The sequence below is a fragment of the Meriones unguiculatus genome, chromosome 11 (genome assembly GCF_030254825.1).
Source record: "Meriones unguiculatus strain TT.TT164.6M chromosome 11, Bangor_MerUng_6.1, whole genome shotgun sequence".
NCBI lineage: Eukaryota > Metazoa > Chordata > Mammalia > Rodentia > Muridae > Meriones > Meriones unguiculatus.
This window is the reverse complement of record NC_083359.1, coordinates 84,338,930-84,483,108: the sequence shown is the minus strand read 5'-3', so window position 1 is coordinate 84,483,108 and position 144,179 is coordinate 84,338,930. Positions and strand designations below refer to the sequence as shown.

General features: G+C 41.3%; 1 protein-coding gene across 3 annotated transcripts; it reads left to right on the top strand.

Annotated features, from left to right (window-relative positions):
- The first annotated feature begins 36,924 nt into the window (after window positions 1–36,924).
- Prrx1 (paired related homeobox 1) lies at window positions 36,925–132,619 on the top strand. 3 transcript variants are annotated; one of them, XM_060364596.1, is made up of 5 exons: window positions 36,926–38,317; window positions 87,366–87,541; window positions 91,422–91,603; window positions 95,356–95,427; window positions 132,175–132,619. In XM_060364596.1, the coding sequence occupies exons 1-4, from the start codon at window positions 38,077–38,079 to the stop codon at window positions 95,408–95,410; spliced, it is 654 nt and encodes a 217-aa protein (XP_060220579.1). In that variant the 5' UTR covers window positions 36,926–38,076; the 3' UTR covers window positions 95,411–95,427; window positions 132,175–132,619. The 3 variants fall into 3 exon arrangements, with proteins under 3 accessions (XP_021494401.1, XP_060220579.1, XP_021494402.1); XM_021638727.2 differs by lacking the exon at window positions 132,175–132,619 and adding an exon at window positions 101,472–101,605 and having other exon boundaries at window positions 36,928–38,317; XM_021638726.2 differs by lacking the exons at window positions 95,356–95,427; window positions 132,175–132,619 and adding an exon at window positions 101,472–104,880 and having other exon boundaries at window positions 36,925–38,317.
- Window positions 132,620–144,179: the final 11,560 nt, after the last annotated feature.

Below are 144,179 nucleotides of genomic sequence, written 5' to 3'. Positions count from 1 at the left end.
AGAGAGTCCAGTTTTAATGTCCAAATTATACCTGACATTTTAGCAGAAATCAAAATTTTATTCAAAAATGGTATTAATAATCTTAAATGAATGAATATAAAATAAAAAAATAAGAAGAGTAAATATTTCGTGTTTTGGTAGTATAATTTATCTGGCAAGGGGCTTACTTTCATTTATATTAATTAGGAAATGGAGGAATGAGAAAATGTATTCACTGTGAGGAACAACACATGGTTGATGTTTTAAGTGGATTTTTAATGACTTCTGAAGTGTTTTCTAAACTGTGGGAAAGAAATGTTTAAACTGTTTGATGAAAGTTGATTTTTAAAGGTACATAGTATACTTCATATAGACCCTTCTCTTGAGCCTGACACCTTCAGAAATGCTCCTGCTAGAGATATCTTCATAAACCCCAGACCCATGGAGACAGGTTTGTCACACCCAATCTTGTTTCGGAAGTTTGTTTTGCTGGCACAATTCCTCTTGGTGTGTGTATGTGTGTTTATACATCAAATAACCTTGCAGATCATACACACATAAGATGACATTAATTTCTAAGATATTAAATGTTATAACTGTGACCATTTTTAGGTTGGAAACTATCAGCATTTCAAAACAGTGCTCTTACATCGTCTGTGTAAAACCTATGCATGTGTAAATAAAATTGGGACGATATTGGATGGTCTATCAAGTTATAAACCACAGCATTTGAAAAAACACTTGAAACAAGCACCAAGAAACCATCCAACCAAATAAAAATGGAAAACCTTTGAGCATGCCCAATCTAGTATAAAACTTCTCAGACATAGGTTTCATGTTTTCATTTTAATAGCAATAAGCTAGTTTGGTTTTTTGTACATTCACTTTAAAACTTGATTTAAAAAGCATGGCACACATCGTATTGATGCACATGTTTACCACATATTTAAACACGGATTCTAATGAGGCATGGCTATAAACACATAAAGGTTTGCATGTCAACACTGCTCCATTACAGAAAATATTTTCCTTCCTCCACTTCATTTCTAAAAATATGAAATGTTTGGAGAGGGTGGAGGCTGAGAAAGAAGTGCTTTGAATACTGCACACAGATATTGGAGGTAATTGGCTTTCTTTCTTCTCTTTCTATATCCCCATTAAGAACAAAAATAAGTACACTGATGCAGGGGTTAAACTACACAAAAAGATGTAGGATGCAGTGTTTCTACAGCACCGCGATGCTGCTTGCTCAGCCCTGCTCCATCGTGGCATTCTCACTGTATTTGCTGGACCAAACAAACTTTTGAAAATCTAGTTGTTGAAACCTCAGCTCTTAGAGCTTTGTAATTTTGAAAGAGGCAAATTAAAGTGACTGATGACAAAATATTTTTGTAGAAAAAAAGTCCAACTATATACATCTAAAAGTAAAAAAGAGGAGAGAGAGAGAGAGAGCGAGAGTGAGGGAGAGAGAGAGAGAGAGAGAGAGAGAGAGAGAGAGAGAGAGCTGGGGGTAAGAAGAGAAGAGAAGAGGAGAAAGAGAAAAGAGAGAAGGAAAACAGAAGGGAATAACTTGGAAGATGGGCAAGTATATATAAAAGTTAAAAGGCAAATTTAAAGAATCTGATAAAATAATCAAATACAAACTTAAAATATGGCCGCAGAGTAAACATTACAAATGATGGCCTCAGCGAACCCCTATTCTGCAGGCTTTTCTGCTGCCACACGAAGTATATTTTTCAAGAAAATTGGTTGCAGGAGTTGTGCCTTCCAGTGAAGCAGGCAGAGAAGGCGCAGGTCTGAGCGACTCTCCCAAGAGCTGTGCTCTCTACCTTTTCAGTCCCTGGTTCCTCCTCCCAACCATATGGAATCCATCTCACTCAAGGACCCAGCCCTGCTGGAGGGGTTTGGGGGAAACTAGGGGCTGCTGTTGGCTGTTTTCACGGCATGCCACAGGAAAGTTTTATTTCCAATTGATTGGTTACAAATCAGATAAATATCGCTTCTAATGAAAGCAGCTTTGAACCTCTGGAAATGTTATCTATGAGAGTCTGGGGTTTATCAAAAGTCAAATGTAGCTTTAATCACATCAACATGCTAATTACAGGCAAACAATAAAAGCTTTAAGAAATGATTGTGTGGGTTTTATTGCTATTGACAGTCGCTGGGGTATATTTATTTCGGGAGGTAATTGTCTGAAGACTTTCTCCAGAAAGACTTGTTTGTATAATTAAGCGCATGTTGGGCGAGCTTATCTGCCGATCGGCTTCTGCAAGTTAGAACTCCCTCAGAACACAGCAGCAATTAAACAAGGAGACTCAGGGAGAGGCAGTACATTCGTGAGGGCTAAAAAATTAAATTAAATTAAAAGTGCTAATGCACCCTGAAGGCATAGAATGTACTAGAATGAGAAATGAGGTTAGTTGCCGAAAGTTAACTAATAAAGCAATAAAGGTAAATAGAACATTCCATGGTCAGTAATGTAAGAAAAATCTAAACCAGCTCAATTAGTTTCATTTTAGTGTACAAAAGCAGGGAATGGGAGAGTAGGGATTTTTCTTCTTGGTGTACACAAGATCATTCAACAGGGTGACACAATCCAATCTGAAAATGTATATGAAGAGGAGACAAAAATGGAAAAAAAAAAAAAAAACAAAACTAACAATGCATGGCTACGAATGTTCTGGCCCCTCTGGCTTTCTTATTTTACTGTAGATTTACCTTGTAACTCTCAAAAATGGCCATTGAAGGGTTTCTCAAGTGTGGTGGTGTGTGCTTATGATCCCAGAACTCGGGAAGATGAAACAGAACTGCCTAAGGCTTCTACCAGCCTGAGCTACATCGTGAATTCCAGGCTATCCCCAGAAAATAATAATTTGAGCCCCCAAAATATGATAGGCACATCTTGGGGCTGTGCTCTGATTCCTTTTCCACCCAAATAAACAACAGAGAAGAAATGACTGTCGTTGCTCTGGGCATTGTTTTAAAATGCCCACTGAAATGCTGAAAAACATATATTTATATGTAATCTTTTCCCATCTGACTGGATTGTGACTAAACCAGAGAGGGAAAAGTAAACCTTTCAAACTATAAACTATTTTTGTGCCATAAAGGATCATTCAACTGCAAAAAAAGGGGGAAAAACCCAATTTAAACTATATATATATATTGAAAGGTGTTGGGCTGCATTTAATTCTTTCCATTCCCAAATATTGGCCTCTGTTCAGTTTCCATTTAATTCAAAGCAATTAAAAATGTGGCAAATCCTTGATCATTTTTTTTTAACCTTTAAACAGGGTCAGTATTGAAGTTGTTGTCACATTTTAATGGGTTCAGGCTCAGTTTATGCAAGAGACAACCACGTTTGCTTTTAAGAGCCCTATAAAACCTAAGAGCTTTTAACCTTTTGGATGCATTAATAAAATGCTAATGACATCATGGCCAAGACTACATTTGGAGGTCCCCAAAACTCTAAATGACTGTTGTGAAAAGAAAACAGAATTTTAATCAAATGATCTGTTATTTTAATGGCCACTTACAAAACAGGAGATTTATTGAGAAGCATAAAGTTTGTTTGCACGACTGAAGGCAAAGCTTTTAAGAATTACCTTCCTCTGTATTTTCCCCTCCCAGTTTTTTTTTTTTTTTTGCAACATAATACTACTAAATATTTGTGAATTGTGACTCACGTCTGCAGTCTTCTTCCTTCACAGAATATAAAAGGAAGCTAGGGAGAGAGAGAGAGAAGGGGGAAAAAACTGGTGCCAATTTGTCTGCCCAGACTCTGATTTTTGGATGGAGAATTTTTTTTTTCCAGAGAAGGATTTGGTGGGAATGTTTCTCCCTTCAGGGTGAGATATCTGATATCCATCCTGAGACCAGTTATAAGGCCATACTTTCAAGCAAATCGGTGCAAGGAGGGGGAAAAAGTTAAGTCTTTGAGTAAAACTCTCATCTAATTTACAGCAGATCTTTACCCAGTTTCCGCTGGGTAATTAAGGTTCTTTTTACCATTTCTGATTGCAAAACACTTTGGGTTTTTTTTAAAAGTTATTTCTGATAACTTGAGAACCTTCAAAAAAAGAAGTCCCCCTCCCCCCCAGTTCTTCCTCCTTCCCTTTGAACCTCTGTCCCCGTTTTCCTCTTCTGGCTAGAAGTGCTATCCAGTGACCCCTGGTGCTGATTAAAGTTTCTCGTGTGACCCCTGAATGCATTTTATTACATGGCTCCTCATAAAACCTGCTTAAACTACTAGCTTATCCAAACTCCAGCTTCTCCTGTGGAAAGCCCACAGTCAATCTAGCCTCAGACAGGAAAAATACAAACAAGCAAACCAAAGAAGGCCTGAGAAGTCTGAAAAAAGTCTGTCAATGCCAGGAGCTTCCAAGCCCATGGGAGGAATGACAACGTAGAATGAAGGCAGACTCTCGCAAGCGTTGAAGAAACAGCCAGTTTTAAGACATTGCAGCTGGGGGCAGGGTGGAAGCAAGAAAAATAAGAAAAAAATGTTCCTTTTTGCTGTGCCCCCAAGTTTCCCAAAAAGGAAGGTTCAGTATTGAAACAGGTTACAAGATTCGGATCTAAAATAATCTCCCAGAGGCTTGATGTTAAATGAAAGCTTTATCCTCAAGGTGGCGCTATTGGGAGGTGAGTTCTGGTGGGAAGTCTTTAGGGCACTGACTGGTTACCTTTGAAGGTAATTGTTAAGCCCCCAGTCCCATACTCAGTGGCACTTATTTAAAAATTTAAAAATTAGCTAATACTGTGCATGCACAATGTGTATCTGTATGCGGATGCAGGCCATAGGGTACAGAGGTCAGAAGACAACTTGGTGGAGTTGGTTTTGCCTTCTATCTTTTCAGAGGTTCCAGGGATTGAACTCAGGTCTCCAGACTGTAGAGCAAGCATCTTTACCTATGGAGTCTCTCACTGAATCCCACTACCGTTCTTTGCTTCCTGACCACAAGGCGAAGTGTTTGCTCTGTCTTTGTTTCCTGTCATGATGTGCTGTGTTACCAATGGCCCAAAGCACCTGGGCCAGCTGATGATGGCTGAAATTTACAAAGCTCTGAGACCAGAGAACCCTTTCTTTTGATCTTCTTGTGTGTTTTGCTATAGTGGTGAACGGCTGACTGAAACATAAGCTCAAGTTAACACGAGACAGCTCTTAAAACAACATGCTCCCAAGATGAACCCCAGGGAAACATTGACTTGGCTTCCAGGAACAACAAGAAGCTACCAGAAACACACACACACACACACACACACACACACACACACACACACACACGGGTAAATACTAGTTTATGTACATGAGAAGATGAAATCAATGTACAGTTTTCGTCAAAGTTGTTTGTGGACTGTCATTTGCCGAAGGAGACAAAATCCGTTCTGTTCCCAGTACTTTGTGGATGGACTTTCTGAGGCAGCGTAAGGATGGTCCTGCTCACAAGGGGAACTCAGGAAATCAGTGTTTGAAAGGAGAAAGATGCTATTGGTGAGCAAAAAGTATTTAGCCCTGGGCTTTTCTGGGCACTGAGACTGAGTGGACGTATGTGTGTTTAATCTAGTTCGAGGCTAGATTTAAGTTTCATTTAAAAAGTATGAAAATAACAAGGTAAGTTTTGACCCCTGATCTAGAGTATAGTAATATAGGTTGAATATTTGCTGTTCTGATAGCAAGGTAGGGCTTGTTGCTTCATGGACCACAGGAAAAGATCCCTGGACACAAGAGCAGCTCCGGAATGCACCTGGCCAGCCCCAACTAAGATCCACAGACTGGAGAAGGAGTCACCTTCAGCACCGTCCCCTGATTTGGCCCCTTTTTCCATGACTGTAAAGCTAAAGCAACCCCTACCCCTGCCAGGACCTTTGACATCTCTTAGCTCCACATTAACAGTTCTTTTTTTTTTTTTTTCTTACTACCCTAGTTCACAGGCTTGGTCATTCCTTATATGCAGGAAATCTTAGTAAAGTAATTCAAGTGCATCAGATGAGCCATGACATTAGATTACTCTTCAATAATTACCTTTAAGTTTGTTTTTGAAACTCTTTAAAGGTGAGATAAGAATTGAACAATTAGACTAGAAAACGGTCCTTCTATTTGTGTGTGTGTATGTGTGTGTGTTTTCTTTCATTCAAACTTTTTCTCAAAGACACTTTTAGGGGAAGCTGTTGTTTCTGTGCCTTCCTAAAATGAACTGTCAAGTTAGGTTTCATTTATTTCAGTCTTAGTAATTTAATTCGGTCAGAGACTCTTCAGTAGGGGATACAATCTGATAACCAATGACATCGATGGCTATTTAACGACTATATTCAATAGCTATCTTGTGTATAGCTATTCACCATAGACAGGGCATATTTTGCATTGGAGATGCAGGAAAGACCATGAAATACCTGAATGCTGAAGAAGACACATTTCATGATCAGGGCTCTGACAGCTTGTTAGTATTGGTGGAGTAGCTACTGAACGAGGCATATTAACCATATGAAGCATGCAGTCATTCCCTTCTTATAGCCAAAGAGAGCAGGGCTTAGAGAAGGTATAAACTCTCATTCACATGTTCACACGATTTTAAAGTGGTAAAGTTGAGAATTTCATCCTGGATAATCTGATCCAATTTAGTGCTTTGGGTCTAAGATGCCTCTTAGTCAACATTTCTTACTCGACCTTGCAAAATCCCAGTGAGAACAATCACAGGCAATAAACAAATGCACACTTGATTGCTGTCTTGTATTTTTGTAAATTGAGCCCAAGACAGTTGTTGGGCTGTGGTGCAAGGTAAATTTTTTTCTATGAAGAGTTCCTGGATATCTGAGCTAGTTAGCTTTCCAACAACAACAACGATTTAATAAAGGAACAAAAATGTATTTTAGGCTCTTGTTTCAGACCATGGTCACTTGGCTATGTTCCTTTGGACCTAAGACAACACAGTACATTATGTGAAGAGCACATGGCAGAGATGCCCTGCTCACCTCTGAGTGAGGGCAGAAATCAGAGAGAGGGGAGGCTGCTGGTTCCAGTGCCTTCTTCCGGTTTCTGTTCCCAAGTGCTCCTCCTTTTCTCAGGAAAGCCCCAGGCTAGGGAACAATCCTTCAACAAAATGACCCTCGAGGACCATTCAAAGGTCCAAGCTAAACCCAGATGTTGCCAGCTACATCTCCATGTAGTGCATCCACTTCCATTTTTTTATTTACTGTTCTTTAAGTTTGAAATTTTATAGATTATATACTCACATTTAGCTGATAATGCGTATCTTCCTAAAAGTGATACATTTTGTAAGTTTGAACTTATTATTTTTTAATCTATACAAATATTTGTACATTTTCATGAGTTATCACAAAGATACAGGCTTGATGCACCACACACACATATATATATCTACACTATGTGTGTATAAATTATGGTAAGATATCCATGCCCTTAAGGATTTAATGTTTCTCTGTGGTAAAAAAAAAAAAAGTAAAATCGTTTCCTTTAGCTTTTAGAAGCAGACAATACTCCAGCATCATATACAGTCATACAACTGTGCTGTGAAGGAATAGAAATTGTGTCTGCTGTTTCAGCTTCAGATTCCTTGATCTACCCTTTCTGATTTTGCATCTACCTATTCTTCCTAGCATCTAAAACCATAACCTGCTCTCGAATTCCATGAGACTATTTTTGAAATAAATTTTTCATACACGTGAGATTGTATGGTATTCATCTTTTAGTTGATGGCTTGTTTCGCTTAACATCATCATCTCGGTACCATTCATGATGTCACAAATGAAAATCTTCCCTTCCTTTTATTTCTTTTCTTCCTTTCCATAATCCAGCAACATTCCATTGCCTGTAAATAGACTGCTTTTCTATTCACTCATTATACAAGGGATATTTTGGTTGTTTTCAGTTCTTGGCTGTTGCGAGTGGTACTATAATAAACACCAAAGTGAACATATCTCTTTAACATACTGGTTTAATTTACTTTGGATAAATTCCCAGGAGCAAAATTGCTGGCTCATATGGCAGTTTGAGTTTTAATTTTTGAAGACTCTCTATTATGGTTTTCTGTGATGACTACACAGAATTTATGTCCTCACCAACAGTATGCAAGAATCCTCTTTTCTTCTCAGCCAGCACTTGCTGTCTTTTGTCCCTTTTCTAACAGCTATTCAAACATTCAAAGTAGCCTCTCAGTTGCAGCTTTGGTTTTAGCATTTCCCTGATGATTAGTGATGCTAAGTATGTTCTTGACTGTCTAGTGGCCTTTCGTGTGTCTTTTTTCAGGAGTATCAATTTAGGTCCATTACCCAGAGCGTGAAATTATAATATTACTTTTGTTATTGGATTTGTTGTGTTCTGATGTATTCTAAATATTAACCTTTTGTCCAATGTACATTTGAAACATTTTCTTCACTAGTACAGAGATTTTTAGTTTTCCGTGATGTCTTATCTACACATCTTCAGTTTTGTTTCTTCTGTTTTGCAAATCTTATCTAAAAACATAAATCCCCATAGAGTCCAGTGTTTTGAAGCATCCAGTGTTCTTTCTTTTTGTAGTTTCACAGTTTCAGGTCTTGAATTGTTTTAGGTCAGTTTTTGTGGCTGGGGAAAGATAAAGAAAGACCTAAGTTCATTCTTACGCACCATTCATCGAAGACTGCACTCTCTACCACGGTTGTGGCAATTTTGCTTAAGAAGAGTTGACAGCAGATGCATGTTACAGCTTTTTCAGTTCAACCATCCATATGTTTGTTTCTGTGCCGATTCTACCAGCATCACGTAGAGTCGTGTAGTATATAACTCGGGGAGCTTACTATTTCCTGCTTTGTTCAAAATTGGCTGTTTAGAGTTTTGGTGATTCTGTATGAATGCTAAAACATTTTTCTAGTTCTGTGAAGGACTGATATTTCACTAAATAAGTACCTTACTTTGGTAATATGGAAAACTGAACAGTATTGTTCCTTTTTACCTATTAGCAATTTTCTCATTGGTATCTGTATTTAGTTATTTTCATCAAAGTTTTATTTTTTACTCTATAAATATATTTTAATGTATCATTGGTTAATTTACTTCAAATGCTTTAAAAAATAAATGGAATTTTTTTATTTTCCAAGAAAATAATTGACATAGAAAAATGGTACTAACTTTCATTTTTAATTTCATATCCTACAGTTTTGCAAAATTCATTTATTAGCACTAACAATTATTTAATTTTTAAAAACTTATTTATTTTTTAATTAATTACAGTTTATTCATTTTTTATCCCAGCTGTAGGCCCCTTCCTCGTCCCCTCCCAACCCCACCCCCTGCCTCATCTCTTCCCATGCCCCTCCTCCAGTCCACTGATAGGGGAGGCCCTCCTCCCCTTTCATCTGACCCTAGCTTATCAGGTCTCATCAGGACTGGCTGCAGTGTCCTCCTCTGTGGCCTGGTAAAGCTGCTCCCCCATCAGGGGAAGGTGATCAAAGAGCAGGCCAATCAGTTCATGCCAGAGACAGTCCCTGTTCCCATTACAAGGGAACCCACTTGGACACTGAGCTGTCATAGGCAACATCTGTGCAGCGGTTCTAGGTTATCTCCATGCATGGTCCTTGGTTGGAATATCAGTCTCAGAAAAGACCCCTATGCCCCGATTTTTTGGTTTTGTTGCTATACTTGTGGAGCTCCTGTCCCCTCCAGGTCTTTCTATCTCCCCCTTCCTTCATAAGATTCCCTTCACTCTGCCCAAAGTTTGTCTATGAGTCTCAGCATCTGCTTTGATACACTGCTGGGTAGAGTCTTCAGAGGCCCTCTGCAATAGGCTCCTGTCCTGTTCCCTGTTTTCTCCCTCTTCTGATGTCCTACCCATCACTGAATGAAGCAAATTAATTATGTCTAAGGAAGGAATGTAGCTAGAAGGGTCCTAGGTTTAGAATTTATAGAATGGGTGGTACTTTGGATGAGGACTAACCATCTCTGACTTGGACACACTGTATCATGGTAGGTGACCGTCATCTCTCTCTTTGGAAAAGATCCATGGAGATGCAAGCATGTCCTCCACATAGTTTTGTGACATCCAAAGTTCCAAGTATTCCATAGAGTGTATACAGGACAGTTGGCATGTATTTTATGAAACAAAGAAACACAGCCTTTTGTTCCACAGCCAGAGACTAATGAGTCAGATGCTCTTGGTGAATATACACAGTACTTCAGTAAAGGAAGCTGACGATGTAGCTATTGCAAATGAGTGGATCAGCATGGGAAGGGTGACGGGGAGAAAACGGGAGAAGTAGAGGAAGAGAAAACATGATTAGAATATATTTTGTGAGGAAAAAAAATCTATTAAGGAACATATGAAGGACAAGTCACGGTATCTTCAAAAGTATAAACTTTTGGAATTGATTTCAGTAAATAAATAAATAAATAAATTTCTATGGCATATGATAAGCCAGACTGTGGGTCTTTTTTAATGCAAATGCACAGTTAATTTTTTAACAATCTTTTGTTTGTTTGTTTGTTTTGAGATAGGGTTTCTCTGTGTGGCCTTGACTGTTCTAGAACTCACTCTGTAGCCCAGGCTGGCCTTGAACTCACAGAGATCTGCCTACTTCTGACTCCCTAGTGCTGGGATTAAAGGCATGTGCCACCACTGCCTGGTGAAAGTGGAAAGTTTTGTCCCAAGCATGTAAATGTGAATGTTTTATAAATGTAAAACATTCTGTATTAATGTTCTAACATGAATTTAAAAAATGATTTCTCATTCCCCCCCCCCATGTTTTCAATGCTCCTTGAAGAGGGTCTTGCACAGAAGGGAAAACAATTAATTCATTGTCCTGTTCTTTACAAATGCAGTCTGAACATTACAATACTGAAGAAATAATTGCCTACAATGAGAACTAAAATATTATTTCAAAGTCAGAGCGACGAGACAAAATCAGATTCTGAATTGCAAACCTATGCAGTGGTTAATTGGACTCTGATGGATTCTTCACCCTACTGCTGTCTGAGCAGGGTTCTTAATTACAACCTGCTTCTAGTTTTCCTAGATGACATCAAGATGTGTGGAATTGAGCGGACAGTGCCAGGGCACACAGTGTAACGACTGTGGCAAACACTGTGTTTCCTCAAGAGTAGGAGAGAGAATGATTTCCTGGGTCAAAAGATTAATGTCTGGATTGTCAAGGCTGCTACTCTTATTCTATTAAGTTGTGGACCTGTAATTGTTCTCAAACTATTTTACTCCACAATTATTTTTTTTATTAATTTAAATGTTTAATTTGAAAGATGGGCTCCAAGGCAGAGTATTATGAACTATTGTGTTATTGGAGTATCTTCTGAAGGATATCCATACGAGCGTATAATAACACTATACATTTATTTATAATCTATGTGCTTTCAAAGAAAGGATTTGAAGTATGCCACTCAGAGTGAGTAAGCAAGATTCAACCTTTTTTTTTTTTTCTGTCTGAAAACTCAAGGCTCTAACAAGCGTGCCCATAGAATGCCAAACATGGCAATTTTCTCCAGGACTGTCACAGTGCTCTGCTTCCAATGGATCTGACACCCAAAGAGCTCATAGCTGTCTGTCATCACAAGTTTAAACTTGACACGAGTGATATCATAAGCGTGGGATATAACTTTTTAAAAATATCACAGCCGAGTTTTAAGATTGCGTAAGTTGCCTTACTAAAGGCACTCCACGGGGTTTGCCCTGGACTATTCACACGTTAAGTGGAGGGAATTTACGTTAATAGAATCTGCTGTCAAACACTGTGCTCAGCTTTTAATGTCCATTACTTCTGCCTCATTAAGACAAGAGTAATAGCTTTTATTTGAAATATTTTTATGCAGTATATTTTAATCATGCTCCCATCTACCTTAACTGAAATTGTCTTTAGTCTGTTCAATTAGCAACAGGGCTTGGAGAGGTTCAGGACCTTCCCCGAGATCATCCAGCTGGCAGTGACAGAAGAAGGAAGCTCACCCAAGGCTCTCTGATTCTGAAGCCCCAGCTCCTTCCCTTACATCTGGAACGCTTGGAATTCAGGTTAAGTTTCTTTTAGTCCCACATTAAAGATCTGCTCTGGGCAACTCTCAGAAGCCAAGTAAAATAGAAGACAATGAAAGCAGTTAATTGGGCTCTTAACAAAATATGCCTTACTAGCAAGGGACCAGGTCTCAGTATTGAAGAACCCATCTAGGCAGTATTGACAGTCCTGTTCTCCATCATCCCTTCTCTTAGGTGACAGGATCTCTGAGTCACTATATGTGCTTATGCCTATGACTTTCTTTAAAAACACTAACAAGAACTACTGTCTGGAAGGTAAGAAAATTGCACATGAGATAAACGCACACTCAAGTGTTCTGAGACTGCTCGAATACTTTCTTCCATGAAGAGAGGCAGCTGATTTGGTATGCAGCAGGTGATGACGCTAACAGAAAGGAGCCCCAGCGGGAAAGTGAAAGACTCCTCTATTTCACATTCTGCTCAGGGCAGGCCCTCGACATAGTATTTGGGGGAAAAGGAGAAAAGGCAGTTTGGGGGAATCTCCCTCCGCATGGAGCCTAGACACTCGTAATGGGTCTGCAGTTTACGGCCCTGTTCTTGATGTCTGCCTGAAGATAGCAATGGTATCTTTGCCCTGTGCTCGAGTACAGTGTTTATTATTTTAAAGCTCAAGCTTTGGTATCAAAGTCACTTCTGAATTGGAGACTTTCATTTTGATAATACAATGCATGAAAAATATGCTTTGGAGATTCTTATGTATTTATCCTTTTAGTTAGCATAAAGTTTGCAGTATAAATTAAGAATATGACTAAGTCTGATACTAGACAGATATTGTATAGAAGGAAGGAAGACAACTCCATAAATGATTCTCCATCATCGACTCCTCTGCTCCATGAACAATGGAGTGTACTGTGTAAATGACTAGAGAATGTACCACGGCCTGAAAGGGTTAAAGAACTAAATTCCTGCCCATAGTTGGTAAAACACGGAGTTCCATTTTTAAACAAGATTCCTAAAAAATTACCCCACTCTTCAGGAAGCAGTGTCGAAGGCTGTCACAACGAGACAGACCAAGGGACTTGGCAGCCATCTTGTGCACTGAAAGACGAAGTGTCTGGCTCTGAGCCAAGGAAAGCCAAAGTGATCAATATTACATTCTGAAAGCACCAATGGACCCTTTGTCCTGGGACTAGTACTTCTGGGAGATGTGCCAGGAGATTCACATGTGCACATGTGCACACACGGAGAGTAACATGATGATGCAGGAAATTCAGTCATATGGGAAGATCAAAAGCACAGCAGGCTATCCCCGTGACTCTGGCATTGGTCAGCAATACTTCAATGTCCACATCCAAATATGAAGGCGGTTTAAAGCGTCTACAGTTGGAAGAGAAACAGAGACTTGAAAAAAACCTACCAATTTATTTCTCCTTTGCTGTCCTTCCACCTACCATGGGCAGTCCTAGTGAACTGTCAATCACTCCCTCTTAGCACTTTGAAGTAGGACTCTCTCCGAGAGTCCTACGGAGTGGATGCCAGCCTGGCCTGAGCTCGCCTCCTCAAGCATTTTGCCCTCCTGCACTCAAGTGTTTGGAACATAGAATGGGGGCTGAAGGGAATATGATCCCAGATCCAAGTCCAGACGGCTACTGGGACATGGCATGTGTCTGGCACTGAGCTAGAGTTCATTGCCAATTTAAAATCAAATAAGTGACCTTGATTTTTCTTAAGACCTGTGCCTAGTGAAAAGAAAAAGTGAAAAGATAATGTCCCCTATGCAAAATTTATTTATCTGAAAATCAAGGTCATATTTGGGGCCAAATGCATGTTTAATTCATGAATAGCATTAACAGAGGGGGCTAATCAGGCATTCTTTCTACCCTGTCTTTACATATAAATTTTAAGAATTTGTGGAGCCAAAGAGGAAATGAATATTCAATTTAGAACTTTTAAAAATACATTTAATATCTGCCTCTCATGATGTTTGCAGTTTTGACAGTCTTTGTTATGAATAGCTTCTCATCGCATTTCTGAGAGGAAAATCATTGTAATTACAACCTTATGTTCTAGCGGAATGGAGCAACTTGGCAAAGGTCATATGGCAATGTAATGTCCAAGAAAGAAAGGGAATATATATATATATATATATATATATATATATATGGAAACCCGTTGTAGATTCCAGTGTGCATGGCAGAAACAGGGCTCAGGGTACCCAGCCAAAGCATGGAGCTTATACGTAAGCACGCTTCTTGGTCTATGCTGTTGCCAAAAAGAAAACAAACTTCAGTAGTAATACCTTGGACAAAACCTATTTGGAAGGTATGTCCCAATTATCACTCGTCTTGTAAGCATAAGGAATAGGGCAGGGAAAGGATGAGCTCTTTCACACTGTAGGAGTTGGTTCAGCTTTCATATGGCCACACAATCTATTCTTAGCAACAGCCTACTCTTTGCCAACACGTTACAGGGACCGAGGTAAAAATGGTAACTCCTTTCTCAGACTCTCCAGAGATCTTTGTTCCAGTGTCCTTGTGTCAACTGCATAGCTATGAGACGAACTAATGACTTATATTCTAAGATATGTTTAGCAGTATGAATTCGATATTAAACTCTTCTAGAGATGAAACATCAAAATGTTCCTAATTTCTGTATTCTGTACAACGGAGCCATGTTCCCTGATCCTATCCAAACTACTGTTTCTTCATCAAACAAAATCATAATATTAATATTATTATTAATATTAATAATAAGGCATATGTCAATATAACATGGAAGAAAGCAAGTTGAAAACTTAGGTGAAAGAAGGAAGGAGCTGCAAGCATTTTATTTTTAATTTTTTTTGTTTGTTTGTTTTTTCAAGACAGGATCTCACTATGTAGCTGTGGCTGTCTGGGAACTCAGTACATAGACCAGCTGGTCTTGATCTCACACAGATTCACCTGCCTCCCTTTTCCAAATGCTGGGGTTAAAGGCTTGCATCACTACACTCAGGTGCATTTTGTGTTCGAACTTTGATCTGTTTAAAGTGTAAAAGCATAAATTCACTGTAGTTAGCACTAATATTCTAAAGTATAAACATTAGTGTAGATATCATAACGTTTTGAGAGAGTAACTTCTCTATGCGCAGAAAAGATCAAGGGAGAGAGAATAGCACTGGATAAGGACAGACATTTGCCCCTTCGCTACATCTGGACAAGTAGTTTTCCCTAGCTGCTCTCCAGAGAGTAATTAAACACCGTTTTTCCCTATTGTTTGTGTTTCTAATATTTAAAACAGCATTGGTTACAAAATATTTTAGCATACAAGAGCTAGAATGCTGTCGCTAGCTGTGGTTCCCAAGCTTGGCATACGGCTTCTTTTGCTGTGCTTCTCTGTAAGGATGAAGTCAGAGCAGAGGACTGCACTGTGCCCTCATCCTCCTCAGTCCCCTGCTATCTTTGCACAGCAGTAACCAGAAGTTAGCACAGATTTCATGTTGCTCTCACATATCACTGCATAATGGCATACCAACAGCCATCATGTAGTACTACCTACATAATTTAAAACGTGGCCTAAATGGTATTTGGTTATTGTGCTAACCTCTCCACATCCTTGGCAACATTTATCCAACGTCACTCCAGGACCTTCCCGCCTGAAACTCCAGACAGAGTAAAGCAGAGACAAGTCTGCAAAATGTCAAAAGACACCTGGACAATAGTCATGGCAATCCAAAGACCAGATAAATCATTCCTCTAAGATTATTACCAATTGGTGATGAGGAGGATTTACCACACATTAAACTGCACCCCAATATTTGGAGTATCCAAAGAAGAAGAGAAACTTCTTGTACTCTTTCAGCTACTCTCACAGCTCAAGAGAGCTAGAAATTAAAATCTACAGAAGATTTCAGTAGGTGTGTTTCTAAGATGTTGGAGCTTAACAGTTCATCCCAGAAGAACACACTATCAAATGGACCAATGTAATGAAATATGTTAGCCCGAACGCACTGAATAACAAATGCCTTATTGTAAATACCAGACTCATGGGGCATTACTAGCCCAGCTTTATTTTTTTTTAATTATTATTAATTGTCTCTATATATGACTCTTTTCTTGGAAACCTGTGATATCTCTCTTTAGTACTTTGACAACTGTCAGATTTTCTTTCTGTCTCCGATAGGATGCCTCTTGCTGCTGGTGCTCTAAATGCCCTCCCCAGCCTTCTGTTCTTCCTGGATCTTTCATGTGAGTGGATTACTCTATCTCCTATATGATGGTGCCTTCCCTGTGTCTGCCTCTAATTCATATTTCTTTTGAAACTATATACACTGTCTTCATTTGGGGAACAGAATTTTCTTTCTGTTCGAGGGTGACTTGCCAATCAGGGTTTGGTAGGGGATTACCTAGGTCTTTTCTATGAAAGTTAGTCATTCTAGAAAGGGGGTGAAGATGAATCAAGTTTAAGGCATATTTCAGAACATATTGGAGAACTTGAAGATCTAGAAAAAAAAGGCCAGTATGTAATAAATATGAGAGAACCAATAAGGCTGGCGAAGACAGGTTTATATTTCTCTTAGACGGGTCTCCACAGATAGCTAAAGGCAGCAAGAAGGGAAGAGCCCACAAGGCTTCACTCCTCTCAGAGGATCCCCAGGTAGTTTGTGGTTGCTCAGGGAAGAGAGGACATGTTCCTCAGTGGATAGCCGCTGCTGAGGTGCCCATGCTCCTATAACTAAACTCTCCCCCACGACGTACACTAGCCAACCCTACTGCAACTCATTGAGTCAGACTCACAAAAGACATAAAAGAAGGTGGAATGACTGGGGAGAAAAGAAAATCTGGTAGAGAATAATCAGAATGAATATGATCAAAATACAGTATGCCCACCAACAAAAACGTCACAATGAAGCCCAATGCCATGCATAATTCACATCTGCCAGTTAAAACATAAAAAGAAATGACTACCTTGAGGAACAATAGATTCCTTCACATTTCAAAACTGAATTTGCTCTTATGTTTTGAATTGGTATTTTAGTCTAATTGGTTGAGCTCTAGATATCTAACACTTAACAGTTTTCCTGAGTCCCTGCAGGTGGTCAGGACTGACTGAATAAATGAGTGGATAAGTGAATGAATGGGTAAAGATATCTTAGAACCAGTGCTTTGCCTCCCAGTGCTCCCCGTTTTTGGAATGCAGTCATCATATTTTTTTTTATTTTCCCGCGTTGTAATCTCAGAATCATCCTAGATTTTGCTTTCTTAGCCCTCAGATAGCAAATCAACCATCAATTTTGTTAACTCTACTTTCCGAATGTATGCGTTGTTCCTCCAACACCATGACCATCGCCTTAGTTCGTCACCAGCCACTTCATTTTCTACCTGGCCAACAGAGCAACAGTTCTAGCCAGAGAGTTCTACTGTGTCATATCCTTCCCAGCTTCATCACCGAGCTTCATAACCCCAGCCAAGGAACCTAAGCATACTGTGTCTCACAGTGAGTTTAGTGGCTTACACAAACTGCTCTATGAGAACCATTTAGAAAAGAACCAGAGGTGTGGTGACAGTCAATAAATATTATCTACGTTTTCATTATATGTAAATATTACTCAGGAACCTCCTTTACCTAAAGAAAGACAAAAGCAAACCACCCGAGAGCATTTCCTTACTCGGCCAAAGCATTCAAGACTTCTCCTATCCATCAATGCTACGCCAGCCCCATTTCCACTTCACTTCGCACTGAGTTCCTGCATTACCCAGTCACACCGCACCCTCAGTACCTGCCTTCCAATACATTAAACACACTGTTGGCCTTTCTTTGTGAAGAGTTCCGATCCTTCCTGTGTCGACTGCTGTGTCCTTCAATGAACCGAACTGTCCCTGACATCTCTAGAGAAATCTGGGCACTTCTTTGAAAGCGTCGCCCATCTACGCTCAAGCCTCTTGTTGCCTTACTCTATTGTTAATTTCAGAGGAGTATTTCTTTGTATTAGTTAAACTATGAGTTTCTTTTGGGAAGACAGTAATTTTTACACGCCCTTTTGTTCAGTCCCAGGGTCTGATCTTTAATAGCCATGCTTAATAACTGCTCGTTGAGTAAGTAAATTGAACTTATAAAAACCCTGGGAACTATCTATATTATTGATAACGGAATGGTATTTTAAGTAAAGAAAATTGGGAGGCTGGAGAAATGGCTCAGCAGTTAACAGTTCATATGCTGCTCTTGGAGAGGACTCAAGCTCAAGCTCATACACATGTACATGCACACACATCATAGACATATTCACACGCACATACATCATATCCTTATATGTAAAAATGGAAGATGTAAATCTTTAAAAAATTTTGGCATTACTGTTCACGACTATGAATATTTAGTGATTTAAAACACACAAGCTCATCTTTATAATAGTCCCTACAGTCAGTGACATATTTTATGTTCATCTGTTTTTTTCTCTGATCCTTTCTTATTTTGCATAGGACCCAAATTTCTGGCATATCATTTTTCTTCTGTTTGAGGAATTTCTTTCAACATTTCATACAGAACAGCTCTGCTGGCTACTGATTGCCTCAATTAGAAGGGTAATTTCAGTTGGGGAGAGTGTTTGCTCAGTGGGCGTGAGGACCCGAGTTGGATTTCCCAGTGCTCACAGGTCAGACAATGCAGTTATTCTTCTGAATGAAATACACGTGATTTAAACGCGAACTACAGATACCAAAATAGAGGGTTTCATCTTGCATGCAAAACAGTGTGTACCAGCCTTGTGCACAAATATAAATAAGCGAAGAAAAAAACTGTGATTTTTTACTTTTTGCGGTTCTCTCAGCCCCAAAGAAAACAAGCATGTATACAACTGTTATAGCACTTGCTTTCTGCTCCTTGGACAGCTGACTGTAGAACAGAAATCTTAGGTGCCCTCAGACATCCCCTAACAGTGAAAAACTCCTGGGCAGGCATCTCCTGGGTCTCAGCAAGGAGGCAAGGATTAATCAGAGAAGCCTGAACACCTCTATCCCATGCACCTCCAGCCCGTGCACTTGCAGCAAGAGTTGCCCCTGCTCATCTGTGCACATGCTACGGGAGGGCTGTCCCTGCTTATCTGCACGCTGCAGACTCTCCAGCCTAGAGGTGAGGAAATAACACCATTTCTGTGGAGAAAGAAGGCACAGTGTTCCCTAAACTTCCATCATGATAGGCCAACTTCCCAAGATTAAGTCCTACAGGGGCGAATAATGCTTGCAGCTCACAGATAATTGGTGCTTTTCTTCGTTTTAATGAAATACAGTGGAAACGCCTCACACAATTTAAACCACTCCAACACAGTGGAGGTGTACTGAAGTCTTTGTCTTAGGGTAGAGCTGTGAGTGAAGCCTTTCTTTTGATTGGCCCTTCTTATACTTACAGTCACTAACAGTATTAAACAAGGAGGGTAGGGCGGCAGAGAAGGATGGTTCCATGGTCAAGAGCACTTGTTGCTCTTGAGAAGGACAGAGTTTCAATTCCCAGTACCCACATGGCTCCAGCTCCACGGGATCTTACACCCTCTTCGGACCTCCACGGATACCAGGCACACAGGCAGCACACAGCCATACCCAGGCGAAATAGCCATACACAGAAACTAAATACAACAAATAGATATTTTAAAATATAGAGCATATGACAGGCAATTTAGGATCTGTGAAGGATCGTCAGCCTGTAGTCATCTAAGCACAGAAGCAAACAGAGTATTTTGACAGTGTGTGAATTAGCTACCTTTTGTTAAGGGAATGCTGCCACTCAGTAATAAGGCTACCCACGCTTGCCTGAAATACGGAGGTAGCCAACTCAAAACAACACTACAGCGCATCTCCTCTGTATATATTCTAAAAGTTTTGTCAACATTGATTGTCTTCTCTGCACTCGGAAGTTACTGTTATCATCAAAGAGAAGTTAGGATTATTAATGCAACAATATTATACTGTTCAATTTTTTGAGTTACTTTCTTTCAGAAGTCTGTATGTGAACTGAGTTGGCTTGATGCTTTTATAAGAAGGGGAAGAATAGTATTATCTGAGCATAGTAAGATTTCCACATCAGTAATGAATCACCCGGAACATCAGTATATGCCCGTTTGTTCCTAGCCTGTTTCTTTTCCTTTTCCCAAGTATATTCTAAAATGTCCGGTGTTATAACATTATTTGATTTCTATTGATTTAAAGATGATAGAGAAATTGGTTTTTTTTTTGTAATGCCTAAAGGTTCTTTATCAATTGATGAATTTTATTATAGTTTACCACTTAATTTTCCTTCAGTGTGTGTGTGTGTGTGTGTGTGTGTGTGTGTGTACATGCGCATGTGTGTTTTGTGAGGGAATGAACCCATGGCTTCATGAACATTAGGTAAATATTCTATCACTAAGCTATATATCTAGCTATCTCTTAACTTTTTATTTTGAGACAAAATCTTGCTAAGTTGTCCAATCTGGCCTATAATTCACCCAGATAGTTCTTGAATTTGTGATTCTCCCCCCACCCCCAGCCACTAGGTAGCTGTGTCACTATGCATGCCTTAAATCTTGATGGCTTCTTGAAATAGAGTCCACATCTCAGACATATGCATGAAAAACCTGTGTTCTATCATTGAAAACTCCAGGAAATCCTAACAGGAAGGAATTCATTTGTGTCTCTTACACCAAATTATCAAAAGAAAAACAATTCTAGCAATTCAATTAACTCTATTCCTGATTACCTATGTGGGGCCATTTCCTGCTTCTTCTTCTTCTTCTTCTTCTTCTTCTTCTTCTTCTTCTTCTTCTTCTTCTTCTTCTTCTTCTTCTTCTTGTTTCCATTGTAGCTTATAAGTTTACAATGAGACGATGTGTTTAAAAATGTTTCATTTTTTAAAAGGCAATAGAAGGTAATAATTAAATAGAAGGTAATAATTGAAAAGGTAATAGAAGCAGGGAGAATGGTTCAGTCTGCAAACTGCTTGTCTTGCAAGCATGAGACCCTGAGATTCGGCACCAGAACTCATATAAAAATATTGAACAGAGTGGTGTCCTGGACTGGCAGAGACTGAAGACTCGGAAATTCCTTGACTAGGTCATCAACCTGTCTAGCCCTAATTGGTGAGCACTGAGCTAATAATAAAGCCTGTCTCAAAGGAAGTGAATGGCATTCCTAAGGGAGACAGCCGAGGCTGTCCTCTGGACTCTACATACACATACACACACCTGCATACATACATACACATCCATGTACATGAACATAAAAACATTAGCATATAACATATAAACCTATGCATGCTACTTTAAGTATAAGATGTACATAGGTCATAATATAGTAAATCTTAGAGTACACACTTTTTTTAAATGTATGCACATGTAACTCTACTTATTCAGAAACAGACATCGGCATAAAGATGGAAGTAGAAACAGAAAAGCAGCTGATAATTCAACAACTTATTAAGCCTGGGACAGACTTTTGAATAATTTTTATGATAATGTTCTTAGAGAGAAAGCACTGGGAGAGAGAAAACACATTTCTAATCCTGATAAATAATCATCAGATTTTCAATGGCACAGAAACTTGATAAAGCCTAAGTCCTATCTGTATAGATGAAGGTGAAACCACCCTGTCAGCCAACCGGATTGAAGAAAAGGAGAGAGGGAGGAGTGAAGGATTGGCCTCACAGCTTTAGACATTCTCTCTACAGGGCATCTTGCCAATTCTAAGGTCTTTTCAAAAACCCACTTTCCACCCAGCTCTTTGGGAAGCAGTGGCCTCATGGAGCTCCACCCTGAAACAGAGGGAAGTGGTGGAAACAATTGGCCTGTTTGAGTCCTGAGCTGTCCCTTGAATGGCTTCTTCAACAATTCCAGACTACGGGAAAGACCAGAATTTTGCATACTCCGTTGTGCAGAGTCACGAGAAGAGTGTGGAAGAAAGTTGGGCTGAAGTGTCAGCCCTGTGTGACATGTTTGTGGGAACACAAGGGAGACTTTTGCAAAGGTGCTGGGAAGCAGAGCCCGGTTAGTGGAGACTGAACAGTGCTGGGGAAGATTGACCAGCAAGTCTAAAAGTTAAGGTACTAGAAAACCGTCTTTACCAATGAGATTGCCAAAGAGGAGCCCAGTAATTGAGCCCCCAAAAGCATCGTGTCACAGAGGACCCAGAAGTCAGAGTGGAGCCTCCATACACAAACCTTAGATTTCTTCTCCCAGCCCCTATGAGTCTTGAAACACCCTCCATGATATTCTAAAATGCCATCTAAAATGCCATATTCTAAAATGGCTTCTAGAGGAAGCCAGAGGGAAAAGAGCAAGGAAGACATGCCAGGAGATAACAGACACGAAATTAAGTCACTTTCAAAGTACTTCAAAGTCTAGGAGCCTCAGGTACCATGAAAAACCAATTTAAACTTTTCCTTTGGTCCTGCAGATGGAAAAGCTAGGAGAATAGTCAATTCAAGAAACTGTAGAAAATATTTCTCTTTTTTAAAGACTTGAGAAGTAGAATATCCAATTATTGATCCTGCCACACTAATCATTTTATATACACCAGTTTGTTTTTCTCTGTTAGGAGTGGGTACTGTGGGCACATCGGATTTCTTTAATTTATAGGGATAGTGGGCACGCATACCAAATGCAGACAGACCTGAGGGGTTGCTTTCATAGTACACATTTTGGTGGTTATGGTTTTAGATAAAGTACACTGAGGACAGGCATGTTATGGAGAGGGTTGCTGTGAATACCCAGAATTGGCAAATACTGAGAAATAGGGCTTGCCATTTTTGTGTGAGCTGATTTTTTCTGAGCTTTAATCTCAAATATCATTAAAATCAAGATGGGCAATAAAGGATTTTGGAATCCGCACTTTCCGGTGCCACCTGACCCAGTAGTTAGACTTTTTATTTGATCTTCGGTAAAGCCCTCTTTGTTCTGATGCATGAGTAATGGGTTCAAGGTTTTTATTAGTTCCCGTGTTGTGCCAGGGAGCAGTAGCTCAAATTCTTCTTCAGCTCGTGGAAGAACAGATTTATTTCTCAATTATAGCTATTATCTCTGAAAAAGCGTGTTCCACCAGGCCAGTGCAGAGGCAGTCATGAAAACAGCTCTCACGTCTGTGAGAGAGCAGGCAGCTGCCTTCCTAGATGCTGAGGCTGATGGCTGAGATGTTGTGCATCCCTGTGTGACAACCTGAGAGGGAGGGTAAGGGAAAGATGGGGGTGGGGCACGGTCAGCTGTCCTCTGACTTATGGCGAAGTGTGCAATTTGCAAGCACTTTAACCTATGCTGTACCCAAAACTTTCCAGCAAATCCAAACACTGACTGACCTCGCCTCCTTCATTCTGGCCACAGGAGAAAAAAAACCAGACTGGACAACTTCTCAAGCTAAAGTTATCCTGGGTTATGGATCTTTCAGTGCCATAAACACAGGTAGTCAGTGTTGTTTTGCTCTTGATGTTTCTGTTTTGCTTTTGTTTTCCATTGTGTTGTTTTTGTTTTTGTTTTTCCTAGAGCAGTGAGACTCAAGAGGCATGGGCTAAGAAAGAGAAACAGCTACTCTCAAGGATAAGTTAATTCTAATCTTACACATATGGTTTCATGTCTCTGAATTAGTGCTTCTCTACATTGTAAATGCAGTCATTCCAGCACGACACTTCAGTTGGTGTTTCAGATCATGGGACTGGTCATCAGTGAGGAACAGGTTTTTAATCATGGCTTGATGATTCCTCTGGGGAATCTATTGTCTACGGCCATACCACCCTTAATGTGCCCCATCTCATGTTTTTTTTTTTTTTTTTTTTTTTTTTTTTTTTTTTTTTTTTTTATCTGAAAGGGGGATAAAACTTCTATGACGTGGCTATTGTGAAGACCATATAAAAGAGTGGATTAAAAGCATCTAATGTGATGTTTGACACATTGCTCACACTCACTTAAAGATGATAAAATGCAGTTATTCAGCTATAAAAGTGCACGCCTGCTGGACAATTATTATGAGCACATGTATTTTAGACAACTGTGTACAATGCTATATTCTTGATATTTGTCCTAGTTAGGGTTTCTATGGCTGTAATAAAATATATGGCCAAAAGCAGCTTGGGGAGGAAAGGGTTTATTTTATCCTACAACTCTCAGGTACTACTCCATCACTGATGGAAGTAAGGACAGGAAGTCAAGGCAGGGACCTAGAGGCAGGAACTGAAGCAAAAAGCCATGAAGGAATGCTGCTTACTTGTTTGCTTCCTGTAGCATTCTCGATCTGATCTGCTTTCTTATCCAATCCAGGATGCTGCTCCCACCATGAGCAGTGTCTTCCCACATCAATCGTTAATCAAGACAATACACCCACAGATTCCCCCACAGAACAGTCTTATGGAAATATTTTCTCAATTAGTATTCTCCCTCCCAGATATGTCTATGATTATGTCAAGTTGAAAAATACTAACCAACAGAGTATATCATTTTATTGGACACAGAAAAACATGGTTAAAATCCCATTCAGACCCGGTGAGATGGCTCATCAGGTAAAGGTGTTTACCATCAAGACTGACAGACTGACGACCTGAGTTCAATCCCCAGGACCTACACAGTAAAAAAAGGAAACCAGTTTCATATGTGTCCTCTGGCTTCACATACATGTTGTGACAGGTACACAAGCAAAAACAAACAAAGAAACAAAATCTGATTTTAAAAATAAAAAATTAAAAAAATGAATAAAGTGTAATTAATAGTAAAAAAATAAAAAATAAAAAAATCCCATTCAGAATTAGACTGCAACTTATAACAAGCATTTGCTATTTGTTAAACCAATTTATGTTATAAACATTTTATTCATGCTCCAACTCACTCATCTAGAAATCTATAGTAGATCCTCTCCATGATACAGTCCTCTGTTGATGCATCAGTCTCTGCAGGACCCCCTGGGCTCAGATCCTTTAGCTTTGTTGGTCTCTTGTGGGACTCCTGTCCCCTCCATGTCCCTCTATTCCCACCTTTTTCTTCCTGCATAAGACTCCCTGCACTGTGCCCAAAGTTTGGCCCTGAATCTCAGCATCTGCTTTGATGCCCTGTTGGGTGAATCCTTTCAGAGAACCCTCTTTAGTAGGCTCCCATCCTGTTTCCTCTCTTCCACCGCTTCTGGTATCTATCCTGTTTGCCATTCTGAATGAGATTTAAGCATCCTCCCTAGGGTCCTCCTTATTGTTTAGCTTTTTTAGGTCTGTAGATGGTTGTCCTATATTATACGCTAATATCCACTTATTAGTGACTGTATACCATGCCTGTCTTTCTGTTCCTGGGTTACCTTACTCAGCATGATCTCTTCTAGTTCCATCCATTTGCCTGCAAATTTCATGATTTCCTTTATTTATTTATTTATTTATTTATTTATATTATTAGTTACATTTTATTAACTCTGTATCCCAGCTGTATCCAGCTCCCTCATTCCCTCCCAATTCTACCCTTCCACCCTCATCTCCTCCCTGCCCTTTCCAAGTCTACTGATAGAGGAGGACTTCCTCCCCTTTCATCTGACCATATTTTATCAGGTATCTTCAAGACTGGCTGCAAAGTTCTCCTCTGTGGCCTAGCAGGGCTGCTCCTCCCTTGGGGTCAAAGAGCCCGCCATTGAGTTCATGTCAGAAATAGTCCCTGTTCCCTTTACTAGGGAAAAACCAATTGGTTACTGAGCTACCATGGGCTACATCCGAGCAGAGGTCTTAGGTTATATCCATACATACATGGTCCTTGTTTGGAGAAACAGTCTCTTATAAGACCCCTGTGCCCAGATATATTTGGTCCTTGTGGAGCTCTTATCCTCTCCATGTCATATTAACTCCCCCTTCTTTCATATGATTCCCTGCACTCTGCTGAAGGTTTGGTTATGAGTCTTAGTATCTGCTTTGATACACTGCTAGGTAGAGTCTTTCAGAGGCCTTCTGTGGTAGGCTCCTGTCCTGTTACTTGTTTTCTCCTACATCCAATGCCCATCCCATTTGTCTTTCTAAGTGAGAATTGATCATCTTACCCCAGGTCTTCTTTCTTGTTTATCTTCTTTAGCTGTATAGATTTCATTATGTTTATCATATCTTATAGGTCTAAATAAGTGAGTATATACCACTTCTCCTTCTGGGATACCTCACTCAGAATGATCTTTTCTAGATCCCACCATTTGCCTGCAAATTTCATGACTTCTTTGTTTTTAATTGCTTAGTAGTATTCCATTGTGTAAAAATACCACAATTTCTGTATCCATTCCTCCATTGATGGACATCTGGGTTGTTTCCAGAGCTACAATCAATAAATGGGACCTCATGAAACTGAAAAGCTTCTGTAAAGCAAAAGACACTGTTATCAGAACAAAACAACAGACTACAAACTGGGAAAGGATCTTCACCAACCCTATATCTGACAGAGGGCTGATATCCAGAATATATAAAGAAATAAAGAAGTTACAAAGCAATAAATCAAGCAATCCAATTAAAAAAATGGGGTATGGAGCTAAACAGAGAATTCTCTGTAGAGGAATATAGAATGGCAGAGAAACACTTAAAGAGATGCTCAACGTCCTTAGCCATCAGAGAGATGCAAATCAAAACAACCCTGAGATTTCATCTTACACCCATCAAAATGGCTAAAATCAAAAACTCAAATGACAACACATGCTGGAGAGGTTGTGGAGAAAGGGGAACCCTCCTTCATTGCTGGTAGAAATGTAAACTTGTACAACCACTTTGAAAATCAATCTGGTGCTTTCTCTCAGACAATTAGGAATAGCTCTTCCTCACCACCCAGCTACACCTAGGAGTGGTAACTCCTAGGCATATATCCAAAAGATGTCCTTGTTTTTAATAGCTGATTAGTACTCCATTGTGTAAATGTACCATAATTTTTGTATCCATTTCTCTGTTGAGGGACATCTGGCTTGTTTCCAGATTCTTGCTATTACAAATAAAGATGCTGTGGACATAGTTGAGCAAATGCTCAAATGTGCCCAACTGGCAGCTCAGTCTCCATGTGGATCTCTGAGGGAGGGGAGCAGGGGCTGCCTCTATCATGAACTCAGCTGACTGATCTCTGATCATTGGCCTCTGATGATTTGGCCTTGCCAGGCCATGGAGAAAGAGGATCCAAGCAGTCCTGATGAGACTTAACAAGCTACGGGTAGAGGCAATAGTGGAGAACTCCACCAATCAGTGGACTAGAGGAAGGGGATGAGGGGAAGAGTGAGGGAGGGTGGGCCTGGGGGAATTGAGGGAGGGGACTTCAATTGGGATATATAATAAATAAATTGTGAAGAAAAAAATTTAACCTGAGGAGGTAGCAGCCTACCAGTCCACAGAGGAAGACAATGAAGCCAGTCCTGATGAGACATGATAGACTAGGGTCATATGGAAGGGGAGGAGAGCCTCCCCTACCATTGGACTGGGGGAGGGGCATAGAAGAAGAAGAGGGAGGGAGGAGAGGAGTGGGAGGGGATGAGGGAGAGGGCTACAGCTGGGATACAAAGTGAATAAACTAATTAATAAAAATAAAATAAAAATTTAAAAAATGGATCTAAAAATTCTTATTGTGATACAATAAAATAAAATATAAAATAAAAAAAGAAATTTATAGTAGATAAATGGTATCTTGGTAGCAAAACCACCTTTGATTCCCTGCTTAATTATAATTTCTATGAGATATGATATGAGATTTTTTTTTGGCTTGGGAAAAGTAATATGTAAATAAATAGCTTTGCATCCTAAATAAATGATATGTAAACCCTATGCTGTTGGTGTCTGCTGTTTTTCAAACATTACCTTTGAAAAAAAATTATCCTTATTATTGTTAGTATGCAATTTAATTAGCATACACATTTTTATCTATAATACTTACTATGGTTGTTTGGAGTAGTTTGGCTTTGCTCTAAATTGTGCTGTTTTTCCGTGTTTGTTTTTGTTTTAAGATAGGGTCTCATTCTGTAGCCCAGGCTAGTCTTGAATTCATCATCTCCCTGTCTACGTTTTCCCACTGGTTATATTACAGGCATATAATATTGTTTTTAAAAACATGCTTTTCTGTTGCATAGAATAGAATATTCAGGACATAGCACATATTTGGTGCTTGTAGATAATAACAGTTTTCCAAGCTCACAGAGATGCACCTGCCTCTGCCTCCAAAGTGCTGGAAGTAAAGGTATGCATCCTCACTTTCAGACATACTTTGTTAAAATTCAAATTTTACCTTAATTGCTTTGTCCTTATACTCTTTAGTCATTAAGTAGAAGGCATTTTCTTCTCTGATAGTTATGTGACTCATAGGTCTTTATTGTTTTTAAAAATATGTGTCTTATGGGTATAAAAATCCCCATTAACCATGCCTCAAATACCTTCTGTAAATTGGACATATAATCCAAATTGTAATTTGTATTTCGTTTTCTTTCTTGATGAACAACCAGTCTGTGGAATTTAATCCTTGATTTCTAAGTATTCAAAGATCTTCTGGTTATCTGTTTTATTGACAAATAGGTTAATCTCATTTGAACTCTATCTAGCTTGAGGATTTAGCTGACTTGTTTCAAGGTTTTCAATAATTTTGAGATTTGATTAGAAGCTCAGCTCTCTAGAACTCTTGACAGAAATACTACAGTGTGTTTTATGGATTTTCTTCCTCAGAAAAATCATAAACATCAATTTTGATCTTCGTGGAGCTATCAAGTTGCCAAAATCTTTACTTTACTTTTTACATAATGATCTGCAGCTTCTTACCCGAGCTTTTTTATTGGGAAATACCTTCAGAAGAAATTGATGTAAAAGTTATTCTTCCTTGTTTCAGCTCCTGTTCTCTTTGAAATCATAATCTCAAACTCTAATTTGTCTTTCTCCAAGACCGTATAATTATATTCACTGGTACTGCATTTTTCTTGTCTTGATGAGTACTTACTCCTTTTGCAGTCTCTCGTTATATCCTGAAGTGCTGGAGATAAACAAAGGATAAAAAGAGAAGGAGAAGAGTGTATTTAACCTCAGTGTCTTTTTCTAGAATACTGTTGCTCAAGTCTTGACTCTCTCTTGGTATCCCAGGAGATGACAAGGACACAAATATTCTGGGTATTTTGTTTGCTCTTGGAGAGAGCACTGCTTGTGTCATCCAAACAACTACATCATAGCCAAATGTGGAGACTGAACTAACCTTTATTGACTACTTACTGTTTCCCGCGGCTCTATTTCAGACTGTCCACCTGTCAGCTCAGCATTTCAGAAGTAGCTTGAGATGCCAAAGCTCAGAGTGGGAGTTTGAGAGAGGACTAAGTTACTTGTCTAAGGGTTGCCTTAAAAGAGCAGAACTAAAGGTATCTGAAGCTCCCTTCTCTCCTCCATCCTAGGCTCTGAATGGGCCACAGCAAGATGTCCAATAGTGATTATAAAAATGAATGATTAATGTCCACTTTGTATCATCTAGTACAGAACAGGGATAAAATTTAACATGTAAGGCCTTAGATAATGATTTAATTGAGATGGAGACATGCAAATAATAATAACTATTAGAGATGTCATTAAATCTTACCATCAAATTTTGTGTTTGGGGGTTTTGTTTGTTTTTTGTTTTGTTTTGTTATTTGAGACAAAAAAAAATTTATGTAGCTCAAGATGGACTGAAATTCAGAATCTTCTGGCCTGAGTCTTTCAAGTTTTTAGATGGCATGCATGGATCACCATGCATCACCATGCATGTTGTCATAGTTACTGTCCAGAACGACACCAAACATTTTCATGTTGAAAGCTTGATTTCCAGTGCAACTATGTTGGGATGTTGGGCTTTGGGAAAGTAATGGTTTTCCCAGTAGCTCTAAGCGCTAAAATAATACGCTATTCAGATTTTCAAAAGGCTCTTTGATTCTACTCTTTAAAGCTTCATGCTTCTTGTGATGTAAGAAGCAAGGCAGGAATGTTAGGAAGAGGTAACTGATAGTGACGGCAATGCAGCTGGTCTCACACACACTTGTGACCCCCAAGTTGTTACATACACATTGTTACATGTATTGCTACATATACATTGTTACATATTCATCACTATATATACATTGTTACATATACTTTGTTACATGATCATTGCTACATATATTGTTACATACATGTTGTTACATATTCATTGCTGCATATACATTGTTACATATACTTTGTTACATATACATTTGTTACATAATCATAGCCACATATACATTGTTACATATACATTGTTACATATTCATTGCCCATAGCATCTGTTGGAGCCAGGCAAGGGGGGGGGGGGTGTGATAAAATCTCCAAATTTTTGTTACCACTGCTTAATCTGTAGCAGAGTTTGAAGACAAATCCAAGTGTGTTTAACAGGAGAAAAACATAAAGAAGTGAGGGTAAAAAATATATACTTATCCTACCAAATGAAAGGAGAGAAGAAATCTCAACCATCCAGCATTGCAGGAAAAAAATGGAGAACTAGAGAAAAGGAGGAGAAGGAGGCTAAAACAATTAGAAATTTGCGGGCATATTGTGGGAATGAAAGCAGGTAGAGAACTGGCTTGGGGTTAGCTCCGGATTTCTGGGGGCAAGAAGACAAGGGAGGTTATCCAAATCATACCATGGGCATGTTGTAAATCAACACTGAATTCAGCTGAAGAGACTAACTGGTTTCAGATGAGCCAGATACACCCAGAAGCAAAGCATTTCGTATTTCTCTAGTAAAAATCCATGTCATTTTGGCCTGGGACATAGCCAAAATCTGTAGCCCCAAAGTCAGGGATCTTGCAGAGGCCCCAAGCCAGTTTGAACCTCCATACACATGTCTTGTGCAAGGCCAAGAGTCCAGTGAACATACAGATTATTGAATTCTTAGAATGAGACATCCTTTCTCTCCTGACCAAACATTAGCTCTCTTCCTGCTAGGGAAGGGTCAGTAATGGGTCTCTCATTAGCTGTATGTGCTATCATTCGCCTGTTTATCTTAATGTTACCATTGTAGTTACATGTGTTTTGCCATCTTTAAAGGATTTTTTAATACATACAGAGCTAGCAAGAATTGGACCACTTATTATTTAGTGCATCCCTAAAGAACTTTTACCTGGGCCATTTGGAAATGAGGGAAGAAAAAGAGAAAGAGGACTAACAAATGTTGCATATAACCATGATAAGATACTTCCTCTTTGAATTTTTTAAAATGCTCTTCCCAAGAGTCATATGTGCTCCATCTGAAATGACTTGATGATTAAGGTTTTGGTTCCTCCAAGGAAGCATCTGTATTATTACTTACTCTTCCTTCATTTCAATTCCACCAGAATATGGTGATTATTTTGTGGCAAGGTTGTGGATTGCTACATAAAACTGATAGATCCTTTTAACCATTTTTAATTTTATTTTCTTTATGTATTTTTGTGTATTATGTGAATATACATTTTGCCTCCATGTATGTCTGTGGTGATTTTTAATTTTACTTTATTTATTTTGTGCCCACAGAGGCCAGAAGACAGCATCAGATCCCTGAAAATGGAGTTACAGACAGTTGTGAGCCACCATGTGGATGCTGGGCATAGACCCCAGGTTCTTCAGAAGAACAGCAAATGCTCTTAACCACTGAGCTATTGCTTCTCCAGGCCAAAAGTTGGTAGCTACTACTGATTACCTGGAGAAGTTAGGGGTGTTGTCTAGGCAGGAAGAAGCTGAAATAATTCATTTTCTGTTGGGGAAAGAAGATTCATACAGGGAGGAGGTGTTGAATTAAGTTTTGTACGTGCTAGCCTGCCAGTCACATACTTTTTATCTCAGCAGAGGTTGTAGGCAGAGGCAGGAGGATCTCTGATTTTGAGGCCAGCCTCATCTACAGAGTGAGTTCCAGAGCAGCCAGAGCTGTTACACAGAGAAACCCTGTCTCAAACAAAAGAAAATATGTTTGGACACATTAAATTTCACTCTCCTCAACGAATGTGCATGATCATAATGGAAATGCTGTCTTTTTTTTTTTTTTCTTATGTCTTACTGCATGCTCAGCACTGAACTAGGCAGGTTGTATGCATGGCCATTTAACTTTTAAAGGGGTGTGTGGGAGGAGCCATGCTTAACATTATTTTACCAACTTTTTAGCTTGGTCTTGGTGGCATACCTTAGTAACCAAAGCACTCAGGAGGCAGACTGAAAGTCTCCCAGCCATCCTGGGCTGCCTCACCTGGTCTAATTGTAACTTGTTTATGCCATGTTTGGTTGATGTCCGTGGGAGGCCTGCTTTTCTCTAAAGGGAACAGGAGGGGTGGATATGGGGGCCTACACGGAGTGAAAGGAGGGGAAATCACAGTAGGGTTTGCATGAGAGAAGAATAAAATCAAAAGAAAATGACTTGAGAGTCATTGGTAAGCAAGTGCCAGTTGTGGGTTGTGGGCTCAGAAGATACATGGAAGAGGCAGGACAATGAAGATATCAAGGGTAGTTTGGGCAAACAAGTTGCAGTTAACCTAGGAATGTGTATAAAATCTGAGAACAACCTGTCTGCTATAAGGAAAGCACCAGCATTTAAGAGGGAGAGGGATTCTCCATGAAGACCAAGAGAAACCGCCAAAGAAATAGAGGACCAGAAGGAAGTCCCAAGTCCAGGACTCTGTCCTGTCAGTCACAGCAAAGCCTTCCAGTAGAGAAAGGCCCGAGAAGGGTTCACTTGTATTGCCAACACACAGGTGCTTTTGACTAAAACTGTCTCCATGGTAAAAGTAGCTAGTTGGTGGCTTGAGAAGCAAATAGAGATAGTAAAACTATAGCAGGTCCCTGAACATGCTGGCCTCATATTCTATAGTAGAATGGACCATTAACAACTCACTGCTAGGCAAGTGTGCTTTTAGTCGCTTAGTTCCTTTCATTACTGCAAAGTTTCAAAATCTTTCAATAGGAATATTGGGGATAAGCAGGAAACATCCACTCATGGACAGGAGGAATTTTCCTAATATGCCACTGAGGATTACAGGAAACAGACTTGGAAGTGAACCATAGGGTCTGGCGTGAAAGCTCTGTGGAAATCAAGCTAGCACTCTCTTCCCTCCTTGTCTCTCTGTTAATGAATATGTACTAGATTGTCAGTCACCATCAGGAAAGCAATCCCACCCCTGGCATGTTGTTTGCATGAGGGCAATACTTTGTTCTTTATGTGTCATGGAACCTGTGATTTGTCATGTGTGATTATCATGTCAGCAAATTAAAATGTCAGAGAGCACAACTCCTGGCTTCTAGCTCAGAGGGAGAGATGCTTAGGGTGGGGGACATCCTGTTAGCCAGATGAGGCAATGTTCTGCCAGCTTCTAGTGCCAGGGAAAGCCTGAACAATAATCACTCCCAAGCCTATAAGCAGGACCACCCAGGCCTACACCGCTGCCAATCAAAAGTCCTTCTTACCTTGGTCTAGTCTCTTGGCAGCTGTTCTTCTTAGCTCCAGCTTCGCTCCTACCAAGGTGGGGGAGGGGAAATCAGAAGAGAGAGAGACAGAGACAGAGAGAGAGAGAGAGAGATTCTTTTAAAGGGTCTAGACCAGAAGGACTGGGTGGAAAGCCACTGTCCATGCTGGATGGCTTGTTAGGAAGAGAGCTCTATACGATACATCATTAGAAGATATAGATTTTAATAAATAATGGTTGATGCACTGGAGTCAAAGCCAAAGGCAAGGAAAAGCCTACACATGTGCCAACCTTCCTACAAGGGGGAGGGGGAGACAAAACAGTGATTCAAGAACGACAAAAGCCAAGGCAGGCACTTTCCCCTAGAAACTCGTGAGTGCTCAGGCCAGTCCAGCAGCCTGCCTGGAAGAGGGCTGTGTGCTGCTACCCGCAGCTTCCCTGAGTATCCTTTCCTGGAATATTTCTGCCAGATGGTCATTCTGTTCTGGAATTCTGAAAGTTCTTGGCTCTCCTGTGAGTTGCAACCTGAGCCCAGAGAACTTGGTTCAACATTTTCCTCCTTATTCCAGCCCTGCAGCCAACAAGCCATCCTAGAGCCTGGTTATGTAGGAGACAGGAGGCAAAACCTCTCCAGCCCTGGGCTGAGTGTGCTTGGTAGAGCAGCAACAATGCTGAAAGACACCTTCTCCTGCCCAAGCACAGCTTTTGTCAGCTCGGATAGAAATGCTTTTTTTTTTTTTTCCCCATGTCTTGAATTTTCTCCTAGGGCTATTCTACAGTTTTTAATTGCAATCCAGAATCTCAACAAATCACAAATGCCACATGTAAACACAACTGGGATATAGATTCAATCTGGTTGTAGTTGCTAATAGGAAGAAAGAAAGAAAGAAAGGAAGAAAGAAAGAAAGAAAGAAAGAAAATGAAAAGACTACATGGCAAATGCTTAGGCAGAGTGGGAGATAGTTCGAAGGGGTGGGGGTGGGGGAGGGGGAGGGTGCTGGTTTCCTAGAGGGCTTGCTGCAGAGGGGATTCTCCCAGTGCAGCCAACCCTTCTCCTAAGTTCCTTGGCCAGACAAAAGGGCTTAGTACATGTAGCTGAGGCCTAGGAGACGTTCTAGGAAGGGTAAAAGGTCCCAGCAGCCTTTTGAGCTAGTACAAGCTCTAAGAACTCTAAACATGGTTGGGAGGTGGCCCCACGGCCCTTGCCTTCCCCAGGCACAAAGGGTGCAGGTTTCTGCCGGACTTTGCCCCTGAGTCCCAGCTTAGAGGACCACCGTACACTCTGTGCCCACATATTTCAAAAGACACCTTTCGGGTGGGCCTCTCCTTGCCACTGGCTCAGAGGTGGGAGCTGTGGCTGGCAGAGGACATGGGGTCAGCCAGCAGCACAGTTGGTTTGCGTTTGAACTTTAGGAAAACATCACGCATTTGAATTTGCTGTATGCTAGGTGCTATATTTGTTGCTCTGTAACAAATTTTGCCCACAAGTGTTTAGAAATATACCCAAAGTTCCCGCAGAAACCATCAGCATCCTGGTTAGTACTCTTGCAAGCGGTTGATTACAAACAGGTAACACAGGCAGTTTTCAAAACGTGCCTTCTGCCTGAAGAAAAGGCCACACGCAAAAGAAGGCATCTAACGGGGTTCCCGGGGATGGTCTAGGATCTCTCTTCCTTGTGAATATTTCAGAGTCACCAACCACATTGGCTGCACACAGACACAAGGCTACTTCTCAGAGGCGATGTCCCTCTGCCCGGAAGAACTGTCTTGTGGTACTAGAAGTCTGGATCTTTTACTCAGCGTTTGGTTACAAACGGCAAATCTCCAGTCTGAAAGGAAAAGAAATCCAAATATATAACTAGAGTTGGAAAGCGTGAGTCTCCAGTTCTGGGAAGACACGGGAGAGACTGATGTTGTGGAAGAGAGAAAGGGTGGTTCCTTTCCCCTAAGGGAATAGAGAGAGCTAGGAAGACATTGGTGGAAATATGCCACTTTTAACCTCTTCATTATGTCGCTTCCACACCAGGAGCTCTTTGCTCCGGGAGCCTCACCGATGGCATCTCAGAAGGCACCTCGGGATACTCAAGCTCTCACCCTATCTGGCCCACCCACGCTCAAGTCCCCGGGGCAAGGACCTGCTCTCCCAGCACTGTCAGATAAACCTCAGACGCTTAGAGCCTGAGCGACCAGCATGGCCTGAGCGACCGGCATGCGTTCTGGTGGGGCTGGAGGCCGCCGATCGGGGGGCACGGGAGGGCTGGAGTGGCTGGAGGGAGGCGAGGGGGAGGAAAAAAGGAGGGGGCAGCCTGTGGACTAATGATGAAAAAGTCTCCTCCATCCTGGCTCCTTAATTAAATGCATGGAAAGAACCGAGGCGCGCACATCTGTTTTCAATCTACAACCCTTTGATGGCATCAAATGTTCTTTTCCCAGATCAGGGCTGGAAGTTCTGGGCTAACTATGGCCGTTTGGAGCCCAGAAACCATTTACACACACTGGGACCCTTCCTCCTTTTCAATTCAACCCCAGAGCTACAGGAGGAGAGAAAACGTAGCAATCAGGGGAGGGGAAACGTACGTATGTGTGCTTAAAGAACATAAAACGCCACAAATAAGCACTTAGTATTTTACTTACTGGCCATATAGTAACTCATTCCTAATGAGACTATTAAAGCTGTTACCAGATTCCAACAGGTCATGAAAACACCGCCCAACACCCCCTGTCCTCAGTCAAGGCTGGTCCATAGACTTCGACCCCTGCCTTCCTCGGTCTCTGGGTCTGCCGGGACCTAACCCGGCTGGGCACAGATTAGCACAGAGCCTACCCCCAGCTCCTTCAGCCAGGGTGCCGGCGTCTGCTCCGGATTTGGGAAGCCTCTGAGCTTACCATCCTCGCCTGGGAAAGCGACCTTGGCCACACGTAAGAAATTACAGCGTTGGCAAGGGTAGGGGACCCACAGGACAGACTTTCCTCCCGTTTAATAAATATGTAAATCTTCTACTCCCTGAAGCCTGGTGATTTCTGGTGGCAGCGAAAGTCTCGAATCCATTCGAAGCTGAAGACTTCTGGAGCCCTCCAAGCCTCCTCTAGATCTCAGAGAGCCTCCCCTTATTATCGCTCTGGTTATTTTATTGCATTATTTAATAGGCTGTCTCTACAGAGCCAAACGAGCTTTAATAGGCTTGCTCTTTTGCCTCTCTGTCTCAGACTCTCCCCGCGTTCTCCGCCAAAACAAAACTGCAGGAAAAAAGTTGCGGGGGGGGGGGGCGGGGCGGCTGCAGCAGATTTGATTGTTACAGATCTGCGTTCTTTTTTTTTTTTTTTCTTCCCCCTAACAACTTTGTCCTCGGCTGTTATCAAAACATGCAAATGAGGTTTTCCAACAGGATCTGAAACCAAATCGGAGGAGTTAATGCCGAAACAAAATAATCAGCCCAGCCCGTTTGAAAGTGACTGTGGGCTTCGGGTTCTTTTCTGTCTGGGACACGACAGCCAGGGAATGACAATTAGACCTCGATTTTAAAAATCCAAAGGGGCTCTCTCCTTTGCTTCCCTCCCTCTGCTCTCCCTCTTACCTCCTCCCTCCCTCCTTCTCTCCCTCCCTCCCTCCCTCCCTCCCTCTCTCCTGCCCCCTCCCTCTCCCTTTCTCTCTGGCTCTGATGTTGGCAGAGGGGTTTTCTTAATCAGACTGTTTTTTCGGTCCGAGGGAAGAGGAGGAAGGAGATTGTGATGGAGAGAGGGGGTCTGTAAAACGTCAGGCGCCGCACAAAGGCTTTGCCACGTAATTACAGGCTCCTATTAAGTGGAGCTCTGCCCTCCCAGGGGTCTCCAATTTTCTTGTATTCCCTACAAAGCCTCCTCTCCATGCCAGTCTGTGCCTTTTGAAGTGCCAGAGAGCTTCTTGATCCAACTGAGAAGGGGAAAGAAACTCCGCGCGGAGAGGGAGAGAGAGAGAGAGAGAGAGAGAGAGAGAGAGAGAGAGAGAGAGAGAGAGGAAGAAGGGGACCCGCCACCCCTCTGCCGACTCTTGAGGCTCCGCTTCTTTATTTCTTATTTTTTTTTCCCTCCTCACGAAAAGTAAAGTGAGAATCCTGCTCTCTCCTACATCTGCAAGACATCACTCTCCTGAAATTCTAGTCACTCCCGAGAATCCACAGGAGCGCGGAGAGGGGAACGCGCTCTCTTGAAGACATTTGAAAGCTGGAACAAGCCTTCTTCTGTTGGTGCTTGAACTCTTGCCGGGGAATAACTTTTTTAACCTCTCTCTCTCTCTCTCTCTTTTTAACCTGCTTCGATTCTTCTCTCCACCCCTTCTTCTCCTGTTTGCCTAACTCCCCCGCCCTGCTGGCCTCCCCTTTCCTCTCTTCCCCCTTATTATCATTATTTCCAGCGTCTGTGTGTGGACGCTTCTTGAGAGTTGGAAGGGATTTCTTTCTTTCTTTCTTTCTTTTTTTTCTCAAGGCCTTTTCCCCCCCCTCCCATAACTTTTTGGTGTGGATTATCTCTCTGGACCGCGCCGGCCGGACTTGGCTTCAGCGAAGCAACCGAGGCTGCGGGGGAGAAGTCACTGGTGCCGAAAAGTTGTGCTCTTCAGAAGGGGGTCCCCGCCCTCTCTCTCTCTCTCTCTCTCTCTCTCTCTCTCTCTCTCTCTCTCTCTCTCTCTCTCCCCACTCCCCCCTCTTTCTTCCCCACTCGGCTCCTCTCCCCCCTCACGCCCACAGCGTTTGGTGTTGATTCGAGCGGGAAGAGGGGGGTGGGTGGGATCGGAGGGGCAGACCATGACCTCCAGCTACGGGCACGTTCTGGAGCGGCAACCGGCGCTGGGCGGCCGCTTGGACAGCCCGGGCAACCTCGACACCCTGCAGGCCAAGAAGAACTTCTCCGTCAGTCACCTGCTAGACCTGGAGGAGGCCGGGGACATGGTGGCGGCGCAGGCGGACGAGAGCGTGGGCGAGGCGGGCCGGAGCCTGCTGGAGTCGCCGGGACTGACCAGCGGCAGCGACACCCCCCAGCAGGACAGTGAGTGAGGGGCGCGCGCGCTCCGGAGGAGTGTGTGTGTGCCGGGGGACAGCGCGGGGGAGGCCCGGGGAGGGCGGCGGGAGCAAAGTCTGGGGAGCGTGTCTGGTCCCAGGTCGGAGAAGGACGGCTGAGCCAAAGAGGGCTCCTCCGGGGAGGTGTGAGCCGAGCGGATGCTGGAGGGAGGAGGCCCGGAGGGCTCCGGGGACGCCGGGAGGCCGGGCGAGCCCAGGCAGGGACTCTGCGGTCACCGCTGTCTCCGGCCGCCCGTCGCCCAGGCTGCATCTCGGTTTCGGGCGAGAGATGCAGGGCGGGGGTGGTCTCGGCCAGAGCGCGGACGACGCAGCCACCTCGGGAGAGGACACAGCGGGCGAAGATGCCGGGTGGGCTTGGGAGCGCTTCTTCTCCGGGGAGGTGGGGGAAGCACTGTGCCTGGGGGAAAGCTGGAGGATGAGACTCAGGTTGCGCGTCCTGCGCGTGCGACCGAGGCCTGGGAGAGGCCGAGGGCAGCGCGGGAATGCCCAGCCCTGGTCCGGGCTTGCTCTCTGCCCCCTGCTGTCACCTCTGCCTGTGAACTGGTTTGAGACAGAGCTAAAAAGCCCGTCTGTCAAGGCAAACCTTCCTTGATGAAGCTAAGAGGATGTTCTTGGGAAGCAAAGCGGGAGGCTGGCGAGCTTGATCTAGCTAGCACCATCCTTGCACGGGGGGAATCGCGGGTTGCAGGCCCAAATCCTTTCACAGCGCGGCCTGTTGGACCTTAGACCTCCGGGGAAAGTCTGTGTACAAGCTGCCTTACCCACCCTCAGTGGCTCGACCTCTTCCCCACGAAAGGTTCATCTCGGAGTTACCTTCACCTTTACAAAAATACTGACGGCAAGTCTAAGTCGTGGCCCCGACAACTCGCTTGTCACTTGGTTCATCCCAAGTGGCCTCTAGTCATATGCTCAGAGATATTCCCTTCCCTCCTGGAGGTTTCAAGAGTCTGGACCCAGCAGAAAGTTCTAAAACGACCTCCTCCCTTATCGTTATAAGGAATTTGTACCTTGGAGGGCCCCCGAGCATTCCGTGATTCTTTCAAGACACTGTCCATCTTAGACTTAAAAAGAATAAATTTAAAAAGACCTTTAAAGCAAGCTGGCACCAGAATGGTTCCTGGACACAGTGGCAGGGGCCAGGCTCAAGGAGCCAGGCCACCATGAGAGCGCTATCTTGTCAGGGCGCTGCTGTCCCCTAGTTCTGCAGCCTTAAACACTGCAGCCTACCAGGACTGAACTCATTCAGAGGACAGTAACCTGGGGGCCAGTCAACCCTGGATTGGGCCCACTGAGCGCCACAAGAGCTGAACGAAGATTTTTGAGCCAGCCGTTTGAGTTACAGAACCCAGTCCAAAGCAAACCTAGAAAGAATCGGTGCCCCAAAGCCTGGATAAGTAGGTTCAGAACTAGTCATTCCGTGTAGGAGTTTCAGGGGGGCTTATCCTGGTGTACATACCAGCATCTCATGGATGAAGTTTCTGAAGCTCCAATCAAATGGACTACAAAATGGTACCATTATTTCAAACCTTTCACTCGGGGAAAACGTAAAACAAAAACTAGGAAGATGGTACCTGGAACCCCAGCTGTAGTTGCTTTGTAACTCTGTCAGGACAGTTTCCACACAGCTAATTACTGATCCCAATCTTGAAGAACTCAAATTGGAACCTCTCACTAATACGCGCGCGCACACACACACACACACACACACAACCCCAACAGAAAACAAGCCTCACAGAAACCACTGTGTTGAAGACCAGGAGAAAAGAGGGTCATATTGCAATTTTGTGCCAAAGAAGGCTGGAGCTTAGGAAAAGCAACACCAAGCCTGGCCTCAGCAAGCTCCAGTGGCAGTCAGCATCAGAAACTTCGGGGCTGGGAGGGCGCGGAAAGCACTGGTTTTGTTTGTCTTGTTTTGTCTCTCTTTAAGGAGGCCACAGGAGAAGGGGACTGTCATGGTCTAACAGTGGGTATACAGAAAAGCCAAGCTAAGGAAGCCCTTGAAGAGCTGATCTAGAGGGGCTGAGCTGAAACTGGTTGAAACTGGACATGGTTTTTGTTGAGACTCAGGCCTAGAACAACCAAGGTCATATCCTGCAGATGAATCCCCTGGACAAGCTTAAGGTTTCCACCCGCCCTGGGGGATCTTTCGCTCACAGGAAAAAGAGCAATGAATCCATGAATTTATGAATCTGCTTGCATGCAACTCAGCCCTGTCTCACATTTATAATACATAGAGAGGCAGATGGAGACAGGACCCAGACAGGAAAAATCAAGCCTCTTGAGCTAGCCTGGGGAAAGGATATGCCAAACCGGACAGTCACCAGTCAACAGAAATGCAGGGTGAGGTAAGGAGTTTAAGTGACCAGCGCTTAGGACCTAGAAAGAATTCAGGGAAGCAACACCCAGGCACAGGGCTGACTTGGCCTTTCAGGGAGATGGTGCGCAGGACTGTACTAAGAAAAGGTTGCTTCTGGAAGCAGAGTTTTGCTGTGGTTGAGTTTTTGTTTTTTTCTTTTTTCAGTGTTCTCCTTCTCCACAGGGAGTGATAACAGGGGAACCTTGTCTGATAAGTCAATGGCCGCCCATCTTAACTCTTGAACGCTAGGTAGAATGCAGAGGAAGTTGCAAGACCCATTGGGGGATGCTCTGTTCTGCGCCAGCTTGAAGTAGACAGTAGAGCTCAGATTATAGACAGGGAAGAGAGGTGTCTGAAATAGAGGAGGGCTGCTGCTGAGATCCGGCTGTAAGGGATTTAGGGGGTCACAGTAGGGGTCACAGGGGACGGAGAAGTTCACTGTGAGTCAGGTGCTCACAGTGGGAAAGAAAAACATCCTTCAAAGAGATGGGAAACAATGAACAGATTAGTTTTCCAGGTATAGGGAAACCTGGCCTCCTTATTTATCTGGAAGAAATTAGCATGTAGGTTCTACAGATGCCCCCACAATAGATTCTTCGTTTTGTAAAAATTTGCATTTCAAACTGGTCAGTTATTGTAAAAAGAGCCCCTTCTGCCTGTCCTCTCACCTCTGTCCCTGGCTGATGACCACTCCGTTTTCTTTTCTGTGGTAGGACCGATTTTATTCTTGATTTTTTTCCCAGCCTGGTGTATTTTTCTCAAACGTTTTGATTCCTTTAACACTGTTAGAAATCTGCGGCTAATGTAGTGGAGGAACGTGCAGCAGATGAATTTGGGTGATGGCAAAGCAGGGAGGAAGAAGAAGGAGGTAGCAAAACAGGCGGACCTACTCTCGAGGGGAACAGTTCATCCCGCTGTCAACTTCTTAATTTCAACTTCTGCAAACTCTTAAAAAAAAAAAAAAAAAAAACACGCCTGCCTTCCACGTTCCCAACCTCTAAATTAGTGAAACCAGATTGTCCTAATAAGACCTTTTGTTGGAAACACATGTAGTCATAAAAAGGTAGACGGAAAGTCAATTAGACACGCGCGCGCGCGCACACACGGACACATTCACCAGCCGGCGCTAAGTGTGCACCCGGGCACAGCTGGGCCCCGGGGCCCTGGTGGATGCGAACACGGAACAGGAGCGCGGGAAATCGATTTGTCACAAAGGGAGAGGTGTAAACGCACGCAAAACGTCGCCCTTTCGGATCCACCAGCCCCACGCCCCGATGGCCCAGCTCCCCGACTCCTCTAGGTCAGAGGAACGGCCAGGAGAGCCGGGACGTTCTCTCTAGGGCACTCGCCAGTTAAGAGTCCGCATCAAAATAATATCCGTTCCCTCTCTCCCCGCAGCCGCTCATTTCGCAATAGTTAGGGCGTCAGGAGTGGCTTTCTCGGCGCCACCCCTGGCACTTGTACCCTACGCTGGTACCCTGAATTTGAATTCAGGCCTCGATGATCTCAATCCGAAATGGAGATAATAAGACGAGTCTTCTTAAGGGGGGGGGGGGTTGGAAAATCCTCACTTCATGGAAGCGGCGGATGAAATCCAAGGGCAAGGGAGTCCCCCAAAGCTTTAAGCCTAACGCAAAGGCTGGTGGCGAATTGCTAACTTTACGAACAGGGGCGGAGAGCATGGTCGACTCCAATTAAAATTTTCAGAGAAGATGACAGTCCCGGTAACTTCGAAGTTTGGGGAGCGAGGGCAAGGGGTGGAAAGTGTCAGGGAATTGGACCCCTAGGAGCCAAGAACCCAGAGAACCAGCTCCCGGCATCACTGCACTCAGCCTCCAGGAAACCCTTCCCAAAACCCTGCAGCATCCTAGCCTCAGGCTTTGCTCCTTCGGTGAGCATTCTTAAGAGGCCCTCAAGGCAGAGCGCTGGGTAGCAAGGCATCCGCAGTGGATCACGCCGAGTCAGTAGGTCCTTTGTCCTTTCCCAGGGCCATCGTTTTAGATTTTACAGCAGGAGTGAATAAATCATCCCTAAAACAACACATGCCACTCTTCACGCCCTCTGAGAAACCGTCTTTCCATTTTCTATTACATGGACTCCAGGACAAGGGAAGGGTTTTTGACCGCTGCGCCAGGCCAGCGGCACGGGGGTCGGGGTGGGGGTGGGATGGGGGGTGGGAGGGAACACTGGGCACTAAATGGCAGCTGTAGATTTTCAACTGTGAGGGTCCCTAGAACAACTGGATGTTTGATTTTAAAGGATTTCCAATTCTCTTCCAACACGGCGGCGTTTATCATTTATCGGGGTTCACTGCAGAAGTGAGGGAGTCTCCCCCAAGGCAGGCTTCTAACCCCGCGGTGGCTAAAAATGGCTGGGGCTCCTGGTACCCGGTTGCTACAAACTCTTGCGCCTCTGGGTCTTGTACTGTGACCCCGGGAAGCCTCCAGCTTAAGGCTCCATCCTCTTTGTAGGCTGTGGAATGTTCCTTTTATTAACCCAGTAGAAGAGCCACATGAGGAACCACTTTGAAGCTGGAAGGGGTATTTGTAGAAAAGGAGATAGATTTTACATTGTGTTGGATGTGGGCAAGAAGAGATCTTTTAGGCCGACAGTATTCTACCCCCAAATTAAAAGTAAGATATGAGTCTCAAGTCTTGGATAGAGAAACATATATATATATACATATACATACATACATATATATGTATATATGTATGTATATGTATGTTTATATATATATGTATATATGTACATACATATTTGTGTTGTTGTTAATGGCCAACTCTCTATGGCCATTTTGTGTCCCAACAATGAAGGAGTTACCTGCATGCAGGTAGTCTATGACTGGCCGCTCCTTCCTCATTTCCCTGATTTATTCTGTTGCTCTGAGGTACCATCTTCCATGGCCTTCTTATCCTTTAACTCCCTCTTTATCAAGAAAAGGAATATCTGTGTGTCTTTGGTAATGGTAATAATCTGCAAAAATTTGGATTCTTGGGGGAAAAATCCTTGATGTGCAGGCTAAGAAGTGCTCAAGCGAAAAAAAAACAAACAAAAAAAAAACCAATGTTCTCAAACGTAGTGAACATATCAGCAAAGCATCATAGATTGCTTTTTTTCTAAATTCAACTTCTGGTTAAGCCGGTGCAGGTAAAAGTATCAGAGAAAGGACAGCAAGACAGTGACAGGTGTTTCTGATTTAGCAAGTTTATTTTCACAGAACGATGTCTCTACTGGAGATAGAATATTAGTAGATTCTTGGCATTGATAGATCAAAGTCTCAAAGCAGTGTTTGTGCAGACCTTTATGGCATATGGATTTAAAAAATTGCAGTACTTCATTAGCTTGAAATCACTTAATTAATAAAAAAAACAACTAAGAAGCTGATTCTGGAGGGTAACAGACTCTGCAGTTTAGAGGGGTGAGGTACTACAGGTAATCACCTAAGGGCTTTCTGTGAAAGAAACAAAAATGATGTCAACAAATAAAACTCACAGTGACCTCTTAGAGTCCAAAGACAGTCAAACCTTATAATTCTGTCATCTCTGGGGTCTTCAAATACAGGGACAGGGGCCTGAGTTGTGGCCGCATACATTCTTGGGTCCTGAGTTTCTAAAACCCTTTGCTGCACGGCAGGGTGAGGAAGGCTCAATTCCTGAGAATCCTGAGCTCCATTTTAGGATTTTTGGTTACACTAGGCTCAGCTTCAAATAAGGAATGAATTTGGAATGAGCGCGAGAAGCAGGAGTATTCTGGTGTGCGTTTGTGTTGTGTGTGTGTTAGGTAAAGAAGAATTAATTGAACAAAGAATTTTAATTTTAAAATATCAAATACAGTCTTCAGTGTCTTTGATTTTAACTGCTTTTGTCTCTGCCCAGGCAAAGATGCAAACCTGCTTTCTCCACTCCACCTCCACCCCTTCCTTTTCAGCTAGTCCAGGAAAAAATCCCTATAGGGCACCACCAGCCTAGGCTGACTGGCTCCTCCTTGCCTTTTTTCTTTCCAATAGGGGGTGCAATTCTCCAAGGCTGAGGATGGAAAGTGTTCTGCCTTGAAAAAAAGAAATCCAGATACATCCCTAGGCCAGGAACATAAGCTGTAACAGTCTTGCACATGAATTGCAAAATGTAGGAAATCTCCATAGCATGAAGACACTACCAGAAGAGTTGGCCCCTCAGTTATAGTTTCTAGAAATGGTGCCTGGGTTCTAGGGAGAGGGCATGTGGATGTGAGTATAAGTCTCTCTCTCTCTCTCTCTCTCTCTCTCTCTCTCTCTCTCTCTCTCTGTTGACTTGGCTGATATTAGCAAGATGTTTTCAACTGCAATATAAACCCTTAGAGTACTTCACATCTTCAAACAGGACAGGAAGTCCAGCACCCTGGAATGAAGGTGACCCTCTTTCCCCAAAGAAGGCAAAAACTGCCCTAATTCTTGGGTCACACTGAAATTTGTGAACACTTGAAACTATTTCCAATCACTAAGTATGACCCTTTATGGTCAAGCTTCAAGGACTTGAGGGGAAATTCTTTTTTTTTCTTTTCTTTTTTTCAATGCAGTTTATTCAGGAACCTTGAACAATCATCTGACCCTGGGGAAAGCCAGCCCACTTTAAATAGCCTCTGGGTAGCCAACCTCAGCATGCCACGTGGGCAATGCAGATAGGTCCACATACATGGAAGAAAGCCAGATCCTCAGCCTTAGCCAAATGTGGAGTTGTTCGTGACAGAGAGCACTCACCATCGGGAAGGTGGAAGGCAGAAACCAGCTCCATCTTTCAGGCGTGGCATTCCGCAGCTCTCTACAGTTCCCCCTTTTTGTTTTAGATGCATCAGGCAAGAGTAGAGGTCTGATCTCTGATATTAGAAATAAATTGGGACTTTGTACTGATGTTCATTTAGGTGTCATCCACCCAAAGAGCATCAGACCCGTCCGATACCTTTTTCTCAGAGGCGGGACCTGGGGCATCAACCCGCATGCAATCAGACATGCTCTTCTCTGGGTCCAAAGCGGCTGACCCTGAGTGCAGTGCTTAGCCTCGCATCCTGAGCGTAACATTTTGGCTTTTTATGGTAGCCAACCACGCTTGGGGAGAATGTCCTGCTTCAATGGCTGTAAAGGCCTGAATGGTCATGGCTGCATTACGCTGTTGTGAGACTCTAATCTTGCATATATACCACAGGCAAACCAAGGAGACCAACACCAGAAGGCCTGCTAACGCTCGAGGGGAAATTCTTAATCCCTTCTGTAAAATTCATAGTTCTTTTAATTCTCTTCTTACCTAATGGTGGCTGGAACAAGGCTGGGCAATCCTGGGGCCCACACCCATGGCTGAGCGAGGATAGCATTGTCTTGGCATAGATGGCAACGAATACAAACTTCTCCAAATTATCTGACTTGAGATGTTCAGTAGGAGTAGAAGCAGGAGGCCAGAACTGCAAGGGAGATTACTTTCCCACAATCGTGTGTTGGGGAGTGAGAACATTCATCCCATTCAGCTATTTTCTCCTCATTACTCATGTCATTATATTTTAAAGGACCTCACAGTGCTGGAAGGAGGTGTAGTTATAAATAAGCATAAAAACAGATGGGTGCTCTCTCAATTATGTTTCAAGGACGCACAAGGAAGCCAAATCTTTTCATAGGAGACTCAGAAATACAACTTCAAGGCCAAAGGGCCCAACTCAATCAAAACCTGTGCCAGGATGTGCTAAGGTCAGTCAGCTTGACTATGGGCAAAGTGTAGGGCCTGAACAGCAGTAGGTGAATGCAGAGAACCCCTTTTTCTCATGCCTGTCTGCCAAGGGCTTGGTAAGACTGGCTTGGGCCAGGTGGATTTTGAGAGACTCAGATTGCAGCACTTTGGCCTCTTTTGCTTTGTCTGCTTTGTGTCTTCCTCAACCATCTCAGTGCTAGAACTTAAAATATCCCTTAAATATTATGTTCTCGAATGTTCTGAAAAAGAGGGGAAGGTGTTGAGCTCGAGAATATATATGCCAAATAGCTACCTGTAGTTTTTTTCCTCTGTGCTATTTCTATTATTTCACTTTTAACTTGGGGGTTCTTGAGACAGGGTCTCATCATGTAGCCCTATGTATCTGGGCTACACAGAGCATAGACCATCCTAGTTTTGAACTTAGAGTCATACTCTTGTCGGATTCCTGTATGTTAGAATCATAGGACCTGGCCTCTCCCAGTTAGAAATTTGTTGGTTATTGTGGTTTGGAAGATTGTTTATTGTATTTTGTTCCTTCTCAGGGTAATTGATCAGTTCACAGAGCTAAAGGTTCTAATAGAAAAATATACCGATTCCAAATCTTTGCCCTTTGTCATTTTCATGCATCACAACTAATCCAGAGCAGGATGGAGCACTAAGTCCTTGTTGCATTCCATCCTTCTGTCCACTTTCTCTCAGCTTTTCCCCCACAAATGCTATCATAGCTCATAGCAGCCGTGACATGGCGACAGCTGACAATTGGCTGTCTGTGTTCACCAGTGCTTAATAAGCACATCCAATCAAAGGCCTTTCTTATCTACCAAAGGTTCTAAGCAATCTGCTCTCTCCTTCCCACTTCCTGATTTTTGCCTAGGCCCATCCTGTCAATAGCCATTTGTATGTTATTATTCCCTGTTCAGAGCTGGACAACTCCATTAAAGTCACAGACCTATGAATGCAGCCTTCTACTTGATAATTCCAATGTTACAAAAGTGCTTTGGCCTCAGAAGGAACAAAGCATGAATCTCCCTTCCTTTGGTCTTCAGAAAGACTACCTGTTTTCCTAGGTGGCCTTCACGCTCATTCCAGACTGTGCTTCCATGAATGCCTTTGCCGTTCCATTTCTAATTCCCTGCTAGTTTACTTTTAAAGTCTACCTAAACTCCACCCCTTTAAAACCACTAACATGTCTATCTGCACCTCCATTTCCTTTTCTGTCAGTTCTCCCCACTTGCATACTTGTCTTTGCCTACATGCCGGTGATGATATGAGCAGAGTGTTTTGAAATGAGCAGAGAGTTTCTCCTACAGATACATTGTTAAAAAAATCCTAGCTTTCCCCACCCCCTTCATTAGAATGCACAATTGCTTTTCAGCCTTTTCAGCATTGAGGATGAACGGTCTCTTTTTTTTCTTCTTTCTTACTTAAAATCATTCTCTATAGTCTTTATTTCCATCCTGCTCCATCAACTTGCCCTGCTCATAAGCCTAAGTCCCAAGAGAAGCTGGCTTGCTGCTGTGCCCTCCTGTCCTAATTAGGCAAGTGTATCCCTGTGTGCCAGCCTCATTTCTGTGTCTCAGCTTCTTATGCAGAATGAGCTGACTCCACACATGCTACCTTCCAAGGTTCTTATCCCATGACACTTCTTTGCTAATTGCAGTCCCTGCAAATCTCTTCCTGTAAACACCTTCCTTCAGTGCAGTGTTCTAGAGACACTCAGTGTTTTCACACGTAGTTTCTAAATCTTTTAGGATCGTGAATCTACCTTGAGAATTTTCTTAAGACTAGAGACTGCTGTGATAGGGCGTATTTTCTCAGATACTGTACAGACACAACTGCATGGAGACATTCTACTGACCCTGTCTTTCTAGCTGAGAGTATTTTTTATATGTAAAATAAAAACAAAGCACTGCACATGCGCATTTTAGAAAACTATATTTACATGAAAATTTTAAATGAAAAAGCAAAGTTACCATAATGTCACTACTCTGAGGTAAATACAGTTAATTTTTTGACATTGAAGTGTTTTTTTTAATTTATTTATTTTTAGTTTTGTCTGTATGATTTTTGATTGTATGGTATTAACATCTTTGATGACTGATTGTTCTTTAATCAGTAAAGTAGTTTGTAAGCCCATTTTCAAATATCCTGTTTCTTTCAAACAAGAAAACGCATGGACGTTTATCCTGCTTGCTCTCATCAGTAAAGTTAAACAAATAAACATGCAAACAGCACACAAACGTCTCTGGAGGATTACGCAAGCCTTGGCGGTATCAGTCAAACTTTCTCAGCTTCCAGTTGGAGGCATCTCCAACCCCGAAGTCTTTCAAGAATAGTTTCTTTTTCTGTTCTGTCTCTTCTAGTCGGAAAACTTCCCTAGACATGAGCACAGGTTTCCCGAAGTTGGAAAAAACTGCCTCGGATCTAAATGATGCTCCAAGCCATGCTTAGAGAGAGATTTTCCACGAGGTTAGTTTTTGACGTGATTGGTAAAGAGAATGTGTTTGCCAAGTGGGCACAAAGTAGAGCCCAACATGGTTTCTTTTGTTGTAGGTTCTTGGATCTTGCCTTTCCTTTTATTAAATGTTGAAAGGTTCATACAGTTCTTTCTGCTTTGTAGAATGATAGTCATGGTGGCAGACTCAGTACCCAGGAAAGCATTTTGACAAAGAAAAAAGCAGTTTTTTTTTTCAAATCAAGCATAGTGAATTTTATCCCATCATGAACTTTTGTTTAAAGTGATAACTCTAAGAAAGATACAAAATTGTTATTATGAAGTTTATTTAAAAACCGCTCCAAGGGAGAGTGTCATTAAAATATCTGCCCTATGAATACAAACATTTTATTGAAGGAATAAAAAAATCTAGCTCACTAATTAGATGTATTATACATATATTAATAGTTACTCTTTGTCTTTCTCATTAGAGGGAATAGAGTAAGCACCATTTTTGAGAATTAAAGAAAAAATCCACACTTAACCAATAAAAGTTTCTGCAGCTCCCCACATTGCCTTCTTCTGAAGGAGGGAAGAAAGAACAGCCAGAGAGCCTCCTGCCTGGAACCAGATGTGCCTTCCAGCTGCTCTAATCCCAAAGACCGGGGGAAGACCACAGGATGAATCCCCAACACATTTAAGAAATAAAATGTAATTTAGTTCATTAATCATGGAACTGAATTCTGCAGTTAAGCTAGACATATTTCAAAGGCTGAATCCCTTCTGACAAGAGAAACAGAAAATAATATCTCCACACACTCCTCTGTTACAATTTGTTCTCAACCGCCCTCAGGGAAGGGAGCAAGTTTTCTGAGAGTGATAATTTTTAGGACTTTTATTTAAATGTTTATCTTTGCCTTTCCCCTTCCTTTACTTCCATTATTTTGGTTTCTTGAGATGGTACAAATATTTGTTTTCTGCCATGTTTGAGGTTTGTCTATTTGCTTTTTGAAAGAACAGCACTGCGTTGAGAGAGGACTTTCAGCCCATGTTGGGTTAGGCCCAGAAGTGGAATTATTTCAACTGACCTGATGTACTCACATTGCTAGCTTATTTGATTCAAGTCCTTAATTACTTGCATGATTTACTCTGTCATAAAGTATTAATACATACGAAATACAAAACTATTTCTCAAGCAACAAAAATACACAGTCGCCGTTCCATTCTATAAACCTTATTCTGAGAAGTAGATGGAGCCTGTGTGATTGTTTTCAGTTTACGAAGAGGAGTTTTTCTTGTGTGTAGAATCTTAGTGTGTTATACTGTGAGGCGACCCACCCTCCTGATCCCACTTTAATTCTTTTCATTGTACCCCACTGTGACCTCTGATGTCAACCAAATTATTTTAGGTGCATTACTCGATTGGAAAACGATGTAAATTAGGAATGAGGCGTCAAGCCAGTTACTTTACAACATGTCCCCAAGCTGTACAAATATTTTAAAAGTCATCACATTCTTCACTATAAAGCAGTTGTTCTGCTCGCCTCTTTCATGGGAATGCAGTAAGACAAGGAGAAGTTGTGCTTGTAAAAATAAATGAAAAATAAACTGGGCTTGGCAAGCAGAAATCTTTGATCCCAGCACTCAGGAGGCAGAGGCAAGCAGATCTCTGTGAGTTCAAGGTCATGCTTGTCTTCACAGTGAGTTCCAGAATAGCCAGAGCCACATAGTGAGACTCTGCCTTGAAACAAAAACAAACAAACACACAAACAAAGAAAGAAGAAAGTAAAATAAAGGGCTAAATATATGTGCATTAGGGGACCATAAGAGGTGGAATCTTTCAAAATCAAGAAAAGATCAAAAATTAAAAATACAGTTTATTAGATTTATGCCAAGCTCTCAAAATGTAAGTAATATTTGGGACTGGCAATATAGGTCAGTATGAAAACATGTGCTTATCAGTATGCATAAGAATAATTCCTAGAACATATACATACAAAAGTAAGAAATGTTTTGCCTGGGTTTTTAGGGTCATGAGGAATTTCTATGTATGTACTGTGGAGTTAGAGAATTCTCTGTTCAATTATGATTCCATTGCTGCACTTGTGACTTGATATTGTAGAAATCTCTGGGTCTCAGTGTCTGTGTCTATAAAGGTGCCACATTAATATGGATGGCCAAGGTTCACTGCTTACCCTAAGCAGTGGATGATTCTTTCACAGGGGTCACCTAAGCCCATCGGAAGACAGATATTTATGTTATGATTCATAACAGTACCAACATTACAGTTATGAAGTAGCAAAGAAAATAGTTTTATGGCTGGAGGTCACCACAGCACGAGGAACTGTATTAAAGGGTCGTAGCCTTAGGAAGGTTGAGAGCCACTGGCTTAGAGAAATGAGATGATGAACTCCAGGATGCTTCCTGTTGCAAGCACAAATAGATGCTTGCCTTTTTCCTTCTTCTGCACTCAGCCCAAACATCTCTGACAAGTATCATTTATCCCCAGCTTGGTAATATATTCAGTGTGGTTTCCCAGTCAATGCTGGAGGCCATTTAGTACTACCGAATTAGACTATTCCCATACTCTGAGAGTCAAACTCTTCCAGGATGTCATTGACAGAGTGACTAAGTAGACATCCGTTTTTAATCCACACTTAGAAACTGATGCCTTATGACTTTCTGTGACGCTCATAAGGCACCACCACAAATGCCACCATGAATGTTAGGCGTGTGTCTGCCTTAGAACTTTCTGGAGAAGATCCTCTCTCCTAGACCTCTCTTTATAGTCATGCTGAATAGTCCCCTGTAGTGCTTCAGGGGACACCAGGGTTCTTTATTCCCACCTGTTTTGGCCACCATCAGGCTGAAAGACGAGCCCTCCTTTTTTTTCTGTTGAATGTTATGTAGATCATATGGCACACAATTAGGTTACAAGGTATCAAGACTGTTAAAATAAGACCCAAGTTAGTAAGTTCCCAGGGACCCACCATGGAGCATTCTTCCTGGTTAGTCATGTTTCCAATGTAGCACTGACTGACGACTCCACTGAGATTTCTATGGGGATTATTATGTTTTTTCCATACAGACATAATACCATGTTTACTATGACTACACATAAATTTGCCATTCTGTTCTCCAACATCAGTTTCCTAATGAGTTGCATAATATAAACAATGCTGCCTTCCATCTGATATGTGACCTGTTTTCTTACATTGCTCTCTGAAATCCAATAAGCCTAGAGAATATGTAAAGACTGAATTTCTATATCGTGAAGTGTCTAAGAATCTTTATTTTTTGTTTTGTTTTTGCCCAAGCCATTAACAATCAAATCTCCCTGATATGTTCAAGCAGTGGATCTGCACTGCTCACAGCTGTGACACATGTGGAGAAAAGCAGTCTCTATGGGCGAGGCATTTGGAGAACAGTTTATTATTGCAAGGCTGGTGTTCCTTCTCTGGTGTGGTCCAGGGAAGCAGCTTGCCATTTCCTCTCTTCAGGAGTAAGGCAGATTATGCCCCAAACAGTCACAATGAATATGAAGATTAGATAGATCTGCTGAAAATAAATGGCAGTCTTATTTGCTAAGAAGCATTTGTGTGTGTTTAAATATTTTTTATGACCCATGCAGTCTGTGCTAGCATATATAGCTAATTCAGCATTACCATTCTCTTTAGAAAATCCTGGAGTTCTTCCTTATCTAGAAGAACCTTCTTTTGGCCCTTTTTTTCATAATCTATGTGCTACTTATGGTATTGCAATGCTGCTAATTTCTACTTTTTTTGCAGAAAAAGAAATCAAGAGAAACACCACATCATCCGATTATTTCTCTAACACGTTTATACTCCTTCTTGTACAAACCATGTTCCTAAGCATCAGAATGATCCAGAGGATACATTTGGGGCTACATCATCTCCAGGGAATAAAGCTCTCCAATACACATACATTTTAAATATCGCAAATGAATTTTTCTATGGCACCAAGTTTGAAAGCATCAAGACCATTTTGATCCATGGCAATTGGTGTCAAATAACAGAATAATGTATTTCCTTGTGACAATGGGTGAATATTTTTTGTTTTAGTGTCACTAAACCCTAAGTGCCAATCTTACATCTCAGCCAAGTACATGCAGTTTGAAAGACAAGGAGACAGATGATTTATATCTCAGAGCACCTGTTGTGGTGCTTTTCCTGTTACAGGTTGCTTTCAAGCAGCTGAGTAAATGACTATCTGAGCGAACCAACAGGAAATAAAAAGCATGCATTCAGCATTTAGAGGCACCTACCACTGTTCTAAAGAGGAAAGAGATACACTATGGAGGAATATACACACATGCCCGAGTATCCATTTAGGTGACTGTCGTCTCAGCACTTGGTCTCGAAGAAGCATGGATTGGAAACGTGGCACCCCCCTGTCACACAGTTAGTTGCATTTGGGGTTTAGTTTTAAGTCTATGTAATTTTCAGATGGACGTGTGCAGCCTTTGGAAGCTGGCATTCATCCTCTTCTTCTTGCCTTTTAAAAATGAAGTATTTCTTTCACTTTCTGGTAGTTGGTAAAGCACAGATTTCACAACACTTTGAAATTTGATTTGGTTTGGTAAACAAAGCTTTAACTTATTCCCCTTTGGATGAGTACTTATGAGAAGGCTGTATATGAGGTTTCACCATAACTTTCCCAAATGTAGCTTGTTTAATGGTGACTGAATTAGTGACAATGGCAATTGCATTATTGCAATTGGACTTGGCATGTATTAGGGATGGATCTTCAATATCCCCTTTTAAGTGAGCTCTAAGGATCTTGTCCCAAATGGATATTCTATTAATATCAATGCATGCTTTCTAATGATGTATAGTCATGATAAATTGGTTTCCAAATGATTTGTTTGTTGGCCTGTCTCAACTGATAGAATGTTGGACTAATTAGAAAGAACTATTCTTAAAAGAGAGAGAGAGAGAGAAAGAGAGAAACCAGAGTGAGTTTGACTTCAGTAAGCTTAAAGGAAAAAAAAAGAAAAAGAAAAAGAAAAGTGGACCCTTGCAGAAATGAGACGAGCCAAAATCAGGGACAGAGGCCTTCCTGGATTCAGGTCTGTAGCAGAGTTTACGATGGAGTTACAGATCTCTAAGCCCATCTTGGATCGTTTGGTGACACATTTTGTTCTGGTGGTCTATGACATCACTGGAACCCCCTTGGTGAAATTACAACTTCATAATTCACAGCTCGCTTTTATTTATTTTACATTTAATCATTTGTGAGCACTCTGGCTACCTACCCAGGGGAGCGATGTGGTTATGCTCTTGCAAATCTCCTTGTTACATAATCAAGTACATTAGAAGCCATTCACCAAGTGTCGTGACATTCTGTGTCTCAGGCCTGGCAGATACTGGTCTTGTTTTTGACTGTCCTCAAGTTATCTTGGCTGACTCATCTTTTCAATGAGCCTTCCTATTTGGGGTGGGTAGTTATTAAAGACAGCTCCTGGCTTAAAGGCAGTTTTCTGAGTAGCAAGCATATTTCCATAAACAAATAGTGTAATACTGACTTCTCCAACTCAACTGAGAAACAAGATTCTATTTCTGTTAATCCAAGGAGGTATAACTGATATCAATGAGGCAAAGAAGGCTTCTGGGAAAGCAAGGGAACTCTGGACTTCCCTTCATTCTTTGTGTTTGTCCCTAAAGTTCAGAAACGACTCTATTAAACTAGCACCTTTGGATTTCCCATTGGGATAAGAGTACCAAAGGAAAGAAACCGATATTTATTGACAGTGTACTGGATGATTTATACTAATTAAGTAGCTTAAATGTGTACAGCGTTGCTGAATGGTAGATATTGTCATATATATATATTTATACATGTACATATACACATGTATGTATATTTAGCTCTGATACTCAAAGGAGGCTGAGCCCCTTGTCTGGAGCCTTGAAGCTAGTTATCGACAGAAATCAGAACTAGTCTTGACTCCTCAGGCACATGATATTCCATTATCCTCCATTATTCTCTCCCTTGCCTCCTAGTAACTAGAAAAGTAAAAGTAGTTGAGCAGGACCTGTTTTCTTTGTGGCATTTCTTCGACGAAATACCAAGCTGACCACTGTGACAGCAGGCTATGCACTGGGGTTACACATTTAAAAATTCAAAGAATCCTTTGAAAACTGTCACCTTTGCCAGGAAAACTCCTAATGATTATAGAGTCTTTTATGTCAGTTAAGTTGAAAAGCTCAGGTTAATTACAGGTCCCAGTGACTTAAGGGAATGCCTTGAGTTCTAGAGAAGATGCCTAGGTGAGCCCAAGAGACTTCACTTTGACCAGGGATCTTGCCAACAGCATGGCTTTGAATATGGCATCAAGCCCCTTTGAGCTCTAGATCGACGGAAGAGCAGTGACAGAAACATCTTCTTGACAAGTCCACTGGAGGCTAAACAAGATGCCCCTGGACCTATCCATCACAGATGGATGTGGCCTAGCTCTCTAATTGTGTCAGGTCTAATGTTGAATTGTAGAACGCTATAAACAAAAAAATGACATTCAAAATTTCTGGTTATATCTTTTGAGGTAGCAGTGAGGTTTTGAAAGATTTTCACAGTGACCTCTAAACTTGACTGTTCAGATCTGGAAATTCATTTGTCCACAGGCAATGGTCTAAGTGACTGGTAGGAAGCCTAAAACAACCAGTAAATGTGTGGTGTAGTTGAACTGTAGTGTTGGTAGGGATAGCCAGCATGCCACATCTTGGAAGAAAGCGATTTGGGGACTCCATAGTGGAGAAAGAAATGGGTAAAATGTTTCCTCTTCTTTGGTGTAGTACCCATGTTAGGCAAAACTTAGAATGTAGTGAGATTCATCTCTGGGTTGTCTTATTCAACACTCTGTCCTCCGCATCTCCTGTGCACCCTCGCGGCATCTTTGACAGAGCTGCCACAATGTATGGTCTCTTGAAGCATGCAGCGGATTTTAGTGCCTCAGTCTTCTTACTGATTCTTTTAGAGTTCTCAGTAAGGAAAATAAACATATAGACGAGTAACTAACTGAGAAATGATGTATCAAGTGATCATCATTTAGACAAGCACCCAGTAAACCATAGGAATCCCAGGCTTGTAAGACTTGTTGATACAACAAAGTAGGAGAACTGGAATCGACTCAGTAACAATTTCGGACTCTCATTCCAGCATTTCTTCTTCTCCCTCATGTTTCCATGCTGTTGGCAAATATGCACTGAGTACCAGCCATTCCAGGCCTTATCCAAGGTATTAGAGCTACAGCAGCAATCAGAAAATCTGTTTTTTTTTTCTCATAAATTTGATATTTTCCTGGAAAGAAAAGCAGTAAAGAAGTAAATGAACAAATGCCTAGATAAATAATTTAGTTATGATAGTCACGGACTACAGGTTCAGGTCTATAAAAAAAATAAATAAAACAGGCTTATTTGAGCAAATATATGAAAGAAAAGAAGGCTGGACCAGGTGTAAATTCTCTGTGAGCATCCAGGGCACAGAAGGAAGGTTGATGTGGCCAGATGTGGTGGGAACTTTGGAGAAGACAAGGTGAGGAGTATGTGACAGCAAGGTGTCAGGGACCTGCATGCTAGAGGAATTAGTTCTGTTTTCTAAGTATGGTGGCAATGGGAAACCACTGGGCAGGTTGTGGAATTTTTTTTATGTGATTTTGATCTTTAAAGGAACAACTTGACTGCTCTATGACAATGGACGCTAGAGATGGAACAAAACTCATTTAGAAAGCTATTGCAAAGGCGAAGGAGGAGGTGATGGCAACCTGAAGCAGCCACGAGGATGGTGTCCTGAGAAACCATGCTGGGCAGCCAGGGTATGCATGCCGCAGCGGCATGGGAGCTGAGGGGAGCTGCCCAAGCTCAGCAGATGGGAAAGAAAGAAAGGGGGCGTTACCGGTGGGATTGCGCAGCCTGGCCTGGAGGGTCGTTCTCTTCGCCCCACTTTTTTTGTCCATTTCTGTTCCGGGGTGTTCTCTTCAACTTCCAGGTTCTCTGTGGGCAGTTGAAAGATAAGAAAGTGACTGTATACAGCGGGGGAACAAAATGTATGTAAAATGGGAACAATTTCCTCTCGGAGTTCATTGTTTGAATGATTAGAGCTTGCTTTAAATTCTCGCAAAAGCAACCTCTTTGAAATTTATCAAAACATTAGCAGATAACATTGCTAAAAATTATAATCCCGAAACGGAAAGACTTTCTGTGACTGAAATTTCCCAAGAAGTTACTTATTTCCCGGTTCTGAGCCCCTCCTCTTTAAGGGATGTGTGTTAGTAGACGCAAAAGTCACAAATCTGTCATTTCTCAGCTCCCAACAATGAAACTGAAATCACACCTCAGATTTGCCTGCCAGTGTTCATTCCATTGGCAATTTCTGACTCCAAATTCCAAATTCCTTAATCTCTATCTATCATCTTAAGCACTACATGAAGCACTTTGGACAACACTGAAGAAACATCTGACATGCCCTCTTGCCCTAGAGACAAATCTATACAATAATGGAAGCCTGACTTTAATATTCCCAAATCCTAAGATCACGGATACTCCAACCTGCCCTTCTTTTCCCTGTCACTCAATGGTATCTCAAGATTTCAGCTTCTCAACCTGTAAGCTGTGACCCCTTTAGGGGTTCCATATCAGATATCCATATTATGATTCATAACAGTAGCAAAACTATAGTTATGAAGTAGCTACGAAATAATTTTATGGTTGGGGAGGTCACTATGACATGAAAACCTGTGTTAAAGGGTTGCAGCATTTGAAAGGTTGAGTTGCAGCATCTGGAAGTTGGGGAACTGCTGAGTTAGTCACAGCACCTCCATCGCCCTCATCTCGTTTTCGTTCCGAATGCCTGAGTAGCCTTATTTTTCCAGCTCGGGCATACTGTCTCATAGAAGACTTTCTCAAACTTTTCTATAGGACTTTCTGTTAGCTGTATCTAATTCCAAACGATGTCAAGTTCAAATCTGTAAGAAGCCACCAATTTGGAATCATCAGCAAAAAGCAGAACAACATAGCTTTTGCAGAATATTTTCTACCCAAGGTCCCTTAAGCCCCCTGTCTCTTAGAGTTTATTTCAAAAGAGAAGAATGTCTCGCTACCTCTTCCATCTCAGCACTCAGAATCTTCTAACATTGCTCCACGACCTTTAAAATGTATTCACTGCTCAGCACAGGAAATTTAATCTATATTTTGCCTAAGGCTGAAAGACCAACTATTTCATCAGGTCTTGTTTATTTGAGGTTCATGCTTTCAAGCTCTGAGCCTTCACAGATGTGTTCACTAATGAAAAATAAGAGGGAAATTTGGGTCAGGATAAGCTAGTTTACACCTACTGTGGCCAGACCACCCCATTCATCACCTGACAGAGAAGAACATGGGTGAAGTCCGAGTCTGAGCCTGGGTTGGACTATCACAGGGTGACTCCAGCCTGGATCAGCAGTAGGCTAGGTCCAGAAGGCCAACTGGAAGCCAGCCCTTTTTCAAGACGAACTTAGAGGGTATGAGTTAGGGATGGAAGGATCTTCTGCTACTTTTGGAAAGTATTTACTTTGATAGATAGAGATTACGGAATTTGGAATTTGGAGTCAGAAATTTTAGATTTAGTTCTACTTTCATTTCTGCCCAAGTGTGCTACTGCTGGTCCCTACTTCATGTTAAGAAAATGAGAAATGATAATGTTGGCTTGAGTTTGTTTGAGCCAAGAGGTCTATGTATGGTTTGAGGTCTGATGGAAATTTTTGTATAAATAATAAACCCTGATACGTACCAGAGATACAGAAGAAAGGATTTTTGGAGGAGGTGGTATTTGACTGGGTCTTGAGTATAGTGCAATATTTTTTTTTTCTCTTTACAAGTCCAAATGTTGAGAGTTAAGAATGATATAAATTCCAAACGAGCAAATTCAGCTGGTGAGTTACCTGTTCAGTCCTACATGAATCCTTCCAGACCAAGCCGTGTCTCACACATCTTCTTGGCAATAGTTGACTTTGTGCTCTTCTGCCAAACTACAAATGTAGCGCCTTTAACTCTGGCTCTTTGCACCTGGGTTGAACTCACTTAGAAATGACTTCTGGAAAGGCTGGGCATAATACTTAGCCGTTAAGATTGCATACTACCCTTGCAGAGGATTCAGGTTCGGGTCCCAACATCTACAAGGGGCAGCCCACAACCATCTGTAACTCTAGCTTCAAGCGGATCTGATGCTTCTGGCCTCCATGAGTATCTACACTCACAGTCACATACACACACATTCATAATTTTCAAAACAAAACTCTTTTTAAAAGGTTGTAAGCATTAATTAATAAATATTGACATATTTTTAGTTAAGTATGGAAAAAATATCACAACCTATTTTTTTGTTTTGCAGTTTTTCTGTGTTATATATGTATATTTTAGTTATCAACTATCTTTTATTTCTCTCTCTCTTTTTAGTTTTTTTTAAGTATGATTTAGTGAGTAGTGAGAAGAGAATGACAGCTTGAAAAAAAATCTTTTGGCCTTGGAGACCAAGAACCTAAGAAAGCAAAAGCCGGCAGCTCTGTTTTTATAACTTACCTTTTCTTTAAAAGGAGCCATCGTGGCTTGAAGGGTAGAAGGGGCAGGAAGGAAGAATTAAACACAAGGAAAAAGATCTCTCCTGTGGTTTCAGCAAGATCAAAAGTCTGAGAGTCCTGCAGCGCCTTGGGGAGTGGGCTAAGAAAGGTGGCTCACTAAGGTTAGCCATTTCTGACACTTACTTTAATTCTAGCCCTGTGGGGTTGGGGTAGAGGGGAGCTATGTAATGAGGTCAGGGAAAGAGGTGGCAGAAATGGATGACATTTAACATGGTTTCAAGACAGCAAGCTGCAGCCGTTTGTACAGTGGATTCCTTGAGAGACATTCCAGAACAAACAGTTACCTCTTAATTGCCTGCATATGGATTTCCCACCTCATGCATCCGTTGGCTAATCTACAGTAGACACTCCTTTCTCCTGTGCACATTTCACAGTCTCTTTATCTCATTATCAGGCTACACAAAATTGCACGGAAAAGCGCCAAGGCAAGACTAATCAGAGGTGTAAACATCCCAGATAAATACAATAAATTAAAGTGAAGAAGCTAGAATGTTTTCCAAGCACCAATACAGAATGTTTGGACTCTTGTTTATTTTGAGTAATGGAGCAAGCATTTGTTGGGTTCTTTAGAAACCATTCTGCTTTGCTTCTTTGCTTAGGTAGAATAATGAACTATCAATTGGACATCTTCCTACCTCATATTAAATGCAAATCATTTGAGATTTTTTTTAAATCAGTGTTAAAGTGTCAAATAAAAAGCATAATTTCTATGAAAAGGGCTTAATAAAATAAGAGATCATAATGACCACTGGATTTCTTTTTTTTTTCTTAATAACTCAGAATAGTATAAGTATAAAACAATACAAACATTCAACAGGAAAATTTCAGGACCTCAAACGTAACAGCTGTTTTTCAAACAATAAAACCACGCTGGCCTCAGGCCTTCACAGCCTTTGAACGCATATTTTGTGAGCAAGTGTGTCGATGTTACTAGCTGAAACTGTAGGACGTTTGTTCTGTGGCCTTTTTTCCCTACTCTCTTACGAGACAGTTGCTTTGGACACTCAGGGATGCCCAGGACTTTTGAAAATACGCTCCCGTCTTTCCTGTTGTAAACCAACAGTTGAGAGCTCTCCTCTGATCACTCAGATGCAGGTTGCAGATGGGGTAGCATCGTTTTTCTGTGCTGTTTGTTCTGAGGGACGCTCTGAGCCTCCTTTGCTTTTCCCTAAAAGGAAGACTATAACGTCTGCCCCACCCCCTTAGCGTGTTCCAATGAACACTGACGAGATAATGTATTGAATTTGGTGAATACCCTGCCTGTCATGTAGCGAGTCCTTGTCAAATCAAAGCTATTTCAGAATAAGTGCTTGGAGCTCATTTTACAACGGAACAGACACTGTGGAGTCTTTTAGCACTCAGCCGTAAAAACGATGTGGATATTTCCTTGAAATATTTGTAAACATCTGGAAACAATTTAGTGTGAGGACACTTTAGGTAACTAGAGGGACTCATTCTCAAAATGAATATATAGTCTCAGAAGACTCTGAGGTCAAAGAGCAAGTGACCAAATACTTCTACTCAATCCAAGGAGCTTTGCGGGGAGAGAAAAGGCACAAAGAAAGGAGAAAGGAAAGGACTTTGGGAAATAGATTTTGCATAAAGTTAAGCCTCAAGAACAGGTGAGAACTTGCTGCCCTTCTGTAAATAGAAATTCAGGCATGTAGGCACTACACCCATTTACTGGTGTGACCTCTGAATTTATTGTTTTATGTGCCAACTATTATTACTGTTTATCATTATCATTATCATCATCATCATCATCATCATCATCATCATCATTATTGACCTAAAAGTCTCTGGAGGTAAAACAAATCCTGGACCTTCCTATGGACTTTGCACTCACAATGTAAAGTAGAGAGGCACTGATGGAGACACCAGAATGCTCAAACTAGAATACGGGTTAGAAAAGTGTGATTTATATACCGTTAATATTCTTTCCTGGAACTGGACTACACTGGGCTGTAAACTAAACTCTGTCCCCACTTTTTTCTTTAAAAAAAAAAAAGTGCTTTTATTTCACCAATCCCTTTGAAAAAAGCAATGGGATGCCTTATTCTTGCTTCAAGTCAGATATTTTTAATGCTTTCCAACTTCAAATTTTTCCTGAAAATAAATTTTAGATTCATGCTTAAGTTTATATAGAATTTAAAAACCTATGTACCAGTAAAATTTTGTTATTTTGAAACTCGGGACTGCTTACGTATGTTAGTGAGGATATTTAAATAAACCTACAGTTCGCTATTTCATAGGACAAATGACTATATAGCAATAAAAGTGAATTTATTTTCTAAATAAAATCAGCATATTTAACTTGTGAAAATTGCAATGTATATTTATTTTACTTATTTTCCCAATTTTATTGTAATACTTGAAAGTTGTCATTCTGAAATGTATGTACTGGGAAACACTAACAGAGACGATATTTGGTTCCTATAGTTCACTAGATAGTAGCTAATATCATTAATAAAATGGTAGGGATTCTTTAATTTTTCTATTATTTTAATAAATCTATTATTTTAAAATTGGATCGATATAAACACACTCTCTGCGGAGTTTTGCATAGTTCTTAAAATATGATCAGGAAGTGAATCAACCAGTGAACTTCATTCCTGGCTTCGAGGCCTTGAGGTTATGGGATAAAAATTACACATGAAGTTTGTTTGATAAACAAGGCTCTGAGATCTGGTGTATGTTGAGGAAGGTAGGTCAGGGACTGAAGAGAGGTCACATAAAGAGGTGAATAAAAACAATGTTGGCTTCTGAAGCAGATTTCTATTTACATCTTGTTTGTGACCATATGTCTGTATCAGGAAACACATGAGTTTCTAGAAACACTTTTAGCACATGATTCCAAGGTATTTATCATGTTGAAAAATAATGTTCAGCCAGTCATGGTGGCATATGCCTGTAGTCCCTGTGCTTTGGAGGGGGAGGCAAGGGATTCAGCAGTTCAGCGTCAGCCTTGGTTACACAGCAACCTTGAGGCCAATGCGGGCTAAGTGAGAAATAATCTCAAAAAAGAAAGAGATAAAAATTATTTTTGTTTCACTTTGTAGGTATTTTTCTTGCCTTTGGGCACCAGGTGGCGACATGAGGTGAGCTGTGAGGTTCATGGGGGTAGGCACCTTAGATAATGTCCTAAATTAAAAAGAAAGCCCACTGGGATTTGGAGAACAAATGAGAAAGAGAGGGAGAGAGAGAGAGAGAGAGAGAGAGAGACAGAGAGAGAGACAGAGAGAGACAGAGAAATACACACACACACACACACACAGACAGCATGAGTATACATGCAGGTTTGAGACACAAATCAAAAATGGAACCCTTGAGAAGGTTTGGTTACACTTTGACTAAAAAACACTAGGTTAGCCTCCCTCATTGAATGAAATAGTTTTCTTAGCAAATTCCATATACTAGATTTTTGGAAAATATAGGAGGTACTGGACCTGTAGATCCTGATAGCCATTTTGACTAGCATTTCATTGCACAGAAGTCCCTGCTCCCTCCCTCTCACCTACAATGGCCCATATAACGAAGTAAGCTCTAGAAATATTATTGCAGAGAACACCTGGTCCCTGCTGCCTGAGAAGCAGGTGTGTAAGCCTTAAATTGACCTCATTTTATAGAGTAAAAAATGAAGATACATTTAAGACAAGGCTTACAAAGGGGAGCTGCCAATCTAATAGACACAAATACGAGGATGGATATGAACCTTAGGCTGAAGGTTGGGCAATGAGTAGATGGCATTAAGGAAATTATTCTAATACAGGACTCTGCCCCCATGAGCTGTTCAATCTAATAAGGGCAATAAGGAGATAATGTTAATAGTATAGTTATTTGTTGGCTTGCATGCTTGCTTTTTTTGTTTGGCTGATTGGTTTGGTTTGGTTTGTTTGAAATAAAGTCTCACTCAGTAGTAGCCCAGGCTAGCCTTGCATTTACTGTGTAGCACAGGCTGACCTCAAAATCTGTCTTCAGTCTCTCAAATGCTAGTTACAGGCTTGTATCACCACGTTCAGCAGCAGTATAGGCTTTGCATGTGAAAACGTGAGCAAACACAGGTTTGATGAAACTGAATTTCTTCCTTTAGCTCCATACATGAGAGTTTGTGTAACAGTGCCAATTATGATATAAATTGTGTTCTAATATTCAAATATTTTTATTGGGTGAGATATATTAAATATAGGACTTTAGATTATGTGCCAGGAAGAGGTTGCAAGCGTGACTGTGGGAATAAAATGAATAAGATGAAAATTTGAAGCTGTTCAGAGGGATGGGTATTTTGCACAGTAAGAGGTTAAGCAGGGAACAGGAAGTAAGCTTGATTCAGGCATTGCCAGGGATCAGAACAAGGAAATGATGAATTGTTTGTCCATAGTCCATTGGCAATGGTTTGATCACAGGGGAAAAAAATGTGAGTAAAATTCAGGTGTGTGTAGTATTTCCAGTTTGAATTTAGGGACAGGGGAGAGAGCAGAGCAAAGCTTTCAAGTGAAGGTCGTGATGCCCTCACCACTGCTCTGCTGTACTGTCTGTGGGGCTGGAAACTATTGCTCACGAAGTATTTATTAGCCTTGAATAAATGCATGATGTACAGAAGATGTGTTAGGTGCTAGCAAGTAAACATGGATTGGGTGAAAAGTATTTATTAGGAATCTAGGAGTTAAATATAGAGCATTGGCTTTTAGGGACCACTGATATGGAAACATAAATAATGGGGATGAGCTGGCTTTTACAGAATTGCCTGTATATGAATTTTGACGTCACTGAGAAAAATGCTTTCTAGTTTCCCCCCTCCCTGCCTCTGTTTCTTTCCCAATAAGCAGGGATAGCCTTCCTTGCTTCATTCTGGTATTTTATTTTAGACTGTAACTAACTTTCCCTTGGAAAGGATCACCTTACATTATTATTAAATCACCAGGCATAATTGAAGACTAGTTGAAACTGCATTTTATTCCAGACCACTGGAGCTTTCTTACTATTTAACAATTGAATTGATCCTAGCTATTTTTTTCCCCTAGAAGTGATAATCTATGACAAATAGTGGGGATTAATATAAGTTCACTGAATAATATTCATGGAAACAAGAAAGAAAACTTTCTGTCTCTCTCTCTCTCTCTTTCTCTCTTGCCCTCTCCTTCTGCTCCTCACCACTACTACATTTTTCTGCAACTAAGACTTTTGGAATTTTTATAACATCAAGAATGCTTACCTTCTGCAGAAAGTCCTTGACCCAGAGGTACCTTGGGAAATTTTAGGAGCTGGCCTAATCCTATATATATTCCAGGCAAATTTTGACAGGCTTATTGCTTTTCATCATTAAGTGATCCTGGAACTTTTCCTAAATAGTATGGCATGTTAACACTAGCGTCTTGATCCAGTTCCAACCCAACCTTCAATTTATTCCATTTAGGCTAGTCATAGCATTTTCCCCTACTCTGTCTGTGACCTAAGCCATTTCAGGAGACCTCTGTGTGTGCTGTTCATATTTGTAGAGTTCCCAGGGGACAGAACTCCAGAAAAGCTACATAACATGGCTTTATTATTACTACTAATCAAGGCCCTACCTCAAAGGAATGAAAGCAAGAAAAGATAAATGAGCATTGATAAATGACTTAGAAAATAGAATATGCTGTAAAAAAGGTCCTAAATCTACTATAAAGAGTGGAGACAGCATGCAAATGTGATTAGGGAGACAGGGTCAGAAGATGAGTGCTGGCATATGGCGCACTTAGGGTCAGGGTGACCGAATTCACCATGATGTAATTCTTACACATACCAAGTGCAAAAGCAGGCTTTGGGCGGCAAGCTTTCGACGTGGCAGTACGGCTGTGCTCATGAAGTGGTCAAGGGAAGTACAGCACTTCGCTTTCTTGCTGGGCTGGGATCCCACTCTTCCTGTCACCAACTGCCACTAAATCCAGCTCTCACCATCATGAAAAATGTCAAAATATGTGTGCTAAGTAAAGCCTGCTCAGCCAGCCTCTTAAGAGAAAACATTTAGCAATAACATTTCCTAGGATGGATAGTATTATGGGAAATGAGGAACCTGTTTCCTATGGCAATTTATTATTATGTATGGTAATAATTTCATCAGAAATTTAATCAAAAAGATAAAAGTTTTAGTTAGCCCCTGAATCAGCCTAGGTTTAGAAGATGAGATAAAAGATAAAGGGAATATATTCTCTGAGAAATCTGATCCTGGGAGAACGAGAAGATGTAATTAGACAAAAAGCCTCTGCAGACCATGATGCTTAGGTGAGTTTTATGCTCACAAAGCAACAAAGATTGGGGACAATTCTTTCATCTTATTTCTACCCATCTGATTCTGACTTTTTATGCTTCGTGCCTATAGGACGTGAGAACACTGTTTTTCACCATACAGCGATTCCCAAGGAACAAATAGAACTTTAATTTTTGCAACCTTTGTAGTTCCTGGAAGAAAGCTGCCGCCCAGAGGGACTTTAATACCACATACTCTGGTTTCCAGGTGCAAGTGGGTCCAGACCCCAGGTGCAAGGATATTCAGATTTCAACACCATAAGTTTTTACTTTCTCACTTGCATTTGCTGCAGTGCCTGCCCACGGCCCGAAAGGCAGGATCAGTTCTTACAGTGAAATTAGGAAACACTTGAGACTTACAGAACGGTTACAGTCAAACCTGAAAGGGAACTTGTAAGCAAACCAGCAAAACCTATCCTGGAAGCTGGAATTCCTTCTCTCGTTCCTGGCAGATATAGTCCAACCTTGCTTGAAGATTTTTCTCAGAATGCGCTAGGTCACAGAGCACTTTTTTTTTTTCCTTCAGAGGATGCAAGTTCTTGTTACAATATTATATGAGAGCTGTGGGTATACACACATAATAATCTGTATGCCCAGCCAGGAAAGGCATTGTCCCACAAAACTGTGTTTTCTTATTCAAAAGCTAGTCGCAGGGCTGAGAAACACAGCCATACATATGAGGGAAATAGACCGAAGTGAGAGAGTACTTAAGCCTGGGAAATGTGCCCATAGACTTTACTGCTGTTTTTAGAAGGCATCCTTCTGCTGCTAGTCCGAAGCACATCTTTTTATTGATTCAGAATGTCAACCATTTTACAGGGAGGGTAGATTATAAACAAAACTTTGCTGATTTTCTTTTTCTTTTTTCTTGTAGCAACCAAATGCTTTCAGCCACTGGAGTCAGTGAGTAACAGCTGTGTTTGAAAGGGTCCTCAGATAAAAATCAAAAGTGTGTTAGCATCTTCAGATTATGGTTGTTGTTGTAATCGGAGCAGACTTAAGAATTGGGAGCAGGCTGGAGGCATCAGTTCTTCTAATTTGTCATTTAGTTCCTCCATGAAATTTGCTGTGGATGAGAATGCCAAAGTTCTCTCTGGCTTGATTTGTAACTGCTGAACTTGTGGTGGTTGAGTCTCCCTCTCTGGTGATGGTGGGAGAAGCTCACTGAAAGTCTTTGGAGGCATGAGAAGTGAGATGCTGGATGTTAATATAACCAAAAGCAGTAACCGTACCCATGGACTATCAGAGGGAAAGGGAGCCAGAGAGGGTGTCCCTCCAAAGCACTTACGTGTAAACTGAGCAAAGGAAAGTGAGCTGCACAGAGTCAATTTGCTGGCTTGCAAAACAGGTACTGGAGTTTGAATTCCTGTTTACTGCTCATTCCATTCCATCAATGGCTTTACCACAGCTGTGTTGTGTTATAGCCAGTCAGTGTTTTGGATCCTATTAGATGCTATGTACTCAGTACCACATCCCTAAATGTTCAGTGTGAGTATAGATTTTTTTTTTCTCCTCCTTCCACCAAAGCCACAATAGAGCTCACGTAGACCTGGTAGAAAGTGTGAATGTTCTGGGTTGGACTGTTTATTCTTTTTTTTTAAAATTTAGTTTACATCCCAATCATATCCCCTTCCCTTGTCTCTTTCCGGTCCCACCCTCCCTCCTTTTTACCCCCATCTCCTTCCTTTAGTCCCCAGAAACGGGAAGCCCTCCTTCTTTACCAACTGGCCACAGGCTATCAAGCCTCTTGAGGAATGCCTGCACCCTTTTCCTCTGTGGCCTGGCCAGGCTGCCCACCTGGGGGAAGTGATCCAAGAGCATACACTGGAGTCCATGTCAGAAACAGCCCCCGGTTCCCTTACTCAGGATTTGTTCTTTTATGTTGGGGCTTTATGAGATTCTCAGCAGTAGTCTGAGGAAAGTGGTTTCTGCTTTAGAATTGGGACTAAGAGTACTCATGCCACTAGCATTGGGATCTTTACGCTTGGACATACCACACAGTTGGCTCCATTTTCTACATCTTTCCAGTCAACAAGAAACCCACGAGCAGCACACTTCCTCTCATGTAATCCCTTGTCTGAAAAACATAACTTTGCCTCCCTCCCCAGCATGCCTTGACCTCTACCTTCTCTTCTCGACTTTTTCCTGGGTAAATTCTTTTGCTCTGTTCTGTTGGGAACTTTGCTGGAATCTTTGTTGCAGTCCATTTATGCGCTCTGAGAAACACTGGGTGTTTTTTCCTAGACATTCTAGAATCTAGATATATAACCTAGCATCTAGAATCTAGATGCTCAGTGTGGAGAAATAAAATACTAGCAAACTTTTCTTTAAACTACACCAAGGTTATGGTACTTCAGTTTCTTTTGTGTATAGCACTGGGTGAGTCCAAACCCCAGTACAGAAACAGGGACACAGGGGAAACACAAAGGCCTCATACCTGCACAGGCCCCACCAAGAAGGCCCAGGTAATATGGGAGGAAGGCAAAGCAGCCATGTCAGTCTTGACTGTTCAAAATCTCAGTGGTTATCACCCAGAAACAGTGGTAACCGTGTTAGCTGAGACCAGCATGGGCATTCTGAATTAGAAGGTAGCTGTGAATCTTTTATTTTCTGTTTTATATTGGCTCTTTCCTGGTGCGTAGATCTCAGAGAGGAATGTATCACAGTATTCCAGCAGTTATGAAAAGATAACATGAAGTGCAGCCGGATTGAGGTCCAGAAGGGATGTGGTTAAGACTTGTCAAGCTATTAAAAGACATTTATAAGTAGAAATCCCTCGCTCAGAGATTCTTATGCACATAACTTTCTGGCGAAGAAAAAAATGATGAACTTATTCAGCCATTTGTGCTAGAGGTTAGTGGCCCTTCATTTATATGCAAATTAGTCTAAAAGCTAGGAAAACCTATAACATTTTAAATATTCCACACCAGGGGCTTACACTAAGAGTCTTTGTCAAATAAAATGAGTTCTCACAGATCTGCTTTGAGCTAGTTTGCCTCCAAGCACAGTCTCTCTCAGAGGAAGGAAACAGTAAAGTTCTCACACAGAGAGAAAACGTTTACCACTCAGTAAAAATCCCTGGGCCTTGCTGTATGAAAGCTTTAATTTAGCTCAGCTCACTGCTCCATGAGGTAATTTAGAGTGCCAATAAAAGGAGATTATTTTTGGACTGCGAATCTGCCTGGCACATTCTTTGAACTTAATAGAGCTAAATAAAGCTATCCAAACTCGCGTGATTTTTGGAGAAGGTCATCCACACAGGATATTCCTGTGATAGTTGTTACGTACACAGCAGAGCAAACACGAAAAAGAGAGATTAGCAGCCATACACATGAATAGACCCGCTTCTTAAACATACATTAACTGGAAGAGATAGGAAGGCAAAGTAGCCAGCAGATACTAGAGCACCCACACAGGACGATATGGAAGGGGCAGAGGGAATGACATAGGCCCCAGTATAGAGCAGCCATGCTTTAGCTTTGGCTGTGGAGGGGAGCTGCCTTTTACCGGGGTAGCTGCTTCACCTCCTTAAACCTCAGTCACTTTGCTGCAATAGAAAGCGGTCTTCCCTGAAGGGTCGTAATGGAGTCTGAGCCTCTTAGCATGTGTTAAAGCTTCCTGAAAACCATCAGACATGTTAGTCTGGGTGACTTTCCTCGCCAACGTTAACGGTCTCTACTTCCTTCTGCCAATAACTCTGTGAGACAAGCTCACCCCAGAAAATGAGAGAAGACTAGAGATAAAGGAGGAAAGAAGATATCTGTTCTTGGATCACTCAGAGATGAACACTTTTAATATGTTGATTCCTTTCCTTATGGATTTTTGGCTGGATATTGTTTTATATAGTGAAGACTGTACATCCATGTAACTTTGAAGACTCTATAGGTATCACAGCATCCCTTCATAAAGCATTTGTGGAGGTAACTTTCAGCACTACATGCTCCCCTGCATTGTCAGGCTTGCCTTTACCCCTGTGTCTATCATCTGGATTATTATGTCCTCAATATCCCTTGAACACTACATGCCAAACTGTGCAGAAGTGGTTTGTACACATTGCTTTCCTTCCCTCCTTCCTTGGGCATTATTAATGTTGGAATGCTTAGTTAAATATGATCAAAATGAGTGAGAACATTAAAGAGAATTACAGTTAAGATGTATCTGTCATTGTGGGAGAGATACTTCAGGATCATTCAAACTAACCAGCTTCCAGCAGTGTGTCAAGAACCCTGATCATGAGCTTCTTTGTAAAACTGACGCTAATAGGTATATCTATTTGTCCATCTGCTATCTTTCTATCTGTTTCTTGAGAAAAAAATAATCTATTATCATTACATAAGCAGTTAAGAAAAAAGATATTGTTTAATAAGCTGAAAAAGTACAAAACCAACTATTTCAAAATTTTCTCTTCTGGAGGCCTTAAAAATCATTTTAAGGTAGGTGTTCATGTGACCGTGTGTTAATTATTGATAGTCACCACTCAGGGATTGGGGGGGTTAATTAGAATCAATCATAGTCAACACTTTTTTGTTCATTCAAATCAGCTATTCTCTCTAGCGTCTCGGAGCAGTTGAGAGAAAGCACCCTATTAATTCACTAACTTCCAGAAACCGGTCTGTGCTTTATTTCCACCATCAGAATACATTTAGAGCAAAACCAGAAAGAGAACCAGGATTCTGCCAGATACACAGCGCTCACCTCTTTGCTGGTCCCCCAGTGTCAGCTAGCCAAGGTAAAGGGAGAAAACAAGCGAGCGAGTCAGTCCTAGCTGTAGGGGGAGAGTGGAATGGATGGGCCAGAGGGTCTCCAGAGAAGGGGCCCCTGGCTGTTCCCTCTCCAATCCAATCCTCCTTTCTGCCAAGTCTGTGTGATTCCTTGTGCGGTGTTGATGGTCCGTAATCCTTTGTCAGGGTAATTGACAGCGAAGTCTGCGCTTTTGCAGCTAATGATAAATAGGGCTTTTAAAGGTTGTAATTTCTTGTTTAACCGATGCCAGTTGCAAATACTTTGTGCTGAGAAATAATTCCTCTCTGCCAAATAAAATACAGTGGACGTCTGTGGTGTGTTTTTCAGCTTATTGTTAGTCGCAGATCGCCTGACAGAGCACTTTCTACACAGGAGATAAATGCCAGGCTGACCAGCTGCCAACTTCAGCACAGAAAAGACTTTTCATATGAAAGGAAAAGACAGTGTTGTTTCTCTAAAAAACATTAATAAAGTTTCTTCCCACTTATGTTTTTAACCTTTAACAAAACCCTTTCAGAAGTAAAATGCTTTAGTCCCTTGCAGTGAGGGTTCTCTGAGGGTTGACAAGTTTTCCGAGTTGCCTACTAGTTCAGACGCTCGCATTTGCCCAAAGCACCTTCGCACAAGGGCCAAGAAGACACTCCATAGGCAGCTCACAGAATGCTGGGGGACTCTGGGGTATAGAGAGGAGGAAAGATTTTCCCAAGGGCCTGCCCACTGCTAGATAGAATATAAGGTGACAAGGAATGGTGCTTAGGAAATCAATAGTAGAGGCAGGATCCCTTGGCTCAACGGGAAAAAGCTTGTTTAGATTAAATTATTATTACTACTCCCCCACATGCCGAGAAGTGCCAGCATGTCTCACAATATAAATAGGATTCCAAGGGCTTTTGCACACATGTCTGTTAGGATATTTGAATGTCAGTGACGCTGGCAGCTTGAAAACATCCTGTGGCCATTTTTTTTAAAGGAAATGAATTGCCATATCTGATTTTATGGTTTTGGAAATTATTATTATTATTTTTACGAATCAGATTGCTTACAGTAAGACACTCTAGGAGCCCAGGAAGTTTGCTAAGTCTCAGGTGGCAAGGAACGCCCAGCTGGGTTAGAGCTGTTGATGACTTGTGTGATCATTTGTGGCTTATAGAGGTGAATGCGGGCCTGGAGGAGATGTATCTGGACCATTTGGGAAATCTTTCAGATCTTCTTTGTATTAAAAAAAAATTACATGCCTTTTGAGTCTTGAGTTTATACTTTGCTCTTCCAGTGATATAGATGCAGGTATACTTCATAGGCCGGGATGCCACGTGACTTTGGAGGTTTCAAAACAGAGCAGGACAGAAGAGAAGATGGGAGATGATGAGGAGGCCAAGGTAGATACTTGGGGATTAGAGAGGCAGAAACATGCTGAGCATTCAAGCAGCAGGACACAGTACATTGCGGGCTCCTAGTCTTAGCACAGAGGCATCCGTCGCCTCATTACCAGACAAATCTAACTTCCGCACAGGCACTGTGCTCTTGTGTGAAAGGCAAAGTGCTTGGGTGACTATCTCCCCCACTGGAAACCCATACTGACTTCCCTGCACTGAACAGTGGAATCTAAAAGCCTGGGAGTGCTGTAAAGAGCTCACTGCCACCCACCTCTGCTTCTTCCATCTCTTCTTTTCTCAAAGCTCCCAAACTCCCAGGGCCTGCAACACTGGAAAGCCACAGGCTTGTCTCTTACTGGGGCTGTGCTTTTGGTAACCTTACTTCTCTGAATCTAAAATTAGGACAGTGACACCCTCTTAGGATATAAATGAGATACAAATAAATTTTAGCAATGAGTCACGCTGCTTTTTGATCACTCTGCTCTACTCATTATGAATAATTTCCCCTCCCCCAATTAGTCAAAATAGGTAATTTTTTCTTTGAAAATGCAATTCAATTAGTTCCTCTTTTCTATGACTCTTTTCTACTATCCAGCCTCATCTATAAAGTTGATCCCTGTGTGTCAACTTTATAGTATTACTTCTACTTAAACTCATTTGTTGAAGTTACTTGCCGATGTTTTTTATTTTTCTCCACTGCTAAACTGTGAACACCCTGTTGGAGAAAACTTATGTTTCATAATTACCGACCAATTATTGTTCATTAAATATAAGTTATAACAATCAGAAAGAAAACACAAGATAGGAAATCTAAATTGAGATTTTTTTTTTTTGCTGCTTAATTTGAATTCCACCAGTTGCAAGCTCATATAAAGCGTGAGGGTAAACTCAGTTTAATCTGTGGGCATCTGATTGTTTCATCTCTATTCAAAGCGGATGGTTTCCTTGTATTTCTCAAACATCATCGTTTCAGAGATTACTAACTTTTCTTGCTAAAACTTCTAAGGAGTAGGAGAATTTTTAAGAACCATCTACGACGTGGATTTATTAGACTTTTCTGTACGGGGCTGGTACTATGTAATGGATGTTTTAGGAGGGAGCAGACCTACACTTCTGCTAAATAAATGTAATTTTCTTTATACAAAAGGACAAATCATGGAGCTAAATGATCTAATTTCATAAACATGGGGCTAACTGGTCCTAAGATAAAGGCTATTCTTTATGATATGTTGATATAAAATGCCAGTGTTTGATTTGTTTTCTTGTGTTTCCCATTGTTTATTATACCTCTGTGAATGTGAACACACTCTCTCCATATATATATGTGTATATATATATATATATATATGATTGAGGTGAAGACAGTCCAATATGTCTCTCCCATACATGGCGCTAGGAGAGTATTTCCAACAATATGGGGACTTAAGAAGACAGAGGTTGTAGCATATGATTTATGATGCTATGTGTGATGCTAGGTAATAGATCTGTGCAATTTATCTTGTTCCCATGATCAGATTTATGTTCCTACAACTCAAAGAAAGGTTTGTAATGTGAATTAGAAGAGGGATAGAAATATAGGCCAGAAATTGACTTCTCAAAGGCAAACAGAATATGTACAAACATTTCTTAGAGGAAATATGTCTGAAGAAAATCATATGATCACACCCTGATCAGATGAAGAAGGCTTATATATCTATGTCGGTTTCTGGGTTAAAATGACATCCAATAGACTCAGAAAAAAATCCTATCTACTGAAAGAATGCCTTCTTTCCATCCCTCCCTCTCTTTCCTTCTCTTCCTTTGAGTTTTCTCCTGTTTTGAGACCGGGTTTTAATGTGCAGAATGCTCTTGAATCTCCAATCCTCTTGCTTCTACCTCTCAAGTGTTGGCATTAGAGGCACATTTTGCCACATCCAGCTTCTTCGATTTCGCGTTAGTTCTTAGGAATGTAATTGTATAGCTTTGGGGTTCTTTCAAAATCATTGAGTCCTTAATATTACATAGAGAAAAGCATTTCAGAACTTGGGTGCCATAGCTGAATTGACAGTTGCCTGTCTTCAGCTAGGATACTCACATGAACCTCACAAAATTACCCTTAAGAATGTTTAGGGTTTGTTTTCTTTTTGTTAATTAATGCACTTGGGCTCAAGAAGACTGAATTTGCTGAAGTGACAGATCCAGTCTGGTCCTAAGGGCCAGAAAACATGCTACAATGTGCTAAACCATTTCAATCAAATACCAACTCAAAGAGAAAAATAGGAGTTGGGAACAAGAAAAGAAAATGTTTATTGTTGTTTTGTCATCTGTATGGGTGTTTTCCCTGAATGTATGTCTGTGACCACAGAGGCCAGAGGTGGGCATCAGATCCCCCGGGACTGGAGTTACAGGCAGTTGTGAGTTAGCACGTGTGTGCTGGGAATCAGACCCAGGTCATCTGGAAGAACAGCCAATGCCCTAATGCACTGAACCAGCACTCCAGTGCCACCACCCCTCCCAGCTAAATTTAATTTAAAACTAGAAATAATAAACCTACTCATTGGCTAATTTTTCCAAAAATATTACCAGGTGCTACTGTTCTCTGCAACTAATTAGATAAATGTGACTTTGCTAAGTCGCACTAAAATGTACTAATTGGTCATTTTTGGGTTGAAATTGTATTAAGTGCTCTTCTGTTATACCAGAACCATTTAGAATATAAATGGAATAACACATGTGAGGTGTTTTATGATCTCTGGAAGCAAGGACCTACAGAAACCTGACCTGTCAAATGCTCAGAAGTTGAGAACACAATTCCATTATGCTCTGCTGATGGAATTCTCTTCTAACCATCTTAATAATGGAGTGGGGGATGTAGATCCCTACTTGTTTTTCTGAGATTCAAAATCTTGAGGCTGTGGTTACCCTTTGGCTGAAGACCATAAAAAAAAAAAAACATACTCCAGATAGTCAGTATATCCATTGGTGTAGCTGCTGCCTAGGAAGGAATTGATTTATTGGCTACGGGTCCAGGGAGCGATGGTCTGGGGCTGTCTGCAAACTTGCCTTCCGAGCTGTCTCATTTTCCTTGAGGACTCTTGAGAAGCAGGACAGCCTTCAGAAAGCCCGTGACATACACGTTACTCATGTTCTTCGTCCTCAGGTGTGACGATCGATCTTGGAGAGACTCACCTTCTTGATTGTCATAAGCGGGAAAAACTCAGCAGGTCGGCATGTGTGTCGTGCTCCATGAACAAACATTTTTCTAATATTAACTGTTTGACTTTCAAATTGAATTTGGAGAATAAATTGTTTTTCTCAGTCTTCTCTTGGAAGAGGCATCAGTGTGGAATCTAGCAGGTCTTTATTCTGCTGTGAGTGGATGCTTTATGCCATTATTTTTCCAGTTCTGACCAAAACCCACTCTTTTTCTAAAGAGACCCATAAAACTTCCACAGTGGCTGAGTTCAGAACTTCAAAATATATGCCACAAATGGCTCCAAAGGTGCATATATCATTTGGGTTCTAGTGGAACTGGGACAGTCTCAATGTCAATGTATAAACACTCAGATTTTAGAGGAAGGAGGTTTTTTTTTTCCTCTTTGTGATTCATCTTCTATGGCTCCATTACCTTTCTTTTCTTTTCCATGCTTGAATTGTACAGTGATTTAAGAGCCCATTGATGTGGTACTTGGTCATGCCAACCGGTGCAATGTGCCAGTTGGCTTCACTCTGGAACCCTACATACTCTGCCTTGCTTTATTTAAATTTCAAACATCTGAAATATCTATTTAAACGGTCTTTTGTTTTGAAGCTATGTCCAGCTGGCAGTGACATATGAGCCATTATCTGGGAACTCCCACCAGAAACCAATATGTCAAAGTGAGTTACCAGATATAGTTATACCGGACCAGGTAATGATGCTAGGTCTCAGCAGCCTTAGCGGGCTATGCAGACAGCCCAAATAAGTAAATCTTTCACAATACAGAATTTCTGGGCCTTTCTACCACGGGCAATTGGATCTGCTCTGAGTTACTATATTTATAGCACTGTTGTTACTAGTTCAGCTGTGGGTTTTCTGAACACATACACACACATAGGCATATACACACACATCCATACACACACATGCACACACACCCGCTGAGTCCATTTCATGCTGCTCTTATGTTTACATGTTTAATGCTGACTATTTGGGCTGGGATCACCTATGGGGGGGGAGGTGGAGGCTAAGCTGGGCGGTGCTGGTTCATGCCTTTAACCACAGCATGTGGGAGGCAGAGGCAGGCAGATCTCTGAGTTTGAGCACAGCCTGGTCTACAGAGTAAGTTCCAGGGCAGCTGAGGCTATACAGAGAAACCCTGTCTCAAATCAATAGTAATAATATTTTTCTAAAAGTAATTGAAAAGTTGAAAGTTTTATAGAGATACTGAAGCCGAGAAAAGGCCCAAGGATATGGAAAGAAAAATGTGTGGCACAGGACCACTCTGGAAACCGACGGCAAGGGAAGTCCCAGTGGCCACTGAAATGGTGACATACTCTCCTAGTTACCACTTTCTTTTCAATCAGTAAAGCCTTTAATTATGGCCATCCTCTACCCTGGCTTTCTCCTGCTGTGAATTGGGACAGCATGGCTTCCTTCCACCAGCTTTCAGATGCCGGGGTGTGGACATGTGGTCATGATGTGAGTCACAGTGACACACAGGTCACTGCAGGCAGACAGGATCATCTACTAATAAGGACTTCTTTGGGATGCTTAAAGCCAGAGCACATGACTCGGTGGAAATAAGATTATCCCACAGAGTTTGGGGAATTTTGCCCAAATTTAACTTTCTTTTTCTCGTATGACCTTAGTGCATCAACTTCCTTCCTAGTTAAGACACTCAGAAATAAATCCCCAGGAAGAGACTGTCACATTGTTAAGGTTAGCTATGGTTGCCAGGCACATTGGGTCTCTCCCTTAATGCTCAGGTGACATCTCAGTCCTGTTCCCTTGCCTACTGCTGGCTCTGCTGTCCGTTAAGTCAAACGGATATATCTTGTCTGCTGTTACTCTTCCAGTTGATGGACTTGCAATTTTGCCTCTCAAATCTACATAAAATCCTCCGAGAGCAGACTGTATGTCCTACCCCTCTGTATCCAAAAAGCCCATTTTCCCAATTGGCAACGGAAAATTGGTAGAAATTTGGGCTGATGGTGAAGGGATGGGAAGGTCATGATGGGCTGATTTTGACCACAGTTAGTGTCATTAACTTTAGGCTTGGTCTTCAGTGTTTGATGGAGACCGTTGGCAGCAAGGCTTATGCTCTGTCACCGATGGGAAGGAGGTGACGCACGGTGGAAGACTCGAAAGTGGTATACGGTTCCTTTTAGTTAAGCTAGAGACAGGGCAACTGACTTCCTTGTCTAGACAATAATTGTACATGATCTATTTCTTATAAAATAACATTCATATCACTTTCAATCTGGAGATTTATCCCTGTGGGACCGGTTTGGCATTCAGGTATTTGTCAATCACTCAGGATTTCCCCAAGCGTGCTAATTACAGTGCAGCCCTCATACAATTTATAAGCCAGCCAATGATTTTCTTGAAAACACACACACACACACACACACACACACACACTGCCATTAGGAGAGCATAATTTGGTTGTCATCTAGAACAAAAAAAAAAAAATCTTTCTATCTGGCTAGGTACCCGAATTATAAAAACAAGCCTATGACCCCACCATGAGATGCTGGTGGCCCTGCAGGCTGATGCTGCAGACTTGGCCCTGAATTTGACTCCGTTTTGCAACCCATGCTCAATTCTCACAATTACCAATGGTAAATTGCTAAAACCCAATATGTTTTGAAGCAAAAAGCAACAATGTATAGCTAGTAGTTACAATTGGAATCCTCTAAAAGTACTTGAGTGAATTCTTTGTGTCAAAGCAAGGCTCCCACAGTAAATGCCTATCCCCACCCCACCTCTACCTCCAACCCAGTCCATGGGCTGTAGCTCTAACAGTCAATGTGAAACATTTGAAGGTCAGGTCTTGAAGCACTAATTAGGTTCAGATGAGGTCACGAGGGTGGAGTCCTCAGGATAGAGTGTGATCCTTGTTACCTGTTACAGTTTGTTAACTTTGTATCCCTGTTGTACTCCCGCTCCCTCATTTCCTCCCAATCCCATCCTCCCTCCCTCCTCTCCTCCCTGCCCCTCTCTAAGTCCACTGATTAGGGAGGACCTCCTCCCCTTTCATCTGACCCTGCTTTATCAGGTATCATCAGGACTGGCTGCAGAGTCCTCCTCTGTGGCCTAGCAAGGCTGCTCCTCCCTCGGGGAGGGGAGGGTGGTCAAAGAGCCCACTATGGAGTTCATGTCAGAAACAGTCCCTGTTCCCCTTATTAGGGTACCCACTGTTACTTTTAAGGAACTGAATTGGCTCACTCTCTAAAGCTCCCCAGTTTTCAGGTTGTGAGAGATAAGTTTGTGTTCTGGAGCTCCCAGTCTACGGGACTCCATCGTGGCAACCTGAAATGACTGAGATACAACTGAGATAGATTTTACATATGAATTAAAACCCAGAGATGTTATGGAGTACTGTCCATTTCCCTCCCTAGCAAAAAAAAAAAAAAAAAAAAAAAAAACAAAAAAAAAAAAAAACAAAAAAAAAAAAACAAAAACAAGAAACAGGAGTTCTGAACTGGGAGCCGCTATATGTACTTTTACTTTTCTTGTTCTTTGGGGAGATTCTTAATTTTGTTTACTTAAACATTATTTTTAAATATCAGACTTCTTATGTTGGGCACATTAGCATCCTCCTGTCTTCCGATTATTTTGGTATCGAAGACCAGCATAACCACCCAGAGCAGCTTAATCTCCTGTTGAGACTTCCTTGTTTACTGACAGATATTGAGAGCCCTTCTCTCTGTGTTTATTGTGATGGACGATGGCTCACTGCTAGATGCTAGAAACATCTTCTCCCTTCAATCTAAAATAAAAACATGCGAGGCAGTATAACTCAAGTTCTATTCTAAGAGTTCATATACCTTGTGATTATTACTGTTGTTTTTAGCCAATGAGAAGGGCACTCTCTGTTTCATTAGTCCTGTCCATCCAAGAGCTGAGTTCATTCATTAACTATGGACATCTCACTCATGTTAGTCTGCTCTCCTGAGCGGTTTTCTTAAGCCTGTTTTTAACCAGCTTTTATATCGTTTTAAAATATAACAAAAAGAAAAGAATCATCTTAAAAAATGACCTGAGGCAGGTCGAGCCACTTGATACTGCCATTCCTATTGGTAATGTCACAGTTGCTGGTAAGCCTTTCTTCAAGTGGAAGCAGTCTCTAGGAAGGAAGACTGTCACCAGAGGAAGCAGGAAGACACCTTATCCAGTGCTGTCCCTGGAGGGAATGGTCACCTCAGGGGACCACACACCCGGAACACTGAAAGTTTAGAAAGCTCTTAAAATCTGATTCACATTTTACTCTTTTCCTAGAATTTTGCCTTACTGGTTTCTTTCTTTTCCTTAAAAAAAAGATAATCTTTTGGAATTTCCCAAAATGCTCAGACATTTAAAGAGAGAGAGAGAGAGAGAGAGAGAGAGAGAGAGAGGAAGAAATAAAAGTCACGAAGTAAATATTGAGTAATGTGACTTTTAGTTTTTAGACATGTGGCAACCAAATTAGTTAACACAAAGCAAATGAGCTGAGAATAATTGAATTTTCACAGCCTGTGTTTAGCCTTTGACTTCCTTCTTTTTCCTGTGTTTTCAAAAAACACTAATTTCTGGTGCGATTGCTTACAAAAAGTTATGTTTTTTTAACCAATTTGAGTGTTTGATATTTGAATATTTCTTTTCAAAAGTGAATTTTAGAATGAAAAATTGGCTCAGTAGAAAGCCAAGGATTAACTAACAGCAGAAGAGAGTCCCCAGTGGGGTGTCTGGGGCAAATTTCGGGTTTTCTCATGCTTTGTTGGGTCTACCACCAAGTCTTACTTCCTACTTGTTCTTAAGCTTCTATGAGTGAGTCTTCTTAGCTCACGGCCTCATCTACACACTCATCACATTTGATCAAGCATTAGTTACCATGTCTGAAGCGTCTTCTGACTTCCCCTGTGGTTTTTTTGTGATAGTAACAGGGAGCAGAGGGCAAAGGGAGCAAACAGCACAGCAGCTTTGACTAGTCCATTTCCAAGGAGAAACCCCAGTGACTGTAGCAGCGCGAAGGCTCACAAATGCCCCTGCGGCCACTCTCAAATGCCCTCTGTGCCCAACTGACTGCCTGGGATTTGTTCCTGTAGGTCCTGGGCAGCCTTGAGAAGTAAAGCCTTTTCTCTATTCTGTTGTTTTGAAAAAAGGCTCAGAGAAGTGAATCACATTGTCCAAGGCCACAGATAATAATGGGCAGGGCCTCAGGAAAACACAGTTATCTTGGATTCTAAGCTGCTAAGCTTTCTGCTCTCTTCCACCATATCCCCTTCCGTTATAGTGAGGCAAATCTCATCAAGGATTCTTTTTTTGAAAGCCAGCCCACAGCTTAAATAGCCTCTGGGTAGCCAACCCAGGCGTGCCACGGGGGCAATGCAGATAGGTCCACATACATGGAAGCAAGCCAGATCCTCAGCCTTAGCCAAATGTGGAATTGTTCATGACAGAGAGCACTCACCATCGGGAAGGTGGAAGGCGGAAACCAGCTCCATCTTTAAGGCATAGCATTCCGCAGCTCTCTACAGTTCCCCCTTTTTGTTTTAGACGCATCAGGCAAGAGTAGAGGTCTGATCTCTGATATTAGAAATAAATTGGGACTTTGTACAGATGTTCATTTAGGTGTCATCCACCCAAAGAGCATCAGACCCGTCAGATACCTTTTTCTCAGAGGCGGGACCTGGGGCATCAACCCGCATGCAATCAGACATGCTCTTCTCTGGGTTCAAAGCGGCTGACCCTGAGTGCAGTGCTTAGCCTTGCATCCTGAGCGTATCATTTTAGCTTTTTATGGTATCCAACCATGCTTGGGGCGAATGTCCTGCTTCAATGGCTGTAAAGGCCTGAATGATCATGGCTGCATCACACTGTTGTGAGACTCTAATCTTGCATATATACCACAGGCAAACCAAGGAGACCAACACCAGAAGGCCTGCTAACACTCATCAAGGATTCTTATTTCCTTCTTTGTTATTCTTTATTTTTTCCTAATATTTCCCATAGAGAAACTGAGGGTAGTGTACATATCTTAAACCACATCCTTATGTCTCTGTCGAAAAGAAGGTATTCTACCCAGTAACACAATGCCTAGCATTTGTTGTTGTTGTTACTTGGTGGTGCTGGAGAGCCAATCCAGAGCCTTGTGCGTAGCCTACACAGCCCCAAAAGGAGATAAAGGTTCTGATCTAACACCGCCTAGGAAGGTTTGCTTGCACTGCATTCTCTCAGGAGTTCTGGTCAGGGATGCCTTCAGAGACACATCCTGAGAGTTAAGGCACATAAAAGTGATATGGACTGTTTTAGCGCTATGGAAATACATTTGCCTTACAGAGCTGAAAGAAAATAGAGATGATGAGAGATTTAAAGCAATACCAACCGCCACGTTAAGGTACCTCACTGTTTTAAGTACTTTCTGTTTCAAAGGAAGGTCGGCTGTAATGAAAAAGCTAAGCTTTGAGACTGTCCACAGAACCACAGGCTCACCTTTAAAGAACCATTAAAAAATAACCTTCTTTTTTTTTTTTTTTTTTCAATGCAGTTTATTCAGGAACCTTGAACAATCATTTGACCCTGGGGAAAGCCAGCCCACAGCTTAAATAGCCTCTGGGTAGCCAACCCAGGCGTGCCACGGGGGCAATGCAGATAGGTCCACATACATGGAAGCAAGCCAGATCCTCAGCCTTAGCCAAATGTGGAATTGTTCGTGACAGAGAGCACTCACCATCGGGAAGGTGGAAGGCAGAAACCAGCTCCATCTTTAAGGCACAGCATTCCGCAGCTCTCTACAGTTCCCCCTTTTTGTTTTAGACGCATCAGGCAAGAGTAGAGGTCTGATCTCTGATATTAGAAATATAGCAGGCCTTCTGGTGTTGGTCTCCTTGGTTTGCCTGTGGTATATATGCAAGATTAGAGTCTCACAACAGTGTGATGCAGCCATGATCATTCAGGCCTTTACAGCCATTGAAGCAGGACATTCGCCCCAAGCATGGTTGGATACCATAAAAAGCTAAAATGTTACGCTCAGGATGCGAGGCTAAGCACTGCACTCAGGGCCAGCCGCTTTGGACCCAGAGAAGAGCATGTCTGACTGCATGCGGGTTGATACCCCAGGTCCCGCCTCTGAGAAAAAGGTATCTGACGGGTCTGATGCTCTTTGGGTGGATGACACCTAAATGAACATCGGTACAAAAAATAACCTTCTTAAAAGATTTATTAAGTGTGTGTGTGTGTCTGTGTGCCTGTGCTTTTTGAGTCCACATATGAACATGTGGAGGCCATAAGAGGACATCAGATTCCCTGAAGCTCAAGGGCGCTGATGAGTGGTTATGAGCTACCTGGTGTGGGGACTGAGAACTGTGGCCCTGTTCATAAAGACTACGTGCTGTCTACCACGGAGCCATCTTTTCAGCCCTTTCCCCCAGTTCCCTTTCCTTTAGAATATTCTTTTTTTCTCTAAAGAACAATCACATTTTACATGTTTGATATTATTTTTAAAGACTTAGATGGATGCCTAAGCATCCAAAAGCATGCCGACTTGATAAGCAAAGGAAAGCTTACACATGCCTAATTTCACCATACAGTGGGCCCGGCAGGTCGAAAGTGATCCTTGACCATGACTGACCAGTTGTATATTTGTCATCGACCCAGTCTTGCTGCACCGTGGACAAGGTTCACTGGTGGAGGACCCTGAAAGTAGCATGCTGTTGAGAAAGGGTTGACATGCTGCTAAGTCTGGCTTTGGTCATTATGATAACTAAGCTCCATTTACATTGCCGACCATGTTTCCAGGTAAGTGGTCCCTGAGCCACATATCAGAGCACGTATTAGAAGGATGCTGTACCAATTTCAGTTAAAGCTAAGGGTACCCAAAGAAATGCAAACGAACACCACAGTTGTGTTTCACTGCTTTTCATAGGCTTGGCAATCAAAGCAAAACAGTTTTTAGTGGCTTTTGCAATTATACTTCCTTTCAATTTTCTAAAGGTTACAGGGCCTGAACCACACAAATCCCATTAAAGTAAGTAGCTGTTGTGCAATATAAATTGCTTTGAAAACATTCTTCAATGCCCATAAAGTGATCAGCGGTCTGCACTTCAGATCCGCTTGCCTGCCATGATTTCAACCCAGAGACAGACGACACACTTTGATGTGGCGGTTGGTTCTGCTACCGAAGTTGGCATTTTATCTTCTTGCATCAGATTTCTTCCCAAATTGATGTGACTCAGGCATAGGAAGCACATTTTTTGCTGCGATTTTCTTCCTAAAATATGTTTTTTACTCTACCTTTAAATTATGCTGGGCCGACCCTTGATCTGGGACCTCCAATGTTCCTCCTCCTGGAGGCAGCACAGCAGAATGTCAGAGAATGCGTGGGGGATGCAAGGTCTTAGTGGGTAGAGGTTACCACAGCCCCCTGGGCCTGATGCTTGAAGGGATCACTCTCTGCTTTCTTCACCCTACCTCCAGGGTAATGTCAGCAGCCTAACACAGAGTTCGGAGTGAGCTTTTATGCTATAGCCAGAGTGAGCGCCATTTTCTCTTCCATGCACAGTCTGTCTGTCTTGCAAGGGTTCTGGCCCGGGTTTCTCATGAAGCTATGCTAGCGACACTGTGACCCACTGAAAACACTCTTTTTTTTAAGCGTTTCTGTCTTGTATGTGGTCCTGATTATTATTGCACATGCATTTTTGAAGATGCTTTTCATAGAAAAGATGAAAACAGAAAACTGAGCTCTGCGTTCACAAAGGAACAAGACCCCAAGGCTTTTCCTGTGTCTAAATCTGAAAGAGACTCATTATAAAAGGTTTATTTTTTTTCCTTTTGTATTTAAAATTATCCAGAAACAAAGGCAGCCCTGACCTAATTAGTTGCTTTGCACTGTTAAAAAGAATCTGAATTCAGGAACCACTGAGCCCTTTAGGCATGAGGGCTCTAATTCTAGGTCTTGCTTCTACATGACAGTATAGGTCTAACTCTTCCAACTTTTATTGTCAGCTCGTCTATGCTGCCTATATCTCCTCTGTAATAATGATTGGATGCACAAAGGCAAGAAAATACCTTCCTAGAAAGAACTGGACCATATTTTTTTTTTACATAGCATTTGATAAAATAAGAACATTTATATGGAGATTTAAGAAGGGCTAGCTAGGTTAACCTGGACTGAAACTATTGTCCAAGACTTAATGCAGGAAGTAAAATGTGAGATGTGCTTCCTAGGGCATACTGATTTTAATGTGTCCCTTAAAATGAAAGAGAAGTGTGCCCATGTGTTTCCAGGGAAAAGAAGATGGAAGATGGCATGTAGGGAGGCAACTGAAAAGAAAAACACAGAACACCTGACCCAAACAGCCACTCAAGATGAACATATGGGCATTCTGGCTGGAATAGTCTATGACACAGTGATTCTTATTCACAGAGCTGCCTTATAATATTTTTATAACAGCTAGCACGATCAAACATTTCCCTTGAGTGATTTTCCTTGCTGATGCCTTCTTGTTCTTCCCTCGCGCAGCGTGTCTGTTGCCATGTTCACTTAAGAATGGAGTAGGATTAGGTGTCCTGGCCCCCAGCCTTGTCTAGAAACCTCACATTTTCCTTGTTAGAGCTCAGGCAAATCACCTTGTCCTTCTAGGTCCCTTACCTCATCTGCAGAACGAGACGGTTGGGTTAGATAACTTCTTGCACTTTATTGGTTGCCAGAATTTTATGATTCATGATTCCAAGTGAGACTGCACCTGTCAATAAAGCCAGCATAGTCATCACATCAAGAAAGTAGCAGTAACTACACACTGGGAATGTACTTAAACATCAAATCTATAAAATCCACAACTACCTTGTATATTTTTTTTAAAAATTTGTTCACAATTCAGCATTATTCTGAAGCTTTATGAATCCTGACCCTGTCAGGATGATAAAGAACGATGTCTGTCCCATCGAGTCAGTTGGAGATTAGCGCCTTTGGACCACATAGTTTGAAATTAGCCTTCACTGTCCTAACAGAAAGAGGACTCTCCCGCCGGGAAAAACACTCACTGCTTTTTTCCCCTTGTGTTCAAGCAGAGCCCCAATCCTGACAAATGTATTTATCACACGTTCTTCAAGTGCCCTGAGTTTGTAAACTTCAGCAGTGTTTATTTATCCTCTCCTGCTGTGGAAGACACTGTACCCAATCCTGTTCTTCAACAGCAGGGAAATCTCTCAGGCTGCGAGCAGTGAGCAAAGACAGATGAGCCAAAGGGCTGCCGCTCAAGCTGTCTCTGCTGCCTACTTATTGTCTCTTTCCATTTGCCTTGGGTTCTGAAGGACATTTGCCAGAGCTGGACTCCTGAGACCTTTGTTACTTGAATGTCTTTTCTCACCTTCAACATGATCCGAACTGATGTTTTCATTTGTTAAAACCAACAAGAACATTCACTGGGAAACTCTTGCTGGAATCACTTCAGATCATCTTAGCTATTTATTCCCTGTCATAACCTGTAATCCTCCATTTCCCTTACTCCCACGTCGGGGGACTTGGTGGTTTTAGAGTGGACAGTCAGCGGGGTCTCAGTGAACAGTGGGAGATTTCTAAGAACTACCGAGTGATTATGTGGCAGGTTGTAGTACTAAGAACAAGATGTAAAATACTCTTGATCTTGATCAGAGTTTGGCAGTGCAAACAGAAACAGGATTACAAAGCAGAACAAAGGATTTGGAACTTGTGGTTATACAGGAGAAAGAATTCCGAGTGAAGAAAAATCAGAGTATTTACTTACTCTGGTGTTTTCTTTACATGACAAAAATATTAACTTGTGGTCTGATTGGTCTCACCTTTAGAAAAGTATAGAAGATAAGGATTTTTTTTTCAGATTCACATTTAATGGAAACATAAATTTCAGGATCAGACATTGTCTCAAAGTCACTGAAGACCAGAGATACTAGAAGAGTTAGTCATATGGAACTGCAAACAAGAAATCTAGGAGGGGTGACAATAAGAACAATACGAATGCTTCCAGACAATTGAACAGGGAGCTAAAGGATGTGCAGGCTAAAGGATGTTAGGTCCTACCCATTTGAGTTACAGTGTTGATGTTATTGCCAGCTACTTTTTCTAATAGGTAAACAGTGTCAGCTATTTTAGCCGGGATGTTCTAGGCCTGGAGAGATCATAGAAATTATGATTCAAATGGTTCCATCATCAAAATGTGGCTAATCTGAGGCTCTCAGTAGGGTGTGGCAGAGGCTCCCTCAGGGTGCTAAGTGTCAAAACCAAAAGGGACTGATCAATGGACTCATGCAGCAATCATGGAATGTTGGTCAGCATCTTCTCTCTTGAACCAATTGGATCAGACCTTCTTTTTTTTTTTTTCTTCTACAGAAACACTTTTCTGAGGACGAGAAGTTTCATGTTTCCTTTGGGGGGGGGATTCAGCCAGTGTTTATTGTATCTGGGTCTTTAATTACCAAGGGCAATATACAGTGTCTATTCTCAGTCCTGAAGGAGCCTAAGGGGGAAAAAGTCTCAGAGTTTAAAGACAGTAGCCTCAGCCATCAGTCTTCTAGAGATCTGCTCTGCAGGCATCCCCAGTTTCACTTGCAATTTGAACCCAAATATAAATCTAGAACAGGCTCTAATTTGTGTGTGTGTGTGTGTGTGTGTGTGTGTGTTTTGTGGTAACAACAACATTACAGCTGAGGTGAGTGTCTATAAGACAGCCCGATTCTTGCTAGTAGCTTTTTCTGAGAATGCTTTGTGTTTTCAGTCATGGGAAACCATGATTGGATCTGCTAGAAACACAGTGCCAAGAGCTTGTTTTTGTTGAGGATGGAACAAATATACAACTTCTCCTTTATCCTCACCTTTATTCCTTGTAGTTTAGCTTGAACTGAGCCTCTCTGGGCAGCATGTGCCACAAAAGAGTGTGTATGTATGGGAAGTTCAAGACTCTGGATAACGGTTTCATAGTTTTATTAGCCCAGCTGGTCAACCACTTGGTTTCCACAATCAATCATTCTTATCCTGGGGCTTGGTTAGGGTTTCAGGACAGGCCCATGTTACTCTCTGATGGGGCATTTTGCTCTCTGAATGACTGGCTAACCAAGATGGCTTTGGGATAATTCAGAGCAAACCCAAGATGGACCATGCAGGCAAAGCCTCAGAACTGAGGATTCCTGGCCCTTGCCAGCATTCATTTAAGAAAAAGGACATTTGATTCCAGTACCTTGCTAAGGATGTGAGCAAAAGAAGCAATCTCTCGTTAGAGATGGCAGTAAATACAGGCCACCTGGGACCTCTGGAGTGACCTCCATTCCTTATCACCAATTTCATTCCAGATGACCAGTTGAACTCAGAGGAGAAGAAGAAAAGAAAGCAACGGAGAAACAGGACGACCTTCAATAGCAGCCAGCTGCAGGCCTTGGAGCGTGTCTTTGAGAGGACACACTACCCAGATGCTTTTGTGAGAGAAGATCTTGCACGTCGGGTGAACCTCACTGAGGCCAGAGTGCAGGTAACTCATGCTTTGGATGGCATCCACCAAGTGTCCCTCCGCAGTGACACATCTCTGAAGATGGTTTATCAATACAAGTTGTAGGTTTGGGGCTGCAGCTGACACTGATACGGGTTGCAAATATAAAGTATGGCAACGGACTTCATATCTTTCATTGAGATGAATGGTACTTTTCAAAATTAAAGTGAATGCCTTTAGGGAGGGTAAAATATGCTGTAGGAAGGGCTATCTCTTTTGCACTGTTGTGAACCTTATGCATTGGTGTTTTATACACCACACACATAAGGGCCTGCTTCAGCATGCCATCTCTCAATTTGAACCCTAGAGTGGCCATAACCTTTAACTCACCCTCCCCTGAGCTTTCCTGTCCAGCTTGGGACAGTACCAACCTTGTTCTAAGTACTCATGATTATGAATGTTGATAAAGACTGGAGATGAATATTGAGAAATTGAGTTAAGAGCTTACTTAGAGTAGATAACTTCTTATAGTCTCCAATGTCCCTATGAAATAAAACAAGTTGAGAGAGGGCGAAGTAATGGTGGCTCCCTCAGTCAGAACAGGAGTGTGAAAAGACCTCCCACATGGGGAGACAAGAGCTTCTCCTCAAAGTTCTCCCAGGAGAGAAAAAAAAAATCAGTGCAATAATGCAAGAAAAGACATCTAAACCTCTCCTGTGGCCCCAAGGAAAACAAGACAGAACGTTGAGGGCACACGTCTGTGATGGCAGTCAGGGCTCAGATGAGCGCACCATAGCAACAGAGCATAGCTCCACACTGACATTTGGTCCTGTTCTCTCCATCCCTCCCTCCTCGCAGATCTGAAGCTAACCCCAGTGAATTAACTCTGCCCGGGTTGCTTTTCACACATTGCTATGAATTCCCTCTGCTTTTCTGACCCCCTCTACCTCCTATTTCCCCAACCTCAGCCTGCAGTGAAATGATGAACAACTTTAAATCAGTAACCCACACACGAAAGAGAAAGAAAGAAAGAAAAAAAAAAAAAGAAAGCAAAGCAAAGAAAGAAAACCACTTACAAAAACCATGCTCTCTGTTTGGGCATTTTATTTTCTAACTTTATTTTATTTTGATCTTTGTTTTTGTTTTTGTTTTAATTTTTGAGGGACACAGAAAGAGAGAACCTGAAGTTGGGTAGGAAAGGAGGTAGGGCAGATCTTGGAATAGTTGGAGGAAGGGAAAATATGATCAAACATATTTTGTGTAAAAAAATTAAATTAAATAGACTATTATCCCCTAGTATCTTATAGCACCATGTTGCTGTAGTACTCTGAACTTTAAAAAGCAAACATAGGTAGAGCAATGATGGAAACTGTTTAAAATATGGGGAAGGGTAACTTTTGAGTTGGGAGATTAATCTTGTCCAGTTTCAAGAGTTGAATGTCATGCACGGACATACATACGTGCATACATATACACATACCTACATACATCCATACACATACATGGTGGGAGAGGCAGGAAATGCCATCTCTGTCCCACCTGTGGTTCTATTATATATCTCTGTTTATCTTCCTTTCCTATGACACTACGAAGCAATGACTTCTATTGCCGTGAGCGTTTCCTGTCGGAGCGGCACAGAATTGTTGCTCTGTGACTTTATTATTTCTCCTTAAACTCCTGGCCTTTCCCAGACCAAACCAATCACCTAACTTGGGGACCCCATACTCAGGACATTTGTTACAACATGACATGTACTGTATTAAGTTATCTGTGGGACAACTCCCCTCGCTGGCTGGTAAAGTTCTTTCATATGGAGATAAGTTTTTTTTTTATTTATTATTATTTTTTTTTACTTTTTAAAATTTTTTTTTCAATGCAGTTTATTCAGGAACCTTGAACAATCATCTGACCCTGGGGAAAGCCAGCCCATAGCTTAAATAGCCTCTGGGTAGCCAACCCCAGCGTGCCACGTGGGCAATGCAGATAGGTCCACATACATGGAAGCAAGCCAGATCCTCAGCCTTAGCCAAATGCGGAGTTGTTTGTGACAGAGAGCACTCACCATCGGGAAGGTGGAAGGCGGAAACCAGCTCCATCTTTAAGGCGCGGCATTGCGCAGCTCTCTACAGTTCCCCCTTTTTGTTTTAGTCACATCAGGCAAGAGGAGATGTCTGATCTCTGATATTAGAAATAAATTGGGACTTTGTACCGATGTTCATTTAGGTGTCATCCACCCAAATACCTTTTGGAGATAAGTTTTATTCATCCTTGAAAATGTCATTTCTCCTCTTTTCCTCAAATGTTTATTGAGCTATTATGGATTCCATGACTTGATTCGCTTTGTTGGAGATAAATAAGACACTGAGAATCTTAAGGGTACCGTTGTGTTGTCTGAAACAGAGAAAAAGATGTGCAAACTATTGAATAATGATGGCATCATAAGCTGAATCCCACAGTAAAGGAATCTGCAAGTATTTTTGATAGAGTAGAGGAAAGAATGATCCACTCTGCCCGGAGAAAGGGAAGGGATTATGCCCTTATTAGCTGTACAATATGAACCAACACAAAACTCTTTCTGTAATCCTGTCAGTCACAGCTGACCAACCATGAGACAAAGTAACAGAGAAATTAAATAACATTTCGATGATAAATTTTCGGTATAGCATAGCTGTAGCATAGCTGGTACTTTTATCCAATTCTTTTAGACCTTATTGTCATTTGCCTTCTACTATTAACACTTGACAGAGGACTGGATGTTACAATAAAATCTTGGATTTGATACCTGGACACAGAGAAAAAAATACTTGCAGGTGTACCTGTCACTAGCTGTCTTGGACGCTAACAGGCTACCCCCCATCTCTTGAGATATACAAACAAATGTCTTCCAGTTGAATTCTCAGGGTTTGTGCCTGTGTTTTTCTTCTGAGAGTGTCTTTTATAGAACCCAAAATAGGTTTTCACTGTCTGGTTCAATATGTTGGAAGTGCTGGAACCTTTAGCCAGGAGCCAGTGTACAGATGCCCCCTCGAGGGGACAGGGGTGTCTTTGAAGATCTGCCTTCCATTAGTTTGGTCTCTGGAATACCCATTTGATTGGACTACCATAGGGGTTGCCAATTTGCCGGGGCACACTTTGGTAGTTCTTTTTCTTCTATTGCGTCCTTATTCCCCTGATGGTTTTTCCAGCACCTTTTCTTTTCCTTTCTTTTTTTTTTCTCCTTTCTTTTTCTTCTTTCTTTTGGTCTTTTGAGACAGGGTTTCTATGTGTATCCTTGGCTGTCCTAAACTTATTTTGTGGACCAGGCCTGCCTGGAAGATCTGCCTGTCTCTGCCTCCTCCAGTGCTAGGATTATAGGTGAGTGCCACCATGCCCAGAATTCCTGCACCTTTTCTATGAATGACTTTCTTCTTAATCCTTGCCACAAGGTGTAGGGAGATAAAGTGTTTCCTTTAATTAATAAACACAAGGAAAGCTGATGAAAAATTCACACTTTGAAGAATCTTTAAACTTCCCTTAGAAAATCAATTATAACAATTGCCAACATTTTATGAAATTCTAAGTGTATTGAATATAGGTATAATAGCCTTCATAACCTACATTTAGTTGTTTTATGCATTATTAATTGATCCCATCTCTGGATTCTTAATTACTAGAAGTATTCCATGGTCTTCTTGTGCTGGGTCTTGTACATGCTAAGCTCTCCCCTGAAGTACTCCATAGACATGGAGGTTTAACTATGAATCACATTGCCATGGGGGAAGGATTTTACTGCAAGATTTCGATCGTTTTAGGAATGGTTCTGGACCCATCTTGTATCTTTCTCGGGGTGGCATTATATAGTAAAATCAAGCAAAATTCCACTCATGTAATCCATTTTTCCTCTCCCTCTTTACATCTTTCTTCCTTCCCAACAATATTCCAGGTGTGGTTTCAGAACCGAAGAGCCAAGTTCCGCAGGAATGAGCGAGCCATGCTGGCCAATAAAAATGCTTCCCTCCTCAAGTCCTACTCAGGAGACGTGACTGCTGTGGAGCAGCCCATCGTACCTCGCCCTGCTCCCAGACCCACCGACTATCTCTCCTGGGGGACAGCCTCTCCATACAGGTGAATGACTGGCCCACTCTCCCTTGCTCCACTTCCACATGCGTCTCAGCCATCCATCACACTCAAGGCTGCTTTGGCGGCTGGCTGACATTCCTTACTGGGTTAACCTCTTCAGAGACATTCAACTTGCTGGCATCCACACATTTTTTCCAAGAGATTGCTAGTTGCCCCAGGAGCAGGGTTTGGGGCAGAAGAGAGAGGGGCAGCCATCAGCAATCTCCTCTTGGACTCAGGAAATCTTGTCAAGGTTGCAAAACTGGGAAAGAATATAAAAGAACAGATCCTCTGTAAAGCGGGTCCAGTGCCTCTCTTGGAACCATTCTGGAACAAAACTATCCCGTTTAAGACACATTTGCTGTGTTACGGCCAAGTAGGGAATCAATGTGTAATGCTCCAAGTGTAGGACTAACGGCACTCTTCACAATAAATCTGGTTTTGAATTAAAAGTAAAGGAGGGAGGACAGAAGGGAGGGAGGAGTGAGAAAGAGGGAGGGAGGGAGGAGCTGGAAGAAAAGTCAACGAGAAGTTCCTTTTAATCACTTTCCTGACCCTAGTGCTTGTTAGTGGGTAAGGCTTTCTTACGATCCCCAAATGCCTTCCTATTCAATTATTTGTGATTTTTTTATATCCCAATGTCTCTCTCTCTATCTCTCTTTCCCTCTCTTTCTCTGTGATGTGTTTCTTTCTCTCTTACTCCGTATGGTACGCTTTAAAAAAATACACTTAAACGTTTATATTTAAAAAGGAATTGTTTGAAGCAGAAAATAATAGAATACCATTTAAGCCTCTGTTTGGAGACTTTCCCCCTCCATTCAGTGCGCTGCTGTTCAGAAAGCACAGGTTGGTGTAAACATACCTAGGAATCTGGTACTTAACATGTAATCAGGCTAGAGTGCCTTTCTTTAAACCTGGGAGAAGCCCAGCTCCAGGCTATATATTCTGTTTGGCTGACTTCTACAGAAGAACTATGCACATGTTCATTTTTCTGTTAACTGACACTTGTATCTTTTTATTCTTCAAGTTAATGCTTGAACTAAAGAGGGGTTTAAAACTGGTTACAGGAGATTGGGCCCAGATAAAGAGTGAAATGCCATATTTATGAAACATGGGTGTTTTCCCACAGTTGGGAGGCGTCATTAAATCCCAAAGCCTCATCTAAAATGGTCTCTCAGGTCCAAATAAGTTCTTCAGAGAAATGCCTTACACGCATCTGGAAGTTTTATGAACCTTCCCTGTGGAATTAGGCTGATGTGCCTCCCATCTCAGTGATTGACATCTCTGTCTAGGAGAATGAGGAGGTCCTGTTCCTGTGCTGGGCCTCCATTGGCCCCCACCCTGGCTGACTTTGGAAGATCAGTCATGTCTGTGTTTCCTACTTAACATTTAGATGTTTCTCTTGTAGAACTTTACTAAAAACACATTTTGGAGACTGTTCTGGAATAGCATATTCTTTAATATTTTAAATAAGTGGAAGGCCTGCTTTCCCTACAACTATTGGTAGTCTATAGATTAAGTGAACAGCTTGGGATATGGGTGGAGTTCAGAGCCTGGTACGCCAAGATCTCTAGTTTGAATTTGGTTGCAACCAAGAAGTTCCTTGCTCCTTTTTCTGCCTAAGTTTTCCTTGGGATTTCTACCCCAGCTTTCAGCAATCTGGATGGCTGCCAGTGGTCCCTACCCATGGAGCTGAAAACAGCCTACTACACATGAAATCCTTCCTGAACTAACATCAAGTTAGGCCACCTGAACCAAAGATAGAGGGGCTCCAGTGCCAGCATCTAGAGAAACTAGTAACATGCAACTTGTGTGTGCCTTTTTGAGAAATATTCTATTTTAATTGAAAAAATAGAAATTCTAGATATATTTTGAAAATCTACTCATAGTTTCACCAGCTTGACGTAACTAGCTAGCTTGTTTTATGACTTGAGTTTATTATTTTATATAGGGATAGTCTTAGTGTACATATTATTTTGTATTATGTTCTTTTTTTCACTTAAGACTGTATAACTTCATACTGCTTAGTGATTTCATGGTATGCATTTATTTCTCTTACATACAGTATTGTAAAAAACTAATTGAGGCAATATAGAAGCTAATTGTTCATATTTTGTATGAAAAATAAATTAATATCCAATATAAGTAGAAAAACAAAAGTTTAAGGCAACAATTTAATCAGTGATATGTTTCTTTGACCTCATGTTGACTAAAGTGTTCATAATTTTGTTACTTCCTGAACGTGGCAAAGGCTATTCTGTTACTTGGGGGGTTTTCTGCTATATTTAGAACCAAATATATTATGATTTTTACATTTTGAAGCTTCCTAGCAAACATATATTTCTAAGGAAATATTAAAGGAAAACAAATGATGAAAAGCAAAGGAAATGATAGACCTTGTTGCTCCTGTTGGTACCATTCTGTCAAGCTAGTTGTCTCACATGTGATATTCATTAAAAGGCATTTCTCTTGATCATCCTTGAGAGCATTCCTGTGTGATAGCTCTGTGTGATTTGCCCTGGTTCAAAACAAGAGGAGACTTTCCAGGTTTAAGTCTTCACCAAGCAGAGTTAGAACAGTACTTCTGGGCCCTGTTTCTACCCAACACGTTGGGCTGCTTGTCCAGCCTGTCATATTCAAACTTAACATTGCATTGTAATGGAAGTACTAAAAAGTATAAGACTGGAAAATTATCTAAATTCTCCTCCTTTGCTAGTCAAGCACTCTTTCTTGACTAGCAAAGCCTATCTGCAGCTGAGGTCTTCATCCTGGAGTGTGGACATCCCAATGCGATGGCCAGTGTCATTAGATCATGAAACCCAGGGACATTGACTAAATAATTTTTGTCAGAAAGAAAGGTTTACTGACTTTTGTTGCTGATCTCTGGAAGAAGAACAGGAAGCCGACTCATAAGAGCGACTCATAAGAGCAGTTACTCCCCTATGGTAACAATCATAGACTAGAAAGTAGCCAAGCCCTCTCTCCTCTCTTTTTTTAAAACTTTTATTTTCTAAATGTCTTTGAAATTGGGTGTAAAAATCATATAACATATCATCTGGACTGGGAAGGTTTTGGAATGATATTAGTAATTGCGTTAGGAAAAAACGATGTAAACCAGGATTGTCCCAGGCAAACTAGGGCGTTTGAGTCAGTCTAATTATAGCTCACTGTGACATCACTCATTCTCTTGAGCATATCAGATGATGACATCAGACAGGCAACCGAGGTACTAGAGATAGCAAAGCATTTCTCAAGATGGAAACTACTTTCTTGGCAGAGGTTTTGTTTTGTTTGTGTGTTTGTTTATTTGTTTATTTAGCTGTAGCTAACTGAAGTAAACTTGTCTTTGGGACACAAACCCAATTCTTAGGTGAGAATGATTTCCTTTTAGTGAATTATAAGAATGAAAATGCACACAAACACTAAAATGATCAAAACTCACTAACCTCACAGTGTTATATGCCTCTTGGGTAACAATAATCAAGCAAATTCTACACTATTCTTTGAGATCAAGTAGCCAAGAGACCCTTCCCACAGACACAGTTGTTCTATGAAGGGTAGACAGTGAATGGCTTGGCTCTGTAGTTCTGTCAGGAGCACCATTTGCAGAGGGAGGGCTGGACTTGCCACTAGTGGCAAGGCATAGAGAGGCTGAAGGCTCTTGTACCTTCAGCCTCTCAGTTGGTCTTGCTCATGGTGCTGCTCACATCTGCTCAACGCATTTGGCTCATTTCTCCCTTTCACACTTTCAAAAATAGATCTTCGTCCCTCCCAAGATGTTGTTTACACGAGGGGCTTCATAACGGATTCTAACGGAAGACACTGAAAAGGTAACTTGTCAGATGGGGAGGAGGGTGGCTTCTTGGGGTAGGACTTAAGGGGGACTTAGATTTTGTTTTGTTTTTAAGAAATGGGGGGCTGACATCCTAGAAATGTAAGCAGTGGAGGGCCCCAAGTGGGAAATTAGAAGTCAGAACTGTCAGAAAGCATGCCCGGCGAACAGAGTGTAGGAGTCTGAAGCAGCCTCTCCATACACAGTCATATGTTCAGGGATCACGGGGCTGTGCCGGTGAAGACTCTGATCCTTTAAGTCTAGAGGCAGCTGGGGTTCCACAGCTCTCTGTTGTCCCACTCTGAAGTAATTCCCATGGTGCTCACATTTATACCTGACTAGCGTGGTTTTAGATACCCAGAGTATGAACCAGTGTCTGACTGTGTTATGGTCCTGCTCCTGTTGCCTCGGAGGCCAATACCATATTTGATTTATTGTGTAACTTTAGATTTAAAAATGGAGCTAGATATACTTTTCCTACTGCATGTCTCACAAGGGAGCTTAGAACCTCGGGATAACCAATATGGTATGCTCAATACTGGGGTGGGGGGAGAGAAAGAAACACAAAAAGTCTGGGAACAGTAGAAAGATATTTCTAGAAAGAGAAGCTAAACATTGTAAAGGGGTCACAGAACATGCACCAGAAACTAAAGCCTCACCAATGAAATGTGTTCCCACACGTCCACTTAGGAAAAAAAGCAAGTATGTGTTCTACAACTCAACTTTTGAATTTTAATCAGAAGCTAGAAATGATGATTTAAGTACACAAGCACACCTCCAAAGGATTTATAGGGTCTCACTTTAGATGTCCATTTCCCTAGGAAAACTGAAATTTAATTTTCTTAGATGAAACAAGCATGCGTCCATTGTTCTTGCACTGGCCAAAGAACAAACCAAAGAGAGAGCTTCCAATGTCTGTATTTCAAGGTTCAGAAAAATGCGAACTAGAGCCTGTGAAAGACAATGCGGAGTGGGTAGAATCCTGGATTCTAAGGACCAGGCAGATGCTCCTCAGGCTGCCATAAGCATCTTTAGGATAATGTTTTAAGCAGCTTGCCATCATTTATTCAAAAAGGCTGAACAGAAAATAGCATTAAAGACAGAGTTCAAGCATTACTTTTCTCCTCAGTTGTTTTGTGATTTATAGAACTGATACTGGACGATTCAAAATCAAACCATTAGAGTATTTGCTACACCACCCTGGTATTGTTAATTATTTTCAATCAGTGTCCCTTTAAAGCACCTTTCAGAGCAAGCTGAATTGGCCATAAATGACGTGTCTCCAGAGGAAACAATTATCTAACCCTGCCAGCAGTGCTAGCTTTCTGCTGGGTTGCATCTGCTTGGAATTTCCAAATAAGGCAGTGGGAAAACTTCATGCTTCCCAAAATGTGTCAGCTCTGTGAAGTCCCATGGCAGACTTGATGAGTCAGCAGATGGAAGACAAGCATTTCTTTCTCATCCCTAACGTCTCCATGTGCTTTATTTGGCTGTGCAGCTTCTTGGTTACGGATACAAAGAGCTTTGTTAACAATTCAACAGAAAGGGTGCATTAGCCAACCTTTTAAAACTCAGTCCCAGGACTCAGCTCATATATACGTGCTCCCTTTACAGGAATAACAGAGTCTTGCTCAATGGGAAACTAAGCAGCACTTGGATGTCTGTCTGTTGACTGGGATCTTGGTGGTTGTGTTTAATTGATACACATCATTGAGTTTCTACCTTTTTTATTTTTTTTAATTCCAGGAAGTTTCATTCTGCATAGGAACAAGTGGTAATTTTACATTGGTTGAGTGACCCCTTAACTGGCTAAAATCAATTCATTACCTCTGTAGGTGCCTCTCTGGTGGGAAGGGATTTCAGGGCTCTTTTGTTGCCTGAGGCAGAGTTTTAGAAGTTTCCATGACATTAGAAAACAGGCAGTCCTGAATAGCCCCTCAGATTGGCAGCCCTTCAAGGCAATCATGCATCTGTTGTCACTTAAGCAATCAAGCCCTCCACCTTCCAATGCTATGTTTGAAGCATGACTAAGCAACTCTTTGGACACCCAGCAGTTAATTCTCTCTTTTTTGACTGGTAATAGGCCTTGTTTGTCATGGCTATGTCCAAAAGCTTCCAATTTCTTGCCTATATTGCACATTTAGCTTAAGCTGTATAAATGGACCCATGTCAAATACCCAAAGGGAAATATATAACATATCACTGAGAGTCTGATTTGTGGGATTCCCTTAAACATTCTATTAAGCAGTAGAGAATGGAGATGGTGTCTGTGCCTTATAGCCTATGTAATCAGCTACCCAATACTGCAACACATTAGCTCAATCTTCGCAAGTTCGTGACTTTCTTAAGCATTTACCAAGTGAAAGTGGCATCTCTTAAGAAGCCTCCCATGGAAGTGCAACTTCATTCGCTAATGTCAACTGCCACATAACTTGACGGACTCCATATAGTATTTCCACTGCTAGAATCACCGATAGAGTGTTGCTGTCGTCACAGAGGGGCCACAGAGTGCAAAAGGACACTGTTCTCTGCTGTGCACGCACGTGCAGGCGGCCACTGAAATGTCTCAGTTGCTAGCTAACCTCCTGTGCAATTCTAATTCTCAGTCATTTGCTTTTGAGTCAACCGTCCTTAGACAGAAACGCAGTATTTCTAAGGGATGTGTTACCATAGTAAGTACTCAGGCTAGAACATCAAATAGACTATGAAATAACTATAGCTAAAATGATGTACTACAGACAGAATTGGTATCGATAGGATAATAGACAATTTGGAAAAACAGTAACAACAACGTTAGACAATTAAGACAGGCTCCTCAAATCCCTCCAATCCCTCCTTCCAGTTAACAAATGAAATACTTCTGGTTATCAAAGAAAAGGTGGATTTCTATCAAGTAGGACCTTGCCGCCCAGAATCTCAAAGGAGAAGGAACAGATTTCTTAGAAACTTGGGCTAAGTATATAAAGACAAAATTATTCCATAACAATCTATAATTTACCAATAGCCACTTTTTTCTTTAAGTTCTCTTGTGAAGTTTTAGCCGTGTATATTCAGAAGTCATTTAATTTTTGTCCCAGTATTTAACAAATAATGCAGACACCCTGTAACATCAGCTTGTGCCTGTGTGTTTAAAATCCTAATAGATGTGGACTGTCTTTAGAATTTGATACTATCACTGAAGCATGGTTGAGAAAGGCTAGTTTTATTTTTTAATAATCCATGCTCTAGGTAAACTACCCAGATCTGGCTATCTCTTTATTTTCTTTTTCTTTCTTTCTTTCTTTCTTTCTTTCTTTCTTTCTTTCTTTCTTTCTTTCTTTCTTTCTTCTTTCTTTATCTTTCCTTCCTTCCTTCCTTCCTTTCTTCCTTCTTTCTTTTCTTGTTTCATAACTTTATTTTATTTATTTAAGCATTTTTTATTATTATCATTTATTACAATTTATTAACTTTGTATCTTGGCTGTGTCCCCCTCCCTTGTTTCCTCCCAATTCTACCCTCTTCTCCCACTATGCCCCTCCCCAAGTTCCCCCTGATAGGGGAGGTCTTCCTCCCCTTCTATTTGACCCTACCCTATCAGGTATCACAGGACTGGCTGCATTGTCTTCTTCTGTGGCCTGGCAAGCCTGCCCCGCCACCAGGGGGAGGTGATCAGAGAGCCTGTCACTGAGTTCATGCCAGAGAAAGCCCCTGCTCCCCTTATTAGGGACTCCACTGGGTCTGTAGACTACATCTGAGCCAGGGTTTGAGGTCTTCTCCAAAGCATTGTGCTTGGTTCCCCAAGCACTGATACTGTGCTTGTTATCAGTCTCTGCAGGGCCCCCAGGGCTCAGTTTTGTTGCTGTTGTTTTGGGTTTTTTGTTTTGTTTTGGCTCTGTTGGACCTCCCGTCCCCTCTTTTTCTTATTTACTAAATTTTGAGTGTTTGGTATATCCTGGAAAATTCTGAGCTATGAATTTTGGGTTTGCATTGATTTCTGGTAGGATATTAGAGAGAAGTATGCAATTCATCTAGAAAGTGAATGATGTCTATTTGGCTTTTGTGTTGTCTTACTGGATTGTTGTTATTTACTCAATCATAATTCAAGCCTGCCTAACTGAGGACTCTTTTGTCTCCTCGATGGACAGTGATAAAAAGCAGTTCGTTTTATTAAGCTTTAATACACTGAGTGTATTTTTTTTTTATTGTGAACAAATGTTTTTATGGATCCAAGAATATCCAATGATTACGCCACTGTATTCTGCATCCTTCTGGCTTTGTTCCTTCCGATAACATAACTCATTTTCCAGAAAGGACTAGTTCTCAAGAATAAATGAATTCTCTTTAGAAATCACTACAGCAGGATTAAAGATGTCGGGAGATGGAGCACAGGTCAGTTTAATCAGTCTATATCTGGCTGTGACTGTTCAGTAAATGGTTTATTGAACACCACATGTGTGCTGGGTGTAGTGTAAGCTCTACCTGAAGATACAATAGTGAAGAAGCAGAGGTGGTGGCCTTTGCAGCTTAGCAAGAACAGTAATAGACACTGACCAAGTTATTAATTAGAAGTGAAGTATGTGAGTCAAGCAAAAATACAGGGTGCCACAGGAGAACCTAACCTTGTTTAGGGAGGGGTGCCTAAGACCATCTACCCAGAAATGATCGGTAAGAGTGAAAGCTAGAAAAAAAAATTAAATGTAAGAATATAGAATTCTTTGTGAATCTGAGTCTTCTCTTTCTTCTGCCATCATGTAGACTTTATTCTCACAGTCGCTTATACCCATGTGATAAAGCTTTTAAAAGCTTTGTTTTATAGAAGGACTGAATGATCTGAAACTCAGTATTTTTCTTTAACTCGATTTTTTTCTTGGTAAGTGCTACTGTGGGTCTTAACTCTAATCTCAACTCTGTGCTGTCTCAGATAAATAGCAATGATCTATTCCCTCTAGCTTTAGTTTTCCTTCTTCCTGATCTTGTCATCCGATCCCAGAGCCACAGACTCCTGTGTGGCTGACAAAGTTGCAGTGGAATGCAGGCAGCAGAAAAGCATATGTCATTCCATTTATAAGTCCCATCCCAGTTCTCTGTTGAAAGGAATTTTACTAATCTTAGAAACAGCTAGGAACATTTTATTTAGTTCAGAAGATCTCATTTTAACCATTTCGAGTAAAGTAAGAGATAATTTGCATCCCCAACTACACACCGTTTTCTTCTCGTTTAACAGAGATCCATAGATGCAATGCCACTAATGATGAATTCTTGCCTAGGTCTTAATTACAGTTTATAACAATCAAAACTAGCTTCATGTTTCTCTCAACAATATAGACAGTGAGAAACAGTTACATCTGAAATCCAGAATGCTAAAACTACAACATGAGAAATTTATTTTGAAATTCTAAATATTTCCAAAGTGACTCACCCCAAAGGTGGTGTGTGCTAGGCAAATACTTCAAGAAGTTATAAAAGTCAAGACCCACTGATAGGAAAGGCTTGACCTGACAATGCTTCTTACTATCATCCAATGAATCAAAGTGCCAGGGGAGTATTTGGGGTTGTTTAAGTGATTCTACAAGCACATAGCTTCTTATGGTATTTTTGATGATCTAAAATCCAGGTCAGTAACCTGAACGAAGAAGCAAAATTCTTTCAGTCTACTGTCTCATGCTTGCTGTCCTCCTTTGCTGGTTTCACAGGCTGTCTGGTATAGGTAGGAAAGATTAGACTCTGTATTAACCAGCTGATGAAGCTCCCGCTGCTTGACCTGAGCAGTCTCCTCTTACCCCAGAAATAAACCATTACTCACTGTATCCAACACAGCAAATACCACTCCCTACCCTGTCTCATTCTCCTCTGGTTCCCCATGCCCTGTAAAAAGATGGCCACTCTTTCCCAAGGACCTTAGACTAATTGAAAGCCGGGCCTGTAAGAGACCTCAGAGGTCCTCTCTCCACCTCACTGCCCTGCCTGGCCCTGTCCTGAGAGGGTATCCACCCAGGGCACGGATTTACAGCTTTGTGTAACTAATGCCTGACATTCTCCCTGCTCTCTCCTTTGTCCCTACAGCGCCATGGCTACTTACTCTGCCACATGTGCCAACAATAGCCCTGCACAGGGTATCAACATGGCCAACAGCATTGCCAACCTGAGACTGAAGGCCAAGGAATATAGTTTACAGAGGAACCAGGTGCCAACAGTCAACTGAGGAAAAAAAATAATTAAACAGGCCTAAGAAGAAATCAAAAACCATAAGACACCTATCCTGTTCTGTCATTTCTTCATCCGCTGGAAAAAAAAATAATAAAAGCAAAAACAAACAAAGCCAGAACTAAAATATTGGGAGCATGGCGGAGAAAAGCAGGAGAGGAACAAAATGAAAATTAGTTAACAATTGTTCCTTCTTTTTTTTTTCTCGGATACCATCACCATTTGCTTCTGTGTGTATTTATCTTATTTTCCTTCTATCCATGCTTTGCTAATTATACTCCAGGCTTCTTCAGCTAGGCTCAGCCCACCCATTCCTATAATTGTATGAGAATAAAAAAGAATCTACAGCAGCCAAAGAAACACATATACATATATGTTTTTATATATGTATATATGTGAAAGATTACTTCTCAGTAAACTGTTTGACCTCAGTGCCTTACTCTCTCTCCTTCTAAGTCTTCCTAGGGGATCTTGAAAAATCCAAAGTCTTTCTGAAGAATCTGTATAATTGTGTTCATGTGTGTTGGTCATGGTAAGGTTTTTCTATCAGCTACAGGAAAAAAAAAAGCAATGTCCACATGTTCTGGTCACTGACCTGTCTGATCGATGTGGTTGGCCATGTGTCTTGAACACTGAGCTCTAATATCTAGATTATAATGTCACCATCAACACCATCTCTCACCTAATTCAAACAATAAACCACTCTAAGTTAAAGAAATTTGTTGTTTTTAAACAATTGCTGTCACTCATTCTTTGGGAGAAGAAATACTTTTGGCTGTAGAAAGGGAGAGAATTTTTTTTAGTAGGAAAACAAATACTGAATTGTGAAAAACATAGCCTATATCTCTTTAGTGCCTTAAGGGGTGGTCAGATGCACACTTCATATATATATATATATGCTGTATATATTTATATATTATATATAAAATATTGAAAGCTTGAGTTTGCGATCTCTCAAACATTATAAAAGCAAACTTTACACGATCAGCACTGTCCTTACCTACACAAAATGATACATTAATGGGGCATCTTGCTGTTTTTCATGCTCTATACAAATTCTTATTATGGTCATAACGCAATTAGCCAGGGAGCTGTTTGATAACAGCTTTCATTTTCACATTAGGGCTTTAATAGAATTATGAATTACTTGATATTATAAAAGTGACCTTGAGTTTGGAGCTCAAGTTGAAAGTCTTTATCATCTGACCTGTCACAGGAAATATATGCAAAAGGGAGGGGTCGTTAACCATCACTCTTCCTCCACTCCTCAAGAATATGAAAGGCAAGTAACATGTTTAAGTGAAATGCTTGAAGCTTTCTACACTTTTCAAAAAAAATTAAGAACAATTACACTTTTATATTTTAATGGTTTTGAAATATCTAGGGTGGGAGGCATGGCTAGTATTTCTTGTTTATCTTTGTTCCCAGCTATGCTTTGGCAACTTTCCTGGTGGACTTGACCAAACCATGTCACTATGCTGCGTCTAGTTTACCTATGTGTAAAATGAGTTTAATAATTCTTACCTACCTCACAGGGATGTTGTGAGGATATGCTCATTTATTCTTTTGTTCTTCCTTCCTTCCTTCCTTTTTCTTTCTTTCTTTCTTTCTTTCTTTCTTTCTTTCTTTCTTTCTTTCCTTCCTTCCTTCCTTCCTTCCTTCCCTCCCTCCCTCTTTCCTTCCTTCCTTCCTTCCTTCCTTCCTTCCTTCCTTCCTTTCTTCCTTCTTTCCATCCTTCCTTCCTTGTTCTTTGTCCAGCACTTTGTAGCCATGAGAGTAAAGGGACTTTAAGAGCATACAATGTTCATGGACTAACATGGTATCTGAATGCTTTGTTTTCTAGCAAGGAAATGGTATCTGGCTGTACATACATATAACCTTGTATTTGGAAATAATAAATAGGTTTATATTTTCAGATATCTCAACAATCACATCATTTGACCAAAGAATAATTTAAGGCACAAAGTATAGAGATATTTTTTAACTTATATTCTCATCAACAGCTTGGTTGTAATAACCATAGTTCTCAGTGAATAGAAGCTTCAGATTGATTTTGGCCAAATATGTCAACTTTGTAATATGAATGACAGGCAAAGTATTTGGGGTACAAGATGCACTTTTAGCACACATTTGTATTTCGCTTGGCATATCTGGTTGAGTTAATGGTGGTATTTTTTTTTCAGTCTAACAGCCACTGATCTGAAAATATATTTCAAGTGATTTTTGTACTTTGCTTAATAATAAGAAGGAAGGCCATCTTGTGTTTGATCTCTTGAAGTGATTCCTTCTCAGTAACTACTATTAAACATTTCTTTCAGAATAGTCTATGTGGTCTGGCTTAACACACATAACTTGATTTTAAGGCATTTTCCCACTCATGTATTTGTCCCATTGATTGCTGTGTATTATCAAGTTTCAAAGGAACAGTATATCCTTACTGTAAAAACTGTCTTTGATTTGCAAGTGAGTGCAAGTCCAAGAGAGGAGCAAACTTTGGTAACTTAGAGTTTTCAGAGAATAGCTAAACATTTTTGATTATAGGCAAGAAACAGAAATTATAAATGAAAAGGTTTTCCTAAGGAGGGTAGAATCTTGGAAGAGAGTCATATAAGAAAGTTGTTTGAAGTCATTTGAAACCTTCATCCTGACACCCACTTCCAGTGATCATCAAAAAAGCCTGATCCCATAAACTCAAAAAAGGAAGTGGAAGGTTTTATCTGATTCTCTGTATAAGCAGTTTCTCAGAATTTCATAGTATAACCCATGGTAGTTAGTCACAGGAATGAGTGTTGCTGGTGAACCCACACTATGGTGTTTTTATCTGAGCACCTCTCAGGAAATATGCCTGAAACACTAGCACTCAGTTTTGTTCATTTATGATCCACTGTTTAAAAGAACATATGTTTAACAAGTGTTTGGGAGGTTTAGATTTGTATCTTGCAAGTCAATTGCCAGAGGAGTGTCCCAGTGCCAGACTAAAGGCAGTGTACACCTATTGCTCTCCATCAATATGCCCAGATGAAGGCATTAGAACTACCACTGTCCACGATCCCTTCCCAAACAAGAGGCCAATTAGTAGAATACTTGGCAGGTTAAATTAAGCCAGAAGAAATGACCTAAACCCAACAAAAGGAGGCTCACCTATGGTAATAAAGATCTCATAAGAAGTGTAATATGTAAATTATATCTTGCTTTATGGTGTAAAATATACATTGTTTGTGCTAGAATAGAAATGATTTCTTTTCAATAAAATGAAAGACGGATACTACGATGTCTTTGGTTGTCATGCATTGGACTCCGACGATTATTTTTTTTCTTTGAACTTCCAAACACAGAGCTGCTTGGATTCAATATGGCAGTGAGAAATGTGAAGGTAAGAATGGTTTATAAGCAAAAGAACTTTTATTGGAGTGTGATGTCACATCTTACAAAAGAAAAATAACCTATGACTCTTCAAAAACAAAAATAGTGGGAGGAAAAAGAATATATATGTATAATATGTGAAGATCAGTGTGGAATTTCTGATAAAAATTTGGCAGTTTTACCAACACCTTTAGCATCTGCAGTACTAGATATGATATGACAAACACTCTGTATATAAGATACAACCTTTTATTTTAATAATATCAAAATGAAGCGTTTTAAGCAACCATTGTGTACAGTGTGGATGTGTGACAATAAAAAGAATAGAAAAGTCACATTATGATAAATTAATTGTTTTCATACCAATAAAATTCTGGTAAAAAAAACAGACAACTTGAGCATAAATAAGTTTATGCAACAATTCAAGACCATCAGTTAATAGTCATTAAACAAATGGAGCAGATAGAGTAATTCCGGAAGAAGAGTAAACACTGGAAGATAGAGGTGACATATGAGAATTTAAAAACAAATGATAAATAGCAAGTCTTCCAAGGAAGGATCAATATGATTTCTTTTTTTAAGCTTTTAAAAAAAATTTATTAATTACATTTTATTCACTTTGTAGCCCCCCTGTAGCTCCCTCCATCCTTCCCTCCCAATTTCTCCCTGCCTCCCCCTTCTCCATGCATGCCCCTCTCCAAGTCCACTGATAGGGAAAGTCTTCCCTTCCTTCCTTCTCATCCTTGTCTATTAGGTCTCATCAGGACTGGCTGCATTGTCTTCCTCTGTGGCCTGGTAAGGCTGCTCCCCCTCTCAGGGGAAGGTGATCAAAGAGCAGGCCAATCAGTTCATGTCAGAGACAGTCCCTGTTCCCATTACTAAGGAACCCACTTGGACACTGAACTGCCATGGGCTACATCTGTGCAGGGGTTCTAAGTTATCTCCATCAATGGTCCTGGGTTGGAGTATCAGTCTCAGAAAAGACCTCTGTGCCCAGACCTGGATAGGACAGGAGCTCCACAAGGAGAACAACAGAACCGAAAAATCTGGACATAGGGGTCTTTTCAATATGATTTCATAGCAAGAAGAGAAGAGAGTTGAAAACAATACTGATTAAATCCTGGTGACTCCGAGAGCAAACCATTGATAAAGCATAATCAATCAACCAATCAGATCAACAAAAAGGTGCGGTCCAGTTGCAGGGAAAGATGACTGCAGCCTTAGATATATTGTTCAACCTGCCAGCTCCAAATGGAAGCTCCCAATGAGCAAGGACACAGAAGTAGGATTGAGTATCAAGGTCAGGAGTTTAGTCTGAAGTTTAAAATGACAACTTGGCATACAAAAAAAAATGAATGTGTTTTCCAAGATGAGAAACTGCCCTGTAGCAAATAATTTTAATAAATGACTCTTGAAAGTAGTTTCAGCACAGGGATAAATATTATCCTTTAAAGAGCTGCAGCAGTCAGGAAGAGGTGCACGGAAGTCTATTTCTAAGAATGTGTTTGGGGGAAACCAACCCTGTTTATTGTCTGAGAATTAAGACAGGCATGTTTTAATCCCTGACCGTCAGGAAAATACATGAAAACTACATGGAAGCACCATCTTCTCTCAGTGACAAGAAAATAACTCACAACTGCTGATGAGAAGCCTTGGTGGGGAGGGCGGGGATCAACATGGAGTCTCAAAAACCCTAAAAAGAGAACATCCATATCAATTGCAGTAATCATATAATTTAGAGTAATCAAGGCGTGGAATTAGCCGGGATGCTCACCAACAAATGACTGAGTTTTAAAGATGTAATATGTACACGGTAGAGTTTTACTCATCTACAGAAGGATAACATTTGTCATTTGCAGGAAGCGAGGTGGAGCTGGAGACCATTTTGAACAAAATAATATTGCATGTTTTCCCTTGAAGTATGTGTCAGCCCTCTGGAGGCAGTGGGACCCGTGAGCCTAGAGTCGGCTAACGACTCATGCAATAGTCAGCTTTACTCAGAACCACAGGCAAATTGTACTCTGAGGGTTAAAAGAGGTCACCCGAATAAAGTACTCATGAGTTCCAGCTGCTCACAGTCACAAAGACAAGCTTCATGTGGCAAAATCACGTTTTTCCGTAGAGGCACACGGAGGGTAATGTAAGCGTTAAACTGAGTGACAGCGGTAGGCAATGAGTCACTGAAGTAAACTCACTCCTATACACCACACCTGGGAGGAACAGGAAAAATACATTCTTGAAGAAACTGAGGTCATAAGATTCTTGTTTTCTTGGAGTGTTCTCACAAGCACTCAACATTCTCCTCAGATGACTCTAATAAGGAATATATAGAGAGAGACATGTATACGTTTATGTATGTATATATATACACACACAGTGTTTATACATACACATACATATACGTATACAAGTATATCTATATATGTATATATATGTATAACTGACATGTTATAAAAGGAGAAATAGGGAAATGAAGGGAGAACAAGAGAGGATAAGGAGAAAGAACAAACATGCAAACACAAATGTTACATGTATTCTTTCATATACAGAAGTCTGATCAGACAATATGTGCTTGCATGACCCTGTTCCTGGGGAGACATGACTAAAGACTCTGTAGGGCCAGCTGCGGCTCACAGGGAGGCTGAACCCAGCTCTGGATATCACTGCAGCCACTTATAGTTTGAAATCCACTGACCAAAATCCTGAGAAGCCCACCACTTTCAGGGATTGCGTAGGCGTCTCCTCCTGCTGCACATGATTGACAGGTGGCTGGGGAGAGCACTGCAGGAAATGGTTGTGAGGATGGGCATGGCTGTCATGATGTATACACAGACTCCCTTTTGGTGTAAAGGGCGGCCCCGATGAAATGAGAAGGCAGAGCAGGTGGTTTGGCTCTTCCTGTACAGGAGTTTCTTTATTTTTTTTTATTGTATTTTTTATTTTTATTATTAGTTACATTTTATTAACTCTGTATCCCAGCTGTATCCCACTCCCTCCATCCCTCCCAATCCCACCGTCCCTCCCTCATCTCCTCCCTGCCCCTTTCCAAGTCCACTGATAAGGGAGGACCTCCTCCCCTTTCATCTGACCCTGTTTTATCAGGTATCTTCAGGACTGGCTGCAAAGTCCTCCTCTGTGGCCTAGGAGGGCTGCTCCTCCCTTGGGGGGTGGGGAGGTCAAAGAGCCTGCCATTGAGTTAATGTCAGAAATAGTTCCTGTTCCCCTTAATAGGGTAACCCACTTGGTTACTGAGCTACCATGGGCTACATCCAAGCAGAGGTTCTAGGTTATGTCCATACATAGTCCTTGGTTGGAGTATCAGTCTCAGAAAAGACCCCTGTGCCCAGATATATTTGTTCCTTGTGGAACTCCTATCCTCTCCACATCATACTAACTCCTCCTTCTTTCATATGATTCCCTGCAGTTTCTAAAACAGAAACTTTTTTCTCTCTCTCCATCTATCTATCTATCTATCTATCTATCTATCTATCTATCTATCTATCTATCTATCTATCTATCTATCTATCTAATCACTTTACAGCCCAGCCCCCCTCCCTCTTCTCCTCACAGTCCTATCCCTCTCACACCCCTCCTCCTATTTCCCCCTCTTTTTTCTCCCAGAGAAGGCAAGGTCCCCAATTGGTACAAATCCACCCTGGCATCTCAAGTCACAGCAGGTCTAAGCACATTCTTTCCCACCAGGAAATGACAAGGCAGCCCAGCTAGGGAACCCAGCTACCCACTGGCAGGTAACAGAGTCAGTGACAGCCCCTACTCCTATTATTAGAGGGCCCACGTGATTACCAAGCTGCACATTTGCTATATCTGTGTAGGAGGTGTAGGCTCCATCCATGCATGCTCTTTGGTTGGTGATTCAATCTATGGGCCCCATGGGCCGAAGTTAATTTACTCCCTAGGTCTTGTGTGTCCATGGCCCCTCCAGCTCCCTCTGTCCTTCCTCCCACTCTTCCACAGCTGTCCTCTTGCTTGGCCTATTGCTTGGCCTTGGGTCTCTGTCTCCAACAGCTGCCAAATGAAGCCTCTCAGAAGACGGTTATGCTGGACTCCTGCCTGCAAGCATAGCAGAGTATTATTACTATTGACAGTGGTTGACTCTCTCCCCGGAGTGGGTCTCAAGTTGGGCGAGTCACTGGTTTGCCAGTCTCCCTCAATCTCTGTTCCATCTTTACCTTGACATTTCTTGTAGACAGAACACATTTTGTGCTGAAGGTTTTATGAGTGGGTTGGTGTCCCCTCCCTCTGCTTGGAGTCCCACCTGGCTACAGGAGATGGCAACCTCATGCTCTTTAACACCCGTTGCTTTTCTCACATAGTCTAACACCTAGCTTCAGCCAGGGTCACCCGTACAGATTCCCAGGAGCCTCTCCTGCCCCAGAGATAGCCCCAATGAGTTTTACTCCCTCTTCTAGTTCTTCCCCTCACTTTTTCCTCCTCTCTCCCCTCACCTGATCTCCACCCCATCTCCTTCCCAGATCCTCCCCTCCTACTTCAGATGTCTATTGTATTTCCTGCTCTGAATGAGACTCAAGTAGCTTCCCTTGGGCTCCCCTTGGCTTCTTAGGGTCTGTGGATTAGAGTATGGTTATCTTCTACTATATGGCTAATATACATTTTGCTAGAAGTTTTTATCAGCTGTAGGAGCTCTTTGGTAGAATTTTTGGGGTCACTTATGTATCCTATCATGTCATCCGTGAATAGCAATACTTTGCTTTCCCAGTATGATACAATATGCTTATATTTTATATCAATGTCAATTATCATGTCAAATAAGATTTTACACTGCATTCCATAACAATGACTGAAGAAACCTAAAGTTGCTCAAAAGATTAAAAAATTAAAAACTGACCTCATGCTATGAAATATGAAAGCCAGAAGATGAAACCACAGACTAACTTTAAATGAGTCTACTGAAATGTACTCTACTAACAAATACAGGTCTAATGGGTTATAGGGGCAAAGCTTAAAATAAGAAAACAGGCAACAGGACAGGAGCCTACCACAGAGGGCCTCTGAAAGACTCTACCCAGCAGGGTATCAAAGCAGATGCCGAGGCTCATAACCAAACTTCAGGCAGAGTGCAGGGAATCTTATAAAAGAAGGGGGAGATAGAAAGACCTGGAGGGGACAGGAGCTCCACAAGGAGAGCAATAGAACCAAAAATCTGGGCCCAGGGGTCTTTTCTGAGACTGATACTCCAACCAAGGACCATGCACGGAGATAACTTAGAACCCTTGCACAAATGTAGCCCATGGCAGCTCAGTCTCCAAGTGGTTTCCCTAGTAAGGGGAACAGGGGCTGTCTCTGATATACACTCAGTGGCTGGCTCTTTGATCACCTCCTCTTGATGGGGTAACAGCCTTACTAGGCCACAGAGGAAGACAATGCAGCCAGTCCTGATGAGACCTGATAGTCTGGGGTCAGATGGAAGGGGAGGAGGACCTCCCCTATCAGTGGACTTGGAGAGGGGCATGGAAAGAGATGAAGGAGGGAGGGGGCTACAGCTAGGATACAAAGTGAATAAACTGTAATTAACATAAAAATAAAAATAAAAAAATTACATATTGGATCCTGTCCAAGTGGATGAAGTCTCCCAAATCTGAGTGACAAAATGGTGACATCTACATTTCATTCTGAATTTGAATCAGTCGTCTACATGAAGATGAATTTCTACCACCCCCCTTACACTACTCTTTTATTTTTTCAAAGCTGGGGAGACATTATGCCAGAACAAGCTGGTCTGGACAGCTTCCTGTCATCTTCATAGTGCTGTCCTGTGAGTACACTGTGGACTTTGCAGATCTCAGATTTCTTCAAGTTTTTAAACCTTTTCATGAAAAAAAAAAATCAAACTTGAAAAGAAGAAGAAGAAGACAAAGAAGAAGAAAAAGAAAATAGAAAAAGAGAAGTCAGCCATCCTGCTTGCTGGGTAGTCCTATCACACAGAACCAAGAATAAGACTATTAGTGGTGATGAATTTCCCTATTGTACTGACCTATGTTCTTAGAGTGGCTTCATGTTGAGCTGCCCAGCTTGAACTCTTAAAAACCTTCAGATTGCTAAACCAAGCATCCCCTGATTTGGCCAAGGAAAATAAATCTATTTTCCTATTTCCTGTGCTCTGTCAGGGTAAAAAAACCATAAAAAGATGCCAGAATTCCTCCACAGTAGGCTCGCAGACCTAGGGAGACCATTATTTTCAATGTAGGAAGGCAAATAATCTTTCTGGAATTGATGTTCTTCCCAACCACGTTGAGCATTGAGAACTCAGAGGAAGCTTTCCTAAGGAAGTAAAGTCACACTGATTGAGGAATTTGACCCAAGAAAACAGGAAGTGAGCTTCATTCACTGTATACAGTCAGGAAAGAATGGCATTTCTAGACCGCTCCACCTAAGGCGAGCAGGTGTGCATGGAATCCCTGGGGACGGAGATTACTTTTGATGCTTATCTAAACCTAAGCAAGGTTTATGCATCCTTCCTCAGGTAAAGCTAGCCTGACACCAATGGAGTTCTCTCCTGTGTCTTTTCAAGGCAAAGGAGCTCAAGTTGGGAAAGGCTAGTTCAACACTTTTAAGAAGTCTTTAGTGCAAACATATTTCATCCATTAGGGTAATGTTTTCCTCAGGCTTGTCCAGGAATAAATCCCAAACCTTCTCCCCTTAAGATCCCAAGGACACAGCTGATTTGTTTTCAGTTGGGGCAATGAAACGTTTAAATGGGAAACACATGTCCCTTTGGTCTAGAGAGGACATGTTAGGAAGCTTCCTTCTTGTTTATGAGGACTCCACTCAGCAATAACCTGACAGCCACAGAAAGCCTAAACAGGCAACTTGCAATTAACTCCTAGTAATAATTCTTTCTAGGGTCAGGATGAATTCTAATTCTATGTAAAATGCTCATTATCTAGCACAAGCTCTGAAGTGTTCTTTAGTTTGAAAAGAAGGGAGTGCTCTTCAAAACCTTATTTAATTGTTGCCTTCCTCTTTCTTGGAACACAAACAATTTGACCTAACTGCTCCACCCAAATGCCCAGGAGCCCACAGTGCTGTCTGGTTTAGGTAATGTTTCCCTGCGGGTTTTTTCTTTCCAGTGTTTAAGAAAAAAAAAAAAAATGTTATTCTTGATTGTTTTTCCCCTAATCTTGAATCCCAAGAACAATCTTCTGAGAGAATTAAACTCAATAAAGAGAAGTTGCCGAGTTAGAGGATGCTCAGGGAATGGTGACCTCGGAGTCTGGCGCTTTAGCTACCTGTACACCAGAGGATGTAAAGTGAGAAGAGGACCTGGTGACAGCCCTGCCCTACAGCTGCTACCACGGTCCAAGTGTGTGTCCCCACGTGCAGGTCATAATGAGTCATTCTTGTAAATAAATGAAACACTAATAAGTTTAACCACGCGTTGTGTCATGTTCTTTGAGTAGTGTTTCAAGAAATAATAGGGTTTGGAAGCAAAACTCATCCTCCTTAAACTGTTCACACCAGCGATTACTTTTTCTGTTCCTGCTCATGTTAGATGATGTGACTAGTTGTTTTTTTTTTTTATGACAACAACCATATTTACTATTTACATCATTATTAACGAAGTTATCAAACAAATATTTTTATAGCACTTACATCACTGAGACGCCTATAATGATGAGCCAAGAGTGTACAGGGGGTCCTAGGTACAGTAAGAATAACTCAGGACATGAAATTCCTGAGCGTTCCCAGAAATGATGATGCCTTGTTCTCTAAATCCCTAAGATTAACACCTTTCTATTTGAACCAGGACTACTTAGTCCTTTGTGAATTTAGGGAGAAAAACCATTCTAGAATGTAAGACCAGAACCTGGACGTTCAGTGCACAAACAAAAAAAGGGTGACAATATTTATTTATTTATTACAATTTATCCACTTTGTATCCCAGCTGTAGCCCCCTCCATCTCCTCCCAGCTTCAATCACACTCCCTTTTCTCTCCCTATGCCCCTTCCCTAGTTCACTGATAGGGGAGGTCCTCCACCCCTTCTATATGACCCTAGCCTATCAGGTCTCATCAGGGCTGGCTGCACCATTTTCCTCTGTAGCCTGGCAAGGCTGTACCCACTGCGGGTAGGTGATCAAAGAGCCTGCCACTGAGTTCACGTCAGAGACAGCCCCTGCTCCCTTTACTAGGGAACCCACTTGGAAACTGAGCAGGGGGTCCAGGTCCTCTCCACGTATGGTCCTTGGTAGGAGTATTGGTCTCTACAGGCTCTCCTGGGCTCAGGTTTTTTGGTTCTGTTGGTCTCCTTGTGCTGTTCCTGTCTCCTCCAGGTCTTTCTATCTCCCTCTTCTTCCATAAGGTATCCTGTACTCTGCCCAAAGTTTGGCTATGAGTCTCAGTATCTCTTTTCATACCCTGATGGGTAGAGTCTTGCAGAGGCCCCCTGTGGAAGGGTCCTTGTCCTGTTCCTTGTTTTCCTCTACTTCTGATATCTATCCTGTTTGCCCTTCTGAATGAGGATTAAGTATCTTACCCCAGGGTCCTTTTTCTTGCTTAGCTTCTTTAGGTGTACAGATTTTAGTATGTTTATCTTATTTTATATGGCTAATATCCACTCATAAGTGAGTATATACCATATGTGTCTTTCTGCTTCTGGGTTACTTCACTCAGGATGAAAATATTTTGAGCTTAGAAATCAGTGTGGTTAGAGACAGTCCTCCGAAGTGGTGTTGGAAAAGCCACTTGGGTTCCTGAGACTCTTGCAAAGTGGAAATATTAACACTCAGAGGATTGCTAATAAAATCAAATTAAGGTTAACTTTTACACCACTTACAACATTTAATACACTCTTAATAAATAAGCTATACGAATACAGAGAAAAATCATAATAATATTTACTAAATTTTGTGTATCCGTGTGTAATTTTTGTGAATAGTAATGGGGGGGGTGGAAGATGGTAAATAATATTTATCAAACAAGCAATAAAGACCCACAAAGACCATAAAGAATGCTGGAAGTCCATTAAGACGCCTGGGACCAGCTTTGTGGTTAGTTACAAGCACCCTCCCTAGGCTAATGAGTCTCCCTAGTCTGCAGGACAGGATAGGAGAGCGTGCTGAGAAGAGAGCATTGCATTGCATTTGAGACCTAAGAGATTGTCCAGGTCTGATTTAAACTGGGCTCCAGATCTGGTGGCCTTTCTTTGTTCAAATCAAAATCTTACTTACTGAATGGGACAACACAAAAAGGTTATCAGATAGAACAGAAAATGAAAGGTCACACGTGACCAAGGATGACTCAAGGTCATCAGGGTACCGACGCCATCCAATGTTCCCAGTGTTTCCCAAGCTTCAGACATTTAAGCACCATTTTGTACTTAGTGCGACATCTGTCTACCACCTGGACTCTTATTTACTTAATATTTTCTTTAATTTGCCCTATTTTGTAACTTAGCCTTGTCCCAAAACAATAATAAACATAAAACTATTGATTGATGTGCAAATTACCTTTCCCTAAGGCACATTTACATAACTATTACATATATCATAACACATTGGTACATAACTGCGACACCAAACATATGTCCATCTGCGTGCCACCTAGCATCCTCTCCTTTACTGCTGGACCACACTTTTGGAAATTGTAAAAAGGCTCTTTGCACTGAGTTCACTAACTAAGCCTGGAGGAAAGGCATCCTGTAAAGGCAAACAGACCTGTGCAGCTACACACAGCCCTGTGCTCAGAGGGCTCCAGGCTTGCTTTCTTGATATTCTAAGGGAATCTTGAACAAGTGGTTCCAGGTTTTCACTTTTCATCATGGTTGGCAAGCTGTATAACCAGTCCTAAGGGGATCCAGGAATATGAAAGGCTGGCAGCAAGTACGGTTCAATGGAAACAATGAAGATTTTTTTCTGTTTTAAAAATATTTACTTTATTTTTATTAATTACAATTTATTCACTTTGCATCCCAGCTGTAGCCCCCTTCCCATCCCCTCCCAATCCCATCCTCCCCTCTTCTTCTCCTCCTATGCCCCTCCCCCAGTCCAGTGATAGGGGAGGTCCTCCTCCCCTTCCATCTGACCCTAGTGTATCAGGTCTCATCAGGAGTGGCTTCATTGTCTTCCTCTGTGGACTGGTAAGGCTGCTTCCCCTCAGGGGGAGGTGATCAAAGAGCCAGCCACTGAGTTCATGTCAGAGAAAGTCCTTGCTCCTATTACTGGGGAACTTTTATTTTTCCATAACTCCTTTCCAAGGAATCATTAAAAATCAGTTAGGGAAACTTCTGCCTAAACACTATCCAAGACAACCATGGAAGATGAAATAAACAAACAAACAAAAGCAAAAGTTCTAGGTATTTGTTAGCAAATATTAGATCTTATTAAGTTGGGGGATGTAATCATTATTCTTAAAGCAACTAGATGTAGTCCACACAGAAGAGTTTGATTTCGTACGGTGGGTTATAATTGGAATAGTAGTTAGGAAAAGGAAGCTCTCTCTAAGGGCAGGGACAGCTGGAGAAGGTGGGGAAGAGGAGGACTTGAACCGACAGACAGTTCATATATCTATTTTAGGAATGTATCTGCCATGGGAGACCCTAAAGAACCCCACTCCAACCTCTCCCACTCCACTTCTGACCAGTTGCAGCAAATATAGAACTGCTTCTAACATTTACAGAATCCAACCAGCAGTACAAGTGCCATACTCTTTTAAATATTTATATGCTATAAAACAAGGCAAAAAAAAAAAAAGAAAAAAGAAAACCAACCCAAAACCCTGTGAAGTAAATGCACCACAGAACTCTGTGTTGATTATCCTATCTTCGTAACAACGTGCAAGGCTAGGTTCCAGTCTAGAAATGATGGGTTTCAGGAGTAGGGGTACAGATGTCTGGCTCTTAATTCCAGTCCTGTCATCTGCTGTTCCCTTCTCTCTTCAGTCTGTATCATGAGGGGCCTCTAGCTCACACACCCATCCTTACTCACAGCCCACAAACAGCTTCCACTCGGTGTAGGGCCGCACACACCTGCAGCGGCATCTTCTTTTGAGAGCAGAGATTTTGGATTGGCCTCTGCAGGTATTCAAGTGTGGGCAACGTGAGAAGGAAATGCTAGATCCGGGGAAATCAGGCTGTGTTCTGCAAAGGAAAGGGGTTGGGTTCGGCACAAGACTGTCATTTTTGCCCATGATGCTTTCTGTTTCTTGGAAGGTGTGCAGCTAAGAGAGAGTAAACCCTGGGCTACCAGCACTCAAGGTTACCGTGATACTCCCAATGCACTTGTGGTTTGTTCCTTCCCAATATCTCCTTTTACTGTTGGAGTGTCTTTGAGCTTCTCTTTGTCTTTACATAAACCACACCCTCTGGCTACTGTTTCCACTGAGAATGCCTATTCTTCCTCCATTTAAATAGGGAGTTTTGATCAAATGTCACCTCATCTTTGAAGCTTTGTAAACTCCCGGAGTCCATCTTTGCACTGAATTCTTTTGTTCTCTTGTTTGGGCTTCCACCATAATCTGCTTTACTTTTCCCACTAGGCTCTGAGTTCTTCATGTATGTTTGTTCTCTTGTATGAAAAGAATGATTAGTCACGTGTACTTCCTTTTACAAATGTTACCCAGAGAAGAAATAAATGAAATAGGCCCTCATGCTTTGTAAAGGTGTGCCTTGCAAAGTTGCTGATATTGAATAGTAGATGTATGAATCTACATGACACCATCCTAGTGAGAACTGGAAACACTCAGTCATCCAGATGTTTGGTGTCATGGGGATAAATCCCCAGATGATTGACTGAATTTTTCAGTTTTCATTGGAATGATTGGCATTGTGTGTACATGCCCTTGTGTTATCAGCCCTCAGACCCCCATCACAGTGAGTTCAAAAAGTGACTTTTATAGTGGTCAGAAAGCTGCTAATGGGACACAGCATTCTTCATCGTGAGCTACTCATGGGAAAGCTGACAACTTCCATGCCAACGGCGATTTCAGTTCATCAGTCCTCATTGTCATTATCAACTAGCATTTATTAGGCATTCACATGTGCGAAGCACATTTTCAAATGAAAGACACCATGACAAACATTAGCTGATGAGAATTACTTTTATTTTAAGCCATGGAATTAATGTTTTGGCTGCATGCTAGGCTGTGTTATAAGACTTCTTACCTAAGGGAAGTTCAAAGCAAGTGCCACATGCTGATCATAGAAATTTCACTCATTCTACGGAAGTCATTTCTTTCCTTAGTGACCTACTCTGCCATGCCATTGTCATTTATCCCAAACTGCATTTACTGGGCATGTATTTTGTTGTGGTATTTTGATACTCAATTTGGGTAACTGGGAAGCAGTAGAAACTGGGGGCATGGAGAATCAAAGTCCCACTTTGCAAAATGAGGAAAATAATTTTTGCATCTCCAAGATTTGGCTTGATTTATAGTTAACAATACATGTTAGAGGGAACCACCAGAAATGACCACTCAGATACATTTTATGGCCAATTGATAACCTTTATAGCAGTAAGCTGGGGCTACACTTGGTCTTTGGATCCTAAGTGTAGCACTGAATGTGTCCAGAGCATGGGGATTTTTCTTTTTCTTTTTTTTTTAACTTTTATTAATTACACTTTATTCACTTTGTATCCCCCCATAAGCCCCTCCTCTCCCCTCCCGATCCCACTCTTGCAGCCTTTTCTTCACTCATGCCCCTCCCCAAGTCCACTGATAGGGGAGGTCCTCCTCTCCTTCCTTCCGATCTTAGTCTATCAGATCTCATCAGGAGTGGCTGAATTGTCATCTTCTGTGGCCTGGTCATCATCTGCTACCCCCTCAGGGGGAGGTGATCAAAGAGCAGGCCAATCAGATTATGTCAGAGGCAGTCCCTCTTCCCATTACTGTGTAACCCACTTGGACACTGAACTGCCATGGGCTACATCTGTGCAGGGGTTCTAGGTTATCTCCATGCATGGTCCTTGGATGGAGTATGAGTCTCTAAAAAGACCCCTGTGTTCAAATTTTCTGGTTCTGTTGTTCTCCTTGTGGAGTTCCTATCCTCTCCAGATCTTACTATTTCCCACTTCTTTCATAAAATTCCATGCACCCTGCCCAACAGGAGCATGGGGTCTTCAAAGGCAGAAATCAGTCCTGGCATCTCACTGGGCAGCTTCGTGGGGACTTCACATAATCAAGCAGTATAGTAAAAGCTAAGTTAGCTAGGGCCTCTTGACCTTTTGTTTCTAGAATAGAGTTGGGTAATTTCCCATGTGATTCTCCACCTAGATCAAATTCCAGTCAAACCTGAAAGGGCCTCAGTAAGAATACAAGATGGAGGAACCTCTGTACTGTCTTGCTCTGTACATGCCTTTCACAATTGTGAGCCTGGATCAGATAATGTAGGAAGGAGTACTCTGGAAATGCCTAAGCACAAAAATGTTTAAGATTGTTGCCGTTTCTCTGATGGACATCTTCATATTTAATCTGAGTGGTTGCCTCAATCTTAGTTGGTATCTGAGGGTTGTCATATGGGGTGTAAGAGTAAAAAGCAGTGAAAACTCAGTAAAAGCTTAATAATCCCTTTGGATGCTGACAGAGGCAAACTTTCAAAGCGTAGATGAAATGAATATACGAGGGCTGAAACTTTCCGGGGACTGGAGAGAAGATTCCAGAACTTGGATGCAAATTCCAGCACTCTGTGTGTTCCTTCTCCTGTGTTGACCTCCCCTACCATAGTTCTCTCTTAGGGAGTTACGAAGTGAGAGCTGATTTTTATGTGCTTTTATGTGGCTCCCATGATGAAAACAGGGGGGCAACAGAGAACCACTCTAGCGATATTATCCCACGCGCAGGACATTGTGGCCCTCCTGAAGGGTGCTCGTGCCTCAGCTTTGCTCTCCCATGTAGTACAGTGATAGAAGGTAGACAGCCAACAAACACAAAATCTCCCCTCTCCCATGAATCATGGGAAAAGGTACCGTGATTGCTTTTCTAAACAAATGTATTTGGCTAGCCATTCCTCTCAGCTTCTGGAGAAATTTGAGATGGAAAAAAAAAGGGGGGTGCCCGCTTAAGCGTGGGATAAGTGAGCCATGACTATGGGCTCAACACAAATGGGGTCAGAAAAGATTCTCTTTAGATTAGAAGTGGTTAAGACCAGATTGCTAGGGAGAGCAGTTATTTTAATTGCACAACAATACCACATGGTGGATCTGGAAAGAATTGCACGGAGCCTGAAATGTCTAAGGAGAGATTTCTTTCTCCTGCCGCTCCTCTTCCCAAGGCCCTGTATGAATCACAAACACAGACGATGTCAGTGACGGAATATTTTCTGCACATCGGAAACAGTTTCTTAAGTGTTTCAAAGAAGCATGCGAAATGGTCATTCACGATGATGCTTTCTCTCATGGTCCCCCAAGAAAGAACGGTAATTTCCCAGCTGCTTGTTCCCTGTTCGCCCCAATCAGAAGGAATGCGTTCTCCGAGGCCGGAGACGTGCCTTTCCCCTTGCAAAGGTGAGCTCTCGGGTGGACTAGACAGCTGCCCCAGGGAGATGCAGATTTGAGTCTCCACACTTTCTCACTCAGGATTAATACATTTTCAGAATGTACTTCTGAGACTTATTTTCCCAACCTGCCAAGAAGAGTAGGCACTGCCGCTATGAGGAATCGTTGCAAGGGAAAGAAGCTCACGGCTGAAGAGAGGCTCCTGCGGAAGAGGAGGCTCTCTCATTCTGTTTAGCGTCGTATAGATACAGCGTGCACCGGTTCGTAGTTTTCACGTTCAAGCTTAAAGCTGCAGTATTTTATTTTTAAATACTTTCATTGGAATAGACCCATGACTTCCCCCCCTTTACTCCCTCCATCCCGTCTAGAACTCCCCGCAAATTGATAACCTCTCTAAAATTATATCTGTTACCTATGTGTCTGTGCGTGTGTGTGTCCAAAATGCACACGTGAGTGTTCACACACGCACGCAGATCCTGGTGAGTCAGTTCTTGTTGTTGTGTGTATATGGTTTCAGGGCTGACAACTCTGTATTGGATGACCAATGCAGGGCCTCATTCCTGTGAGAGAATAACTAACTCTTTCTCTCCCAGAAGTCATTAGTTGCCTTTTATTCTTTGTCTAGAGGTGGGGCTCTGAACTTTTCCTTCTTCCACATTAATATGTCCATTGATATTTGCCCTTGTTCTGGTCCCGTTTATGTACCTCTTTCTAGGAGAGACTGTGGCACAACAGGCTTCCTTGTACTCTGGCCCTCACAGTCCTTTTGCTCTCTATTCCATGCTGCTGACTGAGAGCCACAGAGATGGGGGCTGTGACGTAGATGTATCTGTTCAGGGTGGGCTCCCTATGAACTGTTGATCTCTGCATTGTGTCCCGTTGTAGTTTTCTGTGATTGCCTTTGATGGAGGGTGGCAACTCTACTTATATGTTGCTATAAAAATAAGATTTAAAATGTAGAACTAATATTATGGAAATGAGCGTCCTATCAAAAGCAATTTATATTTTCAGTGCAATCCCAATCAACATTTTTCACAAAAAAAAAAAATTTTAAAAACCCTAAAACTCATATGAAAGAAGAAAAGACTTCAGATAATCAAAGAAATCTTGAGCAAAAGACTCTTGGAAGGATTGCTATTCTAGCCTTTAAGATATACTGTAGAGCAATAGAGTAAAAACAATGTTACTGACATATATACCAAAAACACAAACAAACAAACAAACACACAAAAAGAGGGCACTTAGACCAATGGGATAAAATAGAAGACCTAAGCATGTGTACTTGTAACAACAGTCTTCTGATATTTTACAAAGAATCAAAAGACACACACACACACACGGGGAAAAAACAGCATCAACAAATGTTCCTTGGAAAACTGGAGGCCACAGAAGAATAAAATTAAACCATTATCTATCACCCATCACAAAAATTGGATACAAATAAATCAGAGACATTCATTTGAAACTTGAAACATGAAAACTGCTAGCGTAAAACACAGGCAGTACATTAAAAGATGCAGGTGTAGGAAAGGACTTTCTGAACAGGACTCCATTTGCCCGGGAATTAAGACTGACAACCAACAACATGGACCCCATAAAACAAAAAGCTTCTGTATGGCTAAGGAAACAATCAGTTAAGCGCAGAAGAAGTTGGCAGAAGGAAAGAAAATCTTTGCCAGTTATACAAACGACAGAGGATTAATATCAAGGATAACAAGGAACTCAGAAAAGGAAGAGTCAAGGAAACAAATGATTTTGTGCTAATGATCTGCATAGACAGAGTTCTCAACAGAAGAACTAAACACAACTGAGAGGCACCTCAAGAAGTGTTCAACAGCAGCATTACCAGGCCACAGAAGAAGACAAGGAAGCCACTCCTGATGAGACCTAATTGACTAGGATCAGAAGGAAGGAAAAGAAGTCCTCCCCTATCAGTGGCCTTGGGGAGGGGCATGCATGCAGAGGGTGGAGGAAGGGAGGGATTGGGACGGGAGGAGGGAGGGAACCACAGGGGGGATACTAAGTGAGTAAAGTGTAATTAATAAAGAAAAATAAATAAAAGAAAAGAAAAAAAGAGAAGTGTTCATCATCCTTAGCAATTAGGAAAATGCAAATTGAAATAATTTTGAGGTTTCACCTCACCTTCATCAGAATAGCCACGAATAACTTTCAACAAATACTAGCGAAGTTGTGAAGAAAGAAAAACCCTCATTCCTTATTGCTGGGAACGCTGACACTCTGGACATCAGTGCCAAGAATCCTCAAAAAAAAAAAAAAAAAAAAAAAAAAAAAACCTGAAAATAAATCTACCATATTACCCAACTACACCACTCCTTGACATATGCCTAAAGGACTGGACATTCTACCCTACTGACTCCTGTTAGGCCATGTTTATAGTCTTCCTATTCATAACAGCTAGGAAATGGAAACAACTGTCCTTCAACACGTTGTGGATAATGAATAAACAGTACTCACAATGTGATACCATTCAATACATGTGATCATGAAATGTGTAGGTAGATGGATGGACCTTGGAAAGATTATATTGAGTGGAGCAACCCAGACCCAGAAAGACAAATGCAGAATGCACTCTCCCATCTGCGCTTCCCAGATCCCCGTCCTCAGTTGTGAGTATACAACGCAAACTAAACACGAAAACCAGGAATGTATAAAGAGACCATATGTGTGTGAGGGGATGGAGGTGTGTGCTTGGGAGGGGAATAGCGGGACACAGGTGATATGGCAGTGACAAAGGGAAAAATGGGAAAAGGGATCCAGCTGGGGGTGCTGAAGGATAATACAGGAAGAGGGACAAATAACCCTAAGGTTGTTTCATAAGACATCAAAGAATCATTTTTTATTTAGCTAAAATTATACGCAATATATATCTATGCTTATAGTATACATACATACATACATACATACACATACATACATACACATATTAAAGGGAGTACAGCCACCTGGGTTAACAATCTATTCAATAAGAACTATGGACTAACAAAAGCGCAGAACCAGACACAAGAAACCTACTTTCTAAGGGTTGATGTGAGTGGTCCACGTTTTTCCCAAGAACCATAGACTATCAGTGCCGCCCCTGATTGCCTCTTGAGGTTGGAGGTGCGTGTAAAGAGACTACGCACTCAGGACACTTGACTCAGAAAACTCCACCTGGATCTTACTGGAAGGTTCCTTTCCTGCCCTCTAACTTCCATTGTTCCACAAAATACTGCAAGCTGCCAAGTGAGAGAAGGAGTTCAGAACAGCTACGATACCCATAAACTGTGACAGGCACCAGTATGCCTAAATGTGCATCGGTGGCACTCAGGCGGTATTGGCAACCAACAGTTGTCTCATTGGACTTCAGCCCCACTCAACAGGAGGCAAGCCATGCCTGGTACAGGGAACCTAGCCAGCTCCTGAGGCTGATGAGAAGAGAATCTTCTGCATACTGCTACTTTGCTAGATCCACAGTATATTTTTTTTTATTTTAATACTTCACTTTACCTTTTGTTTTAATGTATTTTCTGTAACTCTTTAGGGCGCTACTACTTGCATTGTGCTGTACAATTTCTCTAGCCTACTTCCCATGCTGCTTTGCTCACAGTTCAATTCCTATGCTTCTAGCATTATTAAAACTGTATGCATACATGTTATTACCTCTTGAGCCTCTTCTACTGCATTGCTGTATAGATCAATCACTGTGCTCCTAGCATTGTGATATGAAAACTATTTCCCCAACCTGTCACTTCATCATCCTAATCTTTGGTCTCCCTCTGTTTTGCCTCCAAAAATCTTAGGCTTATTTTCTCTTTCATTCCTTCTCTAGGAAAACACCCATAGAGTTTTATCATTCTTGCTATAAGGCCTGTTTTTTTGAAGACTTTAAACACCTTACAGTCATAATCATCAAATTTCATGGAATTTAAAAATATTGCTACTGTTTTAATCTTTTAAACACTGGAAGACACAAGTTCTTGGTTCTCAGTCAGAGCAAAGGATATCCAGTCTAGGATACCAAATGCACGTCTCCAAAACACTTTAGATTTTCTTTTCCAAATATATACAGAATTGTGAGAACAGAGATGGTGAGAGCATATGGAAATTCTCTGAGATCAGTGAAGTGTTGTACTCACACTAAAAATGACCACTTTCATTACTGTTATCTGGAGCACAAGGCTCATTAGAATCACATCTGACACAGACTGTTTCCTCTGTTGTTGAGGAGGGGACTATGCAAGAAAACTTAAGATGAAACTGATGTCATGGCCTGCTACTGTAGGCCTATACTTCCAGCACTTGGGATGCCAAGACTGGTGGGACACGGAGTTCTTTGGCTCTGAGTTGCCTTCAAGACCAAGGTGGTCTATAAGAAGCCCTGCCTCAAGAATTTTAAATTGAGAGTAAAACATAGAGATGAATATTGAAAAAAATACCATGGACATTCGTTAGAAAAAGGAAAATGGAGCGACTGAGTTGGGATTGACAAAGTCAGCTTTTGATTATTACCTGTGGAATTGCTGAATGGAGATGATACAGTGAGATCTTTAAAACAGATTCTAAAAGGGAGTTGAGACTCATGATCCTCCCCAAAATAGCCAGGTAAGATATATATGGTGCAGAGGAAAGAAAAGATCCTGAGAACTGACATCAAGAGCAAGGTTATTCTAGAACATAGTTTAATACATCTTGTTCCCATTTTCCCCAAATGAAGGTCTAAAGTGACAACAAAGGCAATCACATGCAGTTTTTTCTTTTGTCTTTCCCAGTTACCTTTTAGTGATAGGACATAATTTTTTCCCCTTTCATCTCAGACACTCTGAGCTGAGGATGATTTTGCCCATCAAGAAATATTTAACAATATATTTTGATTGTCAGGGCCTGCTGCTGTCACTTGGTGTCTAGAGGTCAAGGATACTGCTAAACAAAACGTACAGCTAGTTGTCAGTCAGGTCAAGACTGGAAAACTCTTATTCTAGGAGAAGTTGCTCTCTCAAATTACACTTCTGCTCAGAACACTTTATCCATCATTTGACTTTATCTTCCTTACTATTTTTGGCAGGTTACTTTATGTTTCTCTAGTGACTATGATAGCTTCTGTTTTCTAGGTCATTTTGAGTTTGTGGGTAAACTACAGACAAAGGATGCAGGTCAGTTTTCATAACATTTAGTGAGACCAGTGTAAGCAAGTGGTTATGAAGGGGTAAGGGACACACAAGCAACAAAGCTTGTCCCTATGAGAGATTAACCATTTCAACTCCTTTACTCATTTCACGGACCATAGGAGTCCACAAGCCATCTCCTTGGTGTCTGTGAGTCTGTGAATTTGTCGGTAGACATGGGATAGAGTTACACTATGACCTCTTTTTGTTGAAACTCTGTTTTATGCCACACTGGCTCACCTGGAGCTTCTTCCCTCTCTGGGCTTATAGTCTCACCTTGTCTGTGAATGATTTTAGTATGTACAGTTATTTGGAGTGAATGACCGGGAGATGGAATTGAAACTATCTAATTATAGGTTAGACTTTTCAATTCTAACATATTTTCATGTTTGCGAAGCTCCCATGGATCCCTTGGATGGCATAAACCGAGTCTGCTACCTTATTCACACCACCCTCTCTTTCCTTCCTTCTCTAAGCAAAACAATCTCATGCATAAGAATTTATCCCTGGGTTTTAGTCACAGTCACACCTGCAAATTCTTACCTCCAACCTTAGGCTGTTTATTAGAGCATTTTTACTGAGCAAAATAATCTTTCCATGTAGGAGGACATCATGTGCCACCTATTAGACATGTAAGACAGGTTATGCGTGCTTAGAACATGGAGTGCTGGCATCCCAAGGACAGGGCAAAAGAATTTTGAGACCATGGGTAGCCATGACAGCAGCTAAATGAACTGTCTCTGTTGCTTTGCCAAATGTGGGTGTTGGGACTTGGGATTAGGGGGACAGAATTTACATGGAGGAAAAACACTAAAGATGTATGATGGTGGCTGTGGTGGGGAAATGATTTACCAGTGTGTCTGGAGATTTCCATACATGACTGGGAAACAGTGTGGAAGCCATAAGCAGGGAGACACAAAATTTAGAAAAGCTATGTATCACTATGCCACTATAATATCCAAGTGAGACCGAATGTTGGCCACGTTGCATGATAGAAAGGCGAGGTGCTCAGGGAGGAAGAGAGTCTAGACGTCTTGCTTTGTGACCAGGGACATTCCTTATACCTGTATCCTGTGACTTGTCCTGATGCAGTAATGTTTTTATCTCTTTAAGAAAGCATTTTCTAATTGAGTATGTTGAACTTTAAGTGGAGCTACTCAGATTTCTTCATTGCCTGTTTATAATTTAATCCCAAGAACAACCTCAGTCCAAGGTTTGAGGGGTACAGTTCATATGGCTCTCTGCTTCCTTTTGTAGCCATCATGGTTGCCACACAGCCAGATGGACCTACGGATGTGATCGTCGTGGAAAACTGAGGAGGACCTGGGGCTGTGAACAGTTTCTTTCTCTTGCAGGACTACTCATTTCTGATGCCTCTGGATGCATATGGGTAACCTGGAGGTACAATCTGGATAGGAGTACCTGTCTCAGGTATACCTAGGCTCAGAGACAAGGAAAAAAAGAATGCATAAATATCTGTATATATGGATATAACACTTCTAAGCACATAAATAAATGGCCCTCTGCTAGATTAAAGCTGTGAATCACAGCCTGTAGAAATGCACACAAATTAAAGAGCGAATATGGTTTCCAGCTATTTTAAAGAGAATATTTCTATCAATACAAGTTCTGACTTACATATTTCTCTATTAACAATACACATCAAAAGCAGTCTTCTAATTAAAGCAGATTGCTCTAAGCATCAACACTTAGCCATACTCTAAATTGTTAGTCTTTTCTCACATAAACTTGAAAAAGCTCTGTATATCATAGCTTATTATTGTGAATAGTCACACCCTTCACACTTGAGTTAAGCAAATTACTCAAGGTTTTCCTAGCTTTTTCAAAATAGTTTTATTTATTTATTTAATTTCTATAAATAAATAGATAAATTTGTTTATCTATTTATTTATAGAAAGATGCAGGAGTTATGGATTTAATAATGAGAGCATTAGATTACAATAGCATGACTTGTTTTCATTCTCTCTATCTCAAACACACAGACACACACACACAGACACACATACACATCAATATGGGCGTGTCCAGTTCTGAGGTCCAAACCCAATATTACATTGCTGAGTAACAGCCTCAGTTCTGAAAACTGCTTTTGAAGTTGATCACATGGATTTGCCCTGAATTTTCAATATCCTACTCTGTTAAATAAGGACAATTTGGTTTACCTTTCTGCCAGCTTTGTGGTTTTCTTCAAATGTCAGATTTTTTTTTCTTACTCTCATTTATTTTACTCTCATTGTCCATATTCTTTCAGATAAGAATTTTGCTAGCCTTGTTTATTTGTATTTTTGCCACCTATGAGTCCTGGATCCTGTATTTACCAGATATGAACTCTAAACAAGTCTCTTAAACTTCTTCATCTGTGAACAGGAGCCAGCATAGACATGATTCTTACTAAAATGTCTGGATATGTTTATATTAAAATATCCATTATTTTTTCCTGTTGGGATTTTGCCTCCAATAAGCCATCATTATTCAGTCAAAATGTTTGTTAAGTCTGTAGCCACGTGGGCACAAAACTCAGATAAACTGATGAACAAAGGAACATCCAAGCCCTATGGAGAGAGACAGACAGTTTTTTGAAAGGTGAATTTTAGAGTGTAGGAGAAGTTAATAGTGACTCCAAAAGACAGAAAACAGAACAAGAAGAGTCAAAACCCTGGTTGGACAATTGGTAATTATCACTGAAGAAAAGAGTAGATAGGATTGCAAGTAGTCATGAGACTTGGTGAAAAGGATAGTAGGGGTGGAGCACCCCATCCTGAGTCCCCAGTTACAGGGTAGGCCTCCAGGGGCATCCCAGACATCTTGTTTGAGGGGTAGCGAGGAGGCGCGGCCAAGTTATCTGGAACACACTGAGTGTGCTGGAGGACGGCTGATCACCTGTAAAACACTCTAACTGGATTAGGCCAGAGTTAGTTATTTTTCCCATTTGAAATTTTCTTTTTTTTGATCTGTAAGTTAGTATACATAAAATAGTGGGTTTTATTACAAATTTCACACGAATGTGTCATTATGCTTCATTGTATTTTTTCCTTTTCCCACTACCCTTTCCTGTGTCCCTTCATCCGCTTCTGCTTTCATGTAACAAGTCTTCCACTATTCTCTCCCCTACTCCTTAATATCTCTTTGCTTCTACGTCACGAGCATCCCCCTTTCTCTTCTTTCTTTCTTTTAAAATTTCCGTTGTATATATATCTACCATATGACCTATCTGTAGTACCCGATTACTTACCTAAAGGACCCCACAGCAACATATTTCAAGGACATTCACACATCACATTTATCGTAGTACTACTCACAGTGGTGAACACACGAACGCAGTTTACATGTCCATCAACAGAGAACAGAGAAAGAAAATGTAGTGTGAACAATTTAAAGCCGTTGTCTTAGTTAGGGCATCTATTGCTGTGATAAAACCACCATGATCAAAAGTAACTTGGCAGGGTGGGGAGGGCTTATTTTATCTCACAACTTGTAGTCAGTTCATCTTCCATGGAATTCGGGGCGGGAACCTGGAGGCAAGACTGAAGCAGAGGCATGGAGGGACAGCACTTACTGACTTACTGACTTCACCCAAGCTTGCTCAGCTCGTTTTCTTGTACATACCAGAACCATCTGCCCAGGGCTGGAACCACACATGATAGGCTAGAGCTTCCCACATCAATCACTGATGAAGAAAACGCATTACTGGCTTCCGCATAGGCAAATTTACTGGGCATCTTCTCCCCTAATGACTCTGGTTTATGTCAGGCTGGCACAAAACTACTTGGCACAGCCATAAAGAAGGTTCTATCATTCGCAGCAAAGTGGCTGTCACTGAATGTGATTGTATTAGCTAGAGTGAGACAGTCTCAGAAATAATTCGATATTACGTTTTCTCTCCAATGCGTTTGCTAGTATACAACATGAAAAGAGATGAGAAAAAATGTCTAGGAGAACAAAGGTGGCCAACGGGACCGGGAGGGAGAGAAAGGAGAGGAGATGGAGGTACAAGTGCGAATAGGCCTAACACACAATATATACTTGCAAAAAATTATCTATGTAGCATATCTTATACAGAATTAGCTTTGTTTTTTCCTAAACAAATTGACCCAGCAGCTCTCAAAAAAACAGGAGATCAGGATTTCTCAAAGTCAGCATTATTAACATTTGACCTCGGACAATTCCTTGCTTTGGTGTACAACTTGTTTTTGCCACCGACCTTCGACTTAATTCTCATTTCTTATTGTGCTTACCTGTGAGTATGGAATCAAGTCCATTTATATTCTACAAATACCAACTCTGAATTAACTTTATGCATCGATGCAAACCCCATAAGTACTTGTATCTATTCTTGTAATGAGGTAGAGTGATACCATTTGTATGTGGTTTCTTTTTCTATAAATTTGAGCAAGAACACATATAAGAATTGGGACTCCTTCCTAATTCGCAGAACTGACTAAGTGATTTTTAAGGATCCAATGCAAAATGGAATTGCAAGTTCCCATGTCTCAAAATAAAAAAATGAGGTGGAGATCAATTGAAAAAGACACCTGAAGTTATTCCCTGGCCTCACATAGATGAGTATATACATGTATATGCATGTATACCAAAACACATATGTGTACACAAGCATTCACACGAAAAAAGAGAGTGCATTTGTGTGTTTAGCCACCATGATGTCTACAGTTATGTGCAATAACAGTAATTGGTTCTATTTACCAAGGAATAAACAGACGGAGAACTATTAAGTGACATCCATAAAACCACTTAGCCAGTAAACCGAGGAGCTACTAGTTAAGCCCAGAGCCACCTGCTGCCAAACGCTATGGTTTTTCCATTATGCCACCCCTTTTATAGAAATGAAAAAAACCACAATCAGTCACGGACCAATAAGTAGAATTGTAAGACATTTAACTTCGGCTTTGAAGAATTTGAAGCTTGCTCTTGTTTCTTCTGTGCCTTCCTTGTGAATCTCTGCCTCTCCAAACCTGGGCACAACCCTGGAGATGCAAAGGACAATTCAGGATCTTTTTTAAAGGAATGAGGCACTCATCTGTGGGTGGGTGAGCTTCCCGCTGGGAATGCTGTCATGGTCATTCTCAGATATCAGGGCAGATGCAGGCTATTAGGCATTACAACACCAGCTGTTGTTTTATGTCATTAGACTAGTAACCAACTGGGAAAAATCTCCCTCTGCCAAGAGGCAAGTCTCCAGGCTCTGCAACAAAGATCAGTTCCAATTTGGTTGAAGTGATGCAAGGTCGTTCTTTTCTCTCTCTTTTTCATGGTTTCAGAAGTGAGTCTCTGTACGTCAGTTAGAGCCCAATATGAACTATGTCACATTTTCCATTTAGACTTAAGAAGATGTATACTTACATGCACCCCTAAAACAGAGTCAGACACATATTTTCCACCAAGACTGAAGACTCTGGGAATTGTCCAGAGTCTTCTCTGCCCTTGTCCTCTAATGTGGATCTGAACATAAAACTTGCCTGGGACTTTGAGCTAAGAGCTGTGTGTGATCAGCAGAACCAATCCTCTTGCCTTGGAAAGGGAAAAGAAGAATTACAATTTGCTTCTCTCTCTGGTGGATAGTTACAGTGTCTAGTCAATGTTATTACCAAACCAGAAATTCATAAGCAGCTCTCCTTGGCAACTTGGTCTTCAGTGTGACAGCCATCTGATGATTTCATAGCATTTTATAATCATGAAGTGTTAGCCTTGGAGGGGACCTTAGATCATGTCATCTCAATGCCTCGTTTCACATAGATGTTCAGGGATGTTTGAGGTGGCAGAAGTCATTAAGCCCGCAAAAAGAATTATTAGTAGACAGATTTAAGTACTGAGACTAAGTACGCAATATAAGCAACTCATTTGCATTTATACTTATGGACTTAGTTCGATAGCTGTTCAGTAAGCACTTGATATATGTCAGATTTATACTCATAAGTCAGTGAAGACATCTCTCTTGAATACCTTCTATAATAAAGAATACTGATCTGTTAACAAAAATTACAATTACCATATCAGTACATCTTCATAGACCAATACCTTTTATGAGAGGTAAGTGTCAAGTATCACAGAACCAAAGAGGGATGGCTTTTTCCCATCCTGAAACAAGAAGGGAACAATGGATGGCTTCAGTGAAAATGCAAGAGCCAAGATCATCAGGATTAGCTATATGAAAAGAAGGACCAAATAAAGAAATCTGGGGTTGGTTAGAAATACTGCACAAGGTTAAATAAGACAAATCTAGATTGTGAGATAGAAGAGTAGCAAGGCAAGAGCCTGAGTTAGTAAAGAGGAGATCAATTATGGACTTTGACTTTGTCCTAAGGAAATGCTGAGTCATTCAATTGAGTTGAGAGAAACAATTAAGCTGCAGTTCAAAATATTTACTCTGTGGTAGGAATTCTTGATTGGCTGTAGGAAATTGTGCTCAGAAAGAAAAGATTTTGTGAAATCTGAATGAGAGAGGGTAAGGCTTGAACTAAGGAAACAATAATGCTAATTATAATAAACAGACTGTCAACTGATGTCATGGGAGGAAAAACATAAGGACACTAAGAAGAAGAGGAAGAGGAAAAGGAAGAAGCCAGAATGATCACTAGATTTCACGTTTGGCTAATGTAATGGCCGGTGATCAATCATTTTCACACGTGTTTAAGAGGATGGGTAGGATTTTTTTTAAGGGCAAACATGAATTTAGTTTGGGAGAGAACAGATTTGAAGCATCTTTGGAATAAATGGCGGAAATGTCCCATAGGTAGCTGGGTGTTTGCTTTGGGGTTTGAGCAAGAAGTTTAGGAAAATATTTTGACAAGAAGCAGCATAATAAATGAAAAGTTAAATTAGGAATGAAGGGGACATTTAGGAAAGAGAAATTATGTAAGGAAAATGTTGAGAGAGAGAGAAGTCAACATTTGACAGAATGCTGAATCAGAAGTAGGTGGAAGAAAAAGAGCTCAAGGGGCAGCAAGCAGATAGAGGGATATAGGAGAGTGCTGCCTTAAAGCGTACAGGGAAAGAACGTGTTTTAAGAGCAGGGGAGAGCCCAGCTCTCCAAATGTACAGTGACGCCAAGAGAGAGAAGGGATGAGATAGTTCTCACAAGGATACGCTGCCCTCAGTAAGGTAGCTGATGTGGGGTAGAAAGCCACCATGTGCAGCCGTGAAGAGTAAGAAAGCGCAAGGAAGACAGGAGGACTCCTGGATAAGGGTGGCTACCTAAAACTGAACCTGCGCACACATTCTACTTGATGGACTTTAAGAAAATTTGCATTTTACCTTCACAGGTGGTATAAGTCATGAGATACATTATCATTACTATCACAATTATTTTATCATTGTCATTATAACTTTTTAATTAAAAATATCTCAGGAGAGTTGGAAAGTAGAAATGATTACAGGTTTGTCCACACAGCAATACTTTCCAGCGCACTTCCTTCCCTCTTTTTGGCAAAATATGTTTCCGTTTTGTTATTTTCTTTCTGCATGAAGGAGTACCTTCAACATTTCTGGGCAGCATGGTTTCTCCATAGCTAAGGATTTCTTTCTTGTCTTGCAGGAACGTCCTTGGATCTTGGGAGCCAGTGATTTTACTACGCTCAGCATTCCCGTGTGACGGCTTTTCCTCATGGTGCTGTTGTTGACCTGTGTATCTCTGCCCCTACCCTACACTGCACAGACTCACACACTGCTCCCAAATGCTCCAGCCATGCTGACCTAATGTCTCCTTTGTAACATTTCTCCCTCTTAGGATGCTCTAACGCCCTTCATTGCATCACCTGTTTTGAACACACGGTTTCTCATGAGCATTTGTGTAATTTTGATGTTCTAAAGTCTGGGGGCCCTCCATCTTTATCAAATTCAGAAACTTATTAGCAATCATTTCTTTGTGACCCATTTAAATAGAATTTCAATTATACATATACACAGGTCACTTAATTTTTTTCCCACAATACACTGATAGCCTTAAATTTTCTAATTATTTCCCCCTGTGGCTTGTATTGGAATTTTTATTGTTTTGATTTCAAGATCCCTCTTATTTTCTTCTGTTGTGTCTCCTATTTGTGATGTCTTATTCCATCCAATGTATTTTCATATGAAGAACTAGTTTCCATTTCTAGAACTTTTATTATGGTCTATAATTTACCTATATTTCTTGTTAACAGTTATTATAAAAACTGTTTTCTTGCCCTTTGTTCATAACTTTAATATGTACATTTTCAGTTGGTTGAGATGTTACTTTATAAAAGTTATATATTCTTCATTCTTTTTGTGTTTGGCAGTTTTTAAATTATCATATTCCAGATTGTTGAGTGCTAGACATTTTTGCTTTCTATAAATAGTCTTGGAGTTTATTCTGAAATACAGTTGAGTTATACGGAATAGTTTAAACCTGTGGGGTGTTGTTTATCAGATGAGTTAGATGGTACTGGACTAACACCATGTCCTAGGACTGAGAGAGACAAATCTTTTCTGTGTACTTTATTCAATGACCCCCAAATTAGGATGTTTTCTATTCTTCTTGGTGAGCCCTTTATATATCATGGACTGTTAGTTCTTTGAAGAGATATTTCCTAGCATTGGATAATATAATATATATATTTCCAGCATGTGATGGGGGGGATGGTTTCTACTCCTGTGCAGCTTAATCAATTGACCAGAACACCCAGTGTGCCTTGTTCTCTCTGGAGTTTCATCTTCTCTGTATTTTGAAGGAACAACCTGAATGCTGCCTAGGCTCCCACTTCTGAAACAGGGTCTGGAATCTCTCTTAGGAGAACAGACTTTGAGCGTCCACAGCCCATTAGTTTCCTGTGTTATGAGAAACACTATCCCTTGATATCCAAAGCCTTGTTCCATATAGATTGTCCAGTGTGTTTTTTATTGTTTTCATCAAGATGGCAAATCTGGTCCCTGTTAGTTGACTTTGGCAAAGAACTATATTTCATCTTTTTAGAGTACATTTCCCAGTTCTGCTCACTTCTGCTGACTTCAGGAATGCCTCCATCGCAAATGGTATCCAGAATTTGTTTCAGCTAGAATTCCTCACTAATACAACCAGAATAGTTTGTAAAAGTGGATGACTGGGAATCTTGGTTTAGAAAAGTGTTTTGTTATCTTGGGCCACTCTTTTTTTTTTTTTTTTGTGTGTGTGTGTGTGTGTGTGTGTGTGGCAGGAAGCAAGAATCCAAAGTCTAACAGGGGTGTGCCAGAATGAAGGAGTTCCAAGAGCCAAATCACCATTAGAAGTTATTTCTCTATAAAAATGTATTGTGAAACAGGTAAACAAATGAAAAGGGTGATCATACATCCATTTTAAAAAAGGAATTATATTGTCTTTCTCATTGACTAAATATTTTCCTCACACGCTAATAAACACAGCAATTATAATTGAATAAAGTGCCTACTGTTTTCCATTTCTGTGATAAAATTTATTGAGTGTGTTTTGTTACCAAAATCTACAAAAAAACACTACGTGAAATAATAATTAAAATTCACCAGGTATGCTACACCTGTAATCCCAGCATTTGGGAAGGCAGAGGCAGGCGGATCTCTGTGAGTTTGATCTCTGTGAGTAGCCCAAGCTTGGTCTACAAAAGGAGTTCGGAGTTCGGAGCAGACGAGGATTTCTACACAGAAATCCTGTCTCCAAAAACTGAAAACCAAAAAAACAAAATAAATAAATAAATAAGTTTCATATATTCCCATTGAGCCTTAGTTTACTTTCTCAGTATATGACTTTAAGAAAAAGAAAGCATCAAATGGAAATTATGATTCCAACCATCTTAATAAGTGCTCAAACTGCATTATCTAAAACAGGACAGTCTGAGTTTTTGTACCACACAATGTGAAATGCACTGCATCCTCTATAAAGTCTCCATATTCAAAATCTTTGACCTGAAGCTAATTATTTCTTTATACCCAACTCCCAGTTTATAGGAATAGAAGATAAAAGCAACAAGGAGAACGACATCCAGATGGAAGCAATCAGTCGAGTGAATTCAGGTTGCAGGAACTCTGTGAGTCTGGCCTGGTCGCTCCAAAACGTCAGTGTTATTAAAAAGAAAAAAAAGATATTGAAACTGTTCTCAATTATGAGAGGCTAAAAAGATTTAACAACCAACACAGTAGGGACACTTTAATTGGAGTTTTGTTCAGGAAAATAAAAAATGAAGAGATAGTTGGTAGATAGTTGAGAGATATTTAAATGTGGGCTGATCATACCCTGAGGATTTAGATTCAATTTTCTCTACATTAAGGAGAATACTGTAGTTATATATTGTTTTAAATAAAACAGGTAAAATACAGGGATATTTTTATTTTCAGCTGTGGTTACAGTGTCTGCAGTTTGAAGAAGATGGACAGTTGTTCCATCTAAAGCTTCAGTACCTGAGATGCATTTTATTATACTTTCTTTGGTGAACAGTTAAGTTTTCTAATGATGTAATGTTTGTTAGAGCTAAGAACATGTTTATAAAATGGTTTAATATCTAGAACACCATCCCAAGTAATTAATCGTGAATAGTCACAGAATTTCAACCACCAGAATGCTCCTAATGAAACAACTTAAATGTTAAATTTTTAAATACAATTATATATAATAAATCCAGATCTTTATATACAAATAAGGTGCCTTATAGATTTAAATTTTATACATATAAGTTATATGTGTAGATAAAGCAGGTTGATATTATCAAGAGTAAAAGATTAATTCTGATGTGTTCTTTTTTGGAGGTTGATTCTAAAATGTATGTAGATCAATATAAAGCAAAGATAAAGAGCAGGCAGGCAGTTCATTTCTGAAGAGGTAGAGTGGAAGAAAAGGTTTGTGATCGAACCATGAAGGTTGTATAAACTATTTCAGAGCTAGAAAGTGTGGTGTAGTGATGGACTGATAAAATAACAAAATAGAATACATATTACCATGGCATTTTGACCTATGATACAAGGAGCATGGAAAATGACCAGGGAAGAAAGAAATTGTTTAATATGTTGTGGCGGCTCCTCCCTTGGGTGTGGGCGTGTGGGGGGACGTCAAAGAGCCAGCCATTGAGCTCATGTCAGAAATAGCCCCTGTTCCCCTTACTAGGGTACCCACTTGGATTACTGAGCTACCACGGGCTACATCTGAGCAGGGGTTCTAGGTTATATCCATACATGGTCCCTGGTTGGAGATACAGTCTCACAAAGACCCCTGTGCCCAGATATATTTGGTCCTTGTGGAGCGCCTATCCTCCCCGCTTCTTTCATATGATTCCCTGCACTCTGCCAAAGGTTTGGTTATGAGTCTCAGCATCTGCTTTGATACAGTGCTAGGTAGAGACTTTCAGAGGCCCTCAGTGGTAGGCTCCTGTCCTGTTACTTGTTTTCTCCTAGGCCACAGAGGAGGACTTTGCAGCCAGGCCTGAAGATACCTGATAAGCTAGGGTCAGATGAAAGAGAGGAGGTCCTCATCTATCGGTGGACTTGGAAAGGGGCAGGGAGGAGATGAGGGAAGGAGGGTGGGATTGGGAGGGAATGAGGGAGTGGGATACAGCTGGGATACAAAGTAAATAAACTGTAACTAATATTTAAAAAAAGAAAGAGATGTAATTTAATGGTTAAAATAAAGCATAGAGATGTGTGCTATCATAAAAAAACATGTTGCAGCAGGAACAAATGTAATTCTCATGGGGAAACTGAGACTGGAGCTCCATCTCAAGCTGGGTATGCAAAACAGTTGCAGACACATTAATAGCTGGAGGACAGCGTCAGGTTGGTAGGTGTGGCCCTTGTTTTGAACAATAGGAGAAGCACGAACTTCAAAAAAGCACCTACCAGAGATGGAGATCTAGAAGCATTGAAGGGTTCCCTGCACAAGCAATGGCAGTAGGTAAAACAGGACACGCTGGGCACCTTTCACGTGTAGGGAATAACTAATACAGAGAAGGAACTGGCTTAGCTAGAAGGTACAGAAATGGCTTCTGTGAGGCAATGTTCCCATTTTTAAAGGAACATTTTGTGTTCTTTGACAATTTCAATATGTTTTTCCATTGAATGGTTTTGGCATCTTTGTCAAAAATCAGGTGTCCATAAGTCTGTGGTTTATTTCTGGGTCTTCTATTCGGTTCCATTGATCCGCCATTCTGTTTCTATGCCAGTACCATGCAGTTTTTAAAACTGTTGCTCTATAGTGCAGCTTGAGTTCAGGGATGGAGATACCCCCAGAAGATCTTCTATTGTAGAGGATTGTTTTAGCAATTCTCAGTTTCTTGTTATTCCATATGAAGTTGATAATTTTTCTTTCAAGGTCTATAAAGAATTGTGTTGGTAATTTGATGGGAATTGCATTGAATCTGTAGATTGCTTTTGGTAAGGTGGCCATTTTTACTATATTAGTCCTGCCAAGCCATGAGCTTGGGGGATCTTTCCATCTTCTGTTATCTTCTTCTAATTCTTTCTTCAGAGAGTGGAATTTTTTTTCATACAAGTCTTTGACTTGCTTGGTTAGGTTCACACCAAGGTACTTTATGTCCTTTGTGGCTATTGTGAAGGCTGTTGTTTCCTTAATTTCTTCCTTGGCCCTTTTGTCTTTTGTATACAGGAGGGCTACTGATTTTATTTTTTAAGTTAATTTTGTATCCAGCCACTTTGTTGAAGGTGTTTATCCCTGGTAGAATTTTTGGGGTCACTCAGGTATTCTATCATATCATCTGCAATTAGTGATACTTTGACTTTTTCCTTTCCAATTTGTATCCCCTTGATGGGATCCATCATCCTCCTGGCTGTCCCTTTCCAGATCCACCCAGGCTCTTCTCCATCACTTCTTCTTAACTCCATGTCCTCCTTTTAAAAATGTATTTGTTTATTTATTTGTTTAACTCATTGAGTCCAATTAGTACTGCACATATGCACACAGTGATGGGGCTGCCCACTGGTGCAGCAGCCACACCCCCCTCCAAATAAAAATGACCCTCCCTCCTCCCAGTAGCCATCACTTGTCAATAGCTCCTCATCTCGGAGCGAAGCCTCGGAGGTCCTTCCTCCATCAATGCTGGGATTTCCACCGTCTTGATCTTGCATAGGTTTGTGTATATGGCAACCACACCCTGTCCAGCGGAGGGCCCTTCATAGCTTTCCTTCCCATCCTCTGACCCAGACATTCCTTCTGCCCCCTCTGACTCAGACATTCCTTCTGCCCCCCTCTTCCAAGATATTCCCTAGCTCTGTTAGGGGAGGGTTGATAAAGATGAACCATAGGCAGCTGAGCCCTCATCGCTTCTTATTTTCAGTACCTTGAATACTTACGCGCCTCTGCTTTCACAGCTGTACTGTGGACTGCGCAGCTCCCCTTCCCAAGGTTGGGAGCAGCGCAAAACCATGTATACATGGAAATATTTAGAAGACAGTTGAAAAGAAGAGGCTCATTTTTCTCAGTTGGCGAGAACGTGGAGCTAATACTAGAAGGCGGATTGACAACACGCCTCTTAGATAAGCATTAACACATCCTACCCCAAGGACCTATGGCCTTCTGAGCCATAGATTTTGAAGGACTGGTGTGAATGCAAAGGTGACCTTTCCTTACTGGGCTCTGTGACTTTTACTTTCAGGCTTCAGAAACATGACCTAAGCCAGGAGAACACTCTCTCTGACTACAAGTCAAACACAAACTCCTTAAGCCTAAATGGTATGAAAATCATACATGGATAAAAGATAACATGTCCTGAATGCAGACAGAAAGGCTATCTCAGGAGAACTCATTAAAGAATACCATTTCCCTCCCATGTACTGCTGATGTCACTGTCTCTCTCCCCCTAAACCTTGACACTAATGCAGTATCTCAAAAGATAAGTGTCTCATACGACAAAAAGTGGCACGTGCCAGATATGTAAGGACCCTACTTCTCAAACCACACCATCTGGCTTTGTGTTCTGCTTACACTGCTCTGAAGCCGCTTAGCTCAAGTTACTTGATGTCTGGAACTTTAGCTGCTTCAATCAGGTATGGGTTCTATTGGTTTACATTCTTCTGATTGCAAACACTGGAAAATGACCGTGGCAAATGAGAACAGGTTCTCACAGAGAGAACACAGGGTAGTCCACGAATCAGGGAGAAGATGAAGGACTGGGACTAGGTAAGCATAAATTAATGAAGCTCTAACATCCAAGGAGGGAAGGGTGAGTAGCTTCCCAGGGTTCCTGCTTCTGGGTGGACAATGTTCAGAAGCTTTTGCTTTTCGTGGATATGCTCAAGATTCAAGTTCTCTAGATTTTGTTTCCAGGCAGCCTAATTTGGTTTCCTTGCTTAATTTTCATACAAAGGAGTGCAGGCCACCATGAATCATCAAAGCTGTAGAAGAGCCTCATTAAGAAGGAAGAGGATGTGGGGTAATTGCTATGTGAAAATATAAGCGTGTGTATGCTCCATGGCCTTGGTGATCCACGTGTCCACAGACATATTCATAATACCTCAATTTTCAGCAATGCTTTAGTCTAAAGTAATATAACTTTCCATAAACAAGAAAACTACATTTCTCTTTTCTTTGGAGATGAACAAGCCCAAACTATCTTCACTTCCAAGTCCAAATGCCTAAGTAATGCATCTTTATCCTGTAACTCGCTTGCCAGCCTGTCTCTGGAATCTGTTGCCTGTGTATTTCAACAAAACCTCACAACACAAATAATCATGGGTTTCCATTATAGAGCAGGGTGTTTACATCAGTGCTGATATGTCTCAGAGGTCCCCAGTGGTCAGACATAGAGAGCGAGATCCAGGATGGTGGAAAACTTTATCCAAAGCAACCAATAAATGGGTAGTAAGGCTACGGTCAGAACCCACGTTTGCCCATTTCTAAGCCATCTCTTTCTTGTTCCATCTCTGGAAAACTAAAATGATGTCAAGGAAATCTCCCTCTATGGGATCTTAGTAGCCACCAAAGCTTGCAGACATGACAAGGGAGTGCTGAGGAGTGGCAAGTCATGTCAAGCAAAGAACGGGAGGCCTGGGAGTACAGAGTTACGGTTGGGGTGAGAGGTATATCTATTAAATCGATAGTAGGGGCTAGTGGGAATTTCCCAGCTTTAAGGACATCTCCCTGCAACATAACAATTATTGATGACTTTTCATTCAACCATCTCTATACCAGTAGAGCTATTTAGTCTGATTAGTAAAGGCACAGAGTGACAGTTAGCAGATCACATTGATATCCGGTGATCTCACAACTGGTTTTCTTCACCTTTATATGTATATAAAGCAGAATATCTTTCAACAGAGGTAGGATGATGGTTAAAATTGACTATTTTGGGAAAACATTTAAATTCTTATCTTATGGCAAAAGACCAAATCAAACTGGAAGGAAGGCTCAGCAGCGAAGAGTGCACAGTTCTCTTGCACAGGACCCAAGTTCAGTTCCCAGCACCCACATTTGGCAGTTTACAGTTGCCTATCATCACTGTGGTTACAGGGGCTCTGCATCCTCCAGCCTCTGAGGGCACCTACACTCATGTGTACATAAACACACACACACATATGCACACACATATGCACACACACAAATAATAAAAGTAAATTTTTAAAAGGTAAATTCTAAATACATTAACAACTGATTGTTTAAAAAAAAGTATAACTTAAAAACTTAGGAAGAAAAGCATGAAAAATTAGAGACTAGAAAAGGCTTTAGAAGGCTAAAGACGGCGTGATGTCCCTAGCGGCAGGAGCAAAGGAAGGCTCAGGTGTTGCCCACCCTTTTGTGCTTAGCAAGACAGGTTTAGAAGGTGGGGCCACAGCTGGTGTGCAAAAACACTGCGTTCTCTTTAAAACTTTCAAAGAGTGAGTACCCTGCCTCCATTCCTTTATACCCAGCAAAGCACAGTGCCAGATTTTTTTTTTTTATCCTGCAAAGATTTATTCCCAATTTAAATCTTGGAAACTGCACACAGGCACAATTATTTTGGTCAATCAAGGAGAAAGCTTATTCTGTTTCAAAACAAGTCATGCAAGGAAAGATTTAAGGAATTTCATTTTAGCCTGAAGAAGTGAAATTCAAACTTCCACTAAAGGACACTTGGGGGAAATGTTTAGAGAAAGTCATGGTGTTGGCTACACTCTTTCTGAGTGACTTATTCAGATGTCAGGTATGTGGTGAGGCTTAGTAAGAGCCCCGTATTTGGCACAGCCTCGGTTCTCACAGTGTCAAATAACAAGCTGGCCATACTTGAATTTTATTTTCTTTGAAGTGTTTACATTGCGCCTCACTGTTGGCTTGGTTACCGTTATTCAACGTACGCTTTAAAGATTTATCTGCGGGTAGGCACAGAAGTCAACAGAATATTTTTTCTTTGTTTTTGAGTTTTTGGTCAGAAGATTTAGAACATGTTAAGTTCCAAGAGAAACAAACCGAGATCTAAGCTCACGGCTATAGTCATGGCTACAGAATTCAATCCCCGTGTGTCATCTCTGACTGTAATTTTTAAATTAGAGCTCATGTGGTGTCGCACAACATGAGAGCTTGTGCCAAGCAAAGCAAAAGGAGGAGATAATGTCACCGTGGGGCCTGCTGCCAATCTTCCGGATGAGCCGCAAGCAGTAAAAAATGAGCCCAGTGGAAAAGTCACTAGTAGGACCTCAAGCTATTGGTCAGTTCTTTCACATATGTCCCATTTGGTATCTCTTCATCTTATTTGAAGCTGACACACAATTTGGCTATGTCTATCAACACCACCTGAAATTGGGTTATTGAATGAAACCAGGGCCCCGGGGAGATGGCTCAGCGGAAAAACACTTGCTGTGGAAGCACGAAGACTGGAATTTGGATCTCCAGGACACCACGGGCATGGCGGTCCCCTGTAATTCTGGTACACAGAAGCAGAAACAGGAGATCCTTGGGAAAGCTAGCTAGCTATACTCTCAGAACTAGCAACTCCCGGGTTCCGCGAGAGACCCCATTCAGTAAAGAAAGTGGAGAACAATCCAAGACTTTCAAAAGTAAATTTGGACCTTCTCAATATGCCGACACACGCACACACATACATGTCACCACGTGTGCCCCCATCCTCACCCCCATAGGGAGAGAGAGGGAAGGGGGAGAGGGAAAAAGAGAGAGAAAGACAGAGAGACACAAAACAACAAACCAAAGTGCACCAAATTACACTGGTCAAGAAAAGCCTTAGAACTAGCTCAATGCTATATACACATGTAGGCACGAATATCACTGGAAACAAATGTGGCAGAGTTGTAAAGGAAAGCAAATGGGTACATTACAAATTGAATTTTGAGAGCAAAATAGTATAACAGGTCTACATTCCATGCTTTTATCAGCCAAGAGATCTGGGTTATAGAAGCCATCCATAAATTACATTAGATGGAAAATTATATCAACATCCGATATGACGTGAATTTTAGGGAAAAATGGGGGCCTTAATGAGGTTCTGTATCAAGGGTTCTAACGCTGATGTCGGGGAATCTCAGATACAATAGAAATGTAAGGAGGCAACAGAGAATCTGTACAAAAACAGAAATGAATTTGAATAATGAGAAAATCAAGTCTCCGCTCCATTCCACGTAATTCAGAAAGGATGTGGGTAAGGACATACAAAGCTTTGGAAGTGCCCAATGTAGGGACATTGGAAAGATGGAGTGTTTTAAAGCAGCAAATGCAAGCTAATTATTAGGATAAACTTTCTGACAGTTTTATTTTACATGGACAGAAACTGTTCCTTGTGTGCAGAAATGGAGAACTTTTAAACCAAACTCCCGCTGACTGAACCACAACTTACAGCATGGTAGGCAGATGCTGTCTAAAAAACTGTCTTGTGTTGGATTTGTGACTACAAAAACAAGTTGATTGTAGGGCTGATTCTCACACAGAGCCCCTGGGCCTTGCTATGTCTAGGAGGAAAAAGGATAACTACACGACATCCTCTTCAATTGACGCTATGTCTATAAAGAGGAAGCCATGGGCTCTCCCCTGATTGATCAGGGAAAGGTTCTCAAGGGAGGCATGCATTTGATGAATGTGGGTAGGTACAGATGACACTCTGGGGGAGCAAACAGCTCCTTTGGAGGGTCAAGGCTTTTAGCTGACCTGGGTTTTCAGATGATATTCTGGTAGCCACTTCCAGTCAGTGTACATGTTTTAGAATTTCATGGGGTTGATAGTTATCATGTGTTATCACTTTAGCTTTATATTTGTCGTGTAACACCCCTGACTAACGACAGGCTTCTGAGAATTCCTTGCATTTCTTTGGCCTCAGTAGTACTCACACATGTAAATGGACTAATCTCAAATTTCTACAGCAACTCTGACTTTGTCTCCCCTCATAATTTCAGTATGTAACTTTAGTACATTCAATTATTTCTTTATTTCTGACATGACAGGAACTTTAGTTTCACGGATAAATGTTATATTTTCTTTATCTTCTCATAGGGTCTTTGGGAGAACAGATCTGCCCGTCGTATATGATCCTTTAACTGCTTGTTCCCTTATAATAGTCTCTTTATTAAACATCTTTGGCCATGTAAATCAGGCTAAATACAACCTATGTCTGCAATAACACTCAACCATCTAGATAGGGAGTGACTAGGCTATGGGTATATAGGGAAACAGGAGACAAATAATCTTCTACTTTAATGGGACAGAAGAGATACATTAAGAATTTAAAGATGAGTGGATGATTTATAGGTAGCTTGTGTCCAGTAAGTCAGCAAATATCCATTGCTTGTCCATATAAGTGGTTATGTGGCTAAAAGATTTGGAGCATATAAAATGAAACACCAAATCTAGACATTAAAAATTGATGTTTCATGAAAGAGGGTGTGCACACGTGGTAATCTTGATGTAAACTAATGCGTAATATGATGTTATGGTAAAGACTAGTAAAGAAAAGACAAGACAACAAATCACATATTTCCAACGTCCACATGAAATCCCTGGCTTATCCTTCTATAGCCTTGACCTGCTGGAGAAATGAGGTTCGTTTTTAAATGAAAATCGACGCTCTGTTGAATGGTCTAAATGTATTTAAGAAGATCTCCCCAATCCTTTTGCTCCCTCATCCATTTTATCCGTCTGTGTACCATCTATTTATTAGCATGAGCAATTTCCATTTTTCCTAGTTTGTATGATTCTAGGCTTGTCTCTTGCACAGGCTACTGGTATATGTACCTTTTGTAGCTTCTGTCTTAGTGGCTCCAGAGTAGGGTCTGTTCCTAGCCATTTCCAATTTCATGGCCCTAGCCTTCAGGACTCCTTCACTTCCTGCTGCTCAGGTTTTTTTCATTCACCTTGAATATGTTCTTTATTGCTTTTATTGCTCTAATAATCAATGAATATTAATTCCTCCATCGATCCAACAAACTATTATTTTTGTCCCAGTTGCCAACAACTCTTCTGTCACTCTGACAACTATGTCCTATCTTGCACGCCTATAATTCATTCTCCATGCATAAATTCTTTTTTAAATTTGTCATCAATTACACTTTATTCATTCTGCATCCCCCCATAAGCCCCTCCCTCCTCCCCTCCCGATCCCACCCTCCCTCCTCCCTCTGCTTGCATGCCCCTCCCCAAGTCCACTGATAGGGGAG

What these genes read in the sequence shown, in the direction of transcription:
- Prrx1 (XM_021638726.2), top strand. Translation starts at nt 38,077, where the DNA reads ATGACCTCCAGCTACGGGCACGTTCTGGAGCGGCAACCGGCGCTGGGC. An exon ending in TCACTGAGGCCAGAGTGCAG is followed by an intron (nt 87,542 to 91,421) that starts GTAACTCATGCT and finishes ACAATATTCCAG; the next exon opens with GTGTGGTTTCAGAACCGAAG. An exon ending in GGGACAGCCTCTCCATACAG is followed by an intron (nt 91,604 to 101,471) that starts GTGAATGACTGG and finishes TTGTCCCTACAG; the next exon opens with CGCCATGGCTACTTACTCTG.